The 143,107-nt window shown below is 40.3% G+C and overlaps 4 protein-coding genes across 17 annotated transcripts in view; 2 read left to right on the plus strand and 2 right to left on the minus strand.

The window, feature by feature from the left end:
• Positions 1-219: 219 nt before the first annotated feature.
• CASP8AP2 (caspase 8 associated protein 2) lies at positions 220-21,261 on the minus strand. The gene is made up of 10 exons (XM_015858948.3): positions 21,195-21,261; positions 20,157-20,232; positions 19,342-19,422; positions 17,402-17,502; positions 15,985-16,059; positions 14,674-14,789; positions 10,668-13,192; positions 5,319-8,268; positions 3,351-3,450; positions 220-2,762 (listed from the first exon to the last, which is right to left on the minus strand). Exons 2-10 carry the CDS (start codon positions 20,203-20,205, stop codon positions 2,706-2,708), a joined length of 6,054 nt encoding a protein of 2,017 aa, XP_015714434.2. The 5' UTR covers positions 20,206-20,232; positions 21,195-21,261; the 3' UTR covers positions 220-2,705.
• An 870-nt stretch (positions 21,262-22,131) lies between these two features.
• MDN1 (midasin AAA ATPase 1) lies at positions 22,132-97,987 on the plus strand. 6 transcript variants are annotated; one of them, XM_015858903.3, is made up of 102 exons: positions 22,144-22,310; positions 26,064-26,290; positions 26,872-27,096; positions 28,524-28,631; positions 28,715-28,910; positions 31,007-31,219; positions 31,739-31,870; positions 32,970-33,073; positions 34,361-34,475; positions 35,426-35,619; positions 36,193-36,274; positions 36,864-36,959; positions 37,445-37,557; positions 38,115-38,263; positions 38,355-38,415; positions 38,965-39,176; positions 39,788-39,891; positions 40,829-40,973; positions 41,708-41,804; positions 42,671-42,784; positions 43,429-43,576; positions 43,759-43,869; positions 44,667-44,818; positions 45,276-45,454; positions 45,804-46,012; positions 46,519-46,665; positions 47,455-47,596; positions 47,732-47,866; positions 47,951-48,089; positions 48,753-48,891; positions 48,986-49,116; positions 49,271-49,415; positions 50,289-50,418; positions 51,029-51,250; positions 51,908-52,102; positions 52,803-53,011; positions 53,846-53,968; positions 54,553-54,750; positions 54,843-54,950; positions 56,126-56,314; positions 56,619-56,708; positions 56,817-57,077; positions 57,226-57,496; positions 57,745-57,904; positions 58,049-58,165; positions 59,268-59,476; positions 59,956-60,101; positions 61,174-61,376; positions 62,372-62,592; positions 63,270-63,383; positions 64,176-64,308; positions 64,623-64,732; positions 65,149-65,282; positions 65,805-65,965; positions 66,309-66,429; positions 67,581-67,791; positions 67,918-68,149; positions 68,308-68,434; positions 69,162-69,332; positions 69,475-69,689; positions 69,788-70,169; positions 70,367-70,476; positions 71,123-71,819; positions 72,337-72,498; positions 73,014-73,287; positions 74,067-74,302; positions 74,944-75,039; positions 75,294-75,388; positions 75,700-75,824; positions 76,627-76,773; positions 77,404-77,513; positions 77,909-77,982; positions 78,207-78,402; positions 79,035-79,194; positions 79,345-79,491; positions 80,311-80,437; positions 81,304-81,409; positions 82,258-82,373; positions 82,735-83,220; positions 83,762-83,988; positions 84,358-84,501; positions 84,693-84,865; positions 85,261-85,422; positions 85,548-85,685; positions 86,118-86,259; positions 87,134-87,303; positions 87,541-87,684; positions 88,050-88,179; positions 88,793-89,121; positions 89,363-89,524; positions 89,838-89,939; positions 90,570-90,771; positions 90,918-91,088; positions 91,239-91,396; positions 92,777-92,866; positions 93,390-93,505; positions 94,006-94,180; positions 94,659-94,732; positions 94,827-94,941; positions 95,186-95,249; positions 95,900-96,042; positions 97,048-97,987. In XM_015858903.3, the coding sequence occupies exons 1-102, from the start codon at positions 22,212-22,214 to the stop codon at positions 97,234-97,236; spliced, it is 16,710 nt and encodes a 5,569-aa protein (XP_015714389.2). In that variant the 5' UTR covers positions 22,144-22,211; the 3' UTR covers positions 97,237-97,987. The 6 variants fall into 6 exon arrangements, with proteins under 6 accessions (XP_085398040.1, XP_085398041.1, XP_015714388.2 ...); XM_085541917.1 differs by having other exon boundaries at positions 79,038-79,194; XM_015858900.2 differs by having other exon boundaries at positions 88,790-89,121; positions 97,048-97,981.
• Positions 97,988-98,165: 178 nt separating this feature from the next.
• Positions 98,166-100,113, plus strand: LYRM2 (LYR motif containing 2). The gene is made up of 3 exons (XM_015858913.3): positions 98,166-98,229; positions 98,953-99,093; positions 99,561-100,113. The coding sequence occupies exons 1-3, from the start codon at positions 98,185-98,187 to the stop codon at positions 99,639-99,641; spliced, it is 267 nt and encodes an 88-aa protein (XP_015714399.2). The 5' UTR covers positions 98,166-98,184; the 3' UTR covers positions 99,642-100,113.
• A 576-nt stretch (positions 100,114-100,689) lies between these two features.
• ANKRD6 (ankyrin repeat domain 6) overlaps positions 100,690-143,107 on the minus strand; it is an 89,308-nt gene continuing 46,890 nt past the window's right edge. For 3 of the 9 annotated variants that reach the window (XM_015858906.3, XM_085541918.1, XM_032443922.2), the window contains 16 exons: positions 141,020-141,177; positions 131,083-131,355; positions 121,882-121,980; positions 114,056-114,154; positions 113,335-113,433; positions 111,391-111,489; positions 110,752-110,850; positions 109,121-109,219; positions 108,933-109,010; positions 108,527-108,631; positions 108,178-108,315; positions 107,666-107,842; positions 105,777-105,929; positions 105,102-105,215; positions 103,854-104,181; positions 100,690-103,116 (listed from right to left, as the gene is read on the minus strand). In XM_015858906.3, the coding sequence (XP_015714392.2) occupies positions 102,542-103,116; positions 103,854-104,181; positions 105,102-105,215; positions 105,777-105,929; positions 107,666-107,842; positions 108,178-108,315; positions 108,527-108,631; positions 108,933-109,010; positions 109,121-109,219; positions 110,752-110,850; positions 111,391-111,489; positions 113,335-113,433; positions 114,056-114,154; positions 121,882-121,980; positions 131,083-131,202 (2,382 nt within the window). In that variant the 5' untranslated portion in view covers positions 131,203-131,355; positions 141,020-141,177 and the 3' untranslated portion in view covers positions 100,690-102,541. Of the gene's footprint in view, positions 103,117-103,853; positions 104,182-105,101; positions 105,216-105,776; positions 105,930-107,665; positions 107,843-108,177; positions 108,316-108,526; positions 108,632-108,932; positions 109,011-109,120; positions 109,220-110,751; positions 110,851-111,390; positions 111,490-113,334; positions 113,434-114,055; positions 114,155-119,102; positions 119,443-121,881; positions 121,981-131,082; positions 131,356-141,019; positions 141,178-143,107 lie in introns of those variants that run through there. The other 6 variants (XR_014944163.1, XR_001554323.3, XM_085541919.1 and 3 more) reach the window with 6 other exon arrangements.

The raw sequence follows: 143,107 nt of genomic DNA on the forward strand, positions 1-143,107 counted from the left end.
ACTCAGTTACACAAGCTAACAGAAGTCAATTTTAGCGCTACTTTACAGCATTTGTAGTTACCCCACCATCAGCCAGCAGTTCTGGAAAAGGTTTTTGTTTGCCTGCAGGTTCACAAATAAGGCTATAGATTTATAGAGCGTAATTTTTGCATACATCCAACAAATTCCCTATTAAAGAACTAAGTCACAAACAATGTTACAAGAACACTCTGAGCCAACTTGAGTTCAACAAGAACGTAACTGTGTGGGTTTCACAGTTTTATTTTTTACATTACTTTTACAGTAAGCAAACTAGTTTATACAAAATAAACCCGGGGCTTCATAGAGTTAAAAAAATCATCTTTGGCTAAACAAAGCTCTATTTTTATACATATATTTATATATATACATACACACACACACAGGATACTTTACATGACAACGTAGGAATCTGTACAAATACTTACAAGAGGCAGAACATTAAAAAAGTTTCATAATTTACAAAAAAAAGAAATCCAAGTCAGAACCAAAAGGTCAACCCCAACCTGTACAGATAAGAAAGTAAATACACACAAACAAGGAATAAATGACTTCATAATAAAATACTGTCTGCTTTTTTGAGACAGAGAGGAAGCACATAAGTAGTGAGGCTGATTTCCTCAGTGCCTTCAGAATTGTGCACATTTTGATCTATAAAGATATGGTTATAAAAATACTCGAGTCTGATTTGTCCACAAACGTTAGTCAGCTTGCAGAGCAGCACTCTTCTTAGAACAAATTCAGTTACATCTAAATTTCAGTAAGTAAACAATTGGAACAAATGTTTTTGAAGAACAACCATGAATAGGTACACAGATCTCCCAACTTAGTGATTTAAGTCGGTCTTGTCTACGCAGCTTAGGAGATGACATTTGCTCACCAAATGCAAATGTTTTAGAAGCAAGCACACAAGATGGAAGACTGCCAGAACTGGCATTACAACCTATACAAGTAATTCCTATTAGGAGCTCCCAAGCGCTGCCTAAAATCAGAACTATCCACTGTTTGGCAATACGACAGTCAGTTCCATGGGTGACATTTACAATATTCCAGAGGTATCAGTGGCAACTTCACTGATGAATTATGTGATGGTTGAACAGACTGAAAAGTCTGTCCTGCTAGTTACTATGTCTCAGGAAGTGAGCCAAAAACCATTATCCAGAAACTCAAAAAGTACTCATTAAATTCTATAAGAAAGCAATTTCGTCCAAATTCAGAGGCAGTGCGTTTAAGTGGGGCTCTTAAATGAAGTCTAGCTCATCTCAGCAGACATTCCAACTAAATGAAGACGACAGCAATGCTGACCATCAACAGCAATGAAACACCAATAAATTTATAATACAAGTGTGACCTGTGCAACTCGTAGGAATGCTTCTTAAAGGAAGGAAGCAAAGCTTTTTAGAAATTTGGGGTAAAGCAGTGATGTATATCTAGATACATACAAAAACAGATACACATTTTCAGTATGTACTAGTAAAACCAGAGGCAGTTATCAGAATCCTTTAAGATGAAACACCATGAATTTCTGATGTACTAAACAATTTGTAACAATGCATACAATTGTTGTTAAAGCATGCTAAATAGACAAGCTTCTCCTGGTTAGTAAGTATAAAGTAACATAAATTTAATTTAACTTAATTGAAACCTACTTAAGAATCTTTCCAAGATGTGGTTTGGAGAAATTTCTTTACATTTTTCTTGAAAGAAGAATATTCAGCTATACAAACTCAGCATGAACTCATTTTAAATGTCAGCCGAACTGCAAGATGTTTTAAACTGCACAATCGTTCTTGTTAAACGAATACTTGTCACTATTTCACAACTTAGATGAAATGGAAAAAATGGTCACTGACTTAATGGCTGGCTCCACTGTGTCACAGCAGTTGGGCCTCATTTTACTTGACTTCAAAAATCAAAAGGTTAGGAGTCTAGTCGAGGCCAACTGTCTAGACCTTCCCCATTATCAATGGAGACAGATGGACATCCTCAAATAAATGAATTCACCTTTTTCTGTTGGAACACTGGAGACATCAAGTGGCTTAGAGAGCACATTTGAAGTTGAAGACAAATCCTATGCTCAGGGCCAAATTTCCTCTCCTTGAAACACACCAATGAGCACTTGACAAAATAATGAAGAAGATACTACGTCTTCCCACCAGGATTCAATTAGCGGATAAACAGCTTCTGGAATTACTGTAATCATTACCTTGGCTTGTCCTAAAACAAAAAAGTCTAACTTCTTAAAGTACCAGTTTTCACATTTCAGCATAACCAAGACAGAATGTTCATCATTTTTCAGCATTATCTAACATGACTCCAAAGAACTGTTATGTTTTAAAATCACAGTCTGACATCACCATACAGAGTACTTCAGCCAAGACAAGCAGGAGCCACCATTTCCACTTGACTGCATTCGCCTCCTTGCTTAAAGAATGCATATAACCAACACGAGATGTCACTCCCTTGAAATGACACTGCACCATTTGTACATGCACATTCCTTCTCAGCCAGATTCCTCTGTATTATTCTGTTGCTCTGGCATCACATTTCAGAGTGCAGCAGATTTATCAGATTTAGTATGCTGACTTGGGTACCTCCTCCTACGCACAACACACAAATACAGTGGTTGCAGTCCACCATTACTGGTACAGTTAAATCCTATAACTACAAAGCAGCATGGTGGTAAGTTACTTGCACTTGGATTTCTTGAATAGCTTCATAAGCTGCTTGAATCTTTCTGAAACCTAGTGGAAAACAAAAAAGGCATGTTATTAAGGCCACAGATTTCCACACAAACATACTGATCCAACACTGTAAGTTCTGTTTGTTTCTTTAAAGAATAAGACTATTTTGTGCTTTTTTGCTTCCATTAAATTTTAAGGGGAGAATTTTGAGAACACCACTGTGTTAAATGGATTTGTACTCCAAGGAAATCTTTCTACACCTTTGATTATGAAAATGCCTCCAGGTATACTAAAGAAGAGCTCACTATTAGTTTAACACGGGCTTCATTCCAATGAGAAGGTCTGACAGGGAAACAACAAAGACTTCAAATCAATTATGACTGAAATTTGCACTGAATGCAGCAGTTTTAAGGTGCCAATCAAACAGATGGTGATTAATCCCAGGACCATAATATTCTGTCAACATATGTTTTTAAAAAGCAAGAACTGGAAAAATCTGAAATTCTTTTTTCAAGAACTCCCCAACAAAAGACATGAGTTAAAAAACAACCCTCTTAATTAGCGGAAGATCTCTCTAGGTCTAGTTCTATGGCAATCATAAAAGTACTGGTGTTATTGTTACAGTGTATTAGAATGGTTATTACATACCTGATTTGGGCTTTTGTTCAGCCTAGTGGCTAAGGAAACAAAGGTTTTACTTGAAGGTCCTTTTCTCTGACATTCCAGTAAAATTTCTCGGTCGTCATTTCTATAGCAAAAAATGGATTTTTGAAGTTTTAAGCCAGATTTGTACATACACACATATAAAAATATACATTTCTGTACATGTAAGTACTTCCAAACTACAAAACATGAATTCAAACAGGAGTGATTAACTGTTAAGAGGACTGTCCTCTTTTCTGACACATATAACAGAATTAGTACAAACAAGCAACAGTGTGATCATGTTATCCTGTAAGGAACAGCAAGATTACTATAAGAGTCAGCCCCAAACCAAAATAATTGAAAATATTTCTATGCTTCTAAAGCAAAAACTTAAAACTTCAATTGAAAGCATCTCCTAAGTTCCAAGGAGACCGATAGTTTGAGGCAGATTTTCCTCAGTATGCATGGCTAGGCAACGAGTGTTAACAAAGGCCTACTGAAGTTCAGAGATTAAACAGAGATATATCCAACTTCCATAAGTTGCCTAATATAGCAAACACACTAAGAGCGTATCTGCAATTCAAATGAGGAAGAAGAGGACCTGAAGACTATTCATAAACATGTCACTGAAACGCAGTTTCTTCTGTTAACTTGTTTAGATATTTGTAAAGTGTATGCAGACACTACATCACTACATCACAGGCACCATGAATCTCTGATTACAATAATTCAATAAACTGCATTTAATTTCCTTCATCCCACAGAATAAAAACCCACCATATTAATTCCTTATTTAAATATTTCAAATATATATTTTCTTAATTTATTTTTTTTTAGGCATAGTTCAAAGATGGACAAAGACTGAGACACAGCAGGCCTGATCATACCCATAAGGAACCTTTTAAACAATATTATCCTATTTCATTGTTTTGCATGCTAAAAAAAAGTCCCAGTAGCTTTCACAGTTTCCTCCCCCACCCCCTCCACTGAAGGAGTTATTTCTTTTAAAAGTCCTACATCAAAACTCTTTTGTATCTGAACTTTAGTTCAGAAAACTATGTCCTGAATGTTTTAGGAGCCTCTACATAAAGCACCGATTTTACAAAGCTGTAGCAAGAACATGAAAATCTGCTAAACAGCTTCTCAAAGATTTCTTTTATGTTCCCACACAATGACTTTGCACCTATATTCACCTTATACAGCCACCTCATTTGTCACACGCATGCTATTAGCTGGGTTGTAACTAGCATATACAGCATGCATTTCCAAACAATGCGTGGGCTGAACAATTGACAAGTACATTTTTGTAGATGGAGGAGTACAGATTCCCAAGCAGAACAGTTTGCTCTTGTGCCTTTGGTGGGGGGAAATCTTTGTCCTTTCTCTTTTATCCAGTTACCAATGCTTCCAGACCTTGTAGAAACAGAGACTTCCATCCTTGCAGAGGTTGGGTGTTAATTTTTGGATCAGCAAGGAAATGGGCAGTGGCACCAAAACCCGTAGCGCAATAAAGCAGGCTTTGTTACATTTACTCATAAGCTTTAAATACAAATAAAAAAATACCCAGGCCACCAAAATATAGGTAAGTGAAATAATCAGTTACAATGTATGGAAGCATTACTCTTTAAGGCAAATCTGACTTAACCTACCCCCCAAAAAAATAACAAAAAGCTGTTCTCTTCCAAAGGCTGCTAACAGAATTTCAGGAAATAAGCTAATTTCTGAAATTTGGTTTCTGCTGGAGAATTCCTAAGAAAAAGAATAAAATGGACTTTTGTATCTTTCAGTGGTACTGTAAGGAAATAATATTCACAAAGTCATCTGGCACAGACAGAAGGAAGCTCCTATACTACTATGAAGTATGTACAAAGTACTATGTTGTACCACCTAAATATCCTTCTCCCCACTTTCCAGCATATCACCTAGATTAAAATACAAAACAAAGGAACAGATGAAATCAGAAATTATTACCTTGTCCAGGAAACTACTACTTCTCCTTTTTTTTTAATGATGTTTTTGGCATACAGACCAGGTGATGATGCACCTGAAGGCAAAGGAGAAGAGTCTTTGCTTTGATGTAGCACATTATTCTTGCTGTGACACTGTTTCTGTCCTGAATTTATCCCTTCAGATTTTACATCACTTCCACTGCTGCCTTCATCTGCTGATTCAGCTTCTTTTCGTTGTCTTTTCAAGTTGGAATTCTCTTCAACAGTCCCCTTTTTCCGTTTTTTACTAGTTTTGTCATCTATGCTTATTTGGCAACCTCCATCAGTATCCGAAGTGGATTTTTCTTCAAGATTACATTCACCTGCTATTGTCTCATTGGAAAGGTCTTCTGTTAAGTCTATGAATGCATCGGAGCACTTTTCCATTTCTTTTTTACCCCTGATTTCTGAGTTTCCTGTAGAAACTTGCTGACTCCTCTTATTTGCAGCAGATTCCACTGCAAAACACAAAGATTTTTTAACACTTTCATCCGTTAAGTCTGACGCTACACTGCAACCAACAGGAAAAGAAGCTTGGGATCCAACACTTGTTCCATCTGTGTTTTCAGATACTTCCAATTTGTGTGTCTGAGGTTGCTCAGAGTCTTCACCTAGGCTTTCAGTGTCACAGGTATGCACACCTGAAGGCTTTTTATGAGGCCCAAGCAAGATGGTAGTTTCTTCTTTTCCAGCACTACTTTGAGACTCTTTCAAAGGATGAGGTAAGGCAGGATTCTGCTCTTTTCTAATGCTGACATAAGGTAACTGATCCATCTTAAGCAGATCGGGTTTGACAGCTTCCTGCAAAGTAGGTGCTATAGCGCTCCGCCTGTCCCTTCCTTTTCCACCATTTCTCATTTCTTCTTTTTCATTCTTAGTTGAAGATGCCCGTGCCTCCTTCAGTAGAGCTGTCTGATCAGATGCTGGGGTAATAGACGGCATGGCTCGCCTAATCTTTACAATGAAATGATCATTGGATTTCTCCATGATTACTGCTTGCATTGGCAGGCTGGAGCGACACTGAAAACCAGGAATAACAGGGCGACTTGTCCACGAGGAAGAACAACTTGATCTGCTGCTAGAGTTATCAGATTCTAAAGCCAAATGAATGTTTTGTTCAGTGGCATCTTCCCCTTCGAGAAGAGCATCCTCACTGTAATGCGCACTTAGAACACACTCAGGAGTTGAGCTAGGATTATTCTCAGATTTTAGGAAGCTGAGATGAGCATCTGATTTCAAAGGTGATGGAATAGTTAAGGAAACAGCCAAATCTTCAAGGAGGATAGAAGAAACAAATGATTTACTCTTTTGTAAACTGTATTCATCTTCTCTGCATGAAGTTGCACTCGTAGGAACTTCAAACATACAGCTTTCATCTAGTACATCTGGATCAACAGACATTTGAAGCCTAGAAGTTAAGGAAGGAGCTCGTATAGGTGAAACAACAGCCCAGCTAATATCCTCTATGGATCGAGATTCTACATGAACCTCCTTCGGAGCAATTCTTTGCACTAATTCAGAAGTGTTAGTTTTGCATTTATGATTATCTGAAAACTGTTTTTCTGGTGTTCTGAACTCCCAATCATGTCTGTCAATGTTGCTACCATTTTTTTCCAAGAGATCAGAACCTTGCAACAAGCTTTTGAAAATTTCACCCATTTGAGCATCACTTACAAGATTAAACGTAAGAGTGGATGCTTGTTGTTCTGTGAGGAGGTCATAACTAAGATCAGACTTGTTAGCATCTCTGAATTGCTGGAATCCTTCTTTTTCAGGTTTTACACCCTTCAATGGAGTGACAGCATATTGCAAGTTATTCTCCTTAGTGGGCTGCACTTTGTTTTGGGAATTCCTTGTGTTATCAATGGAGTTGAGACATTTGGTGAAAGCAGCTTTTGGTGCATCTGTTTTATTTTTCTCGTGGTGACACTTAGGCCTTTGATAATCCACAGACTGCTTAGAAAGAATATATTCTTGAGGTTTTTGAGATCTGACTTTCAGAGACTTTTTTCTAGATGTCTGCACATCATTTTTAGGACTGATTTTGTGGTTTTGTTTTCCTGTTCTTTCAAGCTTCCCTTCTTCACTCTCATTTCCCAGCTTTATCACATCACATTGTTTTACTATAATTCTCTTCACCTTCTCAAATAAGTAGTCAAGCTGTTCATCTACAAATTTCCATAACCGTTTTTTCATATCTAGTACTTGTTGTTCAAAAAGACGGTCCACTATCGCATTCTTTTTAACTTGCTTCAGTTTGGACTCCATAATATCACATATATTCAATTTTAATGTCTCACCTGATGTAGACATTTTGGAAAAGTTCAGATGTTTTATTAAAGATGTAAAATTTATGATAGCCGATTCAATAATTCTGTGAAAATGCTGAACAGGGAAGTGTACCTTGAATTTCATATAACTTTTCCTCATCTGTTTTCGTATAGCTCTGAGCATTTGCATGATTTCTTGTACATTTGAAGGTTCAACTATAACCTGAACTATTTTTTCAAGACAAGTAATGCTCACAGTTTTATTTTTCTTCATTTCCTTTGAAGAACTGAAAGTCTGATTTTTATGTCTCTCTCTGTTCTTCGTATTTACTTTTACAGAAACATTTTTTCCATTATCCTCATTGCAATGTATAGTTTTGTTCTTTTGATTTTGTGGACTGCTGGTCAAATTCCGTGTTTCAGGAGAAGGTTTTGGTCTCGACTTCTTTGGATTTTCAGAGCGTCCTTCTGATTTAGATTTTTCCTCATCTTCATCACTACTTATGATTTCTCCTTCTTCTATTTCATCTGAAGAGATGCTCAGCTGGGACTCGATCTCTAAGCGTGCATCAGAAAGGCTAAGAGGCTTCTGATTTTCTTTATTTACCTCCTTTGACAAGTTCTTTGACGGACAGACGACAACTGTACCTTCAGGAATTAAATCTATAAAAAGAAAAGAGTTTGATAATCATCATCAAGAATATAATTATAAGCAGATACTTTTAGAAAAACATGGAGAATTCTATTCTGCAAAGTGACAGTTCAGGACTGTTTCAAACTGTCGATGACAATTCAAGAAGTTTGAGCTATGGAAAGTCTGGGCAGTCCTCATTCAGCAGAATGGGATATACCTGAGCTTCAAAGTGCCAATAAGGACTCAACATTTCATCAAAGATGCATGATCTTTCCTACAAACATACCCATTGAAAAGAGAAAAATCACCAAGTTTCCAGTAGCTTTGAACTTTTCCACTCACTTTAACAACTTTTTTGAATACCACAGAAGCTGAATTTTAACTCTGACACCATTATGAATTGATATTTGCATATAATAGTTGATTACTTTGTAATGATGTTATTACGAAAAGAAAAGGAGCAAAATGCCCTACTGATATCCACATTCAACTAACTTTACAGACAAGAAGGAGCTACTTCAACTCTTCAGTTCTATCAATACACTAAGTTACTGAACAAAGAGAGGCCCATTACACTAGCCACTATATATGTGGTAATTAATTATTGATCCATTTAAGATTACCAGGATCATAAAGAAACACAATAGGATAAAAAGTTGTTGTTTTTTTAAGAGATGTTGAGAAAAACCTCAATTTCAGGTTCCTGAATGATAAAAATAAGGAGTACGTGAAAGGAAAGGCTCTCTCACAATTAAGTTCATTAAATGTTTTAAATTTTTTAGAGACTAAAGAATTTAATAATTACTTAAAATTCAACACAAACACTATTTAATTAAGGACAATAAGTAATTACAATTAGCTACAATGCAAGCTAATTTCCAGTGTATTAAAAGAATCCACTCAAATGTGTATGTATTGATTAATGAGATTTGCAGTTAGTTATAGGCTTGCTGGACACTAGTTAATAAAACTCTCATGTTCAATCTCACATAGATTAGACTGCTTAATGACCTCTAAAAACTTTTTATTTGATATATGACTGTTTCTGAACACCATCTCATTATAAAATAAACTTTAAATTACTGTTTTCAAGCAGTATTTGAAAATGTTTACACAGACTCTAAGGTTGGAAAACAATATTTCTTTACTGCCTCCATTTCAGTTTTACAAGGATCAACGTGTTCTCAAAGTAATCAAATTGGTATTTTGACAAGCTATTAGTACAAAATGAAAGCAGTCAAAATACAGTATTAACATATATCCTGTAGAACAGCAGAGATGGGAGTATTGAAATTCAGGGCCAAGAGAAGCCATGACCTCCCATCAATTTAACACGTGTAAAACATTTGGCAGGTGTGTCACTAGTTAGATCACAAAGACAATTAGGCATTTAACTGCAGAGATGAAAGGCACTGCTTTGCAATATGGCTGTAAGCTCTGGACAGGAATGATTCTTATAGTTAAACCAGAGAAGAACACTTATTTCATATTAATCTGCTCTGCCCCCATGTACCTCCAGGCAGTTCAAAGAATACAAACCACTGTAAGAATAAAATGTAGACCACTAAAGGAATTTGCATGTGAAAGAGTAGCTTTCTCAAATACAAGATACAGAATCTGAGAGTAAACCACACTAACATATGCAAAACAATCTCCAAACCAAACAAACACTATGACTTGAAACACCCGAAAAAGAACTTCACTGCTACTATCTCATTTCTATTCTAGAAAGAAGTCAAAACTTCCAAAAAAACTATTAGATGCAGCAAGACATTACAAGAAGTTTTAAAAATTAGCCAAGGAAAATATTTAAACTTTGGGTTGCCTATTTTCTCTTCCTTTGAGTGCTGTCACCACATTTTATCTCCTTGACATCCTGCTTAGGAGCCAGCTTTTGATTATTGGTATATTCTGGTGTTCTATGATATGTTCTACTTTGTTGTTTTTTTTTTCCCCTCACTGACTGACTTACAATGGTAAAACACACCTAAAAATTTACAGTAAAATTTATCCAAACAGAGATTTTTTTCTTGGCTGACATTCCTAAAAACCAAGTCTTAGGTACTCTCTGCAGCGTTCAGAGAAATAAATGCATACATTCCTGCCTCTAAAATTCCAGAAAGATCTAATATGCAGTCAGAAGTAACAACAGGTAAGGATATATCTATACACATGCATTTTAGACATTTGCATATAAACTCTTATTTCAGCTATTGAGTTTTAAGCACTGCAGTTCAATCAGCTACAATCTTGACTTTGGCACTGAACACTGAACAGTTCTGTGACAAACAAAAGGACTGCTGTGACTTACACAGCTAAAGAAACAATCTGTTTTTTTGAGAAAGCAGTTAAAAGAAAGTAATTTCTGCTTTCCAGGAATGTATCTTTGGTACCTCTATTTCCTAAACAAATTAGAACATATGAATACCTTTGTTATAACTCTTCACAAGACCTTTGCAGGGACTTTCCACCTTCAGTGCTTTTGCCAAAGGGCGTATTGGACTGTTCAGTGGGCTGATGGCCTTTGGAATATGCCTCAAGTGATTGAGATCAATGCTCAGTATTGAACTGTCATCATCAACAGGTAATGGGTTAGGTTCTCTCTCTTTAGTTCTAGGATACATTTCACTGTTTATAGATGAAGATGGAGTTGTACCAATATCAGTTAAGTCCGGCTCCACATCACAAGCATTCTGGTCGACTAATGGTACATCTGTATTATTTAATACAGTTCTGTCAGGTGACTGAGACGCCGTCAAACTAATTCCACAGACTGCTTTTTCCTCAACAGGAGGTTCAAGATTTTCTACAGGCAAATGATCACCATCCTTCACTACTTCCACTGGAGATTCTTGTTTTGTTTCATTAGCATCATCCGCAGCATTACACAATTCCAAGTCACCAGAACTTCTGGCTTCCAGGTTACATAAGTCAAGGTTTTGAGAGTCCTGGTGGGCTGAAGAGTTTTTTGTGTCAGCAGCTAGCCACATTTCATCTCCTTCTACCTTCTCCACTGCTGACTCAGGAAGGGTTGCCACACCTTCACTGTCCAGTTTAGATTGTCCCATTTCTGCTGCTGGCACATTATCACCATGCATCACACATACTGTCACAGGCAAGTTTTCATATTGTGTCATGTTTCCTTCCACCTCCTGAGAGGAAGCTTCAGGGTGATTGAGATCTGTCACAGACACTGCTGAGGCTTCTAATTCAACTAGATCACAGGCCTCTGCTGCTGCTGCTGACAAAGTTTCAGCTGGCATCTCATCAGGAATCAATACCTCTGCTGCTCCCGGCAAGGCTTGGGATTGTACGTGGCCCACTACTGGCTCCTGTAAGGCTTCTGAGCTCACTTCACACGTTGTCACTACTGACAGTGCTTCAGACTGTGCTGGATCTGCTGCTGTAACTATCAAGGCTTCATTTTCAGAACTGATGGAAACAGGAAGTGTTGGATCCACACTAATTTTAGTTGCAGTATCCGGAACTTCTAGTGTTAAATTCATTTGCTCTGCAGCACCACAATTAACAGGGCAGGCAGCATCTACCACATTTGCATGCAGAGTAAGCTCTGTAGTTCCCTCATCTGTAGCCTCTTGGGAAGGTGCTTTAAGTCCACCAGCTGGCGAAAGACATTGCTTTTTTGCAGGAGAAAGAGTTAAATTCAGCTTTTCCATAAAGCTGAGTTTCAAGTCTTTGCTTTTCATCACAGAGTGATTTTTAGTTTGTGGAAACTTATTGTCTTTTAAACAATCTGTAACTCTGGGTGTTTCTTCTGATTTATAGGACTTGTTTCTCTCACTTCTTGTATCTGTTTCTCTCTTAAATTTTTTTGCAGATGAGTGACAAACATCTTTTGCAACTTTTCTTTCACTTCTAGAATGTCTGCTTTCATCCTGATTTTCTCTTTCTCTTTTCCTTTTTTCTTCAGTTCTGTGCTTCTCTGATTTGGAATGTGCTGTTTCCCACTCATATCTACTACTGTTTTCCTTAAAGCGTGCATATTTATGCTCTCTGCTGCTAGAATTAGAAGGTGAAGACTTTCCTTCTCGAGAACTATGATCACTTGCTCCTCTGTCTCTCTTGCAATCAATGTCTCTTCCTGTTCTGGATTCCTCCACACGGCATTTACGTGATTCATGAAGACTCTTTGAATGTTCGTTCTTTGAGTGTGGACTGTTCCCTCTACCAGACCTCCTTGATTGCTCCTGTAATTTTTCATTTGGTTTAATTTTTTGGCTAGAGTTTTTTTCATCTTTATCATGCATTTTAGTGTCTTTCTTCATTACATTCAGCAATCTCTCGCCTGCATACAATTCTCCTCTTGCTTGACATCTCTCTTTACCAGTAGTTTGTTTATCCCAGGAAGAAACACTCTTTTCCACTTTTCTTTCTGTGGATGGGCTGCATTTTACCTTAGTGCTCTGATTTTTTTGCTGCAACTCATTTTTATTGGTCTTTTCTGAGTGAGCTTTCAGCTTCTGATGAGGATCTGAATTCTTTTCTTCATTATCGGTATTATTACAAATACCACTGATGCCAGTGCTTTGTACTTCTCTTTTGTATTTGTTGACATTTCCCCTACCGTACTGTTCATCACTTTTTGTTTCATTTTTTTCCTTTTTGTTATCCTTGCTGGAACTATGGTCATGGTTTGGTGGACATATATGAGTACCATCGCTGCAGAGCTCTTCAGGAGGGTATCTCAGTACATACGGAGTGTTTCTTTTATCAGAGCTAGACTTTCCATTCTCCACACTGTGAGATGAATAACTGTGATACGTATCCTTTGAACAGTCATTTTTCATTCTATGATCCGTCTTTATACTGTCGCCTAAGTCAGAAGATCTGAATTTGTAATCTTTTGTATTACACATCTCAGAGCACCTCCCATTAGCTGATCCAGGAAGATTTGCCCTGGTGAAGCTTCGATGACTGGGAAATTCTGACAGCCTATGTATGCAGAGAAAAAAAAAAGCAAAACTCATGTTAGTATTGTAATTTATTTAAAAATAACTAAAGTCAAATTATAATGAATCCATCTCTTTCTACAAATTTGTCAACCTTTCCTCCAGCGTATGAAGTTATTGAACTACTACTTTATCCTTAGCATACAGTAAAATATATATATTGCATACATATTTTCCAAACTTAATATAAAGAAAGCCATTCCTACATTTCTGCTTCATTTTAAACTATACTGTCAAGATCTTGCCATTACATCCAGATTCACGTGTAGCAAGTTTAAGTATACAAGTTTCTTTGTTTTTTTTTTTAAAACTAACCACTAATTATTTCCCTCAAAGCACTCTTCACAAACAGACAGGAAACTTAAGGTGAAATAATTTATTATAGATCATATATCAGGCAAGGCATATTTCTCATACCTTAGCATGCCACCTTCTCATGATTTTTCATAATGGTTACCTCTAAAATAGCTAGAACAAATATTTACTTTATCAATTTTTATCACTGTCAGGAGTTACTGCAATTGAATTTGAAAGCACTTTAGTGAAGATGAATATTCAAAGCAAGAATATATTTTTTTTAAAAAAAGCTTAGAACACAGACTACTACACTCAAAAGTTTGAAAGTGATTTATTGTATCAAAGCCAATAACTGAATGAATTACATGTTAAAACCTCTTGATCTCAATCTGATAATCTCTCATAATTTTCTTGATTTAGAAAACACTGCAGAGTTGATAAGCATATAGTCTCTAGCAAGTTGGATCACATGATTCAATTTATTTATGACACCTTTTGATGTAAGAAAAATCCAAAGGTCAAACTGAAACGTAACAGATCACTGATGTGGCTGACACTGCGTAACTGACAAGCAGGTCACCCTATATTAAGGCACAAGTCCTGAACCTTGGACTACTAACTTGATTCAAGCAATCCAAAAAAAACCTTGTCATCAATACTGAAGTATCTGAAAATCTTTCTTGTGTTAGGTCTAGTAGAAATTAACAAAAACCTTCTAACTACTATCTTCCACCACTGGAGAGACTGTTTTCACATCTTGCCATGAAAACAAATAGTCTCCTTTATTTATGTTCATTTACTACTTGAAATATTTAAAGGAATTCATCTGTCTGTGACTGTAAAACACAGTAGTTTCAAAGCTGTAACATACAAAACATCTGCATTTAAACATGCTAGGTGGTAAGAAAACCCAGATGGAATGGGTGACTACACAAAACAAAGAGAAGAGGTCACCCTTTGTATCTTGACCTCTAAATTACAAACCAAAGAGTTTACCCAGGAAAAAAACAAACATAAAAAACCATACCTATTTCCTCAGACTGTAATAGTACAAAGCTACCAGATTACTTACTTCATAATTACTTCATTTAAAATACATAAAACGTTTGTAACAAGTACATAAACAAGATCAGTCACGAAACACGAAGTTCCACTGTCTAGCTGTACCTTTGATGGAGCTTACTGATTTCTTCATCCTTACGGTTAATTTCCACTCTTGCTGTTTTGATAAGTGCTGAAATATTTTTTTTAAGAGCCTGGTTTTCATTCTGTAGAATTATATTCTGTTTTTAAAATAGCGAAAGGAGTAGGAAGAAAGAGAGTAAATGAGAATTAGCCTGGAAAGTCAAACATGCATCAAGGCATACCACAGGACAATCATTAAAATAAATAAATAATAAAATCCTATCTTACGTGTAAACTGACAGTAGAACACACACAAAAAAATGTTTTGGAGAAGTCAGAATTGCTGAGACCCACATAAGGGTGTTATTATTATTTTTAATTATTAAGAAACAGTAACAACAAAACATCACTCACATTTCTGTTTTTGTGCTTGGTAATTACTTGCAATGTAGTTAAGCAGACAACTTATTAAAACTGAAATGTGCAAAAAAAAAAAACCCAAAAAAAATACCACAAAACCCAAGCAAGTGAATAGGAAATCACAGAGCTAAAAGACTGCAATACTCCTTTTTGCTTCATTCTTTCACTCTACCTGTTGCTTGCACAGTCACCACACTGAATGCAGCTTTAAGCTGTTTCAGAGAAAGACAGAAGATATCTAATACAATTCTGGGTGCCCTATCATTCTAGCATTTTTAGATGGAACATTCTAGAATCTTATTTGACAATTCTAGATACAGCCCCTTTTAATCACTGTTATCAGCAAAGCCTGCTCTAAAGAACAGACAAATTTTGCAGAAAACAATTCAGAAGTGTCACAGAGCAGAAACTGCTCACAATTCAAAGCTTTAGAATCTTTTTGACTTATCTACAACACACAGTAGAGCAAGATGCAGAATTGCCCAAGATAATATAACTATATGGGTTGGCACAGCGCAGATACCAGCCCTATGTGAAGAGCAGGTCAGCTTTATCAAAATGGTACCTGCTCAGTACAGCTATCTTCTTCCAGTTCTGACAGCTTGGGCACTTTGCAACCTCCCTACTGCACTACAGATATATTTTAATGAACCAAAGAACTTTCTTCATTAAGTATTTATTTGACGTTTACTTTTTAATCAGAGATAGAAGACAACTTTTAAAGTAATTCAAATGTTACAGTACATATTACTGTAAAACAAGCAAAATTGACTGCTGGTTTTGTCCTAATCAGTGTCCTAATCAGTTTACAGATGTGCATTACAAACCACCTGCCTAATTAATTATGAAAAGAATATGAAATCAATTCTCTCAATGCAACATTCAGTTTGCTTTACATAAATCTTGACAATGTTGCCCTTTGATCTACAGTACCTGTGCCTGTATTTCCTTCAGTTTCTTCATCAGCTCTTTAATTTGCTGTTGACATTTTCCATATTCTGCCTGCAACTGTGAAAGAGAAGAATTCTCAGTACAGAAGTGGGCTTAAATTACACAAAAAGTTACTCTTCTAGATTATTAGTTTGTTAACATCACAATTCATATTTCAAAGCTCTGCTTTTCCAAAACTACAACTCTAATACCAATATTAAAACAAAAAGCTTCAATACACTCCAACAGGCATAAAATTCAATAAAACATCACTGGCACTCACATAAGAGGAATCACAGAATTGCAGGGATTGGAAAAGACCTCGAGAGATCATCAAGTCCAACCCACCAACAGGAAATCTATGTGTGCTTGTCCAACTGTCACATGCCAGACTGGAACAGGAAGCCATACAATTGTGAAAGTAAAGACAAGATTGTGTAAAGCTAGCAGCTCTCAGGAGCCTTACAGATAGAAACTTTATCAGATTTTACATAATACAAAATAATTAAGTTAATTCATAATCATGATAGAAAGTTAACTAAAACCAAACTTAGACTGAAAGACATAGACTGCAAAAGTCCTGTTGTTGTTGAGATCACAAAATTAAATATATATGTGGTATGAGCTTTTCTTTAAAATTTAGATACTTACTTCCTTATTTATTGTTTCTGACAGTGAATTGGTCTCAAATGTACAAATTGACATTTTCATCATTTAGCAGACTACTGGATGTTTTGTTCCTGCTTCTTCTCCAGTGTATTTTAGCTGTGGATGTCTTTACTCTGAATCTTGGGATTATGCTTAAGACTGCATTTTATGAACTTGGATATGTAATGTTACATGAGTAAGTCTTCTCCTGATTTACTATAAGCAGTTACCTTATGCATAATTGCCTTTAGTCTCAGGGACATATGAGATCAATTCACACTCTACCTGCATCAGCTAAGTAAAAGTTCGTACAAGAAATGTCAAGACAACCATTGCACAGAGCGTTGAACAGATATTTAACAAGAAAGTACTGATACAACTGTATGCAAAAGGATGTTAAATGAGAACAGCCTATCCCATAGCTAGAGTAAAAAATTTACTGATTCTGCTAAACTTGATGACTAGCAGCTTATAAACAAACACATGATTTTATTAATGGGCTGCCCAGGGCTTGGGGAAGTGGTGGAGTCACCAACCCTGGTGGTGTTCATGGAACATTTGGACACTGTGTTGAGGAACATGGTTTAGTGAGAACTATTGGTGATGGGTGGATGTTTGGACTGGATGATCTTGTAGTTTTTTTCCAACCTTGATGATTCTGTGATTCCTTTATTTAAAAGTGTTTTTCCTATCTTCCCAATAACGCGAGCACACTGGCAAACCTTTCTTGCAAGATAACAAAAATTCATATTTTTGTTACATTAATTCACACCTCATTGTAAGATGCTTCCTTTGCAGTTCCTTCTTCAATTAAGATCTCATCAAACAAGTTTAAACTGTTGCCAGCTGGTGTTGAATTTGGAGCAGAGTTGTCTGTAGAAAGAAAAATACATCACATAAAGGAAAAACACATTTTTTATGTAGATTGCATTGTATCATAGAGAAGATTATGACCTTATCTGAAGAAATCCCCACTTTGGACTATAACATTTGTATTAGGCTTTACTGGAAAAACATGATCCAATATACATCAACAGACAATATAACGATGAAATCTGAAATTCAACTTAAAAACACTGTTATAGAGAAATTATAAAAAACCCCTAAGAACAGAGGTGGGTGTGTTTTGTGACTAAGTTGTTTGAAGTCAAAGGAGGGCTAACTACAATAAAGCTTTCTAAATTACAAAGCAACAGTTCTAAGCAGTGATCTACGGTTCCAGAATTCCAGTACTGCTAGCTAGTAGAAAACTAGAATAAATATGTGCACGCTACAGTTAATTCAGATTTGATCAGACTTGTCTGTTGAATATTTGCAGTTGAAAATCAATTAACATTAAAAGGAATTCTCAGAATACAAACTCAGAAACATAGATCTGCTGATCAGAATGAGATGGGAAGAGGAAACAAGCTATTATAGACTTGGTATGAGGTTGAATATAACGCTTCTTGTGCTGAATGTGAAAGTGAAAATGTCCTGAACTGCTTTATGTTCCCTCACAAAGATTAACTCCCATGCTGTAGTTCCAAAGAAATAAATAGAAAAATAAAAACCACACCCACATTATTTAGCTAACAGTGCTCTTTCTTCATTCAGCCTGTGCACTCTGTTTACCAAATACACGTTACTGACAGGAACAGATTCATGACACCTCTGAAATACAATTTGCATTGGCCTGAAATTAATTTGCACTCAAACAAATGAAGTCAGCTATCAAAACTGCTTCAACCCTTTGGACAATACTGTAACACAAAGAGTATTAGCACAATGCAAGAAGATGCGTGAATAACACCTTGCTTGCATGTAACAAAGGTCGCAACAATCTCCCTTTCAAATTAAAAGGAGATCCTTCAGATCTAGACTATATCAAATCATTGGTGATGTATGTCATGCCTGCATTGCTTTATCTTATTACTACTTGGATCATTTCTACAACAGTGTATCTCAGTATCTGAAATAGGATCTAAGAGAATACTCTTAAGTGTGGTAACAAATATAAAATGGAAAGAAAAAGATGTATAAATGTTTTGCATCCATAGGATGCAGTATAGTCCTTCCATAAACATTCAGTGCATTCACAGATGTTAAGGACAACTGAGAAACACTTGTTTAAATACTAGAAACTGCATTTCATTAAACTGCCCTACAAAAATCCAAAAAAAAAGGAACATACTGAAATTTTGTTTCTTTCTTACCTTAAAAGAAGTTAAAAGAGGAAAATAACTTATGTTAGCATGTGAAATTTCTTTGAACATTAAAGATTAAAAGGACCTACTGAAAGCATTGTATCACACAAACTATGTTTTGGAGTTCTCATTGGTGATTTAGTTATCAGTGACTGTTGGTTCTGGTCCTGAAACTATTTAAGAAACATAAAAGGAAGGTGTGTTTTCCAAGGCAAAACGTCTAATAGCGAGGCACAGACAGAAGAGCTGAAGCTTTTCGGCACCCTTTCATACACAAGACTCTTAACATAACCAACACTAAATGAAAACTATACTATAATCACTTAGGTAACATACTCATGAATTCTTAGCTGTGTTTACACAGTGTATAATGTGTATGCCTTGAATTTAAGTAAGTAGGTCACTGAAGCACATGTCAGCCCAGCTAAATGTAAATTTTATGCTAAATGTTGTCTTACTTGAAACCAGCCAAAAAAGCCACAGACTATGATGCTTCACCCCAATTAACAAGATTCATTCAACCTACCAGGAACTGTCAAGCCATTGTCCAAACCATCATAAATATCCACTGAGCTCTCATCACCTTCCTTAAAGGGGGATGCTTCAACTAAAGTAAGAAGAAAAAAAAACGGCAACAAAATAAGCCTTTTATGAACTTCAGCTTCTAGCTTTCTACATATAGCCATGATCCCAGGGCACTACAGAACAGTAGTAGAAGTAGTTTCTATGGAGAAACAGTCTCTAGCCATCTGGGAGCAAATAAAGTTCTGTGATCAATTCCTAAATCTCACAAGACCTGCACATAAAGCAAATCTATGGCTATAAGTACAATTTAGAATCAAAAACTGCAGGAAGTATTATTACTTTTAAGAAAAATACCAACCAATCTTCTGAGGCCGGGAATTTCTCAAATGCATCAGATCAACAAACTGCTGAGCTGGGCATGAAGTTGGAGCACCTTGAATGTTTATACTGGATCTGAAGGCAAGGCATTTGTCTTCAAGAACAAAAAACAGAGGACCGAACCTCTCAACTTGCCCAAATACAGAGAAAGATGATGGAGGTTAAATCACATGCTGTAACGAAGAGGTGAGAGGCCTGTTACAGACACCCTCTCACAACACAGAAATCCAAACGTTAGGGTGGAAATGCAATGTTACTGATGTGATATGGCTCACACCGAGACTGTTTCACGCCATACAACTACAGCTTACCAGCATCTGTCCCAATTTACATTATTTCTGTTTTGTTTTTATCAAGTACCTTTCAGACCTATGGACTTTTGTAATGCTCCTTGTGTTATTTCATTGCCAAACAGAACATGGTGAAAACTCATCTTACCAGCACAGCGGGTATCAAACAGTCCCAGTCCATCCTCATCTGCTGCCATGATACAAACTCCCTACAGCTTCCCCATCTACAAACAAAAAGAGAAGAGATTAACCAACAGTTTAGGAACATCACTGTAAAGCAGAAGCACGTGGAAGAACTTCATTTACACCTGAGCCACCTGATCTTTAACAAAAGACAAAAACAAACTGTCAAAACTCTTACATCAAGGTAACATGCTTAGATTTTCATCAGGAGTGAAAACAAGAAGTTACCCATCCCATAAAGAACCATTCTGATTTTCAGAGTGAGGCCTTCAGCACTATCTTCATTCTTACATAAACATCCTACAAAGAAACTTCGTCATGAGAATGAGCGCCAGGCCCTGCTAACAGGTCTGACCGTATTCCTTCCCCAGCCAGTCACACCACTGTGTAACTCAGACTTCCCTCCTGCTGCCCAGCACGCACAAACCAAACTAAGGGGCAGCTCCGTGCCTTCCACCTGTGCTCTGAATCAGAATTATCAAGGTTGGAAAAGACCTAGAAGATCATCTAGTCCAACCATTACCAATACTTCCCGGCTAAATCATATTCCTCAGCACCACATCCAAGCGTTTCTTGAACACTCTCATGGTCGGTGACTCCACCACCTCCCTGGGCAGTGCATCCCAATGCCTGACTACCCTTTCTGAGAAGAAATACTTCCTAATGTCCAGCCTGAATCTCCCCTGGCGCAGCTTAAAACCATTCCCTCTAGTTCTATCACCTGAAGCCCTCTCACAGGGTTCGGGCACCCCATGGCAGCAGCACGGCCCAGCAGGGCAGGCCCCATCCCTGCCGCCGGGAGCAGCCGCAGCCTTTCGGCCTCTCACCGCCTCCCGCCCGCCCGAGCCCCGTCTCGGGGTGGGGAGGGCCTCGGGGAGCATGCGTTCGGGAAAGGAAGAGCAGCCCCAGCCGGCCGAAATTAGGGTGAACGTGAAGGAACAGAGCGATACCCCACAGCACTGAAGGGGAAGGAGAGAAAACAGGAAAGGAAAAGCGAACCCACCGGTCAGCACCAACCCGCGACGCCCCACAGGCCGCCGCCGCCGCCGCCGCCGCCGGTCCTGCAGGCCAGGCGCCGAGGGGGCGGAGCTTACAGAGGCGGCAGCCAATAGGAGGGGACGCAGCGCACGTCCCGCAACCGCGACGTCCACAAACCCGCCCCTCAGCCCCGAGCAGTTGGCGCCAAAGTGAGGAGCGCGGGGCGGCCTCGCTCCGTCCCCTCAGCCGCAGCCCCGCCTTTGCTTAAGGCAGCGCCGGGCTCCGCGTTAAGGCGCTGTCAGCCCGCGCTGAGGATCGCGGTGGTTCCCCGCTCTGCAAGGACTGAGGGCAGCTCATGGCAAGTGGGGGCGCCTCCGGTGGCGCAGTGGTTAAGGACGCCACTTTGCAACACCGGAGACCCGGGTTCGAATCCCCCCTGTGGCGCGCAAGTGGTCGAAGTGCCGCTACACAGGGATCGAATCCCGGGGGTTGGACTCGATGATCTCTAAGGTCCCTTCCAACCCGCACCAGACTGTGATACTGTGATACCTCCTACAGGCCCCATGGCAGGGGAAATGGTTTTAAGTTAAAAGAGGGAAGATTTAGGTTGGATGTTAGGGGGAAGTTCTTCACTAGGAGAGTGGTTAGGCCCTGGAACAGGCTGCCCAGGGAGGTTGTGGATGCCCCGTCCTTGGAGGTGTTCAAGGCCAGGTTGGTCGGGGCCCTGGGCAACCTGACCTAGTAAATGTGTGTGTTTGGTGGCCCTGCCAGGCAGGGGGGTTGGAACTACATGATCCTTGAGGTCCCTTCCAACCCGGGTCATTCTGTGATTCTGTGTAATTGGAGGACTACATATCCCAGCATGCAGCGGGCGCCCATTCTCCTAGCTCCTCCCCGCCCGTTGGAGAGCTGCATGCTGGGAGTTGTAGTTTAGCGCGGGGCCGGCCCGTAGCGTCACTGCCTGATGACGGCGCCGGAAGGGGAGGTTGGGAGCGAGGTGCGCGTCCCTTGCACGTCCCACGTGTCTCGCGGCGGCCCCAGCATGGCCGACATGAGGTTCCAGCTGGCACAGCCGCTGCAGCTGCTGGCGCGCAGGAACGAGAAGAGCGGCGCCGAGCTCAACAGGTTCCTGGGCAAGCAGGTGAGTGGGTGGGGGCTGGAGGGCGAGAGCGAGCTATGCCTCTTCCCTAGCCTTACCTCCACACTGTGGCGCCGTGTCCTCGCTTGGGTTCTTATCCGAAGCAGCCGTCTGTTATGTACAGGCTTCTTTATTCCTCTTCCTTTCCCCGTTCCTGCGTCGCCTCTGCCCCTCTTCGGGGCGTGTTCTGCCCAGCAAAGCTTAGGGATTTTCTGTATCCCTCAGGGTGGCTCAATACTAGGCTTATAGTGAGGGATAGCAATCGTAGCGACCACGTCCTATCCTTCAGCTGGGTGCTTTGCTGCCTGCGTTCACCTTAAACCAGCGTGTGGAGCGGGAACGGGACTGGATTTCCTGCAGGGTGCTTCCCTTATTACCTCGGTGATGTTGAAAGAGCATACTTTGTTTAGTTGCTTTCACTCTAAAAACATGCCTGCTTTTAGGAACCCAGCTTGCTGTGTCTGTGGTGCACCTGTGGAGGTGTAACGACAGTATAGCAGCACATCGGGTGCCATACTATTGACACTATTCATCCTAGAGTTTCTGGAGACCCTAAGTCATATGCACACGTTGATTCAAAACCTGTGTTTTCTTTTGAGTGTAAATGGAATACATCTACAAGTATTCATACACAACAGGATGTGTAAATGGGAATACATTTGGCTCTCTGTGATGGTGTAATATCGGTGGAGATGTTCATTATATGCAAAGAGTGAAATAGTCGTAGGAAGGGAACAGTGCAAAAATACCCTCATTCCTTCATGTTCTTTACACACCTGAGAGTTTTAAGCACTGCATAGATAACAGAATATAAAAATTTGAACAAAAAGAGACCTTTGTGGTTGTTTTCCTTATTTTATGGAACTATTTGTATCTCACATTCTATTCTGCTATTTTAGCTGTACATCATTTTGCTATTCTTTTTCCAATTTAAGAGTGAAAACTATATTAGTAATAACTCCAATATTGTATTTATAGCCCTCTAATTTTAGGATTTTTATGGCAAGATTTGTCTTTGTTCCTTTATTTTTCAGACAGATGTAAAACAAACAAACAACAAAACCTACGTGACCTGTCCTGATTTTACCCATTTACTCTGAAAAATGACCTGATAATTAAGGCAGACTACTGTTTCTTAAAACACAGCTTCAGTTTTTGTTTGTAGGCTTAATTAGCATGACAAGATGCAGCATTTTAAGTAAGGGAGGATATTTTGCACTTTCTGCCCTGGTGTGTATTCTCACCTCCTGTTTCTAGTTTCGAAGAGCTGTTGTTTTTGTGAGACAATGTGTTACAATAAGTTAAGGAATACATTGATATTAAGTCAGAATGTTCTCACTTATCTTGGTGGCCTGTGCTCCTGGGTTGAGCATGAATTGCTGGAGGTGTAGGATAGTTCTGCCTTATTTTGCAGGAAGCTGAAGTTACCTCATTTTCCTTGTGATGCTCCACAACCCTCTTTTCATCTTGAAGCACATGGCTTAGAAGAGTGCAAGTTTTCTCCTTATCTAACTGAATTTGGGAGGAATACCTGAGAGCTGTGAGCAGAGGGGTACCTGTTCTGCAGACTCGGGTTGTTTCCTGCTGTGATCCCTCCTTCTCTGGAGTTTCAGACTCAGCTAGCCCTTAAAAAAGTCTTCTGTACTCAGTGAGCGAGTAACTGCACAGTGCATGTTGATGTACTGCTGGTGGAGCAGTCATGGACTATCTTTAATTCCAGGGCTTGATCCTGGCTGTGTTTCTCTTCAGTGTTTGTTCTGTTATCAATACATAGCGCATGAATTTGTTGGATATTCAGTGGGATTGTTGTTTGTGTTGCTTTCTAGGCAGAGTTACCATCCTGGACTCATAGACTAATACTGAACACTTGCAGATCATCTGTCCTTTGCTGCTGATTGAGAAAGTTGTGTATTTCATAAAGCAGCCTTTCATTACAAATCCCCTGACATATTTTGTTTTTCCATAAAGTTTTTCATTATATTGACAGGCTCTGGAATCAAATCTACAGTTTCTTTCTAGAATGAGAATGTTGCCACTGTGGCTTTTTCTTTATTTTTTTTCTTTATATCACTTTCTTATATCCTAAGGGTACTAGAAATGATAATTAAAAAAAATATCACTTGCTCTCACAAGATTTCTAATTAATTTGGTGTGTGGTAGTCAAGTAACTAGAGAATATTACCAAATGGGACTGATCCACTATGCTTATTTGCTGCTTTATTGTTAATTGTTCTTTTTATTTGATACTAAAAGCTCTGGTTAATGAATTAAGCACCTTGTTGTGCCTTGTTTGTGTCACCAAAGACTTTTGATTAGGAAGCAGAAGGTACTCGTTATTTACTTGTTATTGTTGTTAACCGCTGGAGGTTAATGTGATAGCTTTAATCTTTGTAATGTGTACTGTAGTTTTCCTGATTTCTTTCATGTTGGTTGAGTGGAGTATGTGAATGAGTATGTACATATGCTTAGAGGACATCAACTGTGGTAAAACCTTGGGAGATCACCTTTGGAAAGCAGCATTCAGGAGCTCTTGTAGCAATGACATGATTCTGTCTGCATGCACAGCAGCAGATTTTATATAACCAGCAAAAGTCCAGGACAGGCAGAAATTGACAGCATGTGTTGCTAAAACGAGACTATCTAAATTGCAGAGTATTTCCATATAAATTCAGTAAGTGACTGTTCGAAAAACTTCCTTGTATTCCTAGCTGATATTTACTGCTTTTTGACAGGGAAGATAAAATAGTGGTGATGTGAGTGTTTACTCAGTCAGTGTGGGAGGGGAGGATGGAAGGTCAAAGTTGAGAGCAAAACCGCTGTAGGCAAATTAATGATCTTCATTTTTTCCTAAGTCAAAGCACTGTTATGTGCTAAACGTCACCAAAGTGGAACAGTGTTTGAATAATAGCATGAGGTCAAAGACCAAAGAAACTTAAGCTTAAATACACAAGAAACTGTGCTTCTTCAGTAATAGTTTGGAAGATGATCAGGGGGCTGGAGCACCTCCCCTATGAGGACAGGCTGAGGGAGTTGGGCTTGTTCAGCCTAGAGAAGAGAAGGTTGCGGGGTGACCTCATTGCAGCCTTTCAGTACCTGAAGGGAACTTACTCCCAGGAGGGGAGTAAACTCTTCGAAAGGGCTGACAATAGCAGGACATGGGGAAATGGTTTTAAGTTAAAAGAGGGAAGATTTAGGTTGGATGTTAGGGGGAAGTTCTTCACTAGGAGAGTGGTTAGGCCCTGGAACAGGCTGCCCAGTGTGGTTGTGGATGCCCCGTCCTTGGAGGTGTTCAAGAGCAGGTTGGACGGGGCCCTGGGCAACCTGATCTAGTAAATGTGGATGTTTGGTGGCCCTGCCAGGCAGGGGGGTTGGAACTACATGATCCTTGAGGTCCCTTCCAACCCGGGTCATTCTGTGATTCTGTGATTGGAAGACTGTGTATGTTTTGGTGTTGTATTTTTTCCCTATGGTAGATCAGAAGATCAGAATCTGTTCTGTGTATGTTCTGAAGCCCAATGTTTTACTTGCATAAAGGAACATTTTTATACAGGAGTAAGAAAAAAAATCTCAACTTCAACTTGCAGATGTCTGCTTTTTGTCATTTTTTTAAGTATGGAGAGCTGCATCAAGTAAGTCCTTCCACTGGATATTTTCTTCATGTAAAGGTCACTATGGAACGTGTGTGAATAGTTCTGAAACTAAAAGTCTATATAATTTCCCTTTTAACCAGTTCCTTCTTTCTTTTTTTTCCTCTAGACTTGGACTCAACAGGATCGACAGTGCATCCTTGATACTTTAGCACTGTTATTATTGGATAAAGAATGCACTCTATTAATTGGCCGCCAGCTTCGTCCAGTCTTGTTGGACTTATTGGAACGAAATGCAACCGCCATTAAAGCTGGTGGCCAAATCAACCATGATCGGCATGAAAGGCTGTGTGTAGCGATGAGCAAGCTGGTTGCTGACCATCCTGATGTTTTGCCGTAAGTAACATAGTGCCTCAGAGTCTGTTTGCTCGCCAGTATTTATTGGGAGACATTGTTATAATGCTTTGGCTTGTCTTTTTGCAATAACAAGTGTCCGTTCAATTGAAAGAACGACTTACAAAACGCAAGTCTTAAGCAGTGCTTCTTTAAATTAGATTATGAGGTAATATCTAGCATGACTTTTGTCTTAGGTCATTTGATCAGAAGGAAGCAGTTGACTTATTCTGCTAACAACCAAAATGTCTGTATTTAACTTTAGATTTGTAGGCCAGTAAAATAGAAAGTCACCTAAGAGTTAATACTGCTTCTTCAGTAAACAAGAGAAATTACAGTTGGTACTGTTTCCCCTTGCTAATCAAAAAATGATTTCTAATGTATTAAAGCATCTGTTGTAAGCTGATAGTTGAAGTGGCTACCTTTCCCAGGCATGGACAAAGTTAAATACAAGGCCTCATGCACACTATGTCATCAGTTACTGTTTCTGGACCTCTGAATTAAAATATTAGTGAGTATTTTCCTTTGTTCTAGCTTAGATGTCTCCGTTCCACCTCTTTCTCTCTCTTTTTTTCTTTATGAAGATTTGCTTTGAGATATTTTAAGAACACATCACCAGTTTTCCAGAGGCTTTTCTTGGAGAGCTCAGATGCAAACACAGTCCGATATGGGCGCAGACGAATGAAGTTGCGGGACCTCATGGAAGCATCGTATAGATTTTTACAAAAGGATCAATCAGTTTTCCGGGAATTATGGGACTGGAGCGTGTGTATCCCACTCCTAAGGAGTCACGACACTTTGGTCCGTTGGTAAGTGTAAAAAAAATTCATATCTTTTTCCATAGGAAAGGCAGCTGTATCTTCAATTCTTAAAGTAGAGGAACAAGAGTGTTATCAAATATAACTGTCAGGATGACGTGCATTCAGCTATTAAACGTCTTTGTCCGTGACATAGATGATGGGACTGAGTGCTTAGCAGTCTGGTTGGTACAGCACAAGGAAGAAGGCCATCTAGAGAGACCTTGATAAACTCAAAAGGTGGGCTCTTGTGAAACTAATGAGATTAAACAAATCAAAGTACAACTTTTTGCACTCAGGTTGAAGTAATCCCAGCTATGTCTGGGAAAACTTGATAATATAGTCCTGCTGAGAAGGACTTAGGGGTGTTGGTTGAAATAAAATTTAACATGAGCCAGCACTGTGCACTTGTGGCCCGGAAAGCCAGTGGTATCCTGGATTTTGACAGAAGAGGGATGGCCAGCAGAGTGAGGTAGATGGTTGTCCCTCACTACTCTGCCTTCATAAAGCTCCAGCTGGAGTATTGCATCCAAATCTGGGGCCCCCAAAACAGGAAAGATGTGGAGCTTTTGGAGAGGGTGCAGATGAGGGCCATGAAGATGATCCAAGGGCTGGATCACCTCTGCAAAGAAGGTAGGCTGAAGGAACCGAGCTTGTTCATCCTGGATAAGAGAAGACTGCAGGAAGACCACCAGATTTAGATGGGATATTAGGGATATTAGGAAGAAATTCTTTACTGTGAGGATGGTGAGACACTGGAGCAGGTTGCCCAGTGAGGTGGTGGATGCCCCCTCCCTGGAGGTGTTCAAGGCCAGGCTGGATGGGGCTTTGAGCAACCTGGTCTAGAGGGACATGTCCCTGACTGTAGCAGAGGATTGGAACTGTGTGATCTTAAAGATCCCTTCCAACCCAAACCGTTCTATGATTGTTTCATTTTGAGGCAGCTTTATGTTACTATGAAGCCAAGATGTAGGAGTTGTATTTTTTGGCACTGAGTCTTGAGTTCAGTGTATTATGGTTATTTTAGAAATAACATGAAATTGCAGGTCTAAAGGGTTAATGGTGACCATTTCAGTGGGAAAGGGGGAAGGAATAATTGGGCAGAGAAAATGTTTTCATTCTTTTGTATGCTTACCTTCATTTGTTTAGGCAAGTCCCATCTTTTACTGTATTTCTGTTGTTTTTTCAGCATTTCAGAGGAATGTTAACAAGTTAACATGTTGATGATACGTTATATAATGACAGAAATTCTTTTCTCTGGAGAGATATATCAGAAAAAATATATATAAAATGTTAAGCATAGCTTTAAAATAATTTCTAAAGGTAAAGTTATCTTCATGTTTTTCCCAAATTGGTATTTTGATTTGCAAGTAAGACTTGTCAAGCTAAATGTTTTACAACTGTAATTTGACATGTTTTGTTCTAAATATAATTTTTAGGTATACTTCAAACTGTTTAGCTCTGGTTACGTGTATGAACGATGAACATAAATTGTCTTTCATGAAGAAGATCTTCAGTCCTGAGGAGCTGACACATTTCAGACTAAAGTAGGAACTTTTTCAATATTGAACAAAGTTGATTTGTTGGTGACTTTCAGTTGAATTAACATACGTGGATGTGGATTTGACAGGCTACTAGAAGAATCTCAGATGCAGAATGTGGAACAAGCCCTTGTTTTGGCCAATCCAGATTCCTCATTTTGGCAAAAGGAGAAAGAAGTGCGATATAAACAAGGTCATATTGTATCGGGTGACCTGTCTGCAAATGTAGTAGCTGTATGTGGTATTGTGCTGCCTAGACTAAAGCTTGTTTCTGAAGAGCAGCAGGTATGTAACCCAGTGTTTTCTGTAACTTTGTTTTGTTTTAATAATTTCTTCTTCATGAACTGACTTTATTCCTACTAAAAAGTTATTGGGATACTATGGATAATTTGTGTATCTGTTTTGATGTATGCTGTAACTAGTGATATGTAATATTGGAACTGCAGGGGAAGCTTTGCTGTGGAATGCAACAGTGAAAGTATAATAAAACTTCCAGTTCCCAAAATCCTTCCAGTACCTGAAGAGGGACTACAGGAAAGCTGGGAAGGGACTTTTTATAAGAGCATGTAGTGACAGAATGGGGGGAAATGCTTTTAAGCTGGAAGAGAGTAGATTCAGACTAGATATCAAGAAGAATCATAGAATTGCCCAGGTTGGAAAAGACCTTGAAGATCATAAAGTCCAACTGCAGTCTAACCAGTACCCTAACTCTAACAACCCTCCACTAAATCATATTCCTGAAATCATATCCCTGAAAGAAATTCTTTTCTGTGAAGGTGGTAAGATACAGGAACAGGTTGCCCAGCAAGGTTGTGGATTCCCCCTCCCTGGTAGCATCCAAAGCCAGGCTGGATAGAGCTTTGAGCAACCTGATGTAGAGGGAGGTGTACCTGCCTAAGCAGGGGCTTGGAACTAGATGAAATTAAAGGTCTGTGATTCTGTGACCTGGTGTAGGGTACCTGCTTTGGCAGGGGGGTTGGACTCGATGATCTCTGGAGGTCCCTTCCAACACCTATGATTCTGTGATTCTGTCTTTTTCAATCCAAACCATTCAATGATTCTGTGATTCTAGCAGTCCTGTTGATGTCATCTTCTTTGTGGCAATACTTCAGGACATGTTGTAAGAGATGTAGTGCTTTGTGCTATACAGGGATATTATCAGTAACCTTTCTCTGAAGTTAGGTCCTTAAAGGAAAACAAGGCTGCTCCTTACTCTTCTAGAAGGCAGGATTAAGGAATTAAGGAAGAGCTTACTTTCTCCATTTCACTTGAGTGAAGTGTGATGCTGAATGTGGTGTAGTGCTTTACAGTTTTAACAAAACCATCAAATGCAATAGTATGTTTGATTAAGTAGCATTTTTTCTAACCTCTTTTCTGCTGAGATGCTATTAATCTTGAACTGTTGGGGTTCTTTTTTGTAGCTGCAGTCAGTATTCTTGACTAGTTTTCTCATTGAGGCACAATTTTTGATTGTATTTGGCCTGAGAATTGTTACTTAATTTTGTAACACGTTTACAAATGAAGGACAAAGAGATAAATGAAGACTGCTAATATCCACAATTCTTAGAGTAGCAGATTGAGAGCTTTTTCTTCCCTTTTTTTTTCCTTTTCCCTCTCTGCTTCTGTGATTTAATTTAGTATCTTTTAAATTTGTGTGTGTGTATGTGTGTATACATTGAATTGAGTAAATGGTTTGAAATTCATTGCAGCAGGGAGAAACTTCTGGAACAGTGTAGTAGTCTTTGTGCCGTATACTGACATATTAGTGAATGTAGAATGATTAAAATATTTGGAGAGCATCTGTCATTGATGAATTACCCTTCAATAAACTGTATCCATTGCAGTTTGAATGAAGCAAAAAATTCTTCTGAATTTAATTACCCAGTCCCCCATGCATTGTGTTTAATGACCCTATGCTTTGACCTGTGCAGCAAATACAGCACATCAGTTTTTATGTTCATATGTAACCTGCGTCTAACTGCTATTTAATTTTATTTTTTAATTGGGATCCATTCTGATGACTTAATTTCATTTGTATTACAAATTGTATTTGATTGACACAAATGTGATGATTGAATAGTTGCTGTGTCTGCTGACAATTTAGTGTGAACTCCCTTTGGGAACAAATTGTACGTATACTAAATTAAGTGTTTCACCTATAATAGGTTTTTGATGAAGTCTATTTTAATATCTGTCATTACATACAGTCTTTATAGTCCACAGATCTAAGATGTTTAATTTTAGTTGATGTGTGTTGACAGGTCTGTAGTCTAAAATTTTCCGATAATCATACATGCTTTCATAATTGTTCTGTGTAGTAAAACCTATTTAAATATGAAAAAAAAAAGCTATTTCAGTAACTCCACATTTTGTTTTAACAGGAAAATACCATCAGCCGTTTTGTTTTGGTTGAATCTGCCTGCACAAATCTTCAAAACCTTGCTATTGCTGTAGCATTTCAAAGTCCTATTTTATTGGAGGGACCAATAGGATGTGGCAAAACTACTTTAATTGAATATTTAGCAGCTGTTACTGGAAGGACAAAGCCTCCTCATATCTTGAAAGTCCAACTTGGGGATCAAACTGATAGCAAGGTAAATGATGACATTGTTTTACATCATAGAAGATAATGATCTTTTAATGATCATGATAATGAAAGGAAAGGAATAAGATAACACACAGATTTTTTGCTAAGACCTCGCAACTTTCAGCTTCTTGCAGTATTGTTCTGGCTATTAGTGAGAATAGTAGATTTAAAGAAAAATCAGTTCAGCTTCCTTATTATTTAAATTCTGTACGTGATAGTGCATTATCCATTCTGTGATGTGTTTTGTCTGGCTTTTTCCCATGTTTCCTGTGTTATGCTGTTGATTTTCTCTATTAGTTACAGTGGCACACCTATGTACTTAGACATCTAATTACCTAATTCATTCATGTTACTATGTGCTACAGTCTGGAAGAATGAAATTCTTTTTCTTGAAGTGTAATGATGGACCCATATTAATAGGATTAGCAGATAGTGTTATTTGTATCCCAGTTTTGGTCATTTTCACTTTAAATTATGAAGGCATGTAATTAACAGGTCTCTAATTCAGCACTTGTTTCTGTCATAGACGCTGCTTGGTATGTATCGTTGTACAGATGTCCCAGGGGAGTTTGTTTGGCAGCCTGGAACCTTGACACAAGCTGTTACCAAGGGTCATTGGATACTTCTGGAGGATATCGATTATGCTCCTCTGGATGTGGTATGTAGGTTCTTATTCACTATAAAGTTTGTCTTAAGGCTGTAGCAGCAATTTTTGGATTCCAGTCACTATGAGTTCTATGGCAGTTCACTGGAAATAAAGCTTCTTCAACAGGGGTTAAAAAAAAAAACTAGCCTGGCTTTCTTCAAAGTTTGTTACACTGCAGTTGTTGTCTACTGGACATTCTGCACGTAGTTGTTCTCTTTTATGTCTGTTTTGTAAAGCATTCTTTATGCAACTAACTAACCTGGAATCTTGCTTTTTTGGGTTCTAACCCTACAAACTATAGAGAATTTATAGAAACACCTAGAAACATCACAAATGTGTATTAGACAGTTGGTTTTTTTTTAGGTTGCCAGAGGCTCCTGCAGTTCTTTGCTACTGTGGACTTGGCACATTGAACTCATAAACATGCCCTGAGTAGTGTCCAGCATTCATCTCTTTTTCTTCTGGTCTCCTCTGCAGACATCCCATCTTTTTTCTTTTTTTCTTTTTCATATCAAAGTCTCCATGCTTGCCTTCCTCCCTCCTGAAGGAGTGTTGTGGAGCTACCTCCCTCTTCTTTTATTCCACCTTTATTACTGTCCTTCTGCGTGGAAAGATGGATTCTTTAAATACATCCCTTATTCTCCCGGAGAGTAGCAGGATATACACTATAACAGTGCTAATGTTTTAGATTGATATCTTTGAGATGAATATTGTCTTTGTTCAGGTAGATAAAGAAAACAAACCTTCTGACACTTCTGAGAACCAAGTTAAGTCATTTGACAACTCAAAGCCAATAGTTTTAGTTTGGATTTGTAGTGAAAACTATCTTTTCCGTTCTCATGTTAAACTTGAATGGAGGAGATAGATGGAAGCGAGGGAATCATACCTGTGACTTCTTCAATTACTGAATGAAAATAATAAGAGACTCAGTGATTCATGTTTGTGTCACTTAAAAGTTTAGTCTGCGGGAAAAGCTGTTGCTCACAATGTAGTGAGGCTCATTGGAGAAGCATTTCATATGTGGATTGAGTGTGACTGGGTGGGGTGTTTGTTAATGTTTCCCCAACCAAAAAAAAAAATAGTGTTTCATGGAGTTTATTTTCCTTTCCAGATCTCTGTCCTGATTCCTCTTTTGGAAAAAAAGGAGTTGCTAATTCCTGGTCGTGGTGACTGCTTGAAAGTAGCACCGGGATTCCAGTTTTTTGCAACCCGGAGGTAAGCGCATAGAGTTAAATGAGTTAATACGAATTGTCATATTTTTAAGTCAAATGCAGAAAGTTTAAAAGTTGGTCTGAGTGTTCTAGCAGTTTCCAGTTACATGTGTTTGTTACAAATGACAAATGAAGGGTAAACAGAATCACAGAATGGCCTGTGTTGAAAAGAACCTTAAAGATCATCTAGTTTTAATCCCCCTGCTATGTGCCGGGTCGCCAACCACCAGACCAGGCTGCCCAGAGCCACATCCAGCCTGGCCTTGAATGCCTCCAGGGATGGGGCGTTCACAGCCCCCTTGGGCAACCTGCTCCAGTGCATCACCACCATCTGTGTGGAAAAACTTCCTCTTGATATCTAACCTAAACCTCCCCTGTCTCAGTTTAAGATCATTCCCTGTTGTCCTGTCACTATAAACCCATGTAGACAGTTGTACCCCCTCCTGTTTATGTGCTCCCTTCAAGTACTGGGAGGCCGCAATGAGGTTTCCCTGGAACCTTCTATTCTCTAAGCTAATGAAGCCCAGTTCCCTCAACTTTTTCTCATAGCAGAGGTGCTTCAGCCCTCTGATCATTTTAGTGGCCCTCCTCTGGACCTGCTCGAAGAGCTCCACATCCTTCCTGTATGGGGGCCCCAGGCCTGGATGCAGTACTGCAGATGGGGCCTCACAAGAGCCAAATAGAAGGGGACAATTACCTTCCTCTCCCTGCTGGCCACCCCTTATTTAATACAGCCCAGAACACAGTTGGCCTCCTGGGCTGCAAGCTCACACTGCTGGCTTATGTCCAGCTTCTCATCCACCAGGACCCGCAAGTCCTCCACAGGGCTGCTCACAAGGAGATCTTCCCCCAGTTTGTATAAATACCTGGTATTGCTCCAGCCCAGTTGCAGTACCTTGCTCTTGACCTTATTGAACCTCATTAGGTTTTCATGGGCCCACTTCTCCAGCCTGTCCAGGACTTTCTGGATGGCTTCATTCCCTGCAATGTATCAGCTGCACCACTCGGTTTGTTGTCTGCAAATTTGCTGAGGGTGCATGCAATGCCGTCTTGTGTGTCATTGATGAAGATGTTGAAGAGCACTGGACCCAAGACAAACCCTTGGGGGACACCACTTGTAATGGGCCTCTATCCAGACATAGAGCTGTGGATCACAGTGCTTTGTCTGCCACCAAATATAACCATACATATTATCCTGTAGCAGCTGTGTTTAATGTGCTATCTGCGCTGAAAATAATAAATTCTTCACTAAGATAAAATGTGTGCATTTCTTCATGTTACTTTTATTTAGAGTATTCAGTTGTGGCGGAGGTTGGTACAGACAGCAAAGCAGCCATGCTGCTCTTCTGGACAAGTATTGGACCAAAATACATATGGATAACATGAGCAAAATTGAACTCAAGGAGGTATGACGTGTTTTGCTCTATTGTGGCATGTGAAGATGTTCTAATTAAGAACAGTAGATGGTTTTCATTATGAAATTTCATCCCTTTCTCTGCAAGTTCAGCAGTACACGCACCCTTATGACTTCAGAATTCTGTCAGTTTTGAATTAAATGGGTATTTTGATAGGAAAACAAGAAGTTGATGGAGTTTTGCTTTGAATGGATCTAAGAATCAAATTACTTTGCCCATGGAGATTTAAAAAAACAAGGGGGTGCGAGGTAATGGAGCTTATTACAATCCTAAGTCCTGCATTTTGAGATGAAAAGTGGTTACTATGTTATCAACTACACATGTCTGTTTCTAATAACATCTTCTGTTAAAATTTCCAAGGAATTTTTGCATAGTTTAGTCCATCAGCAAATTAACAGAGCCCAGGACTTACATGATAGAGAATTCTCTGAATATTCTCTTTGAATGAGCTTAAAACAGCCCACTTGTAAAAGAGCCTTAGTGAAGTGAAAAAGGGGTGATTATCTCTGGCAGAAAATTCGAAATAAACTTCTCAATTTTTTCAGTATGAAGAAGTTTTTAAGTAGAATTCATCCAGAGTCAGCAGCAAGTACAGTTATGAGTGAACTTAAAATATCAATGTGTTTTTCCATTTTCTCATTTACCAGCTAATTATTAATAATGGGGCAAGAGCAGCACCTTCTGCTGTCCTGGCCAATCTTAGAAGTCAGTTTGACAGGGGAATATCGGTACCGGTTCCTGGCCTTTATCTGTGGAAAAACATATTTGCGGAAGCAGTGATTTTAGTTTGCAAGTCTTAGCAAAGAGCTGAGCTGAAAGGAAATTAGAGAAGAAGACTTAGTCCCATGTATATCTTAATCAGGGCAGTGAATAGATATTTTTTTGATATAATAACAAGATTTACTTTATTTATTCCTTTTTTTTCTTCTTTCTTTTTTCAGATTCTTCAAAGCAGATACCCCAACCTTTCTCTTGTGACTGATCACTTGCTAGACATTTTCATTCTCCTTACGGGTGAGAAATATCAGGCATCAGAAAACACTGATTGTGGTTCCAAACCCATATCAGAAGATGCATCAGAATCAAGATCGGAAAACAAGAAACCAAACCTGGAAGGACGAGAACTTTCTTTAAGGTTATTTTTTCTTATACATTTATTAGGAAGAAATTTTATCACCTAGCTGCGGTGTTCAGGTGGATTAATGGTTTTAAATTTCTTTTTCTTTTGGCATTGTTAGAAATTCAAATAATCAAACTGAAAATGGGATGAGTCAGTTTTGAATTATAAAACCATGTTTACTGTATCTCTAAAAAGAAAATCTCAATTGAAATTATTTCCTTTACTTCCTATTGTATTTAAAAAGATTTTGTTGTTGGTAATCATCTGTTATCTTGTAAAGTAGTTCTTGATATCTTTCTGGGTGAATAGCATGCTGGTTTTCGTGTTTTTGATTTCATAATTAATCACAATAATGGTTTAATGTAATATGTTTTATCTATTTCCAATCAACCTTTTAGAAAGCAGTAGTGTTTGTCATTATGTGCCCGTCTATTCATTAAATATGGCATCTTTTTTTGTGTGCGCCTTCCTGTGTACAACTTAAATAATATCTTGGTGTGGGATGGCCATGAGACATAATGAACTAAGCTGAATGTGAGAAAAGATCCTGTGAATTTTTACTGTTATACTAAATCTTTTTCTTTTTAGAGACTTGCTGAATTGGTGCAGCAGAATTGCTTACAACTTTGACAGTTCTTCTTCAACCACAGCAATGAATATTTTTCAGGAGGTGCGGTAAGATTTAATCTGGAAATTGCTTTCCCAAATTACATCACAAATCTTAAAATATACTGTTTGGGAATGTGATACAAAAATTTATACTTAAATATTTGTATTTATTTATATTCCTTGGAAGCAATTGAACCGTGGTTGGAGCATTTTTCTTCTGAGAAGGAAAGCTGTTTGTGTTAAGGTGCTGAAAGCCAATCCAGACTTACTGCTGCCACACAGAAAGTACACTGCAGCAGTTTCAACTGATGTGAGCTGGGATTGCAAGTGGCTGAGGAAATATTACTTTTCATTTGAGCATTTGTTTCATTCACTTGTGTTGCATGTTGTGTATTCTTCATTTTTTTTTCTTCATTTTGTTCCAGTCATCTAAAAATAGCTTTTGTTACTGGGTTTTGAGACACTTTTACGCTGAGTAGAAATCACTAAATTGTAGAGTTCTAAACTTTCTATTTTATCCCTTTGAATTCCAGTTAAATAATGTTATTTGATTTGCCTGGGTTGGATTCAGCCTCATATAAATTAAGGTAGTGCTTCTCATATAATGTAAAATCTGTATTGAAAAAGTTGCTTTGTATTCCTCCTCACAGGCATTGGACTGTTTCACAGCTATGCTGTCCAACCAAGGAAGCAGACTGAAAATGGCAAAAGTTATTGGCAGTAAACTGAATATTTCCAAGAAGAAGGTATACTGAGCTATAATTAATTCAACATTTATCAGTGTATTAGTCTATAAATTTATCTGTTTGTCCTTTTCTTCTGTTATTTGATGACAGGAATGTTTGTCCTAACCGTTCTTGGTTACAAAGCAGTATTCCTTACAGTTTATTATTTTTATTTTGAGGGAGTTTGTTTTCTATTTGTTATGTTAACCTGTTAATATGTTAACCTGTTCTCAGGTTAAAGTTTGAGTAGTCAAGCTACCTTAGTAAACAGAGTAGCATAATGGCATAGAACTCATTATCAGGTTGTTAAATTGAGAGGTATTGCTTATACAGTAGATAACATCCTTCAGGATTTTAGGTTGTGAATATGTAACAATCCATAAAATACTAAATAAGATAAGGAAAAAAAAATATTTTCACATTAATACTGGTGTTGTGGCAAGGGTGTTTTCAGCATTGTGTTGCGGACAACATTGCTATTGGAAGTCTTGATGCTCTCTTTACAGGTAGAGTTCTTTTGTGAACTCTTCAAACCAGAAATTTTAGTACAGGAGCAAGAAGTTTCTGTGGGTAGAGTGCATCTCATGAAGAAACAAACTCTGGCTCTTACTGTAAAAAGGTAGAATATCTTGCAATTTTCAATCAAACTGAAACATCTTGTGTTGGAATAGAGTATATTGGAAGTCACATAATTAAAAAATGATAATCAAGTACTATTACTCAAATGGAAGAAATGTGAAGAGTTTTCTCTTGTAATTTGAGTTTTACTTCATGCATCTTTTAAGTCTTTCTTATGATTCTGGCTGCCAAAGCATGGGGGTGTTTGGATTCTTTTATGCAAGAGTTTCTTCAAAGCTTTCTTCGGATCTGCAGTTATTGTAATAAGATTTTGATGACTCTTTATTTGTGAAGGGAAGTCTTTGTAGAACCTGACACCAACTCCACTGGCCTGGACCCTCTTTGGGAACCCTGAATTTTTAGATTGTATGTTAAGGAAAATAAGTATCTTACGTAAAGCTTATCAGAATATCTTGGAATTATTTTTTTCCATAACTCTTCTCTAAATCAATAATAATCATCCTGAATTCAACTACTGCTCTGAAAAATAAGATAGATAAAATTGAGATAAACTCCTGGATAAGTCTTGGCTTTGAATGACTTCCTTTATTTTTTCAGAACAAAGCAAACCTTTGCTGCCACTCGACCCTCTGCAGTACTGATTGAGCAGCTTGCAGTTTGTGTTGTCAAAGGAGAGCCTGTGCTCTTGGTTGGTGAGACAGGAACTGGTAAAACCTCAACTGTTCAATACCTCGCTCATATTACAGGTAAATGCAATGCGGACACCAACTTGTGCAAAGGTTATTTGAGAAACAAAACACAGAAACAAGTTGATACGCTTTCTCTTTCTTTCCTAAGGACATCATCTGAGGGTTATCAACATGAACCAACAAAGTGACACCGCAGATCTGCTAGGGGGGTGAGTTGTTGATTACTGTTAGGTTTGTTTTGCACAACAAATTGGCAGTATAAGAACCACCTTCTAGTGCAAGCATTGTTGTATTGTCAAAGAATTGTGTCAGATGCAGACCAGTTTCATAGTTTCCTAAGATGTTTGTATCCTTGTTTGCATGAAAAACCCTTGCTTTCCTCACTGTAGAACACAGGCACTTTAACTGAAATGTATATATGTATGTGGTAAAGTCATTTAAAAGCAGAACCCAAGGTTGCTTTAAAAACAGCTGAACTGTTCAGTGTAAGTCTGATAAAATATGCAGTAGGCACATTAATAGTGGCAGAACTGTTTTACTTACTAGTGCTGTTTTGTCTTTTTTAAATTGATTGCATAAGGTGGTTTAAATAAGTGCTGTTTGTCTTCAGTCATTATTTTAGTGGAAAATAGAATTTTGGAAACCTGGGTTCTTCGATGCATAATCTTGTTTCAGTGGATGCTTTTGTTAGTACATGCTTGTTTATCATAGTTACAAAGCAGAAACTAACAAGTAATTACTCTTTTCCTTCTTTTCAGTTATAAACCTGTGGATAACAAGTTGATCTGGCTTCCTCTGCGAGAGTCTTTTGAAGAGCTCTTCTACCAAACATTTTCTAGAAAGAAAAATCAGACGTTCCTGGGCCATATTCAGACATGCTACAGGCAGAAACGTTGGCATGATCTGCTAAAACTAATGCAACATATTCAGAAATCTGCTATTAACAAGGAAGCAAAAGGAAGTGCAGCTGGTGAGAATTCAGGCTGATTGAATGCAGATCATTAGTGTGAACCATTACAGACAGTGCACAAGTTGTGGTGATGTCTTTGTTCAGTGATTGTCTCTTTACTCTGTACTTTCTTCTGGTTTTGAAAAACACAATCTCTTATCTATAGCAAAATATACTTCATGCAAGTCATCTGTAGACTATACTTGCAACCAATTTGGTGGCAATACTGACAGTTGCCTTGCATGAAGTGGTTTCTGTTCCTAGGTCTAATGAGTGAATTTGTAGCTCTCTTTCAGAATGGGCCAAGTGAAATTACTTATGAACCTCTTCTCCCCCTTTCTTTTACCTGATTCTTTTGAAGATGCAGATATAAAATTAAATGTTCACAACTATCAGAAAAGATGAGAATGTAAGGTCTACTGTGTTTGAAGCAGCTTGATAACGTGATAGATGTGGATGTGGCATTAGAATTCAGTGGTGGGACAGAGTGCATCAGGCTTATGGTTGGACTTGATGATCTTTAAAGTCTTTTCTAACCAAAATGGTTCAGTGGTTCTATAAAATGCTGCTTTTAAATTCTTAATTCTTGTCCTATTCTATTGATACAAACATAAATTTTGTTTTCCTTACAGGTTCACCATTGAAGGAAAAGTGGGAGGCATTTGGTCTTAAGCTGAATCACGCTCATCAACAGATGAAGATGACAGAAAATGCACTTCTGTTTGCTTTTGTAGAGGTATTTAGAGTTTTACATTTTGATCCTAGGAAAAATGAGGAGGACCGTTTATAAAACATTGTGATCAATATTATATAAATAACTTCCTGGCAGGAATCTTAATGTCAAGTAAAATTTGTTTCACAACAACTATGTGGAACAGAGTGATCTACTTCAGGGGGCTGGTGTTTAGATGGAGGGAAGAGAAAAAGAGTGTGTGATGGTAGCATGTTAATTTAATGCTGTGTAATAAGGATTAAGACCGTATGATAAAAAGATATTGGCAGTATGGCATATCATCTTTTCAAATGGATAAGATTGCAAAATACATTTTGACCATTATCCAGTTGGATATCCTTGTGCACAGGGGTTCCAGTTAAACATTTAATAAGAGGGATGTGTACTACATATGTATCTTGAAGTGATTTGTGTAAGGTTTCAAACCCATGATATTATAGTCTAATGCCACTATGCGTGGTAGGGGAAACAATAATGTTTACTTGGTCTGAGTTTGCTTTCAAATTTTATAAAAAAGACCAGTTCTCTTTCTGAAAAGGGCTAAATGAATAGATGGGGAATGTTTGAATGAGTATAGTTCTAATTAATAAACTCTAGTTCACTGAAAAATGTAATGCTGCTTTTGTCACTGTTTGGATTTCTTTAGACGAACCATCTTATGAGTGTTTTCAGCAGAACTTTTGCACCACAGTGATGAGTATTGCTGACTAGAAGCCTAGATTTGTTATAAAGGAGCAGATCTAAATGGTGAAAATATTATGGCTGTTATGACTTAGAAAATAATTGCTGTTGTTGAGATTAGTAAAACTGCCATGGCTATGAAAAGATCTGGGACTGCCTTTTTGTCTAATGAACTTATAGACTAAAGTACAAGTATTTCCTGTATGCAGATAATATATCACTGCTAGTGATATGAGTAACAGATTGATCTTATTTTTAGGGTACTCTGGCACAAGCAGTAAAAAAAGGAGAGTGGATTTTATTGGATGAGATTAACTTGGCTGCAGCAGAGACTTTAGAGTGTCTGAGTGGTTTATTGGAAGGATCATCAGGGTCTCTGGTGTTACTAGACCGAGGAGACACAGGTAACGTTTCTGTCCTTTATGCTGTGTTTTTTTTTTCTGTATATCTGTTGAATTCCCAATCGTACATAAATAATGATCATTTATCATTATAGGGAATCTGTGTGGAGGAGGAGGTGTTCTTTCTATACTTCACATTTATATACAGGAAATGGGAAGTTAATTCACTACGTCTCAGGAGACTTCAGATAACATATTGTTGTTTCTTTTGCCTGTTTGGACTCTACAAGGAATAGGACTGTTAAGCATTACTGTCTCTGAAGAGTATTCAGTGGGTGTCATTTTGTTTTTGGAAAGCTGAGCTGGAAGGTGATGCAAAGTCACTAACTATCTCTCTTGTGCAGTCCATGTTCCAGCCATTCATGAAGCAACAGCCACTTTACGAAGCAATAGTTAGAAATATCCCCACCCCCTTCTTTCTTTGCTCCGTTTCATCATTTGTCATGATGTGTTTTTAGTAGAATGTGTCTTTGACCTACTTGGGTCACAGCCAGACTCAGTGCAACTCTGAAGGTGAACAGTAAAACTGCTGAGTATTATTTTCTAGCCTTACAGCTGGAGACATATGTTGCATGAACTCCCAGGCTGTGTTTTCTTACTGGCTGAGGGAGGTGCTTCCAATTGCTATGAAAGAGATAAAAGGAGTTTCGTGTTTGTGGGATTATATAATTGGTGAAATATTTGGTGCTGTTAAGATATCCTATGATGCATTGTTTCATATTTCTGTTCTTCTTTAGAGCCTCTAGTACGTCACCCTGATTTTCGCTTGTTTGCATGCATGAATCCAGCTACAGATGTTGGAAAAAGGAATCTTCCCCCAGGAATACGAAACAGGTAAAAAAAGAACTTGCTAACAAAATTCTTCGATAAAGGCAACGACTTTTAACTGTCTTTGTGAGTTGATTCAGTGAATAATACCTTATTGGAAGTGTTCACTAAAAGTGTGAACTCTAGCTTCATGTGGCAGGTGACTTCCACATCACAGTGAGGGTTTTTGTATGAAATAGTGTCAGGAAAATACTTGTGTAAAGTTGACAAGGATGAACAAGGGGTCTTGCAATAATGGAGAGTGCTGTCACTGGGGATGAGGTAATAATAATTCTTCACAATTAAATTGTCAGCGTTTAGGAGTGCTATTGCACCTTATGTTCCCAGTGGGGATTATAAAGGAAAGTGCTTCATGCCTTCTTACTCTTGGTAGCTCAGAGCTGTTGATGATCCTTGCAAAAAGCTGTATATTCAGACTTGTTCACTCAGAAGAAAGGTGGGCTATGTGGTAGAACAGGTATGTATTTGAAGTGCTGGGCTTTAAGCTACGGCCTGGAAAAATGGAGATATGGCGAATTCATTCCTCAGTAATACCTGCTCCTGAGCATATGGATCTTCTTGTATTTGATGTAGTTTCTCCAATAGCTCCATGTGCAGCCCCTTAAACAGATTCATAAGGAGTGTGTGAAAGTGTATATATGCTCTTATTGTATGTAAATAGTCATTTGCGGTTATTATTGATATACTGTTACTAGCTCCCTTATGGTAATAGTGAGAGGGAAGAGTGTGGTGCAGAAGAAAGAATATTTCAGTTTCAGCGTAACTCAGTAAGTTTAGATGGTTTTATATTTGCAGTTGTCAAAAATGAAATATTGTATTTTTTCTATTATTGTAAGATGTCTAAATATTATGAATTGATTCAATTCATGCAGGTTTACAGAACTTTACGTAGAAGAACTGAGAAATGAAGGAGATCTGCAGATTCTTATAATGGATTACCTGAGAGGCTTGAACGTGAGCAAAAACACAGTACAAGGAATTGTGAAGTAAGTTGTTTGTAGTATCTGGGAGTCTTTGCTAAAATAAAGCACAAAAAGGAAACATGCAGCTAATCTGTGGTTAGAGTGTTTCAGGAAGCACAGTGATGTTCCATACACAGCAACTGCTGCGGCCTTAGGAATTAGTTTGGTAGATATAACTTTCTTAGTTCTGTACTTGTGGGGAGGAGACTCACTTTTTCTTACTAAGAAATACATTCTTGGTGAGATCAGTTGAAAAGCACTCTTGTTGCAACCCTCTTTCCTATCTTAGTGATAAAAATGGTTTATTTATTAGATCATGCCAATGAAAACCTTGTGTTTTTTAACAAGTGACTTTTCTTTCCTGTAGAATAAAGCATGTAATCTTGTTCTACAAACCTGGAGAACTGTTAACTGTTTAAGATACTACTGTCAACTTATTCTCTGTGTACCAAGCTCTCAAAAAAAATAACTCTGAAATACGGTGCTGCTTTGTTTCACTGGCTGTACAGATAGCAGAGTTTGGCATGGCTTTCTCAGCTTACAGCTTCTGAAAACACCTGACAGTTGAAGATAAGCTTAATTGTTTGTACTTTAATTACTTAGAGGAATGTTCTGATCAGAAACAACGCTGTATAACTGGAACTGTTTTCACCCTTTATTTTTTGCAGCTTTTACTTAGCTGTGAGAAAGGAAGCTGAAACGAAGCTGGTAGATGGAACTGGCCACAGACCTCATTACAGTCTCCGTACGCTTTGCAGGGCATTGAGATTTGCAGCATCTAATCCATGTAGCAGCATACAGCGCTCACTGTATGAGGTGATTACCTGCATTGAGGTTTATTTCTGTTTGTGTATTTGCTACCGAGTCTGTTTGGGTAAAGGGAAATCTCTTCTGGTTGCAGTACTGAAGACAAATGATTCTTTCATTCTGACACATTCTGTTTGTTTTTTCTGCTAATGGTTTTTCACTTACTTGCTGACAATAACTTCTTTTCTTAGGGCTTCTGCTTGAGCTTTCTGACACAGCTCGACAGAGTTTCTCACCCAGTTGTTCAAAAGCTAATTTGCCAGCATATAGTCTCTGGCAACATCAAAAACCTTCTCAAGCAGGTACGTAAAAATACTACTTTGAACTGGTGAGTAATCAGAGTAGAATTCGTTTTACATTACTTTCTCTGCCTTTTTTCTCCTGTGTTTCCTACACACAGTTTTGCAGTCGTGTTTCTGAGCACTAAAAACCTGAAACTGTTAAAAAAATTCAGTTCCTTAATAATTTTCATTTCTAGATGAAATACCTGTATGTTAGATGGCTTGTTTGTAAATATAAAGAACATGGAAGACTGGACGATGATAGTATTGTGGAGTGGTAGGCAGATTAGCATAGTGTCTCCAGTAGTAAAACTTTACAAGCTTTGAAGGAACTTTCACAGATTTTTTTGTTTTTAGATCCTAATCAAGTATCTTTGCTTTTTCTCTAATGAGGGAAGAAAAATGTCACTAATTCGGGGAGCCCATGATGAGTTTGTATAGCTGAATGGACAGCTGGGGTAGGGGAAGCCGGTTGTAAGATAAGCGTATTTGTTTAAGAATAAAAGTCTTCGTGTCAGAAAATATGAATATAAAAAGCTAAAAGCCAGTTTGCCATTTGAAAGTGTATTTCATAATTTAGTGCTGAGAATGCCTTTAGAAATGTTGTGGAGCTGGCAAAGGTTCCTGCTTCATCACCTTGAAATAATTCACTCATGCTTTTCGTTCTGTGACAAAGGGATGGTGCTTATTGCGGGAGTGCTCAGGGAGCAATTTAGAGTGACTTATATTGGAACGTTATGGTAGTATAACAGTAGTTGTATTCATTAGCAAATTAAAACTCATTTTAATAATCTTTTACTTCTGTCCTGTCTTCTCAGCAAATACCAAAACCCCAAGGAGGGAGATTCATGCATATAGAAGGATACTGGATTTCTGCTGGGGATAAAGAACCTACAGTAGATGAGACTTACGTGCTTACCCCTTCAGTTAAGCTTAATCTGAAAGATATTGTCAGAGTTGTGTCTGCAGGGTATGTCTATTTTTTTTTCTTACTGTTAAACTAAGTTGAAGTTGCTTATTTATTGTGTCCATCCAGTCTACAATGTTTAGCATGAGAAATATCTAGTTTGCTTCTGTCTTATGGTTAACTTTTCATTGTACAGTTACTTGAGTTTATGTTTCTTTGTCTTCTGAAATCATCTTTCTGCTATACAGAGTTTTATTTCAGTGATCATCTAGAAATTTTGCAGTTAGAACAGTCAACTTATTTCACACTGTTATGTAGTGACTTCACAGCTAACAGTTAGCATTTGTGGGTGAAGTTCTTCATGTTAACCCTTTAGTGTATGATCTTGAATTCACAATTAATTAAATAGTGATGCTTTGGTAATAAAGAATCTGTGGAAGATGCAAACAATGCTGGTATCTTGTATATGAGGAAGATACATTGCATGCTTCTAAACCACTGTGCTGGTTGTCCCTCTTAGGACTCACCCAGTACTGATTCAAGGAGAAACCTCTGTTGGTAAAACCAGTTTAATTCGCTGGTTGGCTGCTGCTACTGGGAACCACTGTGTAAGGATCAACAACCATGAGCATACTGACATCCAGGAATATATTGGCTGTTATACATCAGATGCCTCTGGGAAATTGGTGTTTAAAGAAGGTGGGCCAGCATACTGCATTTACTTCACGTTCCTTTGTTTCTTCCCTGGTTCTTTCTCTTTTGCCTAACTTGTCTCCATTATTGCAATGGAGAGATAACTGTCTGTAAGGGTAGTATTTACCTATTCATAGTCACTGCAAATTACAGTGATTTCTTAAGAGTTTATGTCTCATCACTATTCTACTACTTGCCCTTTTGTACATAAAGAATTCAACAGTTCAAGCAGTTGCTTCCATTTCTGAATTATTTTTTACACTGAGTGAAAACTGATTACTGAAGTTATCTAAATGCGTACTCTGTTAGATTTAGCTTGTTAGATTTTTAACTAGAACTTTCTGTTCCCTCCAAGGCATTCTCATTGATGCAATGAGAAAGGGTTACTGGATTGTTCTAGATGAACTGAACTTGGCTCCCACTGATGTTCTGGAGGCTCTCAATCGATTGCTGGATGATAACAGGGAGCTGTTCATTACTGAGACTCAGGAAGTTGTCAAAGCTGACCCTCACTTCATGCTCTTTGCTACACAGAATCCTCCAGGACTCTATGGTGGCAGGAAGGTCTGTATAATCTTAATTTGAGTAACTATGATTCTAGAGAATTAATCCCTATTGTACATAAAAGTGTGATGTGAAAACCTACTGATTCATAGTACAAAATTAATATGGAATTCTAAGGACATAGGAGGTAGAAGATGTATCTGGAATGACTTAAAGTACAACTGGATTCTTATTTAGATTAGATACAGATGTAAAAGCCCTAATTAATATTGAATAGTTGAGATTTAAGTGCTTTACTGAATTGGAGTTGATGTATGTTATAATTGATGCAGTATTTCTTGTTCAGGAGCACTAAAGGAGAGACTTAAATTATTTATGTATGTTTCAAAGCTCTTGTCCTCATCTAGACCATCTGTTACACTTTCTTTTCCATCCATTTGTATATACTAATTTGTTTACTATGAGACTAGCCATATTTCCTTAGGGTGTGTAGGAAAAGATTTATAACATAAGGAATATTGAAGGAAAAGCTCAAAGCAATAGAATGTTCTTTTTGTCTTTTTTAGGTTTTGTCCAGAGCCTTCAGAAATCGTTTTGTAGAACTGCATTTTGATGAACTGCCAAGTGCTGAACTGGAAACCATCCTGCACAAGCGATGCAGTTTACCACCTTCTTATTGCAGCAAGCTTGTCAAAGTCATGCTAGACCTGCAAGTATGACAGTCTTTTTTCTTTTGGTAGAAGATTTCGGTGCTAAGTAATAGAAATTCATTTGGGGAGGGGAGGTGTGCTGTGAACTGATTGATACAGAACTCAGTTAAATGAAGAAAATCCACAATGAAGTACTTAATTCAGTGGTTAGGATAGAGAATAGGGAAGATGATGTCAGATTTGGATGAAGGCCAACAGCAGCAAAAGCAGCAAAATTAATAACTGAAAGCCTTGTGTTTTAATGTATAAAACAATTTCTTGGCCTGAATCAGAAGTATTGTAATAGATTTGTGGCAGCATTTGGGCCATGCCAAATTTGGTACCATGTTTGAGCAATAATTTTGACTGTGTGCTGGTACTCCTATGTGCTTAACAGGCATTTAACACTTAATAAATAGCTAAAACTATCTTGCATTGTAAAGCAATGGCAGCAGCACAAACCGAAGCACATTCTGTAGGTTTCTTACAGTGAATATCTTATTTTATTTTGCTGCAATGAAGTAAAGTAAAACTTAAAAATTGTTAGCATTCCTTTTGGTGTAGAACCTCATTCCTTGTTTGGATTTTGCTTTATTCCAGGTACCTATTTTCTTAGTATTTTCACTTACTATAGTATTTTACTGCTGGGAACCTATCAAATTCATTTACGTATAGGTACTTTGGGACTTGTGACAATACTATTGTTTGTTTTTTTTCCCCATACAATTCATTTGAATGAATGTCATATTAACACTGTGTAAGTAATTCAGACAGACTTGTAAGAAAATGACTCACATCTTGTTCTTATGACAGTCTTACCGCAGAGGTTCAACAGTTTTTGCTGGAAAACATGGGTTCATTACTCTGCGGGATTTGTTTCGTTGGGCTGAAAGATATAGATTGGCGGAACAGCTGGAGAAGGATTATGACTGGCTTCAGCACTTAGCAAATGATGGTGAGCCATGCTGCTTTTCTTCAGTTGTTTTGAAGCGTCTCTGGGGAATTGCTTTGTAACCCAAATAATTAGGTGTAAGATTTTGTTTCTAGTTAACTAGATAGTAATTGATTTTTCTTTTCCTCTTTTTAATAGGTTTTATGCTTCTGGCAGGAAGAGTGAGGAAACAGGAGGAGGTGGATGTTATACAAAGAGTCATTGAAAAGCATTTCAAAAAACGAATATATCCTGAGTCTCTCTTCTCAGAGGAAAGTGTCAAAAAGCTCCTGGGTGAGTTTCTTAGGAAAAAAAAAGTGTGTGTAGTTCTCTAGATGTATCTGAGATTGATTAATTGATTTTTTTGTTGTTGTGCAGCTAAATCCTCCACACAGATATCAGTGATGGGCAAAGATTTTAAACATATTGTCTGGACTCAAGGGATGAGGAGACTTGCAGTTTTGGTGGGAAGAGCCCTGGAGTTCGGTGAACCTGTACTGCTGGTGGGAGAGACTGGGTAGGATATAGTTTGTTTATAGTCTTCCAACAGCCACAGAGTTGAATGCACAAGACCGGGCTCAATACATCTCACTGGGAAGCCACTTTGAGAAGTTGTGTCAGTTTGCTGATTGAGAGCATGTTCCTATTTTAAGGGCTTAACAAACTGTAGGTGAGATACCGCCTTTTTTTCCCCATTTCTGAGTGCTAAGAAGGAGGTCATGAAAATAGACATTCCCTACTCTTGAATTTTTTACAAATTTGGTGAGTAGATTTTTGTGGATGAGAAAGGAGGAAATACACAAGAAGGAGAGAAGTAATATTTTTTTATTAAATGGGAGCTCCGAGACCTCAACAATTTCCTTGGACTTAAGTATAGTCAAGACACATGGCATCTCCAGTTCACTGAAATGTTAAGCCAGTTTAGTGACTGCAAGAGCAGGCTGAAATAAATTTGTTTTTCAGCCTGTAGTTAGTGCATCTAACTGAAGGCATCTTGTGCACGTCAGCAGCAGTTGTGACAAAAATAGTGTAACATTGCATACAGTTTAGTTCAAGGAAAGGAGAAGCAGGAAATTTGCATCTTGAGCCTTTGTGTTATAGATACTCAGTGAAAGTGTGAATCCTGTCCAAAGTGAGCTGGCTTTTATTCTCACTTTTTCAATGATACGTCTTTTTGCAGGTGTGGTAAAACTACCATTTGCCAGATCTTTGCAGCATTAACAAATCAAAAGCTATATTCAGTGAACTGCCACTTGCATATGGAGACTTCAGACTTCCTGGGAGGACTGCGACCAATCAGACAGAGATCGAATGACCAGGTTTGTGTGTCGTCGGTAGTAGCTGGTAGTTAAGATAATGGAAACAAAAAGTAACAGTTGTTCATAGTTTTTCATTTCCTTTTCCACTTCTTAGGAGGAATATGATGGTTCTCGACTCTTTGAGTGGTGTGATGGACCTCTTGTTTTAGCAATGAAGGAGGAGGGATTTTTTCTCCTTGATGAGATTTCTCTAGCTGATGATTCTGTTCTAGAGCGACTTAACAGGTATATCTTAAATATGCTTAATGTTAAGCATATGTTCAGATGGACATCATAGAAACATGAGCAGGGTAAATCTAGCTTTTTAGGAACCTCTGTTTCTTGGCCTAATTGTAAATTAACTGATTTTATTTTTTTTTCTTTTTTTCTATCCCTGTAGTGTGCTTGAAGCTGAGAAGACGTTGGTTCTTGCTGAAAAAGGTGGTCAAGATGATGAGGATAATGAAGTAGAACTGTTGGTTGCAGGAAAGAAATTCCGTATCCTTGCGACTATGAACCCAGGAGGTGACTTCGGGAAGAAAGAGGTAAATATCAAAGCCAACTGGAAGTATAATATACTTCTGGTCATATTAACTCTTTCATGATTAGAAGTGCAATGCAAAAATGCATCAAGTAGTTCTGGCATTCAGTGTTTTCTGGTTGGAGCCTGCCACACTGCTCTAAAGAATGATTAGGATACACCTATTCCCCATCACTTCTCTGTACTCTCATTTTGATACAGTACTGTGTCAGTACTGAGTGGAATGTCAAAGAAAACTTAGAAGGTCTAAATACTGTAGGTAGACCTGGTTATCAGAATATTTTGAGTATGTGAAATGTGGTTCATGAAGTAAGCAAATCCAGCCCTAGTGTGAAGCTACAGTAGAGTGAAGCTGAATCGCTGATTATTCTCCTTAAGGCTTTTCAGGAAGTGACAACTAGATTTTCATTCTTATTGAATGTTACATCTCCAAATACGTTTTTCATTAAGTGGGGAAAAAAAAAATAAAAAATAAATCTGTTTTGCACTAAGACATTTGCATTAATGAACTGTGTTTTGTTAATTCAGCCAGAGTTAAGAGAAGAATTATGGGAGGTGTTGTAATTGAGGCCATTTCTACATGGTAGTTTGTTTCTGTATGCAGATTACGTTGCCGTTGCTTGATACGTGATGTCCTGGAGTGAAACGGAGTTTTGGTGCTTGTAAACCAGCTTTGTTTCTTTCTATATTCTTTTGAATTTTCATTTTTGCCAGCTGTCTCCTGCATTGATGCCACTACTAGAAATGTTAGAATTAGAATTGAGAGTGTAGACTGCTTGCTCTGTTGTTTTCAAATACTGTGGCTGCAAGGCAATCACACAGCCTTGTGTAATGTGTTATGTAAAATGAATTCCTATGTAGTCCTGCTTCTTTGCAGCTTTCTCCTGCATTGCGCAACAGATTTACAGAGATATGGTGTCCACAAAGCAATGGCCGTGATGACTTGATACAGATTGTAAAACACAATCTTCACCCAGGATTGTCTCTGAGTGGAATAAACCATCAAGGTGGGTGTTTTCCTGTGTGTCCTATTAAACAAGAGTTATTAAGAAAATGAGTTATCACCATTAAACTATCCTCAGAATTTACACCAATGCGTACCTTTATACTGAAGGTGTGTTTGTCTTTGGGAACAGTTCTGAAACACATTAGACTCTGTTCTTCCTTCATGGTGTGTGTTCTTTGATTAGCCTGATGTGAGCTCAAGTCAGATGATTGAATTATCCCCAGCTCCTTAGTGCCCAATCTTAGTTGCAGTGTAAGTTATTGAAAGAACTGGCATTCTGTTTTCAGCCAGCACTTTGCTGTTAATAATTCGGTTTTTTCTTAGTACTTGAATTTAAAAAAATCTGTAACACAGAACAGGCCCAGATATATTCTTCAGTTGTTATGGTTATTAGGTATACAGTACCCATCTGTGTTCGTGCATTATGGCTGCATGCACATGAAAATTATGTAGGGGTTTCCTGTAGGTATGGTAAAGGGAGGATGGTTGGACTAGATGATCTTATAGGTCCTTTCCAACCTTGTGATTCTATGATTATGCTTCTTTTATAACAGTGCAATATATTTGACTAGTAATGTTTTTATTATAGCTAATTTTTGACTTTTTTTCAGGAGCAGACATAGCGGAGCTCATGATGGACTTTGTTGAATGGCTGACTAATCAAGAGTTTGGTCGCCAGTGCATTCTCAGTGTGCGAGACATCTTATCATGGGTTAATTTCATGAATGTCATGGCAGAGAAGTCCAACTCTGCCAAGGAACATAGTCATATGTCTCCACTGATGTCTTTCATCCATGCTGCGTGTTTGGTGTACATTGATGGAATTGGATCAGGTTTGTCTTCAGCACTCACTTAGTAGTGGAAAAATAAGAAGATATTTGTGTTGATATGTTTGAATTGAATCCTGACAAAATGCTTTGAGGCAGCAGAGATCTCTAATGGGAGAAGTTTTTGTTTCCGTTTGACAATATCCTTTCATTCTTTGTGTTTTCTTAACAAATTTGAATAATATGACAAGCCTTAGTAAGTTGCAGGTAGTAATAATAACATTGCAAAGGCAAGCAGAGAAATAAAGAAGGCCTGTGTTTTTTTTATCACGTCTTCTAAGTATTTTGTGTATGATTTTTAATTATATGACTTTGTATTACTGTCTTCCTCCTAAACAAGAGGCTAGACAGTATGGCCACCGGCCAAGGGAGGTGGGGAAGGTGGGGAGAAATTGAAAAGCCACAAGATGTGCAGGTAAAGAAGGCTTGGGTTACTGTGACAATTGATCGGGATGACAGTGATGGTAGCAGAAAGGCTTTGGGAAATATGTCCTTAAGTTCTGTTGGTCACAGAGCAGTTTATCTGGTTGTAGAAACACTGGCACGTAAAAGCAGTAAAACCTGAACAGTCTACTAAACAAAACTGGCATCTATGAAGGAACACTGCCTCCTTGTCATTAGATGAATGTGTATGGATGTGAACCATAGTTTCCTGATTTACAGGTACAACGTCCTGCTCAGCTGATACGGCTTTATTAGCTCGTGAAAAATGCCTGACGTTCTTATGTGAGAAAATGAGTCAATTCCTTGAACTGACTGATTATCAGAAGAGTGAGCTGAAGATTTATGACAGAACGAAGAAGGAGCTTGTGTGGATGGACAACTTTATGGGCATCCAACCATTTTTTATTCCAAGAGGCAAGAGACTGTGGGAATGAGTGGACATTTGCTCTGTGTTTTTCGCACCCAGTAGTTCTAGTAGTTCTGTTACTCACTAGATTTGGTGAGGCACTGAAACAGTGCAGAATTTTTGCAGAATTTGGGGAGTGATGTTCCAATGAGTTATACTGGTTGGAATTTGGCAATTAAGAGGTTCAGTACTTTCTCCTAATCATACATCTTAATAACAGTAAAAATAATACGTGCATAGCACATTTTAATTTAGGAACTTTTCTTTCACTGAATGGGCTACATGTAGAACAGGATGTCATGTTGTTCTGTAACATGTTGGAATTGTATCCTTCAGTGCCAAAGTTTCCAAAGCTGTTTTTGATTTTTAGATCCACAGAGGAGGATGGACAGAATTGCTGTTTCAGTGGTAGATCTTCAGTTTGGCTCATGAACCAAAAATGGTCGAAGTTTAATGGCAAAATATGCCATATTCATTTGCTTTTTGGAACACATCACATAAATGAGAATATAGGGGCTGAGTCATAGCTTTGGGTCAAATAGAATGTGTACATGCATAATCTCTGAGAAAGGGACACGAACTTGATCTCTGCTGCTTCCTGTAATGAGATCATCAGTTAACAGGCAGAATGATCTCTTTCAGAAGCACACTGTTGATAGCTCCAATGTAAACTTTTTGGCTTAATATTTTTCTTTTCCTTTGTTTTAGGCCCCGTTCTTCAGAGGAACAGCGTTACGGATTATGCTCTAAATGCTGGGACTACAGCAGTGAATGCTCAAAGGCTGTTGAGAGCCCTACAGCTTAACAAACCTATTTTGTTAGAAGGGTCACCAGGTGTGGGCAAGACCAGTCTAGTTGCTGCCCTGGCAAAGGCCTCAGGAAACTGTCTTGTTCGAATCAACCTGTCTGAGCAAACGGTAGATTAAAATGCTATCTTCGTAACTTATTTTTATAGTAGGGGGAGGTTTTGTTTAACTTAAACAGAGTACTCTTCAGATGTGGCACCGAGTCTTCAGCCTGGAGGAGTCTCAGGGGAGACCTTATTGCTCTCTATAACTTCCTAAAGGGAGGCTGTAGTGAGCTGGGGGTTGGCCTCTTCTCTCGTGTAATCAATGATAGAACTAGAGGGAATGGTTTTAAGCTGTGTCAGGGGAGATTCAGGCTGGACATTAAGAAGTATTACATTTCGGAAAGAGTAGTCAGGCATTGGGATGCACTGCCCAGGGAGGTGGTGGAGTCACCGACCATGGGAGTGTTCAAGAAACGCTTGGATGTGGTGCTGAGGAATATGATTTAGCTGGGAAGTATTGGTAATGGTTGGACTGGATGATCTTCTAGGTCTTTTCCAACCTTGATAATTCTGTGATTCTGTGAGTCTGAAATGTCAGTATTTCCTTCTTCAAAAGATTAGGTGGGAAGGAGGAGCAAGAAAGAACAGTGAAGTTAATTGAGTGAATGTTAATTCTAGATTGTGTTCTTTTCAAGTTACAGCATGCATCTTTGTTTGCTGTGCTTTGCTTGGCTTTTGCAAAACACCTTTAGGGCTTTTTATTTTTCCTTTTTTGTCGTTGTTTTGTTCCAGTTTGTTTTATTTTTGTTAAATATAATAGTGTTCAGCATCTTGCAATTACTAATTTATTATTATTATTAGGTGTTTTTTTTGTCAACTCACATTTAATTGTTGTTTAAAGAGGAGGTGAAGCTAACTGAACTTCTATAATTTTATTTTTTGCTATTCTTTACTTCCAAAGGATGTGACAGACTTGTTTGGGACAGACTTGCCTGTTGAGGGTGGTAAGGGAGGAGAATTCGCCTGGCGTGATGGACCGCTGTTAGCTGCGTTAAAGGCTGGACACTGGATTGTATTAGATGAGGTAAGTTTTGAGTACAAATAAAGTACTTGGCAAGAGCTGAACTGGTGATTTTTGTCACGTGGCATATATTTTGGCTTGTAGGATCTTCAGATTCCTATGAGGTTTAGTGACTGACGTGGAATTTTGCTCAGTTGTAGTCATTTTAGTCTTGTGCCTTGTGAAGATGATCTCTCCACTTAGAAGATTAAACTCCCTCTAGGAGTCTCTCTGTCCACTGGATAGAAGAAGTGTAAGAGATAGTAGGCAAGGTGAGGATTGAGTCTCAGCCTAACTTAGTACAGAAAACCAAGGCTTTTGCATGTTTTTTAGGGAGGAAGGAATCAACACAAATTTTGGAATACAAGCTCTCTTATGGTTCTATTTCACTGAAATACGAGGCCTTTTTTAGGATTCATAGACTGCAGTGGCTACCGATGGAGGTTGAGAAAGGATTCACTTTGTCAGCATTAAGTATGATACCAACATAGGTTTCTTCATATACCAAATATCAGGCACTTTCTAATGTAGACATACACGGAGCTTAAGTAGATTATGCGTATGTGTTCTGTGCAACATTAATACTGTATTCTTATTTCTTTCCTCAGTTGAATCTGGCTTCTCAGTCTGTATTAGAGGGGCTGAACGCATGCTTCGACCACAGAGCAGAGATTTATGTTCCTGAATTGGGAATGAATTTTCACGTACAACACACAAAGACTAAGATTTTTGGATGCCAGAATCCATACAGACAAGGAGGTGGAAGAAAGGGTCTGCCCAAGTCCTTTCTTAATAGATTTACACAGGCAAGCACATTTGTTTGATGTAAATTATGTCACGGCTCTTTTTTGTGATTTTTATGGCTATATCAACACACTGCATGTTCTTTATTATGTAGGTGTATGTTGACCCACTGTCAGCAGCAGATATGGAGTTTATTGGGAATACACTGTTTCCTGCCATCGACAAGGGTATTATTTCTAAAATGGTTGCTTTCAATAACAAGGTAAATAGTTATTTTGTTTGTGTAGAATTAGGCAAAATGCTGTAACATTAAAATAAAGGAAAAAAAGAAGTTGAATGTTCTGTTTCTCAGCACCTTTGTAGAGAAGTGTGGAGAAGTGTGTGGATGAAAGAAAAATGGAATATATGCAGAGAAAAGAACACCATTAAAACCATGTGAATTCTGTTAGCACTGCAGTCAGACGTGATAACTTGTATGGAGGCCAAGGAAGCATTTATTTTTCATGGCAGATAAAATATATATTATTAATAATATATATGATTATTAAAATGATTTTAAAGTATTTAGGGATTTTGGAAGTAATTACGGTTTGATGTCTTCATGAAGTAAGCTGAGAAGGAAGGTTTTCTACACACATTGATTATTCTTAAAGTGCAAACGAAATGAGCTGAATCTTTAATAAGGACTGCAACGTATGCTTGTTTCTAATTTGAATTTTTAATCTGCTTCTTATTACGGGCTGCTGTTTGAGTGATAGGATCAAGTGAAATTAGCACTTGACCTTCTCAGAAGCAGCAGCTTTAAAGGATGTGCGGCATTCTTCTGAAAATCCTAAAAAGGAAAATCTTTCCTGGTAGGATTTGTTTATGATGTGAGATACAGAGAAGCTCAGATCTAAAGCTGTGCTAATTTAAAAGATGTTCAGTGAGTATTAATTACAAGGCATCGGTTTTAATAACTGTTGGTTGGTTTTTTTTTGCTTAGGTGCTGCTATTTTGTTTGAAGTGCAGTATTTAAAATTCACAGCAAGAGTTTTTTCATCATCATGATTCTGAAACTGCATTCAGGTTTCATGTCATGAAACAAAGACATGTAGTAACATTAAGAGAAAGGAACATTCTGTGGTCCTAGATAAAATACTTATTGGCAGCCTCTTACTGGGTGTTCGTTTAGAAAATACTGGAGGGAGAAATAAATAGAGTAGTGAGTAGCATGATGAAGAAATAATAGATGAGAGATTAATGAGAGATTAATTAAATCAAGCTTTTGTTTCTGACATATTCATAAAAGTGAATACAGCTTGTTTTCTCCTGTTGCCTGTCGTGTACAGTGTGCCAAAAGCAGTAGTTCAGTTGGAATTCTTTTACATATTTATATATTTGAAGACCAGTAAGTGGGTTGGAATAAAACACTACTCGTAACGCTGCTTTTTCCAGATTGATAAAGAGGTGATGGCTGAAAAAAAGTGGGGACAGAAAGGAGGACCCTGGGAGTTCAACTTACGAGATCTTTTTCGCTGGTGCCAGCTTATGCTTGTTGACCAGTCACCGGGATGCTATGATCCAGGCCAGCATGTGTTTTTGGTATATGGAGAAAGAATGAGAACCAGGGAGGACAAAGAAAAGGTGGGCTGTGTGTTCAAATTGTGAGACTGAAATCGCTTATCAAACGTGTTTCTCTTTCATTGAAGATGAACATTACTTACAAGTGCTTCAAGTTGCAGGAAAGTGGGGTTAGTCGGGAGTTGCTTCTGGCAGCTCACGCTCACTTTGTTCCTGCTCTTTGCATTAAAGATACTTGTGACTAATCTGCGTTAGTTACTATCACACTAATGTGAAGTCGAGAGGGAATGCTACTTAAGATTCAAGTCTTCAGAAGAGTAGATAAATTAAGCCTGATTAGCCCCATCTACTCTTTCAACTGTTTCAGGTTGTATCTACCTTTAGAGACATTTTTGGCCAGGAGGCTTACGTGTATACAGGAACAAGAGATTTTCACATCACTCCATATAACATTCAGGTAAGCTGTTGATGAGGCTTTGGGGGTGGTGAGAGAAGGAAGCAATTTGTACACCTGCACACACATTCTCCTTTGAGTACTTACCCATGTGACTCTCATCCCTTCTAGATTGGTTATTCAGTTCTTAATCGTGGCAACTATATTCCTCGTCCTGGCAGAAATCTGTCACTTCTGCACCATTCACTGCAGTCCCTTGAGTCCATAATGAAATGTGTGCACATGAGCTGGATGGTGATCCTGGTGGGCCCTGCGGCTGTTGGCAAAACCAGTCTTGTTGAGCTTCTGGCCCATCTGACTGGCCATCGACTGAAAATCATGGCAATGAACAGTGCAATGGACACAACTGAACTCTTGGGTGGATTTGAACAGGTAAATACTGTTTTTGGTTATATGGCAGTGTTTCTGCTTCCTACCTAACTGTGGCCAGTCTACTGCGGTCTTAGTGTTTAACCACCAAGTGCAGCCTTAGGTGCTGTGGTCTTCCAGATGAACTAACTCTGTAATGGCATATTTGCAGGTTGATATTAATAGACCGTGGCTGCGCCTGTTGGAAAAAGTGGAGAATGTTGTGAACACATTAGTAAGGGACAGTCTGCTCCTGACAGAAATTTGTGCAGATGACGCTGAACTTGTGCTGCGTGCTTGGAGCAATTTCATCCTAAATTACAAACCCAAATCCTTGGGTGAAGGAGGAAGAAGTGTCACAGCTGAATTAGTGAGCAAACTGGAGGGAATACTTGTACTTACCCAGCGACTGAACAACAAAATAAGCTCTTACTCAAAGGCAGGTATGTGTGGTGATTTGAAGTCTCTTTTTCTGAAGAAAGTCAGAAAGGTGTGGATCTGGAGGGAAAGTCTGAGGAGGTTATATAGGACTTAATTTTCCTAAGTCTTGTTCATGCTTTTGTTTATACTACTCATATAATAGCCCAGCTTCTGAAATAAACTAGTTATGGTTAATGAGTTATCTTTCTTGAATAGAAAAGAAAATTACATCAATAACACAGGTCTTGATGTTACATATGCTTCTTTTCAGAGTTTGCTCTTCTGGTAGAAGAGTTCCGCCGTTTAAAGCTGCAGCAGGTCCAATCTGCTGATTCTGACAGCCTTGGCACTTTTGAGTGGGTGGATGGGATGCTGGTTCAGGCCCTGCAGTGTGGTGACTGGTTGTTGATGGACAACGTTAACTTTTGCAAGTAAGAGATTTTAATGAACATGTTTCCTTGAGTAAATTTCTTGACCTTCCAGATGTACTTACCATCTCAGTGAATGTGTTTACAACTTAATAGTTGGTAGTTTTCAAGTTGCCTTATATCCACATAATATTCTTTTGAATGTAGCCCCTCTGTGCTGGACCGCTTGAATGCTTTACTTGAGCCAGGAGGTGTTCTCACCATGAGTGAAAGAGGTGTGATAGATGGCACAATTCCTACAATAGCTCCTCACCCAAACTTCAGGTACTTTTTTTTTTCTGCTTTATTTTCTTACTTATTTTGTTTTCCTGTATGTAAAATAGGTTTAGAAAAACTATTATCAGCTGTGATCCAGTGTTGTGGTATGTTGAATGCTGCTCATGTTTCAGTGTACTGCAGTGTATTGCCTGGCAAGGAAGAAAAACTGCGCAGTGATAAGCATAGGATATACAGCTTAGGAGGCTTGGCTTCATGTTCCTTTTCTCCTATGGACTGTTACATTGGAAAATTCATAGCAGTTTACTCATGTCTTGATTTCTTTTGTTTGTTTGTTTTCCTCCTAATTTAGTATTTCAGCACTTCCCTATCTCACTATAATGATGTTCAGGGTGCGTATATTAAAGACAGTGACGTATTTGGTTACATTGGTAATAAAAGCTGGTAATGTGGACATGCTGATCTTTTTTCCATCATTTTCCAGTTTTTCTGAATTTATGCCTCCTGCTGTGACAGAACTTAAAGAAACAACAAAAACCAACAAAAATATCCCAAGCCAACCAAATGAGATCAAAACAATCAAACTGTCTATTCTTTTCTGAAGTAGTCTCTGCGGGAGATGGGAAGGGAACACATAGAATACTCTGTATGACTCCTACCTTTCTTAAGAACCAGTAGGCTCTGCTTCCTCTGAATTGGAAACAAAAGCTTCAGCTTTTCACAGAAGTTGTTTTTACTGCATTGTATCCCAGATATTTTTTTCCCATCCTTGATTTTAGGAGTTGTTTGCTGATAATATTAAGTATGTGGACGTTCGCTATTTTGGTTATTAAAAGTGCTGATTGATCTGAAGCTGTTGCTATGAACTTCAAGTCTTTTCGGTAGCTTAGAGGTCTAGTTAACTATTTTAAGTAGGCAAATGATAAACATGGCTGAGTGCTAAGAAAAAAATCATGCGAATATCTCTGGCTAATTTCAAAGTATAATTATACATACACATCTCTTGTTTAAATTCAGTGTGTGTATCTGTCTTTCTAGATATAAGTATTTTCATTTTTATGAAGATGAAATTACTTTATGAAACAGGAGATATGGTGGCTTTAGAGTGATATTTTATAGCCCTAAGTTGCATCTTATGCATATTCAACAGGCTTTTCCTGTCCATGGATCCTGTTCATGGGGAAATATCCCGAGCTATGCGGAATCGTGGGATTGAAATTTACATTTCTGGGGAAAATGATGGAAATGTATTAGACAATCTGGATTTAAAATTACTGCTGCATGGTTTGGGCTTAGTGGGAGACAGCATCTGTGACGCACTCCTGGCTGTGCATTCAGAAACCAAGACAGCCATACCTGGTAAGAATCAGCTGTTGGATGTTTTACTAACACCAACTTGAGCTCCTTACGTGTATTTGTATTAACTCTTTAACATTAAAATTTGATTGTTGTATTGCGCAATGTCCAGATATAAGCAAAGGCATGGTGATGATGGGTGTATTTGTCCTCTTACTAGAAGGAAGCAATATAGTTTAAGTGAAAATCAGCAAAATAGAGGGTTTGCAGAAGGCCTGTTCACATTGCTCTTTTGAACTAGATGGCACTGAATTTTCATTCATCACCTCAGCTACTCAGTGCTTTATTTTGAGTTGGTCACATGGTAGTTTAGTCTAGTCAGATTTTTCTTAACCTTGGGAAGAACCCATTCAAATCTGAGGGCCTAATAGGATTTATACAGTCAGATCATTTTCAGAGAACGCAAAAATGGAGATTGTCCCCAGAGTTTAAGGGTTGACAATTGCTGAATGTTATTATTCTAAATGCTGTGTATCTTTCAGGTTCTGTATCATCTTTGTCACCTTTGCTCCAGGCTGCTGCGTTAATTGTGCAGCAGATGCAAAGAGGCCTTGGATTAGTGAAGTCTTTTTACAGAGCCTGTTGGGAAGTTTATGGCCGTTCACAACAGTTGCAGAGCAACCAAAAGGTAAAAGTCTTGTATTTGAAAGTTCTTCTTGCATCATCTAGATAGGAAATGGAGGATCTCAAAGACTAGCTATGAGAAATCATATGTTTTGTTTAAGTGCCTGAGCATATCAAGGGGTTGATGATGATGCTTTTTAGAAGATGAAGAACTAAGTCATTTTTAAACACGCTGTCAGGTGATTAATAAGCTGGATTAAGTGTTGTTGGAATATTTTCTGTATCTCTTAAGTACTTAAGATATTTTTTTTAGCTCTAGTGTGAGCAAAAGTAACCAATTCTACATGTAACAGATCTATTGCAACTCTGGAAGTAGTTTTTTGTTGTTGAAGGGTAAAGCTCAGTGAATTTCAGTTGTTGCTTATCCAGTCGCTACATATTTGATGACACTAAGCTGAGTGATATGGTCAACATGATGGGGAGGAAATGCCATTCAAAGGGACCGTGACACATGTGAGAGGAGACTCAGTGGTCTTCCACTATCTAAAGGGGGTCTACAGGAAAGGTGGGAGCAACCTTTTATTAGGGAGTGTAGTTGTAAGACAAAGGATAATGGTCTGTAAACTAAAAGAGGGTGGGTGTAGAATAGTCTTCAGTAAATAAATTATTCCAGTGTCCTCACTGCTCTTGTGGATTGCTTACAGAAAATGTGTGTTCCCAAGGCTAGTTAGGCTGAATGGGGCTGGACCCTGGGCAACCTGATCTAGTGGAATATGTCTCTTCACATGAGGGGAGGGTTAGAACTACGTAATCTTTAAGGTTCTTTCCAACTCAAACCATTCTACAATTCAGACTCTCCCAGAAGTCAGATGAGAGTTGTATGTTCTTATTTGAGATGTTCTCCAGAGGATAAATACAGTTTGTTTTGTTGGCAGTTTTGTAAAGCATGACTCACTCTTTTTGCACCATTAGAATGTTACGATATTTCATCATGCATATTGTCATTTGGTTTGAAATGATTTGGTAATAAATGCATAGAATTAGAGCTCCTGTTGATATTGTACTTGAATGCATATTTCAATATAATTCTAAACTGGTTTTGTTTTTCTGGTTTGTTCCTTTTGTTGTTTATTTAGCTTGTGCTAGAATTAGTTATGAAGCACATTTCATCTCTGGCTTCTCATGAAAACTGGGGTGACTCCCTGCTTGCTATGGGACTGTGGCCTGACTCCCTGCCTACAAGTCTGTTTACAGCTGAAGACTCACTTCTTTCAACAGTACGGAGTGATGGGCAGGTCCTAATATACTGTTTGAATAGATTAAACCTTAAAAACTGCAGGTAGGCAAGAGCCATTTTTTTTTTTCTTTTAACAAAATATATGAGTGAAAAAATAAGATTTGTGAGTCATGTTAGTGACGTGATTGTCACCAGTCTTTTATCTTGAGCAAATTGTATGGGCAGAGTGCTGGTTGTACTATACTGAAACTCCTGTTTACGAGCCTGATTTGTTCTTTTTAATTCTTCAGTCCAAAATGTTTGCGTTGTTCCATCTTTCCATTTTTAACAAGAACATTTGACTTGTTCCTAGTTAAGTTAGGAGTAGGCATTTAGCAGAAAACGTGAATGTAAACACTGGTTTGCAAGATAAAAACTCCCAAAATCTCTTCTTTCAGTTCCATTGTGAGATGAAAGAAGTTTTTAATTAGTTGTAAATATATTCACTATCTTTTGTGTTTCTCACTTTCATCCAAACAATTTTTCATCAGGTGTTGTAGGTGCAGTAATTTCATGTGAAAGAACAACGTTCTTCTTTCAGCAGAGCTGTCTGTTAGAAGTGTCGCTTACAGCAGCCATGCAACAGAGCTCATTTAATGATGTCTTGTACCTTGTAACAATTCCTCTCACTACAGTGGCGCAAAGTCTGCCTGCCTGCCTATCTGCTTTGCGCAGTGACTCAGACAGTGGGCAGGTATTGTGACAGAACAAGCTCCTAAAGTTTAATGTAGCGACACACTAGGTATTTTTATCAGTGAAATTCCTCTTTCTGTCTTTTGTATCTTACTTTCACATGTAATTTTGGTGCATAGATCAAATTACAGAATGTTGTACGTATTCACTCTTGACATTTAACGTAAAGTTTTGGTAATAAAGAGTCTGTACTAGTAGATACCTTTAACTGATTTGGAAAGTTGGAAAATGTCTTTGGAGCTAAGTAAAGAAAAGAGAACTTGTTACTGCCTTCTTCCCTGAGGACATGGTGAGTAGCTTGACTTGCAAAGTGGCACTGGCAGTTCGAGCCATTGATGAATGATCTTCACTTTCTTGTGTTTCAGGACGTTACCACTGACTCTGCAAGACTTTCAGAAAATCATGCAGTCCACCCATCCCGAGAATCTCAGATTTGGTGCTGTTGAGGTAGATGCAGACTGGGTGGATGAAATGGAAGTCCTCCAGGCTTCAGTGAAGTTATTCATAGAAAAGGCAACCAATCAAGATTGGACACTGAGGGTTGAATGGCTTAATTTCTTAGCCAAAAACCTACCACAAGTGCTTGGTATGTGATCACTCAACTTTCATTTTTGCCTCCAGGCTGATTTTCATAAATCTTAAATCTTCCATGAGAATATCCAGAGGTTTCAAATGAACTGGTTTTCAGTTATCTTATCCTCGGTCAAGGATATTGAAGCTCCATGGAGAGAGAGAAACAGGTTGTGTATATTGGAGACAGAAGGAGTCTTTGGGCTACAAGCATTGCCTTTTGTTATTGGAGTATGCATGTAACTTCTACTGCTTCTGAACCGCAGTTACTTTTGGATACCTCTTCGCTTATATAAGAATATACATGAAGATTCTCTTTGCGTATTTATTGGTAGTAATAGTAAAATACTTTGTATTTATTTGTTGTTAAAATACATGTCTAATCACTTGGCTAGAAAGTTAAGGAACTCAAAACTGAACTTTTGTTAAGCTATGTTGCCTGAATATTCAGAACAGCAGCTGAGGTGAGGCCTTCATTGCTTGAGTATGTTAATTGTATTAAACTTACGGAGAAGTTAAAAAGACATTAGTTAGTATTTGTTATCCTACTTTTAAGGGCTGATGGAGCAACCAGCATTTGTCTAGAGTTCATGCACAGATGAAATTCAGGCTGTATCTGCTGGCTCGCTTGGAGGTGTTTATTGATTTGTACTAAACGCTTTCCTTTTAACATACTTACTCCCTCACCTATAGATCCAGTTCGGATTCAGTTGGAAGCAGGTGCTGTAGCCCTTGGCAGTTTCTATGCCAGTCCACTCTCATCTGGAATCAGTAACATGATCAAATTGCTTCAGCCAACTATGACAGGTACTTTTGAAATCAAGTTGATAAAAGACATTCATGCTTCATTTATTTGTTCTTTGAACACTCAGCAGTGCTTCTTAGGAAGTGTGTGTAACAAAATAGGTTAAACTCTAACTGTACATTACTCTTGCTGGGGAAGGAGACAAGAATAAAGCCTTTCTTGCTGTTGAGAACTGCAAATATGGCAATTAAGTGTATTCATCTGATGCAAGTTAGACATGAATGCTATGAATATGAATCCAGATGCTGTATCTTGTGACCCAGATCCTGCAGCTCCAATTTAGAAAGTAATAGTGTTGCATATACCCACTGCCTTTCTGACTCAACTTTTCAGGCCTCCTGTTTTTTCCTAGCATTCATAGTGTTGGCCTATACAAAACCTGTGCTGAGGTCTGCAGTGTTCCTTCTGTATTTTCTGAGGACCTCAGTTCTGTAGATTCCTTTCAGAGCTTGCTACATCTGTGAAGGATACATAAGGTGTGAGTGGACCCTCTATCGATGATCCTAGGTATTTTGCATAGGCTACGAAAGGAAAAGGAATTGGACTTGAGTTTCCAGGCTGTCTTTTTGGGTTTTCTGACCATTCATTAATTCAGCTTCTCTGTTTTGTTTTAATGAACCTGTAGCATAATGCTTTTCTGTTTTTGTATCTGGAGTGAGGGAGCTTAAGACTGCCTTTGTCATAGGATTCCATCTTTTTTTCTGTAATGTTTTTGTAGAGACAACGATAAGCAAAAGTCTTTTGCCCTCTAATATCTTCTCTGTTGTTCTCTCTTCTCTTGTCTGCCTTTCCAGATGAACATGTGATGCCACTGGACCCAAGGTGGAACGTGCAGCTTCTGGATATCATTAGAAATTCAATTAACTTTGATACAGAAACAGAACACACAGATCAGCTTCTCATCCTTTTGAAGTCTGTAGCAAACAGGTGCGTTCCGAAATAAGAAAGCCTGTAAAGACCACCCAGTGCCTTTTATCAGTACTTCTATGAACAGTTTTAATGTCTTCCAAATATGCTTTCAGGTTTCAATAGAAGTGATCTAAATTATGTGGCTGACATTTCACTCTTTGTTTCTGCTTCCTGTGGCTGCAGATTGTGAACAGTCATTTGGTACAGGAGAGTAGAACTCCCAGCACTCCTTGTAGATAGTATTACTTCTAGGATAATCCAAAAGCATGGGGGTAAATCAGAGACTTTAAGTTAACAGTGCTGGATTTCTAATAACTTTATTTCTACTTCAGGGCAGTGTTGTTTCTTGACCGAGAAAAAAGGAGCTACACTGAAAAGAATTTAATTCTCAGCAAGAAGCCAAGAACTAGTGCCTTAAGAATGTCTCTGGATTTCCACAAAGGTACTTCGAATTGTCACAGTTTCTTCTGGTTCTGTGGCTGATTAGAAATACAATTAATTTGGCTTGTTATGAAATGGGTGCTATAAATATGACTCTTACAAGTGGCATGTTTAATCCTAAAACAAAGGGGAAACGTTTAGTAATGGAGTTTGTGTGTTGCGCTGAAGCAACTGATCAGTGTTTCCATGGTGGATTTTTGCTGTATTGGATGCACAGAGGTAATAGGGAGTTGTGTAAATAGTAAAGGATTATTTTTGCTTCTTTGATTTTTAGATCTTTTCCACTTGGCTTAGTTTTGTTTTGTTTTCCCACAGAGAGCATCTAGTGATTTTTAGTCAACCCTTACTTGTCATTTTACATGGATGGAATATTCAGTCTCTATTATTATTTCTTTCCTCCTCTTCCCCAAACTTTAGATCCAGGAAGCTACAGTTCTCTTCCTCATGCAGTTGTGGTCAACCTCGCTGCTTTCTTTGAACTCTGGGACGTGTTTACACTTCACTGGGTGACATCTACTCAGGTGGCCTTAAGTGATGATGATATGCATGATGTGAGTAGACTTTGTGTGGGAATTATCTTTCCTAAATGTATGCGCCTGGAATATAGATACCCATTTTTGATCTTTATAACCTAGTCTTCTGTGCTTGCTTGCAATAGTCTCATTTGTGCCAAAGAAGTGTCTGTTTCCATCACCAGTGATGACTGAGGGAGTATCCACATCAAGCTCACATGCAGCTGCCTAGACTGGGCAGTCTGTACAGCTCACAGGAGTGGTTCACTTCTCACTCACCCTTTTCATATCACAAAGATAGTTTAGTTAAAATCTAATGGCAACATTTTAGACTTGGTCCAGGAATTACTTGTTTTCATTTGCATGGTTCCAGCTGTCAGCAAAGCAACACTATGTTTTTAGCCTGATTGTTGGTTATGTGCTACCAGGTGTAATAAAGCATTGCATGATTCTGAAGTTAATAAAAGCAGCAATGTTTCCTGATTTTTCTCTCAAGTGAATTACAGAGTATTCTGTAACATGCTCAGCAATAAGAAAACCATTATCTGTTTGTCTTGCTAGATTTTATATTGCTTGCTGTGGCGTGACCGGTTCTGGGCAGTCTCTGACACTCTGACAGTGGATTCACCAGGGTTATCACTTCTGTCTTTGCACTGGCACTGGGTTATGAAACATCTCATTGACAGAATTCCTCAGATGCTTATTGGATCAGACCAGCACAAGTGAGTGGCTTTGATGTGTATTTGTGTTAAACGATTGTGTCAATTTGTGTAAATTACCCCTTATAATTACCATGTACTATCACTAATTTGCATTGTTTGCCATTATTGTCCGAGTTACATTCCATTATTAATGCAAGTGCAATCTATTTAGATTTTAAAATGGAAATTTGTTAGCATTAGACTTCTCCTTGGCTGTGTGATCTTAAGGTTTTATTCATTTTCCATACTTGACAGGGAAGGATAAGTTACATAAGTAAGAACTTTCTTTCACGATGCATCCTTTTTTTTCCCCCTCAAACTTCTGTGTTGACTTTTGTTTTTGTGTGTTTGTCTTTCTTCCAAGAGTTTCCAAAGAAATTCAGTCTGTTTCACAGCAACTTCAGAACTGCTTGGCCAATCCTGCCTGTACTTCTGCCAACATGAAGCTTTTACAGAAGTCTCTAGGAAGACCTCTTCCTTTCAAGGTGTGGATATTTTGCTTGCTAGACTGATTCAAAAGGCAATTTGAGCATATGTTAATATGCATCCATTTCATTGCATGTATTGTTTCTTCTGTTAACTATGCTTTGTACAGATAGCAGTTATGTAACACACAGTGGTGCATGAGCACAAAAATACCACTACTTGCTCTGTTCTGGAAACTTGTGAATATCGGTATTTCACTTGCTTACATGGTGAACTTATGGATATGTGGAATAGAACGTGTTCCTACCCAACTGCATGTGATAGGACCTTATGACTTACTAAGACAACGCCTCATAACTTTGAGAGTTTTTTTCTCTAAAGTTATTTCAGCAACTGTTGTCATCCAATAAAAAAAACACCCTTACTAAAAGTCCCTCCCCAGCTTTCCTGTAGGCTCCCTTCGGATACTGGAATGCCACTGTAAGGTCCCCCTGGAGCCTTCTCTTCTCCAGGCTGAAGAGCCACAGCTCTCAAGGGAGAAGTGCTCCAGCCCTCTGATCATCTTCTCCTTCTCTGTACCTTCTCCAACAACCTCATGTCCTTCTTGTGTTGGGGACCCCAGAACTGGGTGCTGTACTCCATATGGGATCTCACAAGAGCACAGTAGAGGGACAGAATCTCCTCCCTTGACCTGCTGGTTGTGCTTCTCTTTGATGCACCACAGGATATGGTTGGCCCTGTGGGCTGCAGGTGCACATTGCTGCATTATTTTGAGTCTTCCATCAACCAGCACTCCAAAATCCTTTTCCTCAGGGCTGCTCTTAAGCCTGCCCAACTTGTATCTGTGCTTGGGGATTTACTGCCCTTAGTTTAGGTGAGTTGCCTTGTTGAGGTATCGTTCATCTTCATTACTTATGTAGCATCTTAGTGAAAAGGTGGGGGGGAAAAATGCACACAAAGAAAACTTGTAAGGGAGGAATCGTGGCCAATTTGTTTCAGTTTTAGTTTTCCTACTGTATTGGGCACAGCTGCAAATGAATTGTTAAGCTGTATATGTGTTTTCTAGTTGCTTTGTGGGAGCTTGTTCTTCAGTTGGATGCATCTGAGATTTAAATCTTAAAGTTCTGACTATAGTCACAGATTTCGTTTGTTTTGTTAGCAGCGCTGAAACAAACTGTCTCATGCTCAAACATCCTTTTAATGTTTCCAGGACAAACTGGGCATTGAATGTTTTTCTCTAGTAAAAGTTCTCAGCAAACCACTTAACATCTTAGAGGCAAGACTGGTCTTTGGAGAGAGCAGATGGCAGGAAAAAATGTGCTGTCTGAAGACTGTTGCCACTGGATGGAAGATGAAGAAAGCACTGCTGCAGGCTGATGGTCTCATACTTAGAGCTAATCATTTAGAAGATGTTAACCTTGGTACGTAATGCTTCAGGATGATTCCTGCCATCACCATTGGTTTTTGTATAGAAATTGAAAGGATATGTTTGTTGTTGAGAAGTATAGTACATAGCATTTATGTGCGTTTTACACTCTGTTAAACAGGCCAACTAAAGAATTTCTTGAAAGCTGTACATTCAGAACTGAGAGCAGAAGGACTTAAATTTAGTCATACGGAAGAAAGGTTCCCTGAAGATACCATCTCCAGCCATTTGGATCCTGCTGTGTTAATCCAGCTCTGCAGTCGGGTTCAGCTGTGGCCTGCAATGGAGTGCATGGGTGTGCTCTGGCAGTACAAATTAACAGCGGATTATGTGGCTAAGGCTTATGCAAAAAGGTAAGTTGGCTGGAGAAAGAAATCCTATGTTACTTTTATGAGATTCAGAATCCCTAGCTAAAAGCTCTGTGTATTTTTATCTAAATCTATAGTTTTGTACATATATATGTATGTGAATATATGAATTGATTAAGCTGTATTTTCTTTACCTCCTACAGGGAGAACTTCAGTCAAGAATTAGTCACGCGTTCAGATTTAATTCAACTTATAGCTTTTTCTCTGAAGTTGACACCAGCTGCCTCTCAGCAGCTGTCCGGACTGTGGCACTTGCTACACCTTCATGAAGTAAGAATAAATTTTAGTTTAAATTGATCTCGCAGAAGTTTTCTACAGTCTTTGCCAAGTAGGAATACCTCTGAAATGGAAAAGGTTACCCACTGTGAGTCTGCAAAAAACCCAACGTGATTAAAACGTAAATAAAACACAGCTGGGCCTAAAATAACACAGTTCTGTATGACCTAGATTGATACTGTTGTTTCATTTCTTCACTTTTGACACAAGAAGGCAGTAAGCAGGTTGAATGGTACAAGCCAACTTAGTTATATCTGTGTATTTAGAATAATTTTATGCTGGAAAGTATTTGTCTCTCTTCTTGTGCTGATGATATTTTAAGTCTGTGTTGCAAAACAAATAGGTTGAGGTAGTCATCTGATATATTTTGTGCAGAGCAATTTAATTCCAGCAAGATCATATTTAGCTACAGTACAGTGATAGCTGTGTTCCCACAATTGTTGGTAAGTTACTAAGTTCTGCTGAAGTGCTTTGAAGGTAACTTTATGTAGATGTCATCTAACTGGACTTCTGCAAAGCCCTTGACATGGTCCCTCACCACATTCTTCTCTCTAAATTTGAGAGGTATGGTGATTATTGACAGTATACAAATGAACCTGTGTGAATTTGAAATGTACCTCAGGGAATATCTTATCTCTAATGGAGAAGCGTTGTTCTCGTGCTTGATTCTCTTTTGTTTCCATTACATTATCCTCACATCCAGGTTTTTCTTTCTCCGTAGGTATCTGCTGAGGAAATGTCTGTCTTGTCATCTCAGCTAGTTAATGCTGCTCTGGCGTGCTTTTGGAGCAGTGCTTTCACCACAGATCCTGACTATTGGTTAACGTGGAGACCATTACCTGCAACAGAGGAAAAGATCTCTTCTAAATCCCATATGAACCCTTCAGTGAAGGTTTGTCCCTTCTTACCTTATCGAACAACTAGGTTGAAGGCCATTTTATGAACTAATTCATCAGCTTTCTATAACAACGCTATAAATGTTAGCATAGCCAATGCAGGATATGAATGATCTAACTCTTAATCTTTTAATTTAGGGCCCAGGTATTTTGACCCGAGCAGTTTTCTCAAAGTGCTTCTTTGAAATTCTAACTAGCAGCACCAAGACAAGCCAATGGGATGTCAGTGGCCTTCCTGTTTTGTCATCATCCCGCGTGACACTGGGTGAATGGATGGAGAGGGCACACCAACTTCATGAAGTCAGCACAGCACTGTGGACCAACCTAGCTGTTGCTTCAATAACAGACTTTAGGTATTAAGACCTTACCTCCAAATGTGTGTTACTTAAACAAGGGATGTTGCAGAAGCTTGCTTACCACGTGTAATCTTGTTTCATTCGTTTGCCTCCAGATACACAGATTCCAGACTACAAGGAATAATGTTGAGCAGACAACTCTCTGCTCTGGTAGATCTGGTTCCAACAAACCTTCAAGAGGATTTCTTGAACTGCTGTGAGAAACTCTTCGTGAAGGACCTTGTTTCATATGAGTACCTTCTCAAGATACTTAAAAGTATCACTGATCAGGAGTTGCTTCCCAAAGAATTCATGGTTCTCCTGCTCACTTGTTTGCAGCAGTTCTTTGGGGAAGGGTTTAAGGATCTACCAGAAACAGCTTGGAGAGGAAGCCTCTGGGTGAATATTGGGTTGTTACAGATCCACGTGTGGCTTCCGCAAACAAGATTTGATCCAGCTGTTAAAAGAGAGTACAAGCTCAAGTATGCCAAAGAAGAGGTGGGTGCAGAGTTGGCTTTTTTTAACTCTATAATGTGTAAAATCTGCGTGAAGGATTTTGGTTTGGGTGTTCTTGGGCCAATTCTTGATCACAGTTTTCAAACGGTGTTTTTAATGTGTTTTATTGTCCAAAATGATGCTGTACCTACTTTGTTTCAAGACCCAAACCTGAGAATGTTTTATTCTTGCCTTTTTAGTTACACCAGCTGGAGTGTGAATGGAAAACAAATGATCTGTCATCCCAGCTGCATACAGGAAAAAGTCTTGAAGACAAAGCACTCTCTAATTACATTCACCCCCATCTCAGGTGACTTCTTAGGCTCTCAGGCTGGAAACATTGTCTCTGAATGCTGAGGCTCAGTTTTCTTTATGGTATTCATGTTCTTCTGTAGAAGTAGGCTTATTGATTCACTTATCACTGTAACTCCAAAGCTTCAAGATATACCATTGCTGCTTTGCAGAATTATGGACTAATTCATGCTAAGTGGGAAAACTCCAGATGCTGTTTTGCTGTCAGCCTTTGCCTGTGCTCCTGTGGTAATTTCTTACCACATGGAATACGTGGTGAAAGTTTATAACTTGTAGCCATTGTGCTTTGTTTTTAACCTGAAGAATTTAATGAGGAAATATTAAGGGCGCTCTAAGGTTTTAAAGGGGATGACTGCCATTGAAAGCCTGAATGGCTGAGTTTTACCTGTTGCTTTTTCCCTAATGCTCACAGAGCTGTTAGGCAAAGCACAGAAAAAGAAATCAAGGTTTATTGGAGAAATATTGGAAGAATGAGAAGACAGGATGTATGTGTTGTATATGTGTGCTACTTCTTGTTCTTACCTAATTTACTGTTTTACATAAGTTACTAGAATGTTTGCTATGAGTCTTCCATTGTGTTAGTGTGCAGTTGGTGAAATGCATTTATTACGGTGTATTTCTGAACTGATCATGTTTCCTAACAGGCTTTTGCAGGAAAGAATGCAAAGACTGAATGAGCAAATAAGTAGTCTTTCCAGAAAAAAAGCCTTCAGGCCTCCAGCTCCACTCTACGATGGCTTGTACCAGGAGGCTCACCAGTACATCAACAGCATAGCAAAGGTTTCTTCAGTCCAAGATCTTTTAGCCCGTCTTCTGCAGTTCTTCGGTGGGCAAAGACCTAAATCACTCCAGGCAATAAGAAATCTGTTAAGTGAAGAAGCGTCTTGGCAACAGTCACACCACCACTTCAGAAAACACTTAGCAGAAGAGTATGCTGTATTCCCTGATACCATCATTCCCCTGCAAGCTGCCATCTTACAATTGCAACATGGCATGCGATTAGTAGCTTCTGAAGTTTGTGCAGTGCTCAATACTTTTGTTCGTCCAACTGATCTCACCAACCTCCTTACTTCTTTGTTGATATTCCCATCTGTTGGCCGCTCTTTTCCCACTTACTTCGCTCGTGCAGAAATTTTATGCTCAGTAAATTCAGTTGAGGTCCTTCATGGGCTTAAAAAGTTTTCTCTGAAGCACGCTGAAGGAGAATCTGAGAGGATGCAGAAGTCTTGTCCAACCCTGGAACAGCTCCTAGTGAATGCACTGCTGCATCTTCAATGCCATGTACTTTCCAGAGGAGAGATGGACCAGAAATCTCTGCAGCTTTTTAGACATCTATGTCAGGTAATGTCTGAGGCCTAATGGCCAGGATTCTTGCACTGAACTACTTTGGTAATTGCTAGTATAATGCTCTTAAACCTTTTTTTCCACAGAACTGATGCAAGATAATTTAACATATTACCCTAACTTGCTTGTATTTATCAAGTTGTGAATTCAAAGCCTGTAATAGCTACTAACAACTCCCCATCAATGACCATCCCACCAAAACAAAACTCACCCAAAAAAGCCAACAACAGAAAAAAACACCCTCAAAGATCTGTGGAAAGATTCTTTACTAAATGCTTAAGAAAGCCTATGACTTGGCCAAGTGCTTTACTCCGTACAGTTCAGGGGCTTTTTCTTCCCTTGAGAGAGCAATTTACTAATCTTCATTCAGATAAGATGGTGTTGATATATACTGCTGCAGACTGTAGAGAGTTAAAGAGCCAAGCAAGGAAGGTTTTTTCCTCACTGAGATATTAGATTTTGAGGATGTTTTGAACATTACTTTGTCACATTATGCTGCTTTGTGGTTTGCTAGGCAATTGTAAATGAGTGGGATGAACAGGAACGCCGTGCCCAAGAGCAGGAGGCAATGGAAAAGAGTCTGTACAGGTTCAGAAGTAAAACTCATGGGACAGGACAAAGTGAGGAAGAGGAGGAGGAGGAAGAATTTAGGAGGAGATTTCCTTTTCATGAAAAGGTAACAACTCTAATTTTATAACGAAACATAGAATTTATGTCTAAAGTAGCTGCTGAAAATACACTCAGTGAGTGAAATGAGATGAGGCATTAAACAGTTCTTACTTCAGACCATAAAAATGTGGTTTTGAGTTTAGGAAAGACAGATAGCAAATACTGTGAGGTTAAATGTTTTTCCTCCCTTCAGCTGGCTTATCCTGAGTTAAAAACTGAGTGACAATATCATTAGTTATTTACTATGAATTTATACAATGCGATTCCCTGAGCAAGTAGGATCTGCTGAGATTTCATTGCCTGTCCAGAACTCTGGTTGTCTCCCTGCTTAAGTCATTGGATTGAAGCTGTGGGATTTCCTTTTCTTTAATGTGCATTATTGTGAGTCTGGGAAGTTGAGAGGTAATAATTGGGATCTCCAAGTGATCAAAAAGCATTGAGGCAACTTTGTGACAGGTACAATTGCTGGTGCTTGTTCTGGAAGAAACTGTAGTTGATCTTTGATTATAATGTGATTTGTAGGACTTTGAAGATATCACAGCTCAGCCAAGTCTAGAAGAAAAAATGGAAACTGGAGAGCCAGTGGAAGACCAACTGGAAGTTGATAGAGGCCTTTTGTCCAAGAGCTCCATGCAAACTGTAATGATGGTTCATCAGCACTTGTGCTTAAACTTCGCTCGATCCCTGTGGTATCAACAGAGTCTGCCTTCTCATCAAGCCAAGCATTATTTTAGCGCATTTATTTCCTGCTATCAAACTGGTGCATGTCTGGTGTCACAGTTCTATCCTTTGATTGGTAAGATTACTAGCAACATTTCAAACATTGTACAGTTTTATCTTTGTAATAATGAGTTACAAATGAATTGTATAGCAAATCATTAAGATCATCAGATCTCCTTTACTCTGAATTCTGGCATGCTTTATGAAAATCATGATAACAATGTGGAATACCTCAGGATAATATTTTTGTCACTTCTCAAAGCAGAACTGCACACAGAATACATGTATGTGCGCGATTAAGAAGCAATGGTGCAGCAGGAGTTCTATTTCTACAGTCTTTTTGTGTGTGTGTTTATACCTGAAGTGTAACATATGGGAATTATTGTTTTGTTTTGTTGGATTATTTTTCCCAAAGCCTCACTAATAATGTTGTGCTGAATGCCTTCTCAGGGTGAATTTATGAACTGAGGAACTGGGGCCTCCTGGCTGGCTCACAGCACCTACCTTTAAGATACTATTCCTTTTTTATATAGCATTTTGATAAAGTCGAGGATGTGCTTAAGAGCTGTTTGGATGTGGTGCTCAGGGATATGATTTAGCAGAGGGTTGTTAGAGTTAGGGTACTATGGTTAGGCTGCGGTTGGACTTGATGATCTGCGAGGTCTTTTCCATCCTCAGTAATTCTATGATTCTGTTTGAACTCAATACTTTTGAGTGGCATAGTCATCTGTGCTTGCAGTATATAACATGCTGCAGTTTGGGATATAGGGATAAATGAACTCCTCCCATACAACGGAAAAAGAAAACATCACTTATGCTGCTAATTAATCTGTTTGGTTTTTTTTTGCTTCCTAGGTGCCGAAATGAACAACAGCCTTTTGGGAAGCCAACTTCTAGTTAGCACTATTCTTCACAATACCTTTTTTGAGGAAACGACTTCAGATCTTATGCTACAGCAAAATGGCCCGTATGACTTTTACCAGCATCCTAATATTAAGCAAGTCCGACAGTGCCAACCTGTACTTGAGGATTTTGTTAAAGAAATAAACAGGTTACTGCAGGAATGGCCAGAGCATCCGGTACTTCTGCAGGTAAGGACAACTCAACGAATGTTTGATGGGGGAAAAAAACACAAAGCATTTTTGAATTGCTTGTGCGTGTAAATATATATATAAGTAGGCATAGATCTCTTCATGCATATCTGCCCAAACATCAGTATTACTTACACAGATGTTCTGAAGTTGTGCCTGTTTCTTCACGAAGAGATATTTGGTACTCCCAGCAATTCAGCTTTACTTGTGAAATGCTGAATAACCTTTACTGAATGCTCTGTTCTTACAGCTTTTGTCAGTCTTTGATCTGCCATACTTAAAAGAGTTTTGGAGTCTTGCACTATTCAGGCTTCTAATTTTTCCCAGAGTGCTTTTTTTCATAGTGTTCTAGAAGTTGGTATCTTTGTTACTGCTTAAGGCTCTTAAGTTGTGGCTCTGAAGTTGTTTTTTGAAGACTAATGAAGAAACTCAGTTGGAGCTCCTAATACTGTGTCATTTGTGCTCCTTTCAGTGATAACACTGACATCTAATGAACTAGTAGTCAGGTAATGCTCAAATGAAGAAGCAATTGAAAATATAAAATATCCTTAGCTCTTTTATAATATAGCAGTTGTAATACAAGTTAGTATGAGCGTTTGGGTCAGATGCTGTAGACTGAACACTTGTGCTTTATTCTGCAGCTGTTAGTTGTGATTGACAGAATCCAGAGCTTTCCACTCTCTAGTCCCCTCTCAAAGTTCCTGAATGGCTTGGAAATTCTTCTTGCAAAGGCACAGGTAAGAAGAGGGTTAAGGGAAACTTCCTTTGTATCATTTATTCCTCCTTAGTTCTGTGATAGACAGCTTTCAATTGTTAATGCTATCCGGGGTTTGGGAAAATGAACTACTCTGTGCTGCTGGTTTAAGGAGTTAGGAAGGCAATGGAAGAGTACTGCATGAGTCTTGCTATGCAGACACTAATTTCTTGCTTTCTATAAAGAAACCGATTGTTTTGTGTTGTGTTTTTCCTTGTTTTGTTTTTGTTTTCCCAGGACTGGGAGGAAAATGCTAGTCGAGCTTTGTCCTTGCGGAAACATCTTGACTTGGTCACACAACTGATTATTCAGTGGCGTAAATTGGAGTTGAAGTAAGGATCGTTCTTTCTTACTGCTATTGTTTAGACACCAAAATTCAGTCTCTATATGGAGACGTGTTCCATTGTATTATTGCCTTAGATGTGGGACGTTTTCTTTTTGTGTGTGTGAATAGTGACAAAGCCGTGATCTTCAGTAGTTGATTGTGTATATTAAGCATATGTGCAGATTATCTCAGTCTTTAAGATCTTCTCTTAGTTTAGCAGAAACAGAGAGTGGGTGTTGTTTTGGAGCCCAAATTACTGATGTTCTCAATTATTAAATTACTATTTTTTCCTCCTCTTGCCCCACTGATTGGTTTCAGTTGCTGGTCAGTAAGTCTGGATAATATTATGAAGCAACACACAGAGAAATCCACAAAGCACTGGTTCTCACTCTACCAGATGATTGAGAAGTATGTGCAAGAGCAGGCCAAGGCTGACGTGGAAGGTAAGTGCTGTTCTTACACAAATACTTGATACAGTTGCAGCAATTACTAGAGATGTATAACTAAACTGTAAAGTGGCAGAGCTTAACTATGCACTTTCAGGTGTAGTTTTTGTCCCCTTTGCCCTGCAGTAAATTCCTTGACTGTGTAAGCTCTTATGTAAAACAGGGGAAAAAAAATACCTCTGTCAGTCTCTAACCCCGCAAAATGTTATGAAATTGTGAAGATGAAGATAACATTCTGAGGCATAAGGCAAAGCTCTTCCAACCTCATCAGTAATTTGTGTATTGCCTTGACAAATTCAGAGCCCTGGGTTCTTTTTGACATCTCCCAGTGTTTTCTCCTACAGGTAGTGCTCTGAAGACACTGTAACCTCTGCTAGATTCTTCTAAGATCTATTTCCATCTTGATTTTGAGGCAATAAGGGACTGATACTGTCTGATTTGTAGCATATAGTTTTTCATGGTGGCTAAGAAAGAATCTGTTGATTCAATAGCAAGTATTCTTCATGTACTTGGTTAACTCTGAAATTGGGCATGTAGCTGTCCTCCTTAAGCGGTCTTACTGCTACCTCTTTATTGTCTCCTTTCTTTGTTTTTTGGTTGCTTTATTTGGTATGTTTTTTGCTGGATTTACTCGTTATTAATTTAGAATCACCTATTTTTCTTTACTTCTTTTTAATCTTGCCCAATAGAAGCCTGGTGTTTAGTTGGTTGTTCACAAAGTTTTCACGCGTACAGTTTTCATGCAGTGTTTTATTTTGTTTTTCCATCTCTCCTTTTAAATTTCTGGTGTAACATTCAGAAACTGAGCAGATGAGCCTAAAAACACTGGTCAACACACTACAGGCTTTCATTGAAGGATCTACACTTGGAGAGTTTCATGCACGACTTAAAGCATTGCTGGTTTTCCACTGCCATGTCCTACTGATGCCTCAGGTAGCAGAAAAGGGTAAGTTTTTAGCATTAAACGTGGTGCATATTCTTTACCTGGCTGTTGTATCCCAGGCTTTCCAATCACAGAATCATAGAATAATAGAATTACCCAGGTTGGAAAAGACCTTGAAGATCATCAAGTCCAACCACAGCCTAACCAGTACCCTAACTCTAAAAACCCTCCACTAAATCATATTCCTGAGTACCACATCCAAACGGCTCTTAAGCACATCCAGGGATGGCGATTCAACCACCTCCCTGGGGAGCCTATTCCAGTACCTAACTACCCTTTCTGTGAAGAAGTTCTTCCTAATATCCAGCCTAAACTTGCCCTGGCACAACTTGAGGCCATTTCCCCTCGTCCTGTCACTTGTCACTAGTGAGAAGTGACCTGCCCCACTCTCACTGTAAGAACCTTTCAGGTACTGGAAGAGGGCGAGAGGTGGCTATCAGGTGGCTAAGAGCTCGTAAATACAACAGGAGCTAACGCTGCATTTTCTTGCTCTCAGAAAATATACCTTTGGTCTGTTATTCTCTTGTTTTCACCAAACTTCATGATTACAAAAAAAGCCAGGCTGCATTTCTGCTGTTGATTCTGAAGAATATCCTGTTCTGAAAGAAGGTTTTTATTGTCTGTCCTTCCCAGACATCCTGTGCAGCATCCTGTGGAATCTCTATAATTATTATAAGCAGTTTTCAGAGTGCGTTGAGAGCAAAATCACTGAACTTCGTCAACCTATAGAAAAGGAACTTAAGGTAAGAGAAGACTTCACTTAGTTATTGCATTCAACTAACTAGACAAACGATGGAGCGGGTGTTAGAATTTGTATAAGAGCTCTGTTGGCCATTGAGATCAATGTAATACTTCACATCTTTATTGACAAGAAGATATTTTTATAGCACAGGGGTTGGTGGGAGTTGTTAATGTTTGGTCTTGTTTAGCCATGAAGATTTCTACCACGGAGTGAAGACGCTTCGGCTTTCACATTTAATTACGCATAAGCACCTAGATTGTAGCATAAGATGGCTATGCAATAATTTGTGCATGCATAAGATGTATTTTAAGACAGCTAGGTCACCATAGCTGATGAACATGAGAGATACTTCATTGTATTTGTGTAAATAATCCCATTGATTATTTCTTTTAATAGGAATTTGTGAAGATTTCGAAGTGGAATGATGTCAGCTTCTGGGCTATTAAACAGTCAGTTGAGAAAACTCGCAGGTAACTCAGAACTTGAAATTAAGGAACCATTTAGGGACTGATCATAATAAATGGCAGTATTTTATGTATGGCTGTGTTTGGAACCTTCTTTGTACATTTCTTTTATTTAAAATCTGAATGCAGAAATGTTTCTTTTACCTATGGAAACGCTTATTTCCAGCAACTGAGATATTGCTAGGATTAGAACACTCAGTGTAACTGCTTTGCTTTCCTTTGATATCTAGAACTCTCTTTAAATTCATGAAGAAGTTTGAAGTTGTTCTGAATGAGCCATGTCGGCCTGCTTTAGTGGAAACTGGTAAGGAAGAGCAACTGGACTGCTTGCACCAGCAGGAGGAATCTGAGAACAAAGAGGCTAAAGTAAAGAAGCTGAACAATGCACTAAGGACAGTTCTGTCTGCTCGAACAGATGCTGCCAAGGTGACTGTATTCTTAAACCTAAGTGTAGGAAGGTTACTTTGTATGTTCTCATCTATATGTTATTTTTCACTGATTTATGGAGGAAAATCTTACGTAAATATCAAGTCTGTTGAGTATATCATCAACTTCACACAGTATCACAGTCTTGTGTGGGTTGGAAGGGACCTTAGAGATCATCGAGTCCAACCCCAACTTGCTGGTCTTTTTTCCATGTTCAGTGTTATGAAACTGCAGGTGGATGGAAATATAGCATGGAAAGACAAATATGTTTGGTATTGACTTAGCACAATATTTATACTCTCCTGGTGATTATAGCAGTTGAATGTTTTATTTAAGTTACTGGTATATTGTCTTTAACTGTTTATTGCTTTTCTACTGGTATACTGATACACAGGAACTGGTAATTGGCATTGACTTCTTTTTGTAAACAAGGCGTTTCCACACATATTCAGTACTGAACTGTTCCGTAATGAACCATGTTGAGCGAGTTTGGGGATTTCAGGAGTTCTTGAGTTTTAAATGAATGTGGAATTTTGCCCTTGTTTTTGAAGCAGTTTACTGTGTGATAATTTACGGACTAGACAGCCTCAATCATATGTGTGTAATTGAATTCTTTCCTTAATTTTCCTCAGCAGCCACTAACAGAAGAATGTCAGGATGTTGTTACGCTTTGTGCAGATTCTCTTCAGTATCGCCTGCCTAAACTTACCAAAAAAATGAAGAAAATGTGTGTGACAGTTACAGAGAGTAATTCATTCTTAAGTCTGCTGGAAAGCCTTGACCAGTTCACAGGTTAGATACTCATGATTTGCATGTCATTGTTGACTTTTTTAGCATGAGTGTAATTGGGAAATGTGTAGATAAGTAGTTCCCTTCACAGACTGTCTTCCCATGGCTGGTTAGTTTCAAAGCTCTTGTCATTCCCTTCTGTCTTCCATGCAGGTGATATCATTGGTTCTGTTGTTGAACTGCAGAGTTTGACATTTGATCAGACAGCAGATAAGGAGAAGCAGAAGTCAGAGGCCAAGCATATTCAGATGCAAAAACAACGGGCTTTGTCAGATCTCTTTAAAAGCCTCGCTAAAACAGGTGAGCTTTGATTTGAAACGTGCTTAGTTTAAAAGTATAAAGTTACGAAGCATTTTAAGTTTTTGCCAATACATGTAAATACACAGTAGTAGTATGTTCTTGAAGTTACTGAACCATAATGTAAAGAAGCAAGTAAGTCTCTTTCCCTTCCTCTGACGTGTTAGTCCTTTCGTATGCCTTGTTGTCTTTATACATTCCAGTGTATGTGAAACAGTTGCTTTTTTGAAACAAAAATCTACATTATCTCCAGTCAGAAGTCACTGCCTGGTTTCTAAAGAAAAGGGAAGATGAAAGTCCTGTATCTATTCTCTTATCCAGAATTGAAGTTAAATTAACTCCTTTAAATGAGAGCCCGTCTATCATCTGACTGACTGGCTGGCTGGAAGCCACAGCTTTCAGCCTCCAGTGATTTTAAGAACCTCAAAAAAGGGGAAAAAAAAAAAAAAAATATCAACTTTACCTCCTGGCTGCAGAGACGAGGTTTTAGAAGTATGTATCTGTAAATTAGGTTTTATTTCACGTTATCACATGCCTTACAGGTTGAAGGCTTTTCTTTCTCTTGACGGCCACCACAAACTTCTTATATGTGCAAGTCTGTGTTTGCCTTATTTCAGCTGTGTTCTTTAGCTGAAGATGGCTCAGCTATGATGTATTATTTTGTGTAACTAGGAAAACATTCAAAGGCTTGTCAGGATTGGAAAGCATGAGGAAAAAAGTCGTACATTGGAGTTGTTGCATCTTAGTGTCAGCTACCTGACTCATGTTTTCTTCATTTTAATGAATGAGGGCATAAAAAGGTGTATTCAATTGTCATTTCAGGCTTGTCATACCGGAAAGGTCTTTCTTGGTCCCGTTCAAAAAGCTATCACGAAATACTCTGTGTACATCCACTGGACGTACGGAGTGCGTTAGCTGCAGTGAATAACATATGTCAACTGGATGCCACGTATGTATACAGAACTTCTAACTCTTACGTTGTGTGAGTCCTATGCTAATTAGAATATATTGCATGTGGATTTAGGTGGGAATTTTGGGATATTAATTGATTTAGGGTTTTACGTTCATCCCCTTCTGTTTTCTGTGTTTGAAAGTCCTGTATGTACTGTACTGGCACACAAAAAATTAGGGAGGTTTGGGTTTGGTTTTTTGTCTGTTCTTTTCTAGCATTGGATTGCTTTTAATTTACACTTCAGACAACTTCACCACCAGTTTCACTGGTTCAAAGAATTCAGTTAACCCATTGCTGCCCAACTTTGCTTGGGACAGTTTGTTAACATAGTTAGAAGGAAGACTGCTACTGGCTTAACAAGGGTTGTCAGTTGTTTTGTTTTCATCGTTGGCTAATGGGATATTTCATGAGAAAATGCATGGACTTCAAAGTGGACGTTTGTGCCAAGTCCTGTCTAGATGGAAGATGTTCCTTCAGATATTCTTCTGGTCTTTCAGGCAGCACATCCTCAGATCTGTGGGTTTAGTTTATGATACGTTCTGTAAGGGTCAAATTACAGTCTTCCTTATCAAGCTTGATTTAGCACCATTTAAAAAACAAACAAGAAAAGCCACAGTTTAAACTCTAAATAATATTCAGAGATTTGGTTTCTGCCTTAAGTTCCCACAGGGCTTATTTAAAATAATAATTTCTCATGATTTAAATATTTGTTGGGAAAAATGAAGAACTGAGAGCTCAATACATGCGCAAAATAACAAATAGTCAGCAGATCTTTTAGGTTGAAGAGCTGACCTAGTGGTTCGGGTGTGCTGAGGTACTGAAATTACTTACCTTTCTAACAGCAATGTTTCATACTCTGTCAGGTTTCTGGCAGAGATTTCCTCTGCCTGGGATGGATGCCAGAAGTACTTCTATCGCTCGCTTGCACGCCACTCTCGGCTTCAGACAGCACTGTTGGCCCCTGCTAAGGTAAAGCAACTTAAAACAGGAATCCTACTTGTGTTGTCTTTTACTAGAATCTTCTCATAGTAAGAGGGTGATGTGAGGTAACGCTTTCTTTTTGTTACGTGATAGAAAATATTTGGGGGACCGATGTTCAGCATTTTAAAACCTGTTATTTTATGAATGAACAATAGAATAAGCGGACTGTTAGTGAACAGTCTGTGCAGCGTACAGTATTTCCATCCCAGCAGTTCCCAAATTGCTGCTGGTCCTTCATGAAGGATGTGTCTCAGAAGCCGAATTAAAACTTACTAGGAGAACAAAATCAGGATTAGTGATCATGAAATATTTGTTGAGTTTCATAAAATGGAACATATCTGGGATTGGTTTTGCTTTTTATTGCCAACATTTATTCTACACTTGAAATCAGGATCCTTCCATTAAAAAAGAATGAAAGTAATTGTCAGTAAATCTGGTGAAATTAATTGCAACAGTGTTTATGGATGTAAAAAATTAATCTGGGATCTCCTCTTGGGATTTATGTATTATTTAGGTCATGTGGTTTTACTTTTTGAACTCAATTCCTGACAGGAGTTGCTACAGTGGAAATGCAGTTTGATACCTATTTTTTGCAGAAGGTACTTGAAAATCTGCATTATGTGGAGAATACATGAAAGATGCAAAAGATCGGAGATAGTGGAAAGTAATAACGATACTTTGTCTGCATTTTAATATTTGCTCACTTAAACCTCAGCCTTCCACTCTGTTCAGTGAAATGGGATGGAAGCACAGCCCACGTTGTTGTCACTTAATCTGCTTATTCATCAAACTGTTCTCTCCCTTCCCTCCTGTTTCTCTGTGTTTGCCTTCTTTAGGATATTGGACTAGGAAGTGTTGAGCGATGCAAAGGATTTACTGCACACCTCCTACAGTTGCTTGTCAGACAGAGACAATCTCTTACTGCCTTGACGGAGCAGTGGATCTTACTAAGGTATTTTGCATTATACCACTACAGCCTTATTTAAGTGTAAGTTATTCCATTCAATAAAGACAGAAAATGATATGGTAGAAAACCAAATTCTTCCCCCTGCTTTTCCATTTCTCCTCAGTTAAGTCCAGGTAGAAAAAAGTGTGTGGGGTGGGGAAACAAATATTGTTTAACCTGCCGTTGCAGTCATATATCCTTTTAGTTTTTCCTGGATGAAGTTTGACTTCTGCTGCTTTCATATTACATAGAACTTTTATGAACTTGGTCTGAGGGCTGAGCTCTTAAAAGAGAGGGAAGTATCATATAGAACTCTGTTATGGGGTTTATGCAGTTTTGGTTTTTTTCCTCCTTTCTTCTTAACCAGGAGCCTCCTGAGTTGCATCCAAGAGGTAGACAGAAGATTAAGCGCTGACAGAGAATATAATGTAGCATTACCTCCTCAACGTAGTTTTCAGCACTGGACTGACAAACTGCAGCAACTTTCCATGCAGTGTGTGATGGTTCTCGAGGAGCTGTCTTGGTTTTTACAGTGCTGCCCAACAGAAGAGCTAATGAAGTGCAGTGACAGTGAAAGGACAGATGTGAAAGGAAATGTTTCCCTGAGTTCAGCACCTGAAGAGATGCTGGGAAACGTTCTCACAGGAATCCCTGACCGAATTCCCTCAGAACTTAAATATCTGTCTCCAGTAACAAGTGAGCAGCTGCCTCCTGCATGCAGGATGCGAAATAAGGATCAGCTGTGGCTGCAGCTGTCTGCACAACTGGCAGCAATGCTGGCACGTGTGAAGGCAGTGAAAGCAGAAGTGGACAAAATAAAACAACAGCCATGTGAGACCTTGTTTTATTCCTGGTGAGTTCTACATCTTCATTAATTGAATTTCTGTATGCTGTATGTTCATATTAGATGCATAATGTCATCCTGAAGGTTGCCTTTGCAAATCTTAAAAGGTATTCTTGAAATGTTCTTGAAGCTTGTTTCTGTTTGTTTTTCTTTCAAACTGCAGTGTCTGGCTTTTCAAACAAGTGAATGTACATCTTCTCTCAGTCCGCTGAGCAGTCAGGGAAAGTTGGGGGTCCATCTCAGCTTCTGTGGTTGTCTTTGGTCCCTTGGGATTTCATCCCCTTTGCTCTTTAGTTAATTAATGATGTAGAGTTCTAATGTAAGTCAATAAAAGAAATTTATTTTAAAAGAGGCCTGAAGGCAGCCTACTGAAGGAAAAAAAAGTACATACACTTAGAACAAAAAATGAAATAGGCTTAAATGGCATCACTGCTTGCTGTCAAATCTTGTACTTAAACTCAAGGTGGGTCAGAGCCCTCACGAAGAAAAGCTGTTGTCTTAATGTGAGGGGTTCTTTCTTCTCTCAAAATTATAATCTGTCTTGTTGCAGGAGAGATTTTGAAGTTTGCACATCAACTGCGAGTTGTTTGCTGGAAGTTTCAGCTCAGTTACAAGGTGTAGAGTCCCTGTTTCACCTGGATGAGGAAGAGAGGCAAGCTGCAGATCAGATGGCTGTAGTCAAGACCCTCAAGTATATACAAGAGGAAATCAATAGTACATCTACAGAGTTCACAGCTTGGAGAAAGCAGGTTCTTGCTTCCACATCAAACTGTAATGGTAAGGACAAATCTCTACTGATTTTGTAGTTCAGTTAAATATATAAAGAATTCATGAGGTTGATTATTGCAGAAGATTGCTTATTCACTGCTGTTGCTGCGTGTTCACTTGGGTATCTAGAAACACTTGATGAAATTCAAACTGGGGAAATTTAGGCTGAGTTGACATGGTGCAGTAATGCTTTTCCCTTTATTCTGTGGTGCCAACAGACCTTGTGTTATAGTTGTAAATCAGAATTAGCAAGGGTTTGTTAGTACACCTACACAGTTAAAAGCTGCAAATGCTTATCATGTTTCTTGCGTAAGGAAATGTATAAACCAGTAATTCAGTGTGTTTCTATTTTAAACTGTCTGTGTTATGTTTCAAAAGGAAATAAAGAGTCTGATGAAGAATTTGTGGAGCGCTTCTCAGCCCAAGTGGAAACTGTTATCCATGGTGTTCTGTTTGCCATCCAGTGTTTGGTAGAGAGAAAACAAGAGGGTGGAGAAGAAGAAAAACCTCCAGAGGAAACTGGTGAGATTGTTAATTTAGTCAAGGGGTAGTGAGAGTTTAAACTACTTGAACCTAAAAATACCAGTACCCAAGGATACTTCCATTTCGATAGTTGTCCACATGAACAGATAGGATGGGTATTTCTTGGTATGGCATTTTAGAATATCAAATGTGACATCCATCTCTTTTGGCCCCCTGTGTTTCAACCAAAGATGATATGGCTTCGTGGGAAATGATTAAAGCAGGACATTTAACTAAACTTTTGGATGAAGATATTTCTGCTGATGTGGAATCCCTGCATGTACAGAAAGTCATTTCAGCAGTTTCAGAACTCGTGGAGAGCCTGAAATCTTATGGAGAAGATTGCACCTCGGATCAGCATAAGGTAAAATTGTTCTTCTTGAGAGCTTTTTGGCTCAGGGGTCTCACTGGTTTGGAATCATCCGCTGTGGTGGTTAAACACAAATTACTTCTTATTGTTCATTACTGTAGTACTAGAAATATGTGAGAGAGCATAAATGAATGCAGAAATGCTCTTTTGTAATGTAAAATGCAGGTAGTCCTTTAATAAAAAGGAAAGACTTCTGTTTTTGTCAAAAGCGAAAGCTTGAAAAAGCTCTAGGAAGTTTATATTGTGTTTAAATCTGACTAGTGATGTTTTTTGCTTGAGCATCTGTTTCCAGTCTCTATCGTAACCCTCTATGAGGTACATCTCAGTAATTACATTATCATGTTTGACAGCGGTTGTTTGATTCTTCTTATTTATATTTTTAACTGCAGTTCTTCAACCAGTCCTGCTATTTGCTGGTGCGTCTCAAGCCCATGCTCTGCAAGTTTTCAGACCTTATCCTGTTCTACCTCACTGTTTCCCTGTCATCTCACCGGAGTACTGGAAAACTGCTTTCTGTTCTAACTAGTATTTTTACAGAGCTTGCCCAAAAGGTAAGTTATTAGAGATAAAGGTGGATGTATGGGAAGCGTTTTCTTAATATATACCCAATTCTTATATGGAAACTATGATGTACTTACTGGTATAGAATGTTTTCAGTTTCTATTTGCCTTTATAGGGGTTTTGTCTGCCAAAAGAATTAATTGAAGAAGAAGCTGGAGAGGGAGCAACACAGTTTCATGATTATGAGGAAGGTGGTATTGGAGATGGGGAAGGCACAAAGGATGTGAGCGACAAAATAGAAAGTGAAGATCAGGCAAGTTGTTTTTGTAGGAGGGGGGACAACGGGAAGGTGGGAGTTGTTTAAACATAACTGAAACTGAATGTTAAAAAAATTCTGCTTCTGGTTACTTGTAAATATAAATGTGAGGTTATAGTTAGGCTAGGCTACCTACTAATAGGGAAGTTCCTTTTCTTGAACAGATGTGATAATTTTTCCTTTAACCCAGCTTTATGAGTGCACAAAGACCACTAAAACTTGAGAACCACGCTGTGAAAAAATGAAACTCATTAAATGTTTCAGGTTATAATATATATGTATAAAATATATGTATGTATATATATCTGAAGTTGCTTTCAGTCTCCCAACTAAGTTAGCTTCTATCTTTCTATATTGTTGTTGTACTTCGTGTAAGCTTAAATATATACACAAGGTTCATTATAAGTTTTGTCTTTGCCAATAATGCAGATAGAAGACAGCTTTAAAAAGGGTGAGGAGAAGGAGAAAGAGGATCAAGATTCTAAGCCAGATATTGAAGGAGAAGACAATGCAATCGAAATGTCAGAAGACTTTGAAGGAAAAATGCATGATGGAGAACAGGAGAAAAAAGGTTTGATCCTTCCACTAAGGCGAACTCATAAGAAGTGTAATAGATCAATCCAGTGGTTGATACTTTTACATATTGATGCATATGCTGTAAAGTCAGCATTCAGCAACAAGGGAAAAGAGCGCAATTTGTATATGAAAATTAAGAAATCTTAATCTGAACACCAAGAAGTTGAAGATGTTCTTCAACTCTTCTGTGGTGGTTTTGGATCAGTGGGAGCTGTTTCCTTTTTCCTGTTTTAAGATGACCCTTGGACAAGTGTTAAAATTAGTCATGGGCTTTATGGATCTGTTGAAGATCAGCAGAACACTTACAAAAGAAAATGTGACAGTAGTTAGCATCCCTTGTCACATTTTAAGTCATGGCTCACTTTTAAGCAATGGCAATAATTGACTTCTACCGAACGTTACTTTTTCAATTTGCAAGTCATCCAAAAGGTAGCAGTTCTTGCACTTCAGAGGGTAACACCTTGAACGTCTGCAACTAACACCACATACATATTGGAGTAGTGTTAATCTGCTCAAAAAACCTGAGAAGTGCCAAGAATAAGCTCTTCAGCACAAGAAAGGACAGATTGAAATCAGTGAAGTGAAATGGACCTTTCCTCACCCTGTAGTGCCAAAACATTTGGGAAAAGGAAGTGGGAAAGGTTAAGGATTGGAGAATTAAAACCATCCACATTTAGCACTTGCCACTTGTTAGAGAAAGTTATGTCTGTCTGTCCAAGAACAATCTCATTAGATCCCTGCTCTTCTGGGTGTCTTGTTCTGCACTACTCCATTATATCCATAGGGTGATGAATTTCAGGTGCAAAATGTGACTGCTTGTTTTGTTAGCTTTATCTTCTGTACTGAGACATATCCTGACCTATACACAGAAAATGATGAAAAATCCGATGAAGAGGAAGAGCTGGATAAGCAGATGGGAGATCTCGATAATGCAGAAGCTGATGATAAACTGGATGAGAGGCTTTGGGGAGATGAAGATGATGATGATGATGAAGATGCCAGTAGTAAAGCAGAAGAAACTGGGCCAGGGATGGATGAGGTAAGGAGAAAAGTGGTAGGAAGAAAAGTATCAAGGGAATTAAATTCTCTTATGACCTAGACAATGAATTTCCTTACATGCTTGGCTCTTTTGTCTTGGAAAGGGATCGTTTTGTGTATATCATCAATTATTTAGTATTGTCTTTTTTTTATGTATAGGGGTCGGCATCTTGTTTATTCAGATGTTGGGAAGCAGGTAGTGTAATTGAAGTTTCTTTGGATTTTTCTTGTTTAATAGGAAGATTCAGAGCTTGTTGCAAAAGATGACAATTTGGGTGCAGGAAACAAAGATAATAAAAAACAGCCTCCCAAGGATGAAGAAACAGAGAATCAAACAGAAGACAATGAAAACAAAGAGAAAATCCATGAGCAGATTGATGAGGTAAAACATATTTGGACTACATGAAGTATTTTGTTGTTAAACCATATTCTGTTTTTCACATCATGCATTTCTGAGAAATTGAAGTGCTCTTTATTTTAATGGTGAATTAAAGTTGTCATTTCAGAGTCAATAATTGACCGCGTTGTATCCATTATATATATATTTTACATATATATATATATATATATACTATTATACTTGTGACTGTGTATCAGTGGAAATTAATTTTAATTGATCAGCATGTAATACTGTATTTGATATTTCTGTGTCCTATGGAATTCAGTTATATCTTATCTCTCATCTTTGCCTTCTCCTTCACTATATACTCTGTCTTTTTTTTCCCCCCCCCCATCCTTTTCTTGCAGAGAGAGTATGATGAGAACGAAGTAGATCCTTATCATGGCCAGCAAGAAAAGCAGCCTGAAGTTGAACCTTTAGACCTTCCTGATAACTTGAACCTGGAGGATGATGAGAAGAGTGATGAAGAGGGAGAAGGTATAGCTGAAAATCACTGCCAGCTGAAAACTAAGTTGGAATAGTGAGGGGAGAGTCAGACAGTGAACTTCACTTTTCTTCTGAGTAGGAGGAGGGAGGTGGTGTTGAATTCTATATAATGAGAAGTTACAACTTCACTTCTGTACATTAAAATACCAAAATAGCAAATGCAGATCAAAACTTAACTTTGCAGCGTTTTTCTTTGCTTACCTTTAATGCACACTATGTAAAAGTTTATTTTCCTGTGATCTAATTAATGAATCCTCATTCTAGAAACTCCCTGTTTCATTCTCCCGTTACTTTTGTATTTTCAAGTTGTTTTTCCTGATACTTAAAAGCATTCGCATTCAAAGGCAACTGACCATCAAGAATATTGGATTAAATTTGGTTAATGGGAATGCATTGTTTTGTATTGGTAGCTGCTAATTGCAATGCTTAAAGGAAATGTGTGCTGTGGAGAACCTGAGATCCTACATAGAGGAATCTCATCATTTTCTCTATGATGATGTTTTGATAGCCTGGTTAGGTTTGTTCTGATTGTGTCTGTAATGTTCACTGTTTCCGTATTTCACTGAAAGTTTTGTGTAACTTTCTGATTTTTTTAATTAAGAAGAAGAAGAAGAGAATGCTTTCGAAATAGATGAGAAACCCGTTGATTTAAATGAGGCAGAGAATACAGAAGGTCAGAATGAAGAGAATGCTAGTGAGAAAGAAGGAGGCGATCAAGATCCAGAACCTGCTGAAGAAGGTGCTACTGAAGAAAAAGAGGAAAAGGAAGGTGAAGGGGAGAAAGATGCTGATGATCAGGAGGAAGAAAATACTGGGAACACTGAGGAGGCAGAAGAGGAAGAATCACAACCACCTAATGAGGAAAAAAAGGAATCTGCTGAAGAGGAGAAGGAGAAAAGAATCCCTGCTGCCGATCAAGGCCTTCAACCTCAGGTACAGAGTCATAAATAAAAGCTTGTATGGTTTGTTTCTTTTCTATGAGACTGATGGTGTTCTGGGTTATTTTGTGACAGAACTGATATGTGGTGGGGAGTTAGTAAAACTCATTAGGAAGATGAAAGATCTCCTTACTGCTAAACTGGTGTATTTCTCCTGCCCATATTCCTGTTACCTCTTTGGCCTTCTGCTTCCCCATGCTTTGTAGAAAGTTCAAATAAAACCAATCTCATTTCAGCAAGAGGAGGATAAAGATAATCCAGAGATGGATGAGCAGGTCCCCGAGTCTGAGGAGAGAATGGAGCATGAAACACAAGGGCAGACTGGGCAAGAAAACCTGCAGAGTGACAGTGCTGTAGAGCTGGCTGGAGAGGCTTCAGAAAGAGACCAGTCTAAAGAGGTAAGCTACGTGGATTTGCATGAGCTAGAACTGGACTTGTGAATATGTTTTTAAGCTATAATCGGAGAACTGCTATGATATTTTAAGGACTGTGTCCAGGATTCAATTTTTCAGAGAATAACTTACAAGTGTGTGATCAGTTTAGGCCAGTTCTTGGTCTGTGGAACTGTCCCTCTGTCCTACTCAAGAACACAGCTTGCAGTTGTGAGCCATTTTTCATTCACACTAGAAGACAGCACAGTGTTTCCATTTTGATTTCTGAGGTTTATATGCGTCCTTCTTAGTTACAGTTGCAATGTATTTTGTCTCTCAGGAATATGGAAGCGGAGCTGCAAGTGCAAATCAATCAGAAGGCCATGAATCCGCACGCATGGCCCGGATGGCTTCTGAAAAGCAAAGCAGGAAGAATACACAGGTTAATCTCATTCTTTTATCCTTTTTAATCTTTTTTTCTTTCTTTCTTGTTTTTTTGTTTGTTTGTTTGTTTTTTAAGCTTTGTACTTAATTTGAATGACTCAGTCCTACCTGTTTGCTGGTTAATATTGAGTTTCTCTTTGTTAGAAGTTACGTTCTAATCTGTGTTTGGCTGCACATCACATGAAGTATCTGGAGCATCTCCCCTATGAGGAGAGACTAAGCGAACTGGGTCTGTTTAGCCTTGAGAAAAGAAGGCGGAGAGGGGATTTGATCCAGGTTTATAAATACCTGAGGTGTGGGGGCCATAGTGGTGAGGCTGGTCTCTTTTCAGTAGTGCGTGGGGACAGGACTAGGGGTAATGGGATGAAAGTACAGCATAGGAAGTTCCGCACAAATGTGCGCAAGAACTTCTTTACAGTGAGGGTGACGGAGCACTGGAACAGGCTGCACAGGGAGGTGGTGGAGTCTCCTTCTCTGGAGATATTCAAGACCTGCCTGGACACCTACCTGTGTGACGTGGTGTAGGGAGCCTGCTTTGGCAGGGGGGTTGGACTCGATGATCTCTAGAGGTCCCTTCCAACCCCTACAATTCTGTGATTCTATGAAGCTCATGGTAATAATTTTTCAGAGTTTCAAGAGAAAACCTGGTCAGGCAGACAACGAGCGCTCAATGGGAGACCACAACGAGCGCATCCACAAGAGACTGAGAACCATAGAATCCAGCAGTGAAGCAAAGCAGAATACAAGTCAGTCGAAACAAAACGTGGAGGAGGCTGATGCATTTGAACACATTAAGGAAAGCTCTGAATGCTATGATGCACAGACCTATGGTATGTGGCAGTATTTCTTTCTATCAAAGCAATTACTCGAGTTGAAGTTCAGTAAAGTTTCTGTGTAGTGGCCTCGGAATGTATGTTTTTTGTAACAGTACTTTTTCCTTCCTCTCTCCTTAATGAGTTGTGTTGCCTTTGTACAGACGTAGCTAGCAAGGAGCAGGAGAAACCTATTATGCCTCATGAAGAAAACGAGGAGGGAGGTCCTGAAGATACAGCTATGGAAACAGACATGCAGAACGAGGATCTTCAAGCAGTGGATGACATAGAGGAGCTGAAGCCGGAAACAAAGTCTGCTGTCACTAAAACTTCTGGTATGTTAACTTAAAAAGTTTGTGCACTTCTCTTAAAAGTGCTCTTCTGTGTATAACAGAGCACTGTGAGAGGTTTTCTAAGAGTCGAGATATAATATTGGCTTCTGTACTGTTTGATCACAGGGTTAGTAATTAATTCTGTGATTGTAGGACCAGGTGAAGAGGAGTCGGAGACCCAGACTTTAGACTCTGATGATGCCAAGGACTCTACAAGAGAAAAGTTACCACAGGTGACTGAAGAGAAGCCAGAGAGAAGCAAGGACTCTACCATCCATACAGCCCATCAGTTTCTGATGGACGCTTCCCAGGTACAATGCTCAACATGTCTCTCTTTGCAGCTACAGTAATAGAAACTGTTTGTTTTCATTGACCCAAGTTCATGAAGCTCTGTGAACACTGGTTTAGAATTACTTTGGTTCATACAATTCAGTACCTTGCTGTTCTTTAATAGCGGAATGAAAAGTAACGCAAAACCAACTATTGTATATACAAATGAATGATGCCTTTAAAATGGAAATTCCTCCCTGTTCTTATGTGGGAATCCTCACTCCTTAAAAGAAACTTTGTTTTGCTGTCAAGAACTGCTGTGCTCAGATGAATCTACTGATAAAACATTCAAGTGGAGCAGAAAGCAATGGGGTATGTGTGACCATAAAAAGGGTTCAGAGTGATGAGGGGGCTATGAATCAGTGACTTTAATACTATTGCAGACAAGAACTCATCCTCCTTTTCATTGCAACATGTTGCTTCCTCGAGGCTGATAGCAGACAGCCTGGAACTTTTGTTAGCCTTTTATGAACTTGGCAATTCAGAACATGCTGTTATAACCTAGAGAAATCCTGGAGTTTCACATAATAGCTGTGGAAACCACATTTTATCATAAAGTTATGAAATGGAGGTAGCTGGTGGTGTATGATGGTGTAGTTGATGAAGTAAAAACTAATATTTTAATATCTGTTTTTCAGAAGTATTGAGTTTCCATGCTTATAATGTAGTGTTCTGAGTACTAATTCTGATGGAGATATTTTGGTCTTTCTGTACACACCACAGCTATGCCAGATATTTCTGCCTTAGTGCTAAACGTGAAAGCCCTTTGGGAAAAGGCTACTGAATGCAAGTGTTTTGCTGTTGTCAGAATAGATAGATGCTTCTTTTCAAGTTGATAGGCAAATCCTGAAACAGGAGGGGGAGCTCTTGCAGCATCAGTTGAATAGTAAAGGAGAAACATGAATGGGGTAAAGTGTAAGTTCTCATCTTTCAGAGAGAGAAAACCCCCTCCACGTACATTATTTCTCCCTTCCTTAAGCCTGCAGTGCGTAGTCAGAGAGACTGCTGCTGCTTCTGACAGAATGAAAACTTATTGGTACTGTTGCATTTGCATTTGTAGGCTTATTTTTCTCAGCCCAGTAAGCTTATGAATTACACAGACCAGTAAGCTTAGGTGTCCTTTAACAGAACAACGTAGCATACAGTGGTTGATGCCAAACCAAGAGGAAGTGTTATTTGATTCTTCCGAAATGGTTTGAATTGAGGATGTTGATACTTGAGCAGTTTCAGTTTTGGAAGACAGCGTCTAAAGGAATAAGAGCAATATCTCTCTTACTACTTTATAGTCTGATAAGATTTGGGGATCACCAGGTGTGTGAACTTATTTTACCGTCTCATAAATCTCATAACTGTGTTTCCAGCACATTGTTAGAGATCCGGAAGAGCTGAGAAAGGAACTTGAAAGACAATTGGAAACCTGGCAAACACAGCAGTGTGGAAGTCCAGAGGAGGTTAGTGTCCTCATTTCAATGTAAATGCTTTCTTTAGAATCTTAACACTGTGTGATTTTATTCTACTTACTGTTTAGACGTCGAGGAAACCAAGCAGGCTGGAATGAAAATACTCTGAACCACGTGGTTTAAGTGCTGGTTTTTGTTATGTTCAACATAGTTGGGAATAAAACACCAAAACATGCTATTCTTAAAGCAGGATGATGTTTCAGATCTCATTTTGAACATACTGTATGCTATTTGCAGAAAGTGACACTACTGATAATCATGATAGAGAACTTAACAGGATTTAGCATAGAATCATTTACATTGGAAAAGGCCTGTGATATCATCAAGTGCAGTTGTGGTTTTGTAGCAGCAAGCAGCATTCTAAGTTGAATGCAGTTGGTCATCTTACAAGACACCCAAATAACTTCAGCTGATACTCGCCTACTAACTAACTCATCTTGTGTTCATTGAGGTTTGTGCTTTTTGGTTTTGCATCATTCACTTTTATTTCTTTCTGTGATACATGATGTTTTAGGAGAAGGAAGCAGCACAGTTGTGGCAGAGGTATTTAGTCCTGACAGCTCCTCTGTCACAGCAGCTTTGTGAACAGCTACGACTCATCCTGGAACCCACTCAGGCAGCCAAGCTGAAGTAAGTTGGATCTTTCTTAGATTACTTTCAACCCTTTGTTTTTTTTGAGGGGGTGAGGTTAACTTATGTACAGTTTTAGCTCAGTGTTGTTCCTGCTTTATGGCAGTTATTCCTATTTGCGAATGTATTCATTTTTACTTCTGTATCAGAACTTCTGGGTGTTTTTGTTTTTTTTATGAAAAACAAGCATTTAAAGTACATTTCCTGAGGACATCTCCTCTAGTCTTTTTGTTTCTGTGCAGTGGTGATCAAACCAACTTAGGCCTTTGGAATGTTGTTGAGTCATCTAGGGTTAAGAACTTAAGAGCACTGAACATCTATCTTGCATTAGAAGTGAGTTGCTTTTTTTAATCTATACCTCAATATGGATATTTGGAAATATTTATTCACTTACCAAAAATTAATGTAGAATATTGTATATTGCTGCATAGGCCAGGATCTCTGGAACAAGATGTTTACTTTGAAGTCCCATAACTATGTCTTTTTCTCTTGACTTTCAGAGGAGACTACAGAACAGGGAAAAGACTGAACATGCGCAAAGTGATCCCATATATTGCCAGTCAGTTCCGAAAAGATAAGATCTGGTTGCGAAGAACCAAGCCTAGTAAACGACAGTACCAGATCTGCTTGGCCATTGATGATTCCTCCAGTATGATTGACAATCACTCCAAACAGGTAAAAACAAAAGGAGCTGTTCCTGGCTGAAGTGTTGTTTGACACAGAAGCGGTGGCTATTTGGAAGCCCAGCTTTGGTGGTTTTAGGGCAGTTGTTTTCCTGGTCCTTGGGTTTGAGCCCTTGTGATTTCATGCCTAGGAGATTTGTTGCTTTCTTTCAGTATCTGAAGGAGAGCTACAGGAAAGAAGGGGACGGGCTCTTTAACAGGGTCTGTGGTGATAGAACAAGGCGGGGGGGGGGGTGGTTTCAAAGTAAAAGAGGGAAGATTTAGATTGGATAAAAGGAAGATTTTTTTCTACAATAAGAGTGATGAGGCAGTGGAACAGCTTGCCTAGAGGTGTGGTGGATGCCCCATCCCTAGAGACATTCAAGGTGAGGCTGGATCAGGCCCTGGGCAACCTGATGTAGCTGTGGTGTCCCTGTTCCTTGCAGGGGAGCCATCTTTTAATTTATTTTTTTTTTTACAAAATTTAATAGCTTGCATATGAATCCCTGGCAGTCATTGGGAATGCGCTGACTCTTCTAGAAGTGGGACAAATTGCTGTGTGTAGGTGAGTTTCTTTTTAAAGTTGTTTCTTCCCTTTAAGATTTCAGAGGGGAACGCGAGTACAGATTTATTGCTTGTTTCTTTATTATTTCTTAAAGCTTTGGAGAAACTGTTCAGCTGCTGCACCCCTTCCATGAGCAGTTCAGTGATCAATCAGGGACGCGGATACTGCGCCTTTGCAAGTTCCAGCAGAAGAAAACCAAAATAGCTCAGGTACACAAGAATGACTCCGTGGCACTGGGTTTGCACAACAAACTAGATTCCCTAGTTCAAAAGTACACATCAAATCTGAACTTGAATTAACACAAGTAAATGCCAAGAAATGAGTCTGTGTAGGTGGCCAAGCTAAGCTATGTTGGCATTTAAAATACAGAAATATATTATTGTATAAAATGCTACATTATGCTTATCATTTCATGATAAGGTAATTTGATCATCTTCTTGGTTTCCTTTGCAGTTTCTGGAATCATCAGCAAGTATGTTTGCTGCAGCACAGCAGCTGGCTCAAAATATGAATCCAGGTGAGGCTTTTTTCTGACCGTGCTTGTTGCTGTGTCAGCAGAATGCTCACTACGGTCCTGAAGTAACACCTTGCAGGCGTGAGATGGGGATGTCTCTTCAATTTGTTCAGTTTCATCCAAAAGCAATCCCTTTTGTGCACTCCAGCATTCCTTTGTGATGTGAGAACAATGGGGAAATGTGTTTCAAAACCAGTTTTTGTCCAGAATGAAACACTAGTGTAGACACACCTGTAGGTACCCGATTTTGGAGTAGTTTTGTACTCCTTCCACTTAATTGCAGCAGCTGCTACTATATGTAGATAAGTGACCTAGTGGCAGCCAGTGTCCAACTCTTAAGCACCTACCAGGCAGAAAGATTATGCCGAGGCTCAGTTTGTTGGGTATTTTCTGTGCCGTTCATCTTTGTTTATGGTACTGATGGACTGGCTTTTATCCCAGTTCTCAGTGGTTTTACGCGGAGGGGGAAAAACTCCTTTCTTGACCTACTTATAAGCAGCTTCATGTTATGTCAGAGATTTCTATTTGATAAAGATTTAAATTCTAAAACTGAGGGGTTTTCGTACTATACCCGCGAACTAGCAACAAGTCTGTTTGCCTTTTAAATGGCTTACCTTTAACTGGCTGGAATTTACTATGTTCTTTGTGCTCAGAAACTGCACAGCTGCTTTTGATCGTCTCTGATGGAAGAGGCCTTTTCTTGGAAGGCAAGGAACGAGTGACAGCAGCAGTTCAAGCAGCTCAGAACGCCAACATCTTTGTTATTTTCGTAGTGTTGGACAATCCTAATTCCCGGGTAAGTGTGTGAACAAGGGAGAAGCAATCAAGTGATGTGAGTGAGAAGTGAAACAAATCGTTTTCTTGTCTACGTAGGGTTATCTTTTGCAGAGGTCAAACATATTTAGACCAATTACATTTCTCGTGTCATCTAAGATTTCTGCCAAGTGTGCTGTTCATTTTCTTTTGTATTAAAAAAATAAAGGTCAGCTTGCATATCACAGAGTCGAGATAGAAACTGCCATCTTCATGGTTGTAGATTTTCTTCACCACAGAAGTAACCATCAGGCTGATAGAATTTCAGAGATGGTTTGTTCTACCTCAGTGTTGGTTCAGCGTGATCGCTTCTGACAGCAGTCTCCACTTGGTATCAGAGCTGGAGCCAGAATGAGATTAAACATCAGACAGACAAGAGTTGCGAGAGCTGTGCCTGGATTGAGAAAGCCAGACTCCATATTCAATATGCAGTAGGAAATAAGTGGCTTAGATTTCCTTGGCTGGGAAGCTGAAATACCAGCAAGCTTTTCAGGGAAGCTCTGTGATGTGAGCAAACTAGAACTTTACATTGAATTATGTGGTGAAGATTCTTATTTTGTAGTTAAAGTTTCCTACTTAGACTAATCCATTTTTCCATAGGAAACTCATTTGCTCTATTTATTGTTGAAAAAAGAAGTTCTTTTTCTGATAAACAATTATGGTGCTCTGATTAATCCTAGTTATGATGGCAAGCTGGAATTTTGAGCTGTGAAATGTGTTTTTACATAAGGGTTGTTATTAATTTTATGAACTGCTACACTGAGCAACTAAGAAGCTCCTTTACAAGAAGAACAGCTGGAATTCAACCTGATAAAAGCACTCAGCTGCTTTGTGCTGAGCTTTTGATTTTATCTACCATTTAACATAGCTTTCAGTCTTAAAACTTTTTATTCATGTTTAATTTTGGAGAGATGAAATTATCTCATTTTTCAAATATGTATAAAGAATTGACATGACTACTAAACTATATGCATGGTTTGTTTTACAGGATTCCATCCTGGACATTAAAGTACCTATATTCAGAGGACCCGGAGAACTGCCCGAAATCCGATCTTACATGGAAGAATTTCCATTCCCGTTCTACATGATCCTTAGAGATGTGAACGCTCTTCCAGAAACTCTCAGTGACGCACTCAGGCAGTGGTTTGAACTGGTGACTGCCTCAGACACTCTGTAGACAAAGCAAATACTTTACTGCTGCTAAACTGCTGGAATACATGGAACTGCATTTGGTTGGAGAGCTCCTGTGAGCTCTTCAGCCAGGATTAAGGCACAAGAGAAGAGCTGCCCTCTGGCAGTCAGCCTAAGAACAGCGTGGTACAGGTGTATTCTCGCACTTTTGGCCAGAGGTTACTCAGCGGTTCTTCCTTCATTGGTTGTTATTCCCTAAATCATGTAAAACTTCCTTCGGTTTCTTTTGTAATAATTTAATACTTAAAAACTGCATTTACGATGTTCACAGAGGTGGAATAATTCCTACCGTTCTCTGTTGCAATAAGAAACACCAGTCTTGCTTCTTGGAAGGCATTTCTGTATGAGAAGTACTTGAGCCACCTCACAAAAAGGGCTCTTCAGCTTCACTGTGAGGCGGGCAGAGGAGGAATGGGGAAAGCAGGTGGTTTTAAACAACCAAAAAAACCCAACCATAAAGAAGTACTTGAATACTTGACGTTCTGCAGTTAAAACAAAGCCTGTGTAGCTAGTGCTGATTTTAGTCTTGATGATATCAACAGGGAGATCTTTGGGTACCATCATATGGTAATCCCTGTGTTACACAGCTTACACTGTGAAGTCTACCCCTGTGTCCAAGGTGGACATTGAGGGTGTTTTCATTAATCAGACGTCTTTAAGCACGGACGTGGTTTTTGTGGCAGAAGCTATGCATCTTATACAGTCTGTACTAATAAAAAGGTACCACTTTGTAGTCATGAGGTCTGCCCTGGCCTTTCTGTTGAGCAGAGCTGGAATGAATTACCGAAAATTACCACATGCAAATAGCAATGCATAAGTCTTGACCTTTAGTACGGAGCTGTACAGGGGCGACTCAGGGGAGGGACGCGGCGGCGCAGCAAATGGCGGCCTCCGTGCCCCGCCCGCCGGGCTGGTAGAGGCGGAGCCGTGTGTCATGGCTGCCAGCCGCCTGCCGCCCAGCCCCCTCACCCTGCGGCAGGTACGAGCGGGTGGATCGGGCTTCCCCTCGCCCGCTTGGGGCCAGCCGGCATCGGGGGACCGAGCCTCGCTGCAAGCGGGGAGGGGGGTTTGGCTGCCTCCGGGCTGTAGGGGCGGAGTGGGAGCGCTACGCTTCCGTGGCGGCCGCTGGGGGCCTGGTGGGGTCGGGCCGCTTAATGTGGAGTTTGTTGTTTTCCCCCGGGCTGTAGGGCTAAGGGCAGTCTGTTTGGAAGTTGGTTTTGCAGTGGGAAACTTATAGAGAAGGTAAAGCTCTGTGCTGGAAGCAGATGGCAGCAGCGAGGTGTGGGGAAAAGGTGTGGGGTTGCTGGTTGAATGCGAGCCAGCAGTGTGTCCAGGTGGCCAAGAAGGCCAACAGCATCCTGGCTTGTATCAGAAATAGTGTGGCCAGCTGGAGCAGGGAAGTGATCGTCCCTCTGTACTCAGCTCTGTGAGGCTGCACCTCGAGTACTGTGTTCATTGTTAGGCCCCTCATTACAAGACATGTCGAGGCCCTGGAGTGTGCCCAGAGAAGAGCAATGAAGCTGTGAGGGCTCTGCCTGCAAACACCATAATGAGTTTGGCTTATTTGTTTGTATGAAGTGTAAGCTTCTTTGGTGCCAAAGCAAAGTTAGGTCCTTTAAAAGGGCCCCAGGGAGCTTTGTATTGATCTCAGGGCAGTGCAGGGCCGTTGGCACAGAGCTGCAGGCTGACCTCTATTCTGCAGTTCCTCAGGCGGCAGCAGGTGCTGCAGCTGTACAGGAGGATCCTGAGGGCCCTAAGGGACGTCCCTGCTGAGGCAGACCGCCACCATCTGCAGCAGTGGGCCCGGGAGGAGTTCCGGAGGAATAAAGATGCTACAGAAGAGGTGAGGAGTGGGAGCTGACAGTCCCCTGCCGTGAGCTGTGCTCCACGTTGTGCTGTGGTTTTGTTTGCAAGCATTACAACCGGGCTTGCAAGAGCGTGTAAGCATCCTTCTGTTCCTTGGTGTTGGTGTTCTTTTGAATCTAAGATTTCAAGTGTGAGCTAAACCAAACATAACTGGACAGCTATGTATGTGAGCATAAATTGTGGACCTTTGTGTGCCTTTTGTCCTCTGCTTGCTTTCCTTTTCTAACCAACACTTGAGGAACTAGTGGCTGAACTCTGCAGAGCCTAACAGTACTAAGGTAAATGTAACACTGATGGCAGTACTGCTCATTTTGATTAATTACGCACTGGGTTTTTTTAATCATGTCAGTGACTGTAGTGTTAGTTGACATGCCGTAAGGTGCTGCAGATACTGCAATGCATTAAAAGTCTTTGCAGTTGCATAAAGCCATTTTTGTTTTCCAGGATGCAATCCGGATGATGATTACTCAAGGCCAAATGCAGCTGCGGGAACTTCAGAAAGCACTGAAGTTGGCCAAGTCCTGAGCATGGTTTTGCTGACAGCTGGACTTTCATCTGCTGCAAATTAGCACAGCATTGTTTTTATCTGGAATATGGTTATATTAGCAGCCTTTGGTGATGTCCTGGTAATGCTTGAAGGTAGATCTACCACAGCGGGTTTAGATTGTTTTTTTTCTCCTTTCTTGGCTTGGTTACTCTCTCTTGTGGAAATCACTTGGACGCAAAAGACCTTAAAGAACTGACTGGATGATGTAGCATGAAAAAGTAGAAAACCCCCAAAATTAGACCAGCGGTGTTTTGTCAGAGAGATGGAAGATAAATATAAAGCAGCTTATTTTATATGTCTCCTGCTGTGGTACTTCTGCATGGTAACATCTGTGGTGGTAGCAGCCTTTTCTCTACAGTGCTAGGGGTTTTCTTTTTTCCTCCATGAAGAGAACTGAAGCACATTGGTTTAGACACGTTTATAGTTATTAAACCAAACATGGTAAAATAATGTTTCATCATATGCCTCTTTTTTTTCCAATTCTTTCTTTTTCTGAAAGTTACTGTGTTCTTTAAACTGTATTTGACAAAAGATGTAGCTCTGGCAACAAGGTGAGACTGTTGGAGGTTGCTCACATCTGATTTGAGATGACCATAGCTACTTTATATTGAAATTTATGTCACTGTAGTTGCTAAGAAGCCTTTCAGCTTGTGAATCAGTCAGTGAAAAATATGGGTTTCTAAATATTTTGCTAAAAATCTGTATTTTGTTAACACTTTCTGGTCTTTCCTGTATCTCTAATGTTGCCTGAAGAAAACTGGGTGTCTTGGAACTTCAGAGACAGCAGTGCTGGCAGAGCTTGGAGCCGCGTGAAGTGGTGATATCAGTGATAACGCAAGTCCAGCACGTATTAGGATCCTTCTAGTTCCTTTTTCAGCAGGTTACTGTCGGCTGTAATGTAACTGGTAGACCTGGCTCCCAGGCTTTACAGGCACAAAGGCTCAGAACTGGAAGTCCTGTTCTCTGCCTCTGATTCAGGTGAGGGGACTTTGTTTTCCCTTGATAGAAAACACTGCCACGCAGGAATTCTGAGCAATGTTTATTTTAATTACTTGGCAAAACAGTCACTTTATCGAGGTGATATCAAACTTAAATAGCATGCTTCTGCATTTCTACAGTAGCTTAAACAAAACTGTAAACATACGAAAGTGTCTATATGACTATGGAAGTCAGAGTGATCCAACTAGTGTTTCCATAACACGTGTACACCTTTTCTTTTCTTGATAGTGCATTAAGTGGAAGTTTTTTAAAATATTGTTATATAACACAGTTGGTTTTTTGCTTTATACATCTGCTAAGAAGACAAAAAGCTTAATTACTGCTTTGTTAATGCTATCTTCAATACTGTATTTTGGATTGTTTTTAGGGCTCCACAGTATAGAAAAAAATACTTCTTTTCTCCTTGGCCTAACGGTACCACCTTGTTTCAGAACTGGTTTTGTACAACTGTCCCACCGTGATATACTCAGTAAATGTAACTCATATCAAGAGAGGCTGATGGAGCCTTCCTAGAAGCAAAAGGAAGAAACTCCACAGCAATGCAGGTATGAGCTTATGGTGTCTTTAGTTTATGCAACACGTAGCATACCAGCACTTGGATACAGATGATGAAGAATTTAGGTGTTACTGTTGAATCAAACCCAATTGAAAATGACGCCCTGCAAATTAAAAGTCAGAAGCCATCAGCTTGGCCAAAAGCAAATTTGTTCATTCTGTTGTTGTTGATGCAAAACGTCCATAAAAAATTAAAAACGCTGTTGAGTTCTATTTTGTGGAACTGTGTGAAGTCAGTCCTACAACCTGCAGATCCAGGGCCCAGCTTTAGAGATACAAGGGGAAGAACAGAGCAGAATCATTCAAAGGAACAAGGGCAGGAAGTCCTGATGAAGCCTATGGGAGAAAATCCTGACCCTTCAATAAAGAAACTTCTGCATGCAGGGAGCCAAGCTTTCACCTCTCGAGATAAAGGACATCTTTCTCACTTCTTCAGTATTAGTATAGAATTCAGCCATTTGCTGCTTGAAAGAAAAGAGATTTCTGTAACAATTACGCTTCACAAGTACGGTGTATGGTGAAGTATCTGTCATCCAAGCCCTAAACAAAACTCCTCCATCAGATTACTCGACATGGCCCCAACAACACTGTAACCAACCACAGGGAGCTCTGCCAGTATGATACCACTAGAACAGCCTAATTTAGCTTTTGTTTTAATAACGTAAACCAAAAGAAAAGCAACGTGGCAACAGAAGCCTACCTAACAGGACAAACTCACCTTGATGTCTCTCACACAAAAGGAGATCTCCTTCTCGTAGCAGGAAACCTGCATAATTCCCCAGCGTTATGCTTGTAATGTCAGTTGGTTCTGTAGCATCTCTCTAAAGGCTCTGGGAAGCATCTGCAGTAGTATCGATAGCCCTTCGTCACTGAGGAATCACTTCATCACCTCTGACCAAGTCGAAAGCTCTCAACCTCCTGGATTTATTTTAGTATCAGTACCACATTTACGTGTGGCACTTAGTGGAACCCAGCCACATATGAACCTATGTGGAAATAAGAAAATTCCCTTTTCTGAAATTTTGGTTTTTAATGCAATTTGTTTCCAAGCAGCACCTGAAAATCGAGAGTGTGATCATTAACAAACTCTTGGGAAATAACAAAGAAAGGATCTCATTTGCAGCATCTCAGTGTCATTGGTATGGTCTGAGTATGAAGTCTCCTTGGTTCTGGAGTTTCCAAAGGTACTTCTCCAAAAAAAAAAGAGCATTTTGCTTGGATGTATCAGGCACTACAAATATGTACCAGTATGTATTGATACTCCAGATTCCTGTGCAGGTTCCAAAATGAGTCCTGCTGCTTGACTTGCCCTGCTTGGTGAATGCTAGCTTTCTTTCTGCACCTTAGTCCTTAATTTACTGAGCTCCTCTTCCAAGCTTTTGATATGTTCCTTAAGCGCAGCTTTGTCCTGCTGTGCTTTCTGATTAGCCTGGCACCTGGCTTCTTCAATCTTCCGTTCGTACCACTTCTCCATCTGAGTGGAAACAGCCTCAAAGAAGTACTGAGTAATCTCCAGTGCCTGTGAGGTGTCTCTGAGCGCAGGGCCCGGTGACTGGCCTATGGGCAGAGTTGATTGCTGCTGCTCCTGGCTCTGGGGTGCCCCCACATGGTGCAGAGCTTTGTGCCTCGACTGCCCGCTCTTGCTGGATTTCTTTGTCTGAGTTCCTTTGTTGAGGAAGTAGCAGCTCTGTGGTTCCGTCTTTGCAGGTTCAGTCAAGGGCTGCAAAGCAGCTTGAACCCGAACATGTCTTGATTTGGACCCCAAAAGTTCGGAAGAGGGCAATTCCTGCTGGAACCGGTGGAACGTGCTGGCACTAACGGCTTTGTCCTTTGGCCTGACATCTTGAGCAGGGACTGAAGATTGTACTGGTCCAGCAACAACTAACTGTTGCTCTGCACCTATGGAACAAAAATGTATATTAGAAAAGCTCCGAGCACTTATTTTTGCATTCCTTGTATTGTGAAGTGTCTTGTGCAATTTCCCATGCACCACACTATGCAAACATTGTAGAGGCTTGTATTAGTTCATCACATTATTCTATTGCCTGACCATGAAGAGAAGAGAAAAGAGACTCAGAGAGGGGGGCACTGTGCAGACTACCACCAATCAAAGGTCTTCACAAAAGGACACATAACAAAGATCAGGCTGGGTTCCTACAGTAGTACGTGTCTACCAGAGTTTATCAGTCCCATTCTTCTTCTACAAGACTTGAAACCCTGCAAGTTTTGCAAGATAACAACTGATGCTGCTCATGCTAGTTCTGCTTCCCCCTCATCCTATCACTATCCACCCCTGTAAACAGCCATTCCCCCTCCTGTTTATAGGCTCCCTTCAAGTACTGGAAGGCCACAGTGAGGTCTCCCCAGAGCCTTATTTTCTCCAAGCTAAAGTGGCCATCTTAGTGGCCCTCTGGACTCACTCCAAGAGCTCTGTACTGGGGAGCCCAGGTCTGGATGCAGTACTGCAGATGGGGCCTCACAAGAGCCAAATAGAGGGGGACAATCACTTCCCTCTCCCTGCTGACCACCCCTTTTTTAATGCAGCCCAGGATATAGTCAGATAATAAAAGCATCCCTCAGTTAAATACCTCACCTGTGAATAACTATGATACCTAAGTACCTGACAAGGTTGTTACCTGAGGTGCCATCTTGTTGAACGCAGAATTGCTGTCCAAAGCTCTGCTCTGGCACTGGGACTCTGCTCCTTCCCCCATCTTCCAAGAGACTGTTTGGGAGCGCCATGTAGGAGTGCTGGTGGGAGCCCTCAGCTGGCAGGAGGGGCTGGGTGGCTCTGCAGTCCTTGGCACTGTGGGGGTTGTTCTCAGTGTCCAGTGTCTCGGTCAGAGACTCGCACGTGGACAGAGTTGATTTTGGTCTTGATGACCTGGAATCTCCAGAAAGCTTGAGTTCCAGATTCTGAATCTTCAGCATGCACCAAGTCTTCAGCTCATCAACCAAGGAAATCTATGAGGAAGAGAAGACACACTGGGTTATCCTGTGATTCTCAGACTGCCAAGAACATGCAGCAAGGACAAAGTGAACCCAGCCTGTTATCGGTGGCCTTAGAATCATTGGGCAGCTTTGTGTGCTGCCATTGGGAGAATTTATAGGGCTACAAATCAGAAAAGATGAGTAGCTACACATTTACTAATGAAACGCATCTCTTTAGTCCAAGATACCACTTTTCAGAGTTGCATTTAAAGGCCTCTGGTCAAGACTGACCTGTTTAATCACAGAGGTGCCCTTCTAAGTGCAAGCACCGTCACGTGCTCAGCGCTGCCATTTTTCTAAGAGGGAAATTCATATTGGACACTTCAGGGACACAGCTTTATACCAACCTCTGCTTTTCAGTTCATTTGGTGATAAAGACGAGTCCAACGCTAAAGGATATGTTACTAACAGCTTTTAAATTACAAAGGTGCTTAGTAAGTGTCAGCTGTGGAAGCATTTCCCAGTGATCCTTTTAGAAATGAGCAGGTCTTCTCGACATTATTCACATGGAATTGTGAGTTTAGGTCAGGACCTCTTACGTGCATGAACATTTATTTAGTCCACGCATTTAGAAAAGGCCAACTCAGTTTTTCCACAGTTTCAGTTAGACCCAGCAGCACACGAGCAGCTCTGGCTGCCCAGGGCCCCATCCAATTTTGCCTTGAGTGCCTCCAGGGATGGGGCACCACAGCCTCTAGGCACTGTACCAGCACCTACTGCCCTCTGAGTGAAGAATTCCTTCCTAACATCTTACCTACTCACAGTTTAAAGCTATTTCCCCTTGTCCTATCACTATCTACCTGCATAAATCTCCTCTTTTCTCTCTTCCTACTGGAACACAGCTCTCAAGCCATTCCATGCGAACTAGCAATGAGCAGCACCGCAAGCCCTACCTGCCGCTTTTCTCCCTCTGTTTTTTCCAGCTCGGTGTGCTGCTGCAGGCGATGAAGGCACTCTGTTCTCTCTGCAGACAGCCGCTCAGCCATAAGCTTGTCTAAAACACGGAGCTGTGGGAAAAGCACAATGAGGCTGAGGCAATCACGTTAAAAAACCAAAACCTCCATCTGTGAGCCTTGGAAGTCAAAGCACATTCTGTCTTTCAGTCTTCATTTCTAGTCTAGGAATGTTGCCAATTGCAGGCTTGCAGAGAGGTTCAATCACAAAATAGTCTGGTGAATAAAAGTTAGATTAAACGTAATTTAAAGGATCTGGAACATCAGCATAAGCAATTCAACAAAAGGATTTCTACAACTATGAACCTACCAGCTGTAGGATAACATTTGGTCTTTTAAGTTTCCCTCCTAGAGCTTCAAGCAGTCTTAAGATTATCTAAATTATCTAAAGATTGTCTAAAGAAGCACCTGAAGCCACTTACACATTACATGCGTTTTTCTCAAGACCGTGGCTTGCAATGTTAGATGCCTGTGGGATGTCACAGTTCCCTGGTCTTGAGTATCACATTTCAGCCTCATTTTTACAACAGAAAAAGCAATGAGCAAACCACAACAATGAAAACATTGTTTACACTCAGGGTATGTTTCTAATAATCACGTGGGTCATGTTCTTACTTGATGTTGAGTTTTGCTTTCCATCTGGCCCAGCTTAATATTCATCTTGTCTTGTACAGTCCCAAACTCAGCTTTTATCTCCTCCACAGTTGCCTCCAGCTGATTCTCCAGTTTATTTATCAGGGGCTCGCAACGACATCCATTTATCGGTGCCTGAAAGGAGTAAAACATATGCTTGCTACATCCTGCTGTCCTCTCAGTGCACTCAGAACATTACCACTGCTTTCTGTAGTCAGCGTTGGGCTGTTCTGTACCATGTTAATATCTTACAGCTCAGCAAACAATGCATTAAGTTGGAAAAATACAGACTAGAAGAGGATTAGTCTCATCCTTACGAACAAATCTCAGTGCTGGGGCAGCAAGCAGCAGTGTGGCCGGATCATATATCCTGTGGCACTGTATGTCATATGAGAAGGTATCACCTCACACACCTGTACCCTGCTCTCAGTGCAAACTCAACTGTATGGAGTTTAACTTCTCTTGATGTATCTGCCTGCAATGAAACCTCCTTCTTTCCTTTGGTCCTACAGTGCCATTTCACAGAGCAGGGGCTGTGCCCTCAGTAGAGGAAGGTGGGTTGTTCGTGGTGTGTTAGAGAGAGCTTCAGAAATGTACTTAAGAAGTTCTGTTTGCTATTCAGGGCCTGAAGGTATCAAAGATGACAGACAGGCTAAAAACAAAGGGAGAAAGAAGTGTTGTGTATTTCAGGAAATGCTGTTAGGAAATCTAGCTGTACTATGCTAATAGATCTCTGCTAATAGATGAGATTTGTATACAAGTTCTATCTGTTCCCTTCTACTTTTTTACCTGCTCATCTTCCCACCATATAGTCCTCAGGGCAGGGACATCCTTGTTGTAGCATCAGAGAAGTCCTCCCTCCTTCCTGATACCTGCCATTAGGATAATCCCACAATGCCCTCGCCTGGAAACTTCCCCCATGTTACACAATGAGATGCTGGAAAACATGGCAAACAAAGCCTCTGAAACCCAACCTGAGTCATCTTCAAAATCTGAACTTGTTAAGTATAGCATGGGAAAACAGACAGCTGTGGATGGATGTGAGAAGCAAATGAAATGAAAGGAAGACCTCCCAGAGGTGCAGGAGGACAACATTATCAATGTCTACAGAGCAATCTGCTGTCCACTTCTGTGCTGGTAAATATTTGCCAAATAAAATACACTGAGTAAGACAACCATCTCTAAACTTCAATAAATGTACTTGAGCTGCTACTCCTGTCTGTGAACCAATTTCTGTTCATCTCCTGCCTCCAGTAATCCTAGAATCCCCAAAGACTCGCTGCAATGAACAGAAAGAATTGAAAACGTACTGAGTGCGATCAAGCACTGAGTTTAGGTAGGAAACATCAGTGCACATACAGTGCTTTCATTTATTTTCACTGGAAAAGCTCTTTGTCTTTACTGCCAGAAATCTTAATATTTCAAAACGTATCATAAAAATTCCAGCACCATTCCCAATCACCGTTTCACACCTTGGCTCTAAAAACTTACTGAGAGCATTGGGATGGGCTGCCCAGGGAGGTGGTGGAGTCACCATCTCTGTAGGTGCTCAAGAACCATGTGGATGTGGCACTAAGGGATGTGGTTGGTGGACATGGTAGGGATGGGCTGATGGTTGGACCAGTTGATCTTAGAGGTGTTTTCCAACCTTAATGACTATGAGCTATTTCTTAGCATACATGAAACCAGCTTGTTTGCCACACTTCATGCCAAAGTACATCTGATGCCTGAACAAGGAAAAGAAATCCACTGCAGTTATCTCATATCCTTGAAAGTGTAGTTGGAAGGAAGAGCATTTGCCATCTGATCTCCTAACTGCGTCCATTGGAAGTGCTGCTCAGCACATCCCTATGAGAGCACAACACACTCACCTGCATCACCTTCCCGTCCTTCCCTCGGTACAGCGTGTACAGCTGGTAGGCCCGCACCTCGTGGGGAGCAGGTGGAGAGGAGCAGTGATGTCTGCTTCTGCGCTTGGGCAGGTTCTGCTGGGGCCGAGGGAGTGTCTGCTGGTCAGCTGGGGAAATGGGGTCCGAGAGTGCAGAAACCTGTATAAAACACACAACATTTTCCCTAATTACCAGCCCCTTAGTAAACTATTCCTGGTGGGAACTGGACAAACCCTTTGTGATAACTGCAGCAAAAGTCTAATTACAACACAAATCCATCAGCAGTGACTGCACAGTGGATGTATTTGTCACAACAGTCAGATTTACAACAAACCGTCAATGTTATCCTCAACAAGAGGATTTCCCCAACAGAAACCAGTTTTGTCAGAAGGCCACCTCTGCCTCTGAGCATGGAAGCTCTGGTGCCCTGGCTCACACCACACCAAAGGGACTGCTGTGATCCCTTCTCTCTGCTGCTTTAAGTCGACTGATACCTTCTCTTTTGGCTTTTTCTTTTTGCCCTTCTTCCCCTTGGGATCTGGGGAGGTTGACCGGGGCTCATCCTTCAGCTCAGTCTTCCCCTGTGCCGGCTGGTCGCTGCTCTGTGTGTCGTCAGCAGCTGAGACACTGCCCTGTGCAAAGCAAAGGCAGAAACAGGGAAAAGGTGGGTGTTCTTCCATTCCCAACCTGCAGCATCTGACAAGCAAAGCGCTGCAAACTCCTCAGTCTGTCCTACACAGAACTGCTGCTACCATGAGTGGCAAAGCCAAACTGATTTTGCCCCAGTGGGTTTTGTTCATGCTCCCTTTGTGCTGGAGATGCAGTGGTAATGCCAGGCCATACCTTGCTCTGCACCACCTCATCCCGTGGTACTGACTGAGCCCGCCTTTCCTCCTTCAGCCTCTCCCTCTTCTTCCTCAGGCTTCTTCCGCGGTTGAAGCGCGAGACCTGGAGGCAGACAGCACCATTACTCAGAGATACCATCATGCTTCTTCCTAACCAGAAGCTAAAGCAGACCTGCTGTCACCTCTACTAAAAGGCAACATGTAAAGAAGGAAGCACTCCCAGATGCATGATGATGGGCCAAGCAGTGCTGACATTTACGGCTGTGAAACACCATCAGGGCACCTCACTGTCCTGAGGCAGAGGATCGCAGTGTTTGACCAAGTGCTCTATTCCCAGAGCTTGTCTCAGCCTCACCTGTGTCTGAACCAGAGCTTATTGCCTACAGAAGACATTTGCAACTTACCTGCGAAGCTTTAGTGAGGAGGAGCGCAACCTCGGGGTTGTTGTGCTGTCTGGCCACCTCTAGCGGGGTCTGACCTGCCTGAGAGGAACAAGGACAGCATTTCACTTCTAGGGGAGGATTTCTTCTACTAGTACTAGAATATGTCTTCATTAATACAAAAAACCAAAGTAATTCCACGTCCTACTTACATTGTTGACAACTGATGTGTCAGCCCCTGCCTCCAGCAGCAGCTTGACCACTTTCTTGTGGTTCAGGGCCGCAGCCAGGTGGAGCGCAGTGTCTCCTGCCTGTGAGTTACAAAGCAGAAAGCAGCACGTGGCAAACCCGCGGGTCTCAGCCTGCAGAAGCCTTGGCTCCCCAAGGGATGCTGCAAGGTCAGCAGGATGATGGAGCCTCAGAAGTATGGTCCACAGAAGTGCAGAGCTGGAAGGAGGGGGCAGGAGGGTGTGCTGCCCTTCTGTTTCAACCAAACCTGGAGACACCCCAGCAAATACATACAGCACCTTCTGCAGGACCGATCAGTCGGCTCACAGGTGGTCATGTATCGTGTTACTCAAAAATAACAGGATAATTAACAGCAGGGACATGCTTGGGTTTCTCTTTGTAAGATTCACCAAGAAAAACAGGCTTTGGAATACAGCCAGGAGGCCATACAGGCCCAGCGCTCACACAGAGCCTGGCTCTGTTCCTGTGTACTGAGGTGAAGACTGTGGTGACTGGGTTCAGACAGCAGAGCCAGCAGCTGTCAAAGGGAGGCCATGCCTGTGCACATGGTGCCCTCCTGCCCCCTCTGCCCTGCAGCTTGGCTTCAGGAAATGACTGGCACATCCCTATCCCCTCCCAGACCAGACAAAGCCTTACTGCCTCTCCTGGCATGTCCACTGTCCACCCATCAGGTATGCAGATACAGAACAACCCAAGGTGGTACGGAGCAATGGGAGAAGTGACACCACCCTGCACTAGGCTCACACCGGTTGTCTTAAGTTAAAAAAAATAAAATACAAATAAAATTACAGAGCAAATTTGACACAATGAAGCTCATTTTGATTGCTGTAACTATCTGGTATCTACAAAACAAAAGTAAAGGTATTAATTAGAATATATCTTTATGGTCCTCGATTGTACATGGAACATTTCCCCAGAATACCAGATGATGTGGGTAAGCACCACATCGTCTATTTATTTACCAGATTTAATACCACCCAAATAGCTTATGCTGTAGGTACAGGGATCAATTACTTCCCTACAAAACAACCACGGATGATTAATCCTAGGTTAGATGGGTCATTACTTTGAATTTAAAGCATGCTTTTCCCTCACTCTTCTGTATCTTTAATTCCTTCTACTGCAAAAGGTAGCCAAGTATTGCAAAGAAATATGCTCTTCTGTGGCAGCTGACCATCAGTGAGCACTGCAACATGGTGTCTCTATGATGGCTTTGATGTCCTCACCATCTGGGGAAGGGGGAGGAACATGGCCCCATGATGTGGCTGAGCCCTGTGCCCATCTTGTTCTGCACAGAGCTGGTACGGATTCAGGACTGCCATCCCCTCACCCCACATTACCCTGTGTCCTCTCACCCCTTTCTGCCCCAACACACCTTTGTAGAACCTCAGAAATAAGAAATGCTTGGAAGAAAAGATGCAAATGTGATGGCAAAATAAGAAACCGTTGTTTTTAAGCTACTGTTGGAAGCTCAGGCATGGGGTAGCACATTAAAACGCACACAGTGAGGTGCGACTACTGGGCAGGAATCCCTCTTTCCAACAAGGAGCCATATGCAAAGGGAACAGTGTGGCAATGAAATTCATGCACTGACCTGGTTCTTTTCATGGACAGAACAGAAAGCACTGAGCAGCACCCTAACGATGGGCAAGTGATTGTAACGAGCAGCCACATGCAGACAGGTATCTCCTGCCTGCAAACAGAAACAAAGCGCTAAGCATGTCACTGCAGAACGAAAGCTTGTGCTCATCAAGGTGCTCACGGAAGAAATAAACCCATTAAATCAAAAAGGAGCAAACACCACACATGTCCACTGAGTAGCAATGCTGTCTTCTCTTCAGCACAAAGCATAAAGGTGGAAAGGTTTAACAATAGCTGGGGAACAGAGGGTGTGGGCACCACGCTTTGTCTGTCTAATGAGAAAAACTGGAATTATGAAGCCCTGCACTCAGATTCTTACACAAGATCTGCTCTCCTGCACCCCAAATCCAAAGCATGATTTGGAAACCCCACCCAGTGTCACACATAATGAAGAACATGGGTAGTGGGGTTGGAGGTGAGCCTCAGAGGGGCTCCCACAGCTGGGAGCAGAGAGAGCCCCACGCGCTCCTCTGCCACCATGCTGCTACTCAGTGGGGACACGATAGCCTGGCTTCCACCTAGAGGGCTGCATTCCTTCATCATGTCAAATCCCTTACAAAATAGGGGGAAAGCTCTCTGAAACTGGACTCACATTGTTCTTGAGATCTGCTCGAGATCCTCCGAGAAGTAAGACACGAGTGCTCTGGGAATGGCTGTTCTGGCAGGCCAGGTGCAGAGGTGTGTTACCTGCCTTGGAGAAACACAGGGAAATATAAAAGCCGTGTTCAGAAACTGGACAGGAAACTTCACAAAGTGAAACCTTGGCAGTACCCCACAAAGTGCATCCCCCAGAGGTAGGCAATTAACTTTTAGCCAAAGCTGTGAGTGGAATGAACCTGGAAACCAAAACACCTGGCAGTAAACTCTTTGAAGGGGCCGATAATAGCCGGACAAGGGGAAATGGTTTAAAGTTGAAAGAGGGAAGATTTAGGTTGGATGTTAGGGGGAAGTTCTTCACTAGGAGAGTGGTTAGGCCCTGGAACAGGCTGCCCAGGGAGGTTGTGGATGCCGCGTCCTTGGAGGTATTCAAGACCAGGTTGGACGGGGCCCTGGGCAACCTGATCTAGTAAATGTGTATGTTTGGTGGCCCTGCCAGGCAGGGGGGTTGAAGAATGCTTTCCTTCTTTAGTTATCTCTGTCCATGCCTACATTCTCAAACTGCTACAAATGCCTAAAACTCAAGAAAGGATCCAGAGAGATGCAAACATGCTGTTTTTTTTACTGAGAGAAACCAAAACATGGGCTTGCCTGTGTATTGATTTTCTAACCCTGGCAAGGATCTTATTGTACTTGGCTTTTGCTGGCCTGAAAATGTTTGGGGTTTCTTCTCTCTAGGGAGCCAGAAATGCAATCAGACCATGTAGATAGGTTCTGCTTACTCACCAGACTGCCTCTTCACCTGCATTATGTCCTTTAATCTGTCCCCTGTGCTTTCAAGACACTGATCAAAGCTACAAGGTTTGAATTACCAAAGGTCAACTCACAGCACAGTGTGTATGAGTGGGTACGTAAAAGAGTTCCCCAGGCAGTCCCAGGAGAAATTAACTGGGAGTTACAGAAAACACACAGTGACATTCTCCTGTGCGTTGCTGCTTAGCAGGGTCTGGTAAACCCAGAAGCCCACTTCTGACTGCCCCAACACCAAGGTGGTGACAGGAATTCAGTCAAAGCCCCCGAGATAAGCCAAGGGACCTCAGGGCACATGGCACTTTGCCCTGGCTGCCAGAAAAGCCATCAGGAAGGTGATGCCTTGCCATCATGGGCACTAGAAATTGACAGACCAGAGAAGCCATTTTGGGATTAAGCAGAATTAAGCTCTTTGTTTGTCTTGAAAGCCAAGGAGTGAAACTGAGTGCATGTGTGCAAGCACACACAAATCCCTCAGTTTTCAGTAGCTCCAGAATGGGCCCTGTCCATTCAAAAGCACTTGAGTGATCAAATGCAAAGGGAGAGGTTTATGTAGGTATGACTTCAAAGAGCAGCACAGCAAGGCCTCATACAGTGCTAACATATCTCAAATGCATGCACTGCTGAGCTATTCCATGCACATGCTTTTTAGGAGATGTTCTCCAAGCAGATGACTTATGCTGTACTACAAACTACATCTCCTAATACCCTGAGGCATTCAAGCGTGCAGGATAACAAGACTTGCCTCTTAAGCCCACACCTCTGTACATAAATAGACACATAGGCAGCACACCTAGGGGTAGGTGTGCAATGGTTTGTGTACTATCATCTGTTACAGGTAAACACAGGAAGCTGTCTGAAGTACCTTTGGTACAAATTTAGATGGACATCACAGGAAAAAAGAATTACAGAAAATTAAAATTAGAAGTTGGACTAATGTAAAAGAGGGAACGCATATAAAGATGTTGTAAGTACAAACCACAACAGCCATACAACATATGTACAAATGTGCTTACATGCTGCACAAGTACACACACACACACTGAAACATCCCATGACCAGCAACCTCTGGTGATGAGAGTTAGCCATCTTATAACAGATACGAGAGCGCCTTCTGCATGTGTCTCACCTTGTTCTTGGCAAGGACATTAGCTCCTGCCTTGACAAGCACTTTGGCAGATTGGCTGAACCCATGCCAACAAGCTTCATGAAGAGCAGTATTCCCATCCTAAGAAGCACACACACGAGAGGAGAAGTTTAGTGCACTGAATAACACTTTGTTCAGACTGCAGCAGCTGCACATGCCACCCAGCCACTTAAGAAATAAGGCTTTTTCCTTTCCTAATAGTTAATTTACTATTTTATTACTAGCAGAAGCAGATAGAAACCATATTAAAAATAACATTCACAAACATCTTGGGTACTTGTTTCTTTCTACTCTGTCTTCAACTTCTTTCTTCATCTACTTCCCACTTATCCCAGCATGCCATGAATAGCACCAAAGCTTTGGCTGGGAACATGGAATTAAATCACATTTATTTACAAACTAAATTTACAGCTGGAGACTCGCACCTTCTGAGATAATCACAGGAAACTGTGCAGTGTTTTGGGAAGGGCACAGTGCAGTCATAATTAGTGAGCACAGAATAGATTCCTACATCAAAAATGATCACCTTGATTTCAAAAATAACTAAATCAGTAATATATATATATATGGATGTTTTCTTATTTTAGTGCTACTGCCTTAATCACTTTTGAAGCATCAGATACTTATTCAGGGGGCATAAACTATAATTTCCTCTACGAAACTTCAATACTCCCAGTTGGCAAAGCATTGCTTTGCCTGTTACCTTGTCTTGTCTGTCCAAAGCACACCCTTCTTGAATGAGAGATGCTATGACATCGGTGTTCCCTACGACAGCAGCCCGATGCAATGCTGTCTGATCACCCTGCAAAAACAAAGCAGATTTTTAATCACTATCATTGCCACCTGATTTTGACTTAATGCAAACACATTCAACACACATACACACAGGCTGCATCATCAACACATACGCTGTTTAAATCCAAGCTGCCTTTGAAAACGGTCCCCATAAACCTATCATTAGTTTCCAAGATTAATCAAGTTACTGTAAGCATCAGAGAGTGACAAAACGACTGTTTTCAGAAGCTTACAGCTCATCACAATCCCATATACTGCACTGAAGTCTTCTAGAAATATGCCAGTACTAGAAGGCAGTGAATCTAACACATTTGGCACTATACATCTAGTAATCAACTGTACCTGTGTGGAACTAAAGAGAATTATGGGCTGCTATAACTCATCACATTGATCCCCCGCTACTTGCACTAACAGAATGAGGCTCTTCCCATTTGGCTCTGACTGCTCCATCAACCCTGCTAAAGATAAGGAGCGTAAGATGAGGTAGGGGTCTTCAGCACCAATGATGGACTCACCAATTAGTGCTAAGATCAGAGGTAATTTTGTGATGAGGACCACAACTGTGAGACCAACTTCTTCCATGCAAGCAATCGTAAGACTTTCTTTTCCCATTTACCTGCCACACTGCAGAGATGAGCAAGTTTCCTGCATCAGTTCATTTCCTTTTAACACTAAGTTTCCAAAAGAAATGATGCAGATGCAGTCATCTCATCTGCCTGTCCATTGATCTCCCCTCTAACAACTACTGAACTTACTGCTGAACTACAGAGCCCAGGATTAATTCTCAACAAGCCTTCCAGAAATGGGAGGCTAGGGAGACTCAGTCAGGGAAGGTTCAGGGATCCCTGCTAGGGCTGCTGCTCTACCAGGCTCCTAGCACACCAGACATTACCTCTCACCCTGCCTTGCAATAGGGCCACCTAAGTGTTATGAGCATTCTGTGAGACAGTGAAAAAAGAGGGGAAATGGGAGGATTATGGCAGTGCTGTAAGACACCAACTGATGGAAAACCAACTGCTGCAGTGTCCCCACTGCTCTCACAATGGTTGGTCTTTGAAACTGCTTTAAACTCACAATGCAGAAGCACAGCCCTTGAGTCTGAGCAAAAAGACCAGCTTCAGAGCTGCACATGGCCTTTTTGGAGAAGAATGTACCACAGAAGGGGTGCCCACCCTCCTTCTGCTTACTAAGACAATGTCCACCAAATATATGAGGAGCAGAGATATGCAATATATCCTGCAGAAAAAAAGAAAGCTTGCAGGTAGTGAGTCCTAAATAGATATAAAATTTCTCTGCTACAGTTGTTTATCAGATAATTCTCGATTATATTAAAAATTTGATGGATTTCCTTATTTTCTGTCCCACAGTATTTAAGTAATTGGGTAATTCCAATCATTTGTTCTCAAGGGCAATTAGCAGCTGACTTAAAAATTGCTCTCAGTGGAGTATTTATGCTAATGACACCAAAATAGTTATTACTCCATAAGGGCAGGACAAGCATTGCCAGCTACTGCCTTTCAGCATCCTCTGTAATGCTAACTTTCACCATCAGTAAATCATTACATTGGCTTGTTTAATGAAGTTGATTAAAAAAAAGATGCATTGAGGGTGGGATGTGTATTTTTTTTGTTGTTGTTGTTTGTTCATTTTAATTTGCTACCTGATTTTCATCCTTAGAGGTCTTATTACTTTTTGCTCCTGCCCCTACTAAGGACAGCAATGTATTTTAAGAGAATTTAAACAAACAAAAGAATGGTCCCAACAACTGGGCCTTTTTGAAGAAAGCAGAATTGAAAGCACTTCAAGTTCACTGAGCCTGTGTATTTACCTAAAAGATAACCAAAACCTTAAGGAAAACCTCCAAAATCTCACATGTGCAAGTGTCAGACAGCTTCCAAAAACTGTTCCTGCATAGGAACCTGTTCTCAAACAAGCCAGGGAAGAACTTTACATCCCTAATTGAAAACCATGGGGAGTCCAAAGGTCATTTCATCCAACCTGGCCTTGGATGCCTGCAGAGATGGAGCATCCACAGCTTCTCTGGACAGCTGTGCCAGTGCCTCATCTCTCTATGAGTGAAGAATTTTCTCCTAATATTTAACCTAAATCTCTCTTCTTTTACTTCAGTTCTGCTCTCCCTTCTCTTATCATTGTCAGACCATGTAAAAAGCTGGTCTCCATCTTGTTTATTGGCTCCCTTAAGTACTGGAAGGCTGCAGTGAGATCTCCGCAGAGATGACATCTGCCATTCTGACAGAGGAAGCTCCAACTTTTTGAATCTTTGAAGCCTGAAAAATTGATCATGGAGAACAGACTGGGGGCACAAATGGATTGCCTTTAGCATGCACCACTTTCAATCAAGACTGCTCTTGCTATTCACCCAGCCCCATGACAGTTATCACAGCAGGATGGCACTGGGAGCCATCCATAGGTTTTGCCCTGTGCTTCATTTTGGTTCCCAATTGTGTAAATACCTCCTTCCTGTATGAGGGCATGTCAGAGGACATCTCAGGCCCTGCCTATCCTAGGCAAGACAGTGAAGCTCATGAAGACCCCAATTTTTTGACAGTCTCTACAACCTCAGCCAGTAGGGTAGGGTTCAGTGAACCATTCCATCACACCTCAGCATACACACACTGACTACATGCCAGGGAAGCTGAACCCTTATCATAATTCCTTATGATCCAATAGATCATAATTCCTTCTGTGTCGTGAGCTATTGAGCAGCCCAGGCAGAAGTCACACAATGTGGGTATAAAGTGATACCGAGTGCATCACTCTATTTTTAACCTATTTTTCCTCCCCATTAGTAGAGGAGCAAACCATTGCCTGGCCTTTTATGGAGCCAGATGTAAAAGATGAGCTGTATTTCTTTCGGACTCTGTACATTCAGGCAGTGCAATCACTGACTCATGTATCTTTTTTATTAAATTGCTAAAATAACTGTCTCTGAAAGTGTTCATCAGAGTTCCGCCTTTAACAAGGCATTAAGAGACTGGTCTAGACAGCCAAAGGAAAAAAATCACCTGAAAGTGCATATTAGCTGCCCAGGCTATTATGCTGGGCACAGTTTATGGTTCTATTTGCAAGTGATTTACACCTTAGGAATAGGCTGCAACCCAGGAACAATGAGGAGGGATAACTCCAGTGTTACACAGATGTGACCTTGACAGAAACAGAAGCAAGCTTGCTTAAATGCAGACACAGGCCGGAAGCCAAAAGGACACTGAGGTGCTTAAGTGAGATGCGGTAGATGTAAGGCACCTAACATAGATGTAGTGATGTAAGGCACTCATGTCTCTCAAATTCCCTGCCTTAGCTGCTACCTAGTCCTGAAAGCAGTTAAAACTTGGGCATTTCCATCCAGAGACTGTGGACATTGCAGTTTGCACAGCACCACAATGCACAGGAGCTGGGAAGGAACCCAATAAACCTTTGTGGACCTCATGTTGCGCCCTGCCTCAGCCCACCCAAAAGTGCTCCCCTTCAATACTCAGCACACTTGCTGGAACCAATGTCACTGGTTATGGGACTCACCCAGCTTGTCTTGCCTAAGGATGTTTCCAAAATATGAAACTGTGTTCTCAAAAGAGAGCTTAAATGACTGCTTTCAGCAGAGGGCTGTAGGCTGTGAATCCTGAAGAAAGGTACATATCTACACATTGACCTTTTCCATGGATTTTGCCATTATCATTTAGAGCTTTAGTGTTGGCAAGGCCAGGTGCTGTTTAAGATCACCTCCCAAGCTCCTCGATTTTCTTCGTTTGATGACTAACTTCCAGCAGTGGATGCAACCACTGGCACCATACACATGGGAACTGGACAGTTGTCTATATCATATCTGAAGGTCACTCCATGGGAAAGAAAATAAAGGAAGCAATACATAAAAGAGTTTCAAGTAGTTACTAGTAACTCTCCCAGCTCTCCTGCCTCTGTCACAATAGAGGAATAGCACAGAGGTACTGGAGGTATTACTGTGGTATTATAGACTCTAATTCCCGAATTCAACAAGATCTACTTAACACTAGTTTGCAGCAAGTGTTACTTTTCTCGTTTTCTGATTAAAGAAAGTGTTATAACCACCAAGTTTTGTATTCCTACACATTCCTTTTCTCCAGAGCATCCTCCAGTTCCTGGACTCCAACTGCCTCCAATGCTTTTCCTATTCCCTGTTTTTTCATGTTTTCAGAAATCAAACTATTTTGCTACAGAATCGCACCAGAATCAAGAGGAAAAACCTCACATGTTCAATCTCTGACATAAAAAGCTGGATGACAATTACAAAAGTCTTAAACTTTAAAATTATATCATTACATTTACAGTTGAAAGCTCAAAACATTTGAAAGTGATAACCAAGTGTCTCAGGGACATACAAGCATATTTGAATATTCTGAAGCATGTGGATACAAAGGCAACTAAATACGACCTAGCATTTCCCAGTGCCAGTGTCCTCCTCCTCTGCTGAAGAAAAACAGTCATCACAAATACACAGCAAGGAGAATTTCACTCTGGATGACAGATGATGATGGATGACCAACACAAGTGATCAAGGCATCAAGAAAATAAATACGAATGAAAGAGACTACAGCTTAAACGACACTAAATGAGTCTTAAATGGGAGTACAGGAATAAGCCACTTCACATATTTACATTCACCTAGAAATTATTTTGAACCCTGGATTATTCTATTTGAAAGTATTTTCCGCTTCTTAAACTAGAGCTTCCAGTAGAGAAGCTGCGGGGCCTTTTCAGTTTCCAAGGTAATCTTTTTTCCCTAGTTAAATTTTCAGAGAGTGCATACAGGGCAGGAAACTATGCAGAGCACCCAGCGCAAAGCTTGCCATGCAGTCATGCACCTCCAACAACTGTCATGCCAGGCTGCCAGTCCAAGATTTTGCAGCATGCAGCCACGGAGAAGTGAAGCTCAAGGCAGGATTGATGCAGAAATTTCTAACCTCCTTCTCTCTCTCTGATCTTCTAGGTTCCTTCCTAGCCTTTCTCTTCTGGTTTTTCTTATCTTTCTCGTCCTTGATCTCCTTCACATGGACAACTTTCTCCTTGACTATTTCTGAGGTGTGAGCTGTATGAATACTCATTGACCAGTCAGAGATTGCACTGGGATCCCAGTAAGAACTTTCAGTATTGGCAGGGAGAAGGAAAGAATTAGCTCCCGGGGTTGCGTACTCTACAGAGCTGGACTCCGCTGGATTAAATTCATAATAATCCCACTCCAGGCCACTGGAGGTCATTCTTCAACTAATTCTCAGAGCTCTCGCTGTGTTTTAAAGAATGTATCTGTAGAACACAAAGTCAGTGTTTGAATTTCTCCACGGCATTCAGTAATTTTAAAGCTTCTGCTCATCACGTAGCAGATGAAAATTTAGAACTGGATTTATTAGCTACAGTCAACTCCAAAATAAAATGCTGGGAGGTATCTTGTGATTAAGAGAAATAAAACATGTATTTTAAGAACTTAGAGATTTCTCTCTGTTACCATAAGTCTACAGACAGAAGTCAAATAAGTAATTTAATTTTTAGTGAAATCTGATACCTTCACCCTCATGAACAATTTCACCTCTGAACCTAAATATGTATTCCTGAAATGAAATGTAATCACATTAATCAACATTTGATGCTAAAATGCCTTCAGTGCCATTAAGCAAACAGTAAAAGCAACTGAAGGCATAATCAATAGATGGCAATTTAAAAACAATATCAGCATTACTGTATGGCATAAATAAAGTGTAAAAATGAATTATACAAGGAGAAACCGGTGGCGCGGTGGTTAAAGACGCCGCCTTGCAACACTGGGGCCCGGAGTTCGAATCCCCCCTGTGGCACAAGTGGTAGAAGTGCCGCTCTGCTACACAGAGGCTCGAATCCCGGGGGCTGGACTCAAAGATCTCTAAGGTCCCTTCCAACCCGCACGAAACTATGAAACTATGAAACTATGAAAACATAAAGAACCTCTTTTGAAGACCTATGAAAAGGAAAGCAGAAATAATTAAGTTAATACCTTTCACAAGCAAAAATCCTCACTTGGAGTTCAGTCTTTCTCATCCTCCGAGACAAGTTGAAACCCACCTTCTAAGACAAAGTAACTACCTAAGCTCTCCTTGGTTTCAAACTGGTACTAAATACTGAGCCAAAAAATAAATTATCTTTTTAGGAAACAGCATCAAACATGCACCTATTCTGTTCAGAAGAGTCACCACATTAAGGAGGCAGATTCAATTGTTGTGAACAAAGTCCCTGAAAAGACCTTGGTAGGTAAGTGAAATGAGGTCTTTCAGGGGCTGAATGTTTCTGCAGTGCAAGGCTCTTCACTAAAACAAAATGGTGCTGAGCACTGATTTACTATTTTCCTTTATGGTTAATGCATCAGATGAACAGCCTAGAATTTATGACTAGGGGATTGATAATAAAATGGAAAACAGACTTACTCAAAAGGCAGTTCTCATAGAAACCCAATCTGAGCAAATCAGTGGAGGCTCCTGCAGTCGTACAGCAGCAACTTGTGTTTCTCAGGAGCACTGACTGTATTTGTAAGGTACCTGCAATTTTGCCTTAAATACCTGATGAATCATTTTTACTGGGAGATGTCTAAAAACACACTCAGAACACATCTGAGCGAACCCATGCTCCCATTACACTTGCAAATCCTCTTCACAGACAGGAATAGTGGAAGCACAAAGAAAGCAGGAAACAAAGTTTCTTCCTAGAACCAGAAATACCCCAGTACAAAGTCGGATGTAAAGCTGTGCCCCTGCCAGACACAGACTGCTCATATCTCATGGGGAAGCAGCTACTCAGGTGGAGAAGGAAACCAGTTTTCCAGTTTCTATAAATATTTGAGACTCTCTGGATGCAAATAGATGCCTAAATGGATTTTCAAAAGGCACCCAGACATTTCCTGTGTCTTTTTAATAGTTGTACAGGTGCCCCTACTAGCCACCTTTAGATTTCTAAGTCCCCTGAAACATCTACACCTTCTTTACTACAGAGGGAAACAAAGCAAATCTTCCTCAAACTTGTGTCAATCTACAGTCAGAAGTTAGCAACAAATCTAAGGGAAATCATGATTATTGAACAACATTTTCATTCATTGGTAACCAAAACCTTGTTACCCATCTCTCCAACAAGCCTTAAAGCCTGAAACAAAATTAGATCCATTTCTATGGAAAACCATCAAGTTTCAGTAAATTACATATTTTTACTGAATGAAAACAAACCACCATTTGCTAAACTCAAATCTGATTGCATTGTGTTGATGCTTACACAACAGCCTGACAGATGTGACCATCCCACATCAACCATAGCACTCAATGGGTTGAGTCTCTGGTACACAAAAGTATCTCTCACTTCAAGCAAATATCACAACAAATACACCCCCTACCAGATGTCCTCCAGTGGTCTCCCACATGGTACAACAAGCTCTTGTTAAATCCCTGTACTGAACGACAGACAATGGCTCTCAGGCTGCTCACATCAGCCTGGCACAACCAGAGTGCTCAGAAAGCTCTGCAGCTGGAGCATGAGGAGCAAGAAACTCATTGAAAAACACCACATTTTACTTGGTCTCCCATGCAACTTTGCATCCCCAAATTAGAGGCCGCATCTCCAAATTAGAAAATACTGGTACAGATTTTGAATTCTTTTAATCCTACTTCAAAGTGAAGGTCTATCCTCATTTGCAAAATGACTGATGGAACAACACAGGCTGTATCTACTTACATCATCCTGAATATCCAGGTCACAACCCGCTTTCAACAAAATCTGGACAACATGGAGATGACCCTTGTGGGCAGCAAGATGCAGGGGGGTCCGGCCATGCTGTGAACAAGAAAATATCAACAACAAATCAATGTGATTTTCTATGAGTAAAAGTTGTGCAGAATTGTATCCTCTGTTTCTCCCTCTTCTGTGTATCTCTCCATTTCAAGCAAGCCTGCAATGACAACAGTTGACAGACATCATAGTAGGAAAGACTGAAAACTCCTTCTCTGCGTTCTGCAACATTTCAGCTTATCCTGATGGTCATCTACAAAAGAGATACTCTACTCATATAAGGATACTCTCATACAAGGACATTTCATTGCAAACTCAGATCCAGCATTATGTCTATGCACAAAGGGACTTCACGACCCTTTTAGTTCTGTCCCTCTGGAGCACAGACTTGTCAACCACTTCTAACTCAACTCAGTACAACGAAGTAGTTGTAACAGGCAAATTCATAGATTGCTATGGATACCATCTTTGCAACAGAAAAAAGAATTACTTCACAGCTGTGTACAACATGCTCCCCTCAAAATGAACGGAAGGATAACAGAATCACAGAATCTCAGAATTATCAAGGTTGGAAAAGACCTAGAAGATCATCTAGTCCAACCATTACTGATACTTCCCAGCTAAATCATATTCAGCAACACAACATCCAAACATTGTAGTCTCTCCAGGTGACTTAATGTACAAGACAGCCAACCTCAACCTGCTGACTATCTTTAGACAATGCTTATTTTTAAACATCACCAATCTAAGTTACATAAAAAGAGAATTTAAAATATTCACAAGAACATCAACCTGTAGTGTAATCAAGGACCATTCCCGAATGAACAGAGGGACAGAAAAGCTTTAATTAGAGAGATGGATGGTATATAGCAATTTTCATAGTAAATAAAAAAAGACAAATTTGACAGTAAAATCAAATTAAAAAAAGAAAATCCCCAACAAATGGCTTATTACAGTTCCAAGTGAAATGACAAGAGAAAAAAGAGTATTTACATGTAACTGAGCCACGTTTGATCATCCTTTGGCAGAAATAAAAAGTGAAATATTTCAGGAAAAGAGAAATAGGCTTCTAGAAGAGGCAGAAGAATCTATGTTGACAGAGGTTCAAAGAGTGAAGAGATCATAAGAGTGTGTGTTGTACAACAAAGGAGACCTCGAACAAGTGATTCCCTAGAACCCTAACCCATATAAATCTCTAAAAGACTCAGAAGGGGAGAGTCAAGAACTAACTTCTGTCCTAGGAAGTGTATGTGCAGCTATACATGTGTGCATGTGTGCGCATCTCTTCAGTACACCTCAAAGCATCACCTTACAAGCTCTGAAGTAGGAACAATTCTGAAATTGTTCACTGCACATTTCAGTGAAATTTAGAAAGCAGGATTCCTATCGTTGCTAAGATCACTGATATTTTTCACAAAGAATGCCGATTTTCTACATCAGGTATTTTATGAGATGACGAAGCATTACACTGCCCTTCTCTATTGAGAAATAATGCCTATTTCTCTATCACTGCTTCTGCCATTGTCTATTTTTTAACCCAAGGATTCACACTGCGAGAAGATAAACTGTCCTACTGTATCAGCTATAGAAAAAGCAAATGCTTCAAGAACTGAGTAGTGCCCTTAAAAGAACAGAAGACAGCCATTAACACTGAGATTTTACAGAAATTCCTGAGTGTGAAAGCTATTCCAGGTAAACAAAAAAAACATGCTCAGGACAGCACTGTTTGCACATAGAAATCCCTTCCCTGCCTATCTGGTAATGTCTTCAGATCTCTCTTCACAACAAAGTAGTGCTGAAACCCATAATAATGCTGGAGACAAAATGTCTGTGTCGGTAGCTAATAGCTGATGCTGCTTTGAAAATGTTAAATGTTGATTAATTACACCACGATTGATCTGAAGGGCCACATTTAAGGGAAAAGCCCACACCCACTGTGGAACTTAGGTCTCTCAAAGGAAGTATTTTCTCCTGTCCCCTTTCAGAAGTAGGAGGCAACAACTCATTCCAGCATGGGAAGCTTTCCTTCCAGCATCTCCCAGGGTGTGGGAAGGGCTTGCTTCCTCCTGTCCCCAACAGTTCCTCTATGCTGACTGAGTGGCAACAGCCTGCTGCTTGTTGCTTCTTGCTGGCATCCTCACCTTGTTCCTTATGGGTCCATTCCAACTCAGAACATTCTATAATTCTATGATACTTGTGAGTCCCTTCCAACTCAGGATATTCTATGGTTCTAGACACACATTCATCAGCAATGCTGCCACAGCAAAGGGCTGGCCCAGCCATGCAGGGCACATCTCCTGCCCCAGCCTGAAGAACAGCCAGGGTGAAGTTGCTGTTTCAGGTAACTCAATGGCAGGAGGCATAAAAGTCTCTAGGCAACGTGAAAAAAAGGAAAAGAACCAGAAGCCGGGTTGACAAAGCGTCCCCAGCTATGAACAATACATTTGGATTATGGAAATACGCTCAAGCATGTTCAGGTTTATGGGTTCTGAATGTCTGCATTACTTAATTGCAATAAATAAATCACGTAACCAGGATGTTTCACTTCCCGGTAGGTTACTAATGTATTGTGAAAACAGCTTATTGTTAACTGTGCATGGAGGAGATCTCACAGGGCACACCACCTTCACCTGCTCGTTTGATGCCTTGACACCACAGCTGGGCCAGGGAGAGCAGTGATTTCTGTGGTGATAGGAAAGAGGTTGAGGGGTTGGATGGGCAGGTAGAACTGCCAGCCTCAGAAAGGAAGGAAAAGGCTGAGGTTAGAGCTCCCATCTCCATTCTACTCACTAGCAAAACCAAGCATCACCATGTCTTCAGTGATGCATGGAGAAGAAGCTCACACACCGCACCTCTGGCCACTCCTGTTATAGAGCAAACAGAGAGGTTGCATCGTTGTGCTATCTACTGTCATGATCCCACTCAAAAACTTCAGCCAGGTCTCCAAAGCTCTTCTAGAAAAAAATGAGTTACTGAAACAAAAGAGTAGAGGATGATTAAATACACTTCAGCTTTTTATTCCATAGGGTTTGTGTGTTTTTATAGGGGTATCCCCTTCAGCTGGAGAACACTGGAAAGTGCTGTATATGTGCAGTCCCTTAGCTCTTCCCAGTGGCTATAAAGGCAGAGTGGAGAAACCATGACTCCAATGAGGATGGGTGAGCGGGAAGGAGGATCGATTCCAGCACATTACACTGATTAGAAGTTCAAGCTTTTGGAAGAACACTGGCCATCACATCATTAATCTGCAAGAACTGACAATGCCAGATTTTTTTTTTTCTTCCTGCTTACATCAAAGCAAAGACAGATGGCACAGGAGGATGGTGTTCTTCCAGTGCAGGCAATGCAAACACTGGAAAGATGCACTCACCTATCCCACACATACAGAATCACAGAATGACCCAGGTTGGAAGGGACCTCAAGGATCATGTAGTTCCAACCCCCCTGCCTGGCAGGGCCACCAAACACACACATTTACTAGATCAGGTTGCCCAGGGTCCCGTCCAACCTGGCCTTGAACACCTCCAAGGACGGGGCAACCACAACCTCCCTGGGCAGCCTGTTCCAGGGCCTAACCACTTGGTTACTCATCACAGGGAGGAAACTCTAAAGCCAGAGGCTGTTTAACATGTAGATTGCGGACTTAACAACTTATGGGCCTTTATAAATATCTACTCTAATGGTTTGGAGGTTATCACAGGCAACTACAGAAATACAAATGAAAGGTTCCTGCCACTCAGATTAATGAACCAATGAAGTGGTCTTTCATATAAAAAACATGCAATTCGGACATTTATTCAAATGAAAATAATCACTTCAGCAGGCCACAAATCACACAGAACCTCCCATGTCACAGGCTTACTGAACAAGTAAATGGGATTTCTTACACTAATGCTGTCACTTCCAACAACCATGACATAGAGCTACAGCTATGGAGTGTATCAGACTGCAGTCAAGCACAGCAAACATCCGCAGTAAACATCCACATGGCTTTCAACAGTTCTATTTTCTATTTATACTCAACCTGTGTTCTAAGTTCCAAATGCTGACAGGCAACTGACAATATGAACAGTTTAAAAGCAGAATATTCTTGGAGTAGCAACTCCAGGTGTGTGCTCAGCAACCAAATCCATACAGGTGGGCCTAACACCAAGAGCTGCAGGCTCTTTCCTTGTGTTTATATCTTTGTAGATACTTTTACACAAGTACATTCAGTTCTCCCTGCGCCGTGCTGCACAAGTACCGTTGTTTGTTCATCCATTCTGCATTTATAGCAAAACATGCCTATCCACCTTTTATTAGAAAGCCTGAAAACAAACACAAACTCTTGTCATATTGTTCACGCTGATGATTTGTTATGCTGTTCCCCATGAACAACCTGCTGGCTCAAGTCAGCAGAAAGCTTCTCACTGGCCTCAATGGGCATTAAGCAAGTCTCTAAATGTCTGCTACTTCCTTTTCATTTATTTTTATTTATTGCTCAAAACAGATGCTTAAGTCAATAAGGAGTTTTTCAAGCTGAAGTAGCACAAATATACGAAAGCACTGAACAGATTTCTTTTTTTGTTTCCATCTCAACACAGAAAAAATGCCGTTCTGAAGAACTCTGCATGCTCTTGAGTTGAAATCTTGATGACAAGTCTACAAGTATCCTAGCGCTATCCAACACTGCCATATGGGAGGTCTGTAACACAACTAACTCAACAATCAAATCAAGCAAACAAACGGATAAACAAACAGAAGTGCTGAATTAAAACAGAAGCACTGGCTGTTGTGTGCTTTTTTAAATGCCCATCTTCTCTTTCCAGAATTCGATTTAACAGTCATGTTCTTAAGGCCATGCTCTGCAGAATACCTGTTTTCAGCTTTCCTTTGAAAAAAGATACTCATAATCCCCATGGCAATAAGCAAACTACATTAAAACTGCCTGTGCTCCAATACTGCTTCCTCTGGCTATCTTCCTCATGCTTCACAGAGCAGTGGCACATTCCTCTCTATGTGCTAACTAACACATGGCTCTTTGGGCCAAATTAATAATTCCGAGTGCTGAGTGCTGGTACCACTCTGCCAGTTCTGGTCATTCTCAGCCGCCTCCTGAATCCATCTCACCTCACAATGTCAGAATTAAAAGTAACTTGAGGAAGGGAAAGCAATGCTCTAGGAGGACAGCAAGGCAGGGCAGCTCAGCAAAAGCCTCAGGGCTGAAGCTGTCAACAACTTTACTGAATGAAAGCTCTACTACAAAAGAACTGAAAGATGGGACAAGTTTTGCGGATTGGAAGAAAAAGGCTTAACCATACCGGGCTCAATTCTTAATCTTTCAGATTTAGCAGTATATTCACCAAAATACCTTATAAACAAACCTGCTTTTTGGAACCAGCCAAGCTGTACTGCTAGTTGTTTCTTTTTTGTTTATTTGCTTTTGTTTTGGTTTGACTTTGTTGGGGCTTTTTTGGTTGTTGCTTTTTCCTTTTTCATAGAGAAAATAGCTATAAATTTCATTCCTGTGAAGAACGCCAGACAGAAAGGCTCAAAAATGGAAATGATCTCTCTGTCCAAGCAGGCAAAGCAGTGACAGCACTGTGGCTGACAAGATGCCCAAAGAAGAGCAGTGAAGCACCAGGCACTGTGAGTAAGACTGTCCCTCACCATCACTTTGCATGGCTTTGTGGCAGAGGGCCCAGCACCAGGACGATGTGTACGTGCACCTGCAATGCAGCACCACCATCACCTCTTCCCCATCGTCAGATGGCCAGCAGCATCGTCACCATCAGCTCTACTTCCTTTTTCCATCCATGTTTTTAAATGTATCAAATCAGAGATATGATTTAGCAGAGGGTTGTTATAGTTAGGGTACTATGGTTAGGCTATGGTTGGACTTGATGATCTTCAAGGTCTTTTCCAACCTGGGTAATTCTATGATTCTATGAAATCCAGAAAGAGCCCACATGCCCTTAGCTGTACCTGGTGGCAGTAAGGATGTGGGATCATACACTTCCACACTGACTGCAACAGGAATGGAAGGATCAGCTGGACAGGTGACTTGCTATTAATGATGTCAAAAAGAAATGCACCCAGGAGGAAATGCTGAAGTGAGCATTTGGGCACACCAATTCTACACAGAATTTTGATTCTTCCATATTCTTCTTCTGGAATCATCCAGTTAGAGGTGACAAAAAGGAAAGGTTGTTTTGCAGCTGAACTACTGTTTAGTGAAGCAGCAATTAACTGTATCATTTGACCTTCCATTTTTAAGTAAAAATAGAACTGGACGAGCTTGCCATCTATCCAGCACTTAATAGTCCTTGGTTTGTTATGGAAAATATGCTTCATTCTCCTTAAGCCATGCTCAATTAACCAGGTTTGAATAAAGAACTCCTCAGGATAAAGGTCCAGACCCCAGTCCCTTCAAGCTGTGGCTCTGCATGGTGTTTTTCCACAGGAATCAGTCTGTGCTTACAGATGCATACCAGAAACTCATTTCAAGCCTAAAGTGATGAGGGAACTGTTCCTCTCTATCCAAAGAGCTTTGCCTTGCCATATCTTTCTTCAGTAACACTCTGGTACAATTCAGGAGGAATTTTGGCTGAAAAGTACAGAAGTCATTTTTTTCTTTGGAACAAATCTGTAGAATTTAAAATTAATTTCACAGAACAAACTGAAGATTATGAATAAAAATAGAAGGTATACAACTAGAAGAGAGCTTAATTTAATAATAATAAATTTACATTTACTTTTAGGCTGCATTTTGCAGTGGGTTTTATCTTGGCTAGGTGAGAAGGCTCTGCACTTCAGTTCATCTGAGAGCTTAATCAATAATTCCCTAATTGTCATCCAATTCCCAACATAAAATTAACAACTCCTATCTTAAAAGTATTTAGTATTTTGGGCCTTTCTGCTTATTGAAAGACCACAGAAGAACTAACCCACCTTCACTAATGGCTGAAAAAATCCCTTAAAATTTCCAGTTTAAAGATACACGAGCCTCATTCAATCCTGTGACAACCTTGTCCTTGACTTTAAATGCCTCTTTCTCCTTCCAGCCTCTGTGTCACTAGATTAGTGAGCCAAGCTCTTTCAGGGTACATATGTTTATAGAGACTTTCATAGGCAAATCTGCTTGTGCTATCCCTGTGCAGCTGGCTGGGTGAGAGCCAGAAGCAAACTGCATGCTGTGTTGACCGGGATGAGACATTACTGAGCCTGAACTGATGGGTTTTGATGAGGGCAGCACTTTGATCTCACGCCTTTTGATTTGTACTGAGCTCACCTTCACCTGGCACACAACAGGAGAGGAGCAAGTGCTCTAGTGCCACCAAAACACCCCCAACATGTAGCCTTGATCACTCCAAGAGCCTCTGCAGTCCTTCAGGCCTTATTTCATCTTCTCTGAACAGAGGTTGCTGCAGGTCTATCCTGCTGTCATGCCAGGCTGCATCCACAATGGCAAGAGGGACAGCTTGTGTCACAACCCATCCTGAGCTCTATGGGGATGACTCACAGCCTCCAGGTAACAACAGATACAACTCTGGAGTGCCAGGTCAGCCCCAGGGATGGTCTCAGAGCTCACCTGAAGGCCGAGGACTCTGCATGACTTTCCAGTGAATCTGGCAGCACTGTGCACCTGTGCTGTTTTGCCAACAAGGGACTTTTTATCTGATTTTCCATGCAAAGGCTGAACATTAAAGAAAGCAGTGGAAGCAGGAAGCTAGCTAAATAACATATAGGAAAGACATTTTTTTTTTCATATCTGGTTTATCTGCATCCATCAGATTAACCTGATTTTGTTTTTGAATGTACGATTTACACAATACGCCTTTACTGTTACTGTAATTACAAGACAGCATTGATGACTGCAAAGACAACAGCCTTAACAAGGAGAAAATACCAGTTTTGCAAGAGTGGCATCCTTTCAATGCTTCATATATTTTCAGGTAGGTCCCTCAGAAACCTCTAAACTCAATAAACTTGATACAACAAACAAACTAAAGCATTGCAGAACAACCAAACAAAACCATTATTAATCAAATGTATTAATTTATTTCTATTACTGACCACCTCCAATAGCTGTTGATTAACTACAGTCACCTGGACAATAGAGACAAACAGATATCCTTATGGGACCATTCACGTTTATTACATCTTTGCAAAACAACACTCAGCTTTAGCATGCAAAATTCACTCAAAATGATTACCCTCAGTTCACTCCAGCTTTCAAAATCAATGCTACCTACAGCTCAAAACACGACAAAGCAAACAACTGTCGCTGACAGATAAATACAGGGGGAAAAAAATAATCTTATCTCATGCACTCACATTTGCTTTCTATCTGTGAATACTAGCTCCCATGCATATATTGTGTTCAAAACCAATATGGAAACAGAAATAAGACTAGACATGACAGAGAACAACAGTCTGTCAAAACAGGATGTCCCAGGTTTTATGTTAGAGCTCTGAAGATCTTGCTTACCTAATTTGCTTTCAGGCTTTTTGCCTTCTCTGCAACAGCTGCATTTTATCTCATCTTTTATTTGCTATTATTTCTAACACTGAGATATAGGAGTAAGTGAATATCTGTTTGGATTCTCTTAAAATCTAAGCAGAAATCCTTTGATGCTGACTTTATCTCTAAGGTCTAGGGACCACGGTTTGCAAACCCAAGTCTGCAGCTGGATGGGGACTACACAGCGTGAGAAGGGTGAAGATACCAGACACAAGTGCGACTGTGGTACCAATAGACTCTAACAGCAAAGGAATGCTTTCTACATGCCTTTATCTTACCACAACAGGTGGCTTTCCCCCTTCCTCTCATCCCCCAACAGCGATGAATTGTTCCATTTTTGCACATCATACAAAAGTCAACGCACATTCTGAAGAATGTCACCGTGCCTCCACCAGCACAGTACGTTGTAAGGACTCTGCATTCACTACAGCTGTACATGCAACTAATGAAAACTGTCTAACTACAAGACATGCACTATTTTAGTAAATTTACATGAGCTAATACGTATAAACTTTAAGGAAATCTCAGCCCCGCTAGCCTCAGTTACATTCAGAATTGCAAAGCCACAAGGGCATTTTCACAGACAATGGCTTAGGAGTTACGTTAGTTCCCAGGGATTTTGTAAAGCGTTTTTCTCTTGTTACCTTGGTAACTGCTACCTTGGCACCCTTGTTGATAAGCTGCACCACATTATCCACTTGGCCTTTGTACGCAGCTATGAGAAGCCGTTCTGAAAGCACAGCGACCACATCCTGCTGGCTCATGAATTAGGAGAGAAAGGTTTGCAGGGCAAGCAGCTCACAGGTTTCCTCGGTCCAAAAACAAAGGCTTCAGAGCAGTTCAAGCAGCATGTGAGGAGGCGAGAAAGGACCCCGGCTCCTTGGAAGGCAGTGATGCTCCTATGCCATCTTCTGGACCTGTGGATCAGACAACAACACCGCTGTCAGCAACATTTCACAGAGGAGGCACTGCAGCAGCTCCTCCCCGAGCGCTTCATCTCTTCATCGGTTTGGGAGGGGGGTCACAAACAAAACACCTCTAAGCCTCCTGGAAAGGACTGTTGCACTTGTACTGCAAGGCAGAGGGAGTGCACACAGACACACATTTTCAGTGAGTCCTAATTCCCCTCATCCGTGGACAAAAATCCTTAAACTTTCTGAAAGCATCGCTCTCTTTTGGCCTGATCTGTATTTGTGCAGCCCCTTTTTGTTCTCCTTCTCCCTACATCTCCCAGACAACACATCAGCGAAGGATGAGTTAACTCCCTTTGTTGCTATCAGCACCTCAGCCTGTTTTGACCAAGGGAGCAAGGGTAAGTTATACTTATGGGCTGCAGATATAAATACACAAATCTCTGCACTGGGACTGAGAGCAGTCAGCAATTAAAGGCAGCTGACTGCTCTCTCACTGGTATAAAACGCTTCACAGCCTCCTGCAAACCATTCCAAGGACACCTTTGTCAAGGATCACAACCTGAAACTGGGAAACACTGATCCTTGCTGTCATTGAGAAACTGCATCCCCAGAGAGGTGCTGACATCACACCACACTGACCCTGGGGTCAATTCAGATTTAGCATTCTTCATGCAAACCAGGGAAATGACTGCGAGCAAATTCTTCTTTTCTATCTCCAATGACCCGCCCAATACAACAAACCATCAGAGCTGATAAAAGACTTGTGACATGCTTCCAAAAAATCTACCTGCAGAACACTTTGAGCTTAAGGATCCAAAACCTCCCAGTGCAGGAGGATTTCAGCTTTACCTTTACTTTGGTAGTATTTCACACCTGGCTATCTCACTGTTTCAGTACAGCAAAAACATCATCAAGATAGCCTGTATGTGTGCAGACAATTTATCTTCCTTTCACTTGAAATATCACTATACTGCTCATTACCAGATTTCATTTCCATTCATGTACTAAGAAGAAACACCCAACGAGAAGGAAAAAAGTGCATGGGTTGCTGTGGGTACACCATCCTCTTGTCTTCCAGATACACAGAGTGAGACCACTTAATTAATCTCACTCCAATGTTACAAGGTCATATTCACCAGTCCACGTCAGCAACAAAAAAGGATTTGCAACCCTGCTTAACAGAATGGTCAGTAGGGTACTGCAGTCCTCTGTGTCACCAAAGTGTCATCCTAAATCTCTGGATGGTTCAAGATCTACATTACTTTTTGATCAATATGTGTTTATTCAGAGAGAGAAACAAGGCAAAAACATCCCAGGCCTCAAAAGCAGCCCAGCAAGGGATAACAAGGAAACAGCACCATACCCCAGGCAGCTGGAGAGCTGCACCCTGAAGGTGGCCTATCATTAATAGTTTGATCTATGAAAAGTAACACAAGTTCAATCTCACCTGCCTTAAGTATTTGCTTTTCTGATGTTACTGAAGCAAGCTGAAGCCCCACAACCTGGCTGCCCTGCCTCCTCCTGGGCAGTGTCCCCATTGCCAGGAGCACGTTCCTGTCCCTCCAAGCCTACCGCAGGGAGCAGGGCAAGCTTTACGCCAACTATGTTCTCTGTCAGCTTTCCAGGCAGTGAAGTTGTTTGCTCCTATGCCAGCTCCTGTCTGTGCAACAGTGGTTTCCAAATGTACTGTACCGTCACCTGTTTGCCCCAGCCAACAGCCAGCCTGGCTGCCCCAACCTGGAGCCATGCACAGCACAATGACAGCCAGCTCTGCACCCTGCAAAACAACTCCGATCAGAACCTGTTTGGTTTTCTTATCCTTTAAATTTATACACACACACACACATATATATATATCAGCAACATCACTGACACTGAGAGATTTTTTACTATTCACTGCAGAAAGCTGAATGCAAACATTTTCCCAGCACACAGACATTTCTAATAAAACTCCCAAAAAACTACAGATGCTCATTATGACTTGGCTGAAGCACCAGAGACCTCAAATACACACAAGCGCTCAAGTGATTCAGACGGTGCAAAGCACAGTGCTGCCAGGAAGCACTCACGCTAACAAGTGTGTGTGTACCTGCGAGAGGTGGAGGCTGGAAGCTGCACTCATTTCACAGCTTGTCTCACTCATTTCTGGTGACAGCAGTAAGCTCTTTCTGGTGATCATTAGCCCCACAGCCCAGAGGGACTGCCTGTGGCAGCTCTACTCTGTGATGTGGTTTGCCTTCTTCCCTCCTCTGGATCACATACAAAAGCTGATCCAGCTGTAAGTCTCACATGGGTTTCCATCTCACTGCTGAAGCCTTCAACAGCAGCAGGTCTCCTTTGCAGCAGGGCAGTCATGTAACAAGCCATGCCCCCAATGCCAGCTACCTTACAGAACAGTTTTCACACAACAGGTCACATCGCTGGCTCCAGCTGCTTTACATTTCCTCAGCTGCACATGCTTTGGATGCTTCACAACTCAGAGGAGTGTGTCTGATCAGGACACAAAGCCCTGACACCCCAGGGTCCAACTTTCCTTTTCTCCCAAGCTGGCGCAGACAAACAAAGGGCAACTTTGGAGGATGGCAACTCCTAACTCCCCTTCTGACACCAACCCCCTTCCCACCAGCTTTAACTCTCCATGTGCCTCAGACACACAGAGCATCTTCTCTTGAATGCGTCTGTACAGGCAGCCTGAGAGAGAAGGCAGCAGATGCCCAGGTGCTGCAGTTAAAGGTTCCACTGCTCTTTTGCACCCAGGTAGTGCAAAATAAACCAATAACATGATTACAGACACCGCAAAAGGCCCTGCTGCCAGTGCCTAATGCCCAGATTTAAAGCCTTGATTACCATTTCAAATCACTGCCACTTCCTCCAAGCAGCAGAGCCCTTGTGCCAGGGACCCTGTAGTTCTCTTACCCCTATCTTTTTGGGAAGCACAGAGATATTCAAGCCTGCTAAGAAATCAAGACAGGAAGACCTAATTAATTAATTCATTCATTCATTCATTAATAACGCTTTTTTGTTGTTGTTTTTTTTTTCTTACAATAAGCAGCTGCTCTTGCTGTGTTTCTCTGGTAAAGATCAGATTGCTTACCTGGAGCAGGTAAGCCCATTGGTCCCATTGCTGCAGCTCAGCTTGGCACGGGGACAGCAACATGGTCCCCTGATCAGCACAGCGTGACAGGAGACACTTGGGCTGATATCACCGATCAGTATTTCAGACCCACAGCAATGAGGCAATGTCTCCGGCCAGCAAGAGCCAGCCGCATCTCCACAGATTTCAGCAGCTCAGTGAGTCAGGCATTTATGAGTACAGGAGCTCCAGGAAATGTCTGGCTGCTGGAGGCTGCTTCTGGAGCTGGAGGAAAGTCCAGCACACAGCAAGCATCACAGACACTGCTGGGCTGGAAGATTGCCTCTTCTACATTCACAGAAAGGATGAAAAGAAAATAAAAGCTTCCCTTGCAGGAAAGAGAGAAAAAAGGTGGAAAACTCTGAAAGACTAAAGACTTATAAGTTAATCAACTTCATAAAATCCCACGTGATAAATGGAAATCATACAATACCGGAGCACAGGTCACTCTCAGGATGACCACCAAGTTCAGTTACTATCTGAACACTAGTGCAGCTAACAACAGGTCCTGGTTCTATTACCGTTGAACCAAGGTGCAATACAAAAATCAAAAAAAGAAAAGAAAAAGGGGCACCCATTTTCTGCATTAGGCACCCAAAATCTCTAGTTCATCGCCAGAAATGGTGCTGAGTATTGCAAGAAAAGCACCCATCACCTAGCAGCTTTATTCCATGCAGCGTACATAATAATTATTCTAATATACTTTAAAAGAGTCCTGTACAGTTTAGTCAGACCATCTGCTTTATGAGATGATATATAATAGTACTCTTTTATAATAATCAGACACCTTTCTAAGAAAGCTTCCAAGAAAACTTCCTATTTCTAATGCTGACCATCTCTTCATTGCTCTTCTCTCTGAGGAAAATGGGTTTATTTGCTCATAGGTACATATGAGTATATTAAAATCTACAACGTTCTCTTTTTCTTGTTTGCCCTCTCTGAGAAGTAGCTTGTCATATTTAAAATATGACATAAGCACAAACACGTTATATAACAGGGTGGGTTATTGCATTAAAGAATGAGTTTCCTGGAACCTAACTCATTTTATCATTTATCTCAGGATGTAGATATACCTTCCATTCCTGTTAAGTGACTTCCTGAGTTTTTTCATGACCTGCAGCACTGCTTTCCTTTGATTTTTCTACAGTTCCCCCATGAATCCAGTATGAACCTATTGGGAAGGTGTATGTTTGGCTAAAGGGAGGACTGAGTTTCACTCTTTCCTGCCTTAAAGGACAGTTCAATCACTTTAGCAGCCCCCCAAGTTCCCACCAACACTAAACAGCCAGGCTGATGCCTCTGCTCTGCTGCCTGTGTGGATCTGCAGCCCTCGGTCCACCACAGCCAGACACAAGCTCTCAGGCTCCTGGCAGCTCTCAGACAGGCCTTGTTGCCACCACAAAGCTGCACCTGCTGACACAGGCACATGGAGAGAAGCAATAGAGATCAATGCTTCAAGTCATCAGTTATATACATCACCAATCTCACAGCATGTAGACAACTGTTTAATTGTTTTTCTTCCTCTTTAATTACCTCATTACTCATTAGGCAGACTGTACCCTTTGCATATTCTAGAGCATCTCACAGGACAGCTGTTCATTTTGTCTATCTCACCCAAGTTTCACAACCTTGTTACTCTCCCACCCTCTCTTTCACTACATGCATGCGCACACACGTCAAAAACATTCAGCAGAAGCAAGATCAGCTCACAGCAAGCATTCTTCAGTTAGGCCATGTTTACACAGTGAAACAATATCCATTGTTGGCTGCAACGCAGGGTAGGCACACAAACACACAAGGAAGAGATGTCCTGGTCTCATTTGCATGAATGCAGTTAGGAGGCCTTTCCAGCTCACTGCTGCTCAACAGAAGTGCTGGGGCTGAGCCTTGGGAATGAAGCAGGATATAGCTGCGCTCATGAGAGAACAGAGGCTTGAGTTACGCTCGTGCACAGTGGGATTTCTAGGTGGGAGACATTATAGAATGGCTTAGGTTGAAAGGGAACGTAAAGCCCACTCAGTTCCAACCCTCTTCCATGGGCAGGGCTGCCACCCACTGGATCATGCTGCCCAGGGCCCCATTCATCCTGGCCTCAAATGCCTCCAAGGATCCATAATTTCTTTGGGTAATCTGTTTGAGTGCCTCACCATCCCCTGAGTAAATAACTTTTTCCTAACATCTAACCTAAATTTCTCCTTCTTTTAGTTTAAAGCCATTCCCCCTTGCCCTATCACTATCAGACTGTGTAAAAAGTCGGTCCCCCTCCTGTTTACATGCTCCCTTCAAGGTAGCAATGAGGCCTCCCCAGCACTTTATCTTCTCCAAACTACATAAGCCCAAAACCCTGAGCCTTTCTTCAATACTGCCTTCCTGAATGGCACTTTTCCATCTACCTCAGCAGCCTACAAGCACCTTGATGCAACAAGAAAGTCTGCTCCCTACAGTTTACCAGCCTCATGGAAATGTAGGTTTTTGGAGCCATCCTCTCTCAACTTATTGTCTGAAGTAAGCTCTGTAACTTAGCATAGGAAAATCTTCCTCAGCTGGGGAAGGAGACCAAGCTACTTCCCATTCTCAGATACCAACAAATGTGTTAGTGTTGTGGGAGGACAGAGAATCATGCTGACATCATCCTAATATCATGTACAGTATCCTTCATTTTAATGTTCATGTTAGCAGGCAGTCAAATGAGGACTAAATATCTTCAGAGTTTGTCCCCTTGATGTATTATATCCATAAAGAACAATATATACACAACAAATGGTGAAGGATATCTAAGTACTATTTGCTTCATAAATCTCCTTGCAAGTTGTGAAGAATCAATCTCTGTGGGCTAAAAATATTTTTCTCTAAGACAATCATAAATCAGTTTAGGAGCTTTCTGCAGATGTCTTGATTTCTCCCCCAGCTGCTACGCCTGAAGGGGCTGCACTGGAGATGGTGAATGTTGCTGCTTTGAATGGCTGGGCACCCTCTTGAACAGGTCCATAAAAATGCATCATTAGCAGTATCTTACAAACAAACCATGGCTACCACATTATGAACCACCTCCAGAACTTCTAGGTATGTCTTAGCTAATAATGCTTTGCAAACTCGGGCAACCAAAAACCCCTATGATTCCAGTAGCAAACACAGCTGTGGAATTTCTGTATGATACAGATGAAGACTCAGCAAGTAGAAACACATTCTGAAACAACAGTTGAACGGCATGATTAGTCTTTCACATAAAACACCAATGCCAATGATTACTGTATTATTCCTGCTACAGTAAATGTCATAGACCTAACATACCTGCTGTGCTTCACTGATTATTTGTGTAAGCTGGGCTATTACAAATTTACGAATCAAGTACTCTAACTGCATATGGGATCTATCAAAGGCAGTTTTAAATGCCTTAAAAATCAAACCCAACATGGTAACATAAAGGTGGCACCAAACTGTCTCCTAAGTAATCAGCTATGTTTTCACTTGTTTTTGTTTTTCCTGGGGATTTGCTCTTGAGCAGATGTTTAGTACCCTTGCCAGGAGCCCTGTACAACCTTGTGGTAATTACCAGGAAGGCTGGCAACAGCTCATGAGGGACAAACAAGCCACTTCTATCTAATTAATCTACAACCACTTGAAGCCACTGAAACGAACAATGTGCTTAAAACTGCACACATGGTTATGGGGTTGAGGTTTATACCACAAGAAGAGGAAATTATTTCTTTATCCAGATAACAAGAAACCAGAAACATCCTAACTCCTCTCCTATCCATCTGAAAAACACAGTTACACTCTCATAAATTCTTATTGTATAGGTTGCATGGCATGGGATATACTTTCAAGACACAAATTCACAGGCAAATTTTACCACAGAGCTAAGGTTTGTTTAACTATTAAAAGTTATCACTTCCATTGTATTATTTTCCTCCCAGGACGGTCACAGATGACTGCAGCTGAATCTCAGATTCTTGAGTAAAAGGGAACAAAAAGACTGAGGAACTATTTGGTATGATCTTAGTTCTGACCACAGATAACAGAATGCTAATTTTCAGGACTCTCCAAAACCCTGGTGCTCTCCAGACAGCATCGTGACACCAAATGTATACAAAAGGGTTCAACAGGCAGGGCAGACACCACCAACTTACTTTGTTAGACTCCCTTTAGGGTTTACAAATGACATATCATGTCACCCTAAAGTACATTTCAACTGTCAAATGAATCACATTCTAAAATTAATCACCTCATTAAACAGTATCTTGGAAGCTATATCCTAAACATCTCAAGCTAGATTAAAAGAAGCCCATAGTATCTGTGAGAAAGATTCTGCTTTCTGCAATTTGCGAGAAAACTGTGTCTGCTCAGCTGCATCATGACATGTCCTGTCAGTGGTAAATCATTATGATTTATGAGAATTAAAATACTCATACTGGAATAAAATGTAAAAAGCAACTGATGCAGAAAGTCTCAACAAATCTCAGTAATGACTTGTTTCTAACGTGTGGTGACCCTGCCCATGAAAGGGGGGTTGGAACTGGGTGGGCTTTAAGGTCCCTCTGAGCACAAGGCCTTCTGTGATTCTGTGATGCCAGGGAGACAGTCTCTGTCTCTCTGCTGAAACAAAACAAACAAACAAACAAAGAAAAATCATCACCAGTCTCATTTCAGCTGGTTCATGATGAACCTCTGACAGATACTTCACATAACCAACTAAGGAACACTTTATAGCACATCAAACATGTTTTGTTGAAAACCTTCAGAGTCCCTGAGTGCAACTCTCCTTCATGTGATGTAGGTCAACTAGGAAAAGCTATGTTATTTCTTTCCTTTGAGTATACCATGCAAACCTGGTTCCAGGCCCTGGAGTGTGTTCAGAGGAGGGCTACGAAGCTGGTGAGGGGTCTGGAGCACAGGGCTTATGAGGAGCAGCTGAGGGAGCTAGGATTGTTCAGCCCGGAGAAGAGGAGGCTCAGGGGAGACATTATTGCTCTCTATAACAACCTGAAGGGAGATTGTAGCGAGCTGGGGGTTGGCCTCTTCTCTCGTGTAATCGGTGACAGAACTAGAGGGAATGGTTTTAAGCTGCACCAGGGGAGATTCAGGCTGGACATTAGGAAGTATTACTTTTCGGAAAGGGTAGTCAGGCATTGGAATGCACTGCCCAGGGAGGTGGTGGAGTCACCAACCATGGGAGGGTTCAAGAAACGTTTGGATGTGGTGTTGATTAATATGATTTAGCTGGGAAGTATTGGTGATGGTTGGACTAGGTGATCTTCTAGATCTCTTCCAACCTTGATAATTCTGTGATTCTGTGATATATTCACAAGTATACATATGACAGACCTGCAGCTCATTTCTGTACATAATTACATCCCTCAGCTATTCTGATTCTAGGAAAACAGTTCCTCACATTTTTGTCCTCTCACACTTTCTACACATACCTGAGAGGATGAAAAAACAGCTTTATGTACACATACCTACACAAGGACAAACATACACAAACATGCAAAAATAGAAATCTGATTTTAAAGGAAATTAAGTGCATCCTTGCAAAATGTTTGGCCTTTTAACACAGACAACTTCAGAGGCTGAAGTTTCAAGGAACTATTTCTCCAGGTTTTTGTCTTTCATCTTCTTTTCTACCTTGTACAACAGTCCTGCTTTGCATGCCAGGGAAACGGTAGGTACTGTATGCATTCCACTGTTAAGCTGTCAAGAACACAGCCTTCTACAGAAAGCACTACAAGCTTTATCTGTCTCAAAAGCCAGCATCTCACAATGCTTTTTCTGTATCCAAGTACTTATCCTGCTTAGGCATTCATATAGCTGGGACTACTTTTGAAGTAGAAAACAGAATAAATAATTAACTGCAAATTATACTTTGTCTCAGTTTATCACTGCTTAAATAATAGGATTTTTAGAAGAGACTGCACTGGGATTTCTTCTTATTCAAGTATACCAGAACTGCAGGTGTGTTGACATGTCAAGCAAACCTTTCATTTTAACATAGCCTCAGAAGACTCAAAGGTTCAGGAGGTTCTTCGAGGTTCAGGAGCCAGCAATGCTGTGTCATGCATTAAAAGTTAATATCTATAACATATATTAGCTTAGGAAAATAGCTCATCAAGCACTCCATGAAAGGAACCCACTCACGGTGCAGAGTGAAAAACCACTGAAGCTCACGCTGTTTTCTCCTGCCCTACCCCACACAAAGCACAGTGGATGAGTCTCCAGCCTCTCACCCAGAGAAATCTCATTTCAGTACAACACTGGCCAATTTATCCCACCAACGCTGAACCTTATACACGCATTTAAACAGGGGTAAAAATGGACAGCAGGGGAGGCAAGGGACTGCATAGTTCAAAAGACACTGCAGCATGACAGTATCTTGGCTCCTCATGTCAAACTCTGAGCTCTTCTCCCTTGGTTATTTATCCAGGATTTTTGTGCATTTCCAAACACATTTCTGCACAGACCTGTTTTCAAAGCTTTGTAGATAGATAAACAAACAAACGAATAAATAAATAAATGACAGATTTGATTGTTACTCACTCTCATGGATCTATCGTATAGTTTTTTTTTCTGATGAACATTTTATAGCTGTGACTTGCTGGGCAGCCTCTGGTGAGGGTTAACGGAGATGGCAAGTTCAGTCTTTTCCTGTGCTGACAGCGCCAGTGCTCTCTGTACCACAGTATGGCACACTGCTTCTGCAAAAGTAAAACACATAATAAATTGAGTATCAAATCACAATGTGGAGAAAGGAAATTTAACACCAGTGCCCTTTGCAACACAGAGCTGCTTAAATACACCTGGGCAAAACGAGTTATTTCCTCCTGAAGTTTTCACAGGCACTTTCCACTACAAACAAGTTCAAAGCATGGCCTGCCAGTTTGGGTTGCACTGACTGATACCTGAAAATGCCATCAGTGGGAACTGCATGATTACATGAGCAAGGAGAATCAGCTCCTGGGTGTCAGGGCAGCCCACACCACCAGGCCAGCCCCCTCCATGGACAAAGTGACCCATAAGGAATGAACTGTCTTATGAGTTGGGAGAAAAAAGAAGGGAAGAGGAAGGGAAAGGGGAAGGGGAAAGGGGGAAGAGGAAAGGGGAAAGGGAAAGAGCAAGCTATCTCTGGTGCAGTCTCCTGAATGCTTTGGCTAATGCTGATGCCCAGATCAGCATCCTCCTCTTATACTTTGTTTGCTCTCAGACCTGCACTGTCTTTTTTCCCAGTTCTGGCATGTGCATTTCTCTGATTGTATGACAACCTGGGTAGGTCGTGCTTGGAAAATCAGCTGGTAAATGTGACAGTTACTAGGTGGGGCTCAGTAAAATTGCCATGGCTTCTGTTAATAACTGTTTGAAGTGTTCATCCAACTACAGCCTCATGCTGCCCATGGGTCGGCAGGGATCCAAGGGAAACCTCCTCCTCCCATCAGTCACTCCTGCACTGAAGTGACCATCATGTGGAATGGACAGCCCTTACGCTACATACATGGAGGTGAGTTCAAAGATTAGAGTTTAAAGTCACTCTTCAGTGCAGATGATTCACAGAATCATAAAACCAAGCATGGCTTGGTTTGGAAGAGACCTCAAAGCCCACTCTGCCCACCTGCCATGGGCAGCATGCAGCTCATCAGTTCAGGCTGCCCAGGGCTTCATCCAACCTGGCCTTGAATATCTCCAGGGATGGAGAACCCACAGCTTCTCTGGGCAGCTGTGCCAGCACCTCACCACCCTCTGAATAAAGAATTTCTTTCTAACATCCTATCTAAATTTCCCATCTTTTACTTTAAAACCATTCCCTGGGGTGCTTTTAATCTCAGTCTTATTTTATTTAAGGGGAAATAAACAGTGCAACCAGCACAAAATCAAGTCAATTTGTGGAGGTCTGGTTCTGTAGCTACAGACAGCTATTTCAAGGTGTCACTAAATTTAACACAAGTTCCCCTCAATATCTTTTCTTTAAGAAAGGAGCGAGGGAAAAGATGGCAGACCTGAATACAAATCACCTGTGCTGTGGTAAGAAACAGTTATTCAGAAGTACCTGCAGCTCTCTCAGGGATACTGCTGGACAATATTTGGATAGCTCTCAAAGCCTCAGAATCATAGAATCATAGAATTACCCAGGTTGGAAAAGACCTCAAAGATCATCAAGTCCAAACGCAGCCTAACCATAATACATTAACTCTAACAACCCTCTGCTAAATCATGTCTCTGAGCACCACATCCAAATGGCTTTAAAACATTCTTCTATTTTTATTAGAATGATAAGAATATATACCCATTATTTCCATTATACCCTAAAAAAGATAAAGATGAATAAAGACTTAAGTGCTTATTTGCGAGCAGTGAAGAAGTACATTCAATAGTAAGTGGTCACTTGTTTTTGGGAAGCTTAAATGACCAGCTACTACTGATTAAGATGATCATCATCTCAGACTGTGGAGAACAACCAGTTCTGGACTACAGGGCTGCCAAACACGACTTAGTGTCTGACGCAATTTAAGCTCTTCTATTGTTGTCATGAGAAACCATTTGCATCCTTTCTTTGGCTATGTGAGTCCGAAAAGCAAGACCCCAAAGACTTGGCTGTCCATCAGGGGTTATGAAGGACTAAGTCAGCGCTTACAT

This window comes from Coturnix japonica, chromosome 3 (assembly GCF_054131305.1).
Source record: "Coturnix japonica strain WE chromosome 3, WE-NBRP24, whole genome shotgun sequence".
Taxonomy (NCBI): domain Eukaryota; kingdom Metazoa; phylum Chordata; class Aves; order Galliformes; family Phasianidae; genus Coturnix; species Coturnix japonica.

Excerpts from the sequence above, each read along its gene's own strand:
- MDN1 (XM_015858900.2), top strand. The coding sequence starts at position 22,212 with ATGGCCGACATGAGGTTCCAGCTGGCACAGCCGCTGCAGCTGCTGGCG. Across the intron at positions 43,870-44,666 it reads TCAAAAACCTTCTCAAGCAG|CAAATACCAAAACCCCAAGG; the intron begins GTACGTAAAAAT and ends CTGTCTTCTCAG. Across the intron at positions 96,043-97,047 it reads TGGACAATCCTAATTCCCGG|GATTCCATCCTGGACATTAA; the intron begins GTAAGTGTGTGA and ends TTTGTTTTACAG.
- LYRM2 (XM_015858913.3), top strand. The coding sequence starts at position 98,185 with ATGGCTGCCAGCCGCCTGCCGCCCAGCCCCCTCACCCTGCGGCAG. Across the intron at positions 98,230-98,952 it reads GCCCCCTCACCCTGCGGCAG|TTCCTCAGGCGGCAGCAGGT; the intron begins GTACGAGCGGGT and ends TCTATTCTGCAG. Across the intron at positions 99,094-99,560 it reads ATAAAGATGCTACAGAAGAG|GATGCAATCCGGATGATGAT; the intron begins GTGAGGAGTGGG and ends TTTGTTTTCCAG.
- CASP8AP2 (XM_015858948.3), bottom strand. The coding sequence starts at position 20,205 with ATGGCAGCAGATGAGGATGGACTGGGACTGTTTGATACCCGCTGTGCT. Across the intron at positions 8,269-10,667 it reads TGTGAAGAGTTATAACAAAG|ATTTAATTCCTGAAGGTACA; the intron begins GTATTCATATGT and ends TTCTTTTTATAG. Across the intron at positions 2,763-3,350 it reads TGAACAAAAGCCCAAATCAG|GTTTCAGAAAGATTCAAGCA; the intron begins GTATGTAATAAC and ends GTTTTCCACTAG.